This window comes from Leopardus geoffroyi, chromosome A3, assembly GCF_018350155.1.
Source record: "Leopardus geoffroyi isolate Oge1 chromosome A3, O.geoffroyi_Oge1_pat1.0, whole genome shotgun sequence".
Taxonomy (NCBI): domain Eukaryota; kingdom Metazoa; phylum Chordata; class Mammalia; order Carnivora; family Felidae; genus Leopardus; species Leopardus geoffroyi.
In genome coordinates this window covers 51,658,091-51,772,137 of record NC_059336.1, presented here as the reverse complement: position 1 = coordinate 51,772,137, position 114,047 = coordinate 51,658,091, and the positions used below count along the sequence as shown (strand labels likewise).

Here is a 114,047-nt window from a genome sequence, read left to right as displayed (position 1 = left end):
TATATAAATTTATATGTATATTTATATGTATATAAATATGTATATTTATATATACATAAATACCAAAAGCAACAAACGATTCAGAGAATATCACCAGAAGCTCCAACTCTACAAGCATCATAATGGCAATAAATTCCTATCTTTCAATACTCACTCTAAATGTCAATGGACTCAATGCTCCAATCAAAAGACATAGGGTAACAGAATGGATAAGAAAACAAGATCCATCTATATGCTGTTTACAAGAGACCCACTTTAGACCTGAAGACACCTTCAGATTGAAAATAAGGGGATGGAAAACCATCTATCATGCTAATGGTCAACAAAAGAAAGCTGGAGTAGCCATACTAATATCAGACAATCTAGACTTTAAAATAAAGACTGTATCAAGAGATGCAGAAGGGCATTATATCATAATCAAGGAGTCTATAGACCAAGAAGACTTAACAATTGTAAACATTTATGCACCAAATGTGTCAGCGCCCAAATATATAAATCAATTAATCACAAACATAAAGAAACTCATTGATAGTAATACCATAATAGTAGGAGACTTTAATACCCCACTCACAGCAATGGACAGATCATCTAATCAAAAAATCAACAAGGAAACAATGGCTTTGAATGACACACTGGACAAGATGGACTTAACAGATATATTCAGAACATTCCATCCTAAAGCAGCAGGATATACATTCTTCTCCAGTGCACATGGAACATTCTCCAGAATAGACCATATGCTGGGACACAAATCTGCCCTAAGTAAGTACAAAAAGATCGAGATCATACCGTGCATATTTTCAGACCACAACACTATGAAACTCGATATCAACCACAAGAAAAAAATTGGAAAGGTAACAAATACTTGGAGACTGAAGAACATTCTACTAAAGAATGAATGGGCGGGGCGCCTGGGTGGCTCAGTCAGTTGAGCATCTGACTTCGGCTCAGGTCATGATCTCAGTCCGTGGGTTCGGGCCCCGCGTCCGGCTCTGTGCTGACAGCTCGGAGCCTGAAGCCTGCTTCAGATTCTGTATCTCCTTCTCTCTCTGCCCCTCCCCTGCTCATGCTCTGTCTCTCTCTGTCTCAAAAATAAATAAATAAATAAAATTTAAAAAACATTAAAAAAAAGAATGAATGGGCTAACCAAGCATTTAAAGAGGAAATTAAAAAGTATATGGAAGTCAATGAAAATGATAACACCACAACCCAAAACCTCTGGGACGCAGCAAAGGCAGTCATAAGAGGAAAGTATATAGCAATCCAGACCTTCCTAAAGAAGGAAGAAAGAGCTCAGATACACAACCTAAGCTTACGCCTTAAGGAGCTGGAAAAAGAACACCAAATAAAACCCCAAACCAGAAAAAGACAGGAAATAATAAAGATTAGAGCAGAAATTAATGCTATTGAAACAACAACAAAAAAAGCAAAACAAAACAGTAGAACAGATCAATGAAACCAGAAGCTGGTTCTTTGAAAGAATTAACAAAATTGATAAACCACTATCCAGTTTGATCAAGAAGAAAAAGGAAAGGACCCAAATAAATGAAATCAGGAATGAAAGAGGAGAGATCACAACTAACACAGCAGAAATAAAAATAATAAGAGAATATTATGAGCAATTATATGCCAATAAAATGGGTAATCTGGAAGAAATGGACAAATTCCTAGAAACATATACACTACCAAAACTGAAACAGCAAGAAATAGAAAATTTGAACAGACCCCATAACCAGTAAGGAAATGGAATTAGTAATCAAAAATCTGCCAAAAAACAAGAGTCCAGGGCCAGATGGCTTTTCAGGGGAATTCTACTAAACATTTAAGGAAGAGTTAACACCTATTCTCTTGAAACTGTTCCAAAAAAATAGAAATGGAAGGAAAACTTCCAAACTCTTTCTCTGAAGCCAGCATTACCTTGATTCCAAAACCAGACAGAGACCCCACTAAAAAGGAGAACTATAGACCAATTTCCCTGATGAACATGGATGCAGAAATCCTCAACAAGATATTGGCCAACCAGATCCAACAATACATTAAAAAAATTATTCACCACATCCAAGTGGGATTTATGCCTGGGATGCAGGGCTGGTTCAACATCTGCAAAATAATTAACGTGATTCATCACACCAGTAAAAGAAAGGACAAGAACCATATGATCCTCTCAATAGATGCAGAGAAAGCATTTGACAAAATACAGCATCCGTTTTTGATAAAAACCCTCAAGAAAGTAGGGATAGAAAGATCATACCTCAAGATCATAAAAGCCATATATGAACGACCGAATGCTAATATCATCCTCAATGGGGAAAAACTGAGAGCTTTCCCCTCAGGTCAGGAACAAGAAAGGGATGTCCACTCTCGCCACTGTCATTCAACACAGCATTAGAAGTCTTAGGCTCTGCAATCAGACAACACAAAGAAATAAAAGGCATCCAAATCGGCCAGGAGGAGGTCACTTTCAATCTTCGCAGATGACATGATACTCCATATGGAAAACCCAAAAGATTCCACAAAAAAACTGCTAGAACTGATTCATGAATTCAGCAAAGTGTCAGGATATAAAATCAACACACAGAAATTGGTTGCATTCCTATACACCAACAATGAAGTGACAGAAAGAGAAATCAAGGAATCGATCCCATTTAGAGTTGCACAAAAAAACGTAAAATACCTAAGAATAAATCTAACCAAAGAGGTGAAAAATCTATACACTGAAAACTATAGAAAGCTTATGAATGAAATTGAAGACGACACCAAAAAGTGGAAAAATATTCCATGCTCCTGGATAGGAACTAGGGGCCCCTAGTTGGCCATACATTTGTGGGTCCATTTATGGTTCTCTGTTCTGTTCCATTGATCTGAGTGTCTGCTCTTGTGCCAGTACCATACTGTCTTGATGATTACAGCTGTACAATCACTATACAGTAGTATAGCTTGAAGTCTGGGATTGTGATACCTCCTGCTTTGGTTTTCTTTTTCAAGAGTGCTTTGGCTATTCGGGATCTTTTCTGGTTCCATACAAATTTTAGGATTAGTTGTTCTAGCTCTGTGAAGAATGCTGGTGTTACTTTGATAGGGATCTCATTGAATATGTAGATTGCTTTGGGTAGTATCGACATTTTAACAGTATTTGTTCTTCCAATCCATGAGCATGGAATGTTTTTCCATTCTTTTGTGTCTTCAATTTCTTTCGTAAACTTTCTATGGCTTTCAGAGTATATATTTTTCACCTCTTTGGTTAAATTTATTCCTAGATATTTAATGATTTTTGGTGTAATTGTAAATGGGATTGATTCCTTGATTTCTCTTTCTGCTGCTTCATTATTGGTATATAGAAATGCAACTGATTTCTGTGCATTGATTTTGTATCCTGCAACTTTGCTGAATTCTAGCAGTATTTTGGTGGAATGTTTTGGGTTTTCCACAGAGTATCATGTCATCTGTGAAGAGTGAAAAATTTGGCTTCCTCCTTGCAGATTTGGATGCATTTTATTTCTTTGTGTTGCCTGAGTTCTGAGGCTAGGACTTCCAACACTATGTTGAATAATAGTGGTGAGAGTGGACATCCCTGTCATGTTCCTTGACCTTAGGGGAGAACTCTCAGTTTTTCCCCATTGAGGATATTAGCAGTCTGTCTTTCATATATGGCTTTTATGATCTTGAGGTATGATCCTTCTATCCCTACTTTCTTGAAGGTTTTTATCAAGAAAGGATGCTGTATTTTGTCAAATGTTTTCTCTGCATCTATTGAGAGGACCATGTAGTTCTTATCCTTTCTTTTATCAATGTGATGTATCACATTGATTTTTGGATATTGAATCAGACCTACATCCCAGGAATAAATCACACTTGATCATGATGAATAATTCTTTTAATGTATGTTCAATCCAGTTGGCTCATATCTTGTTGAAAACTTTTTCATCCATGTTCATCAGGGAAATTGGTCTGTAATTCTTCTTTTTAGTGGGGTCTTTGTCTGGTTTTGGAATCAAGGTAATGCTGGCCTTGTAGAATAAGTTTGGAAACTTTCCTTCCATTTCTATTTTTTGGGAACATCTTCAAAAGAATAGGTTTTATCTATTCTTAAATGTTTGATAGAATTCCCCTTGAAAGCCATCTGGCACTAGACTCGTTTTATGGGAGATTTTTGATTACTGATTCAATTTCTTTACTGGATATGGGTTTTTTCAAATTTTCTATTTCTTCCTGTTTCAATTTTGGTAGTTTGGCCATCTCTTCCAGATTGTGCAAATTGTTGGTATATAATTGCTCATAATATTCTCTTATTATTGTTTGTATTTCTGTGGTGTTATTTGTGATCTCTCCAATTCATTTGTGATTTTATTTGGGTCCTTTCCTTTTCCTTTTTGATCAATCTGGCTAGGGGTTTATCAATTTTGTTAATTCTTTCAAAGAAGCAGCTCCTATTGATTTCTGCTCTAATCTTTATTATTGCCCTTCTTCTGCTGGTTTTGGGCTTTATTTGCTGTTCTTTTTCTAGCTCTTTAAGGTGTAAGGTTAGGTTGTGTATTTGAGACCTTTCTTTCTTCTTTAGGAAGGCCTGCTATATACTTCCCTCTTATGACCACCTTTGCTGCATCACAGAGGTTTTGGACTGTGGTGTTTTCATTTCCATTGGCTTCCATGTACTCTTTAATATCTTGGTTTACCCATTCATTCTATAGTAAGGTGTTCTTTAATCTCCAAGTATTTGTGGTATTGCCAAATTTTTTCTTGTGGTTGATTTTGAGTTACATAGTGTTGTGGTCTGAAAATATACAAGGTATGATGTCAATCTTTTTGTTCTTGTTGAGGGCTGACTTGTGTCACAGTGTGATCTGTTCTTGAGAATGTTCTATGTGCACTTGAGAAGAATGGTTATTCTACTGCTTTAGGATGAAATGTTCTGAATATATCCGTTAATTCCACCCAGTCCAGTTTGTCATTCAAAACCATTGTTTCCTTGTTGATTCTCTGCTTAGATGGTCTATCCATTGTTGTAAGTGGGATGTTGAAGTCCCCTACTATTATGGTATTATTATCAATGAGTTTCTTTATGTTTGTGATTAATTGATTTTTATATTTGGGTGTTTTCACATTTGGAGCATATATGTTTACAATAGTTAGGCCTTCTTGGTAGATAGATCCCTTAGTTATGATATAATGCCCTTCTTCATCCCTTGCTACAATCTTTATTTTAAAATCTAGTTTGTCTGATATAAGTATGGCTACTCCAGCTTTCTTATGATTACCATTAGCATGTTAGATGGTGCTCCATCCCCTTACTTTCAATATGCAGATGTTTTTAGGTCTAAAATAAGTCTCTTGTAAGCAGTGTATAAATGGGTCTTGTTTTCTCTTCTGTTAAAAAAAATTGTTTTATGTTTATTTATTTTTGAGAGAGAGAGAGATACAGGGAGAGAGAGAAACAGAGAATGAGCAGGGAAGGGACAGAGAGAGAGGGAGACACAATATGAAGCAGACTTCAGGCTCTGAGCTGTCAGCAGAGCCCGATGCGGGGCTCAAACTCACAAACCGTGAGATTATTACCTGAGCTGATGTCGGATGCTTAACCAACTGAGCCACCCAGGCACCCCTGGGTCTTGTTTTCTTATCCATTCTGATACCCTGTGTCTTTTGATTGGAACTTTTAGTCCATTGACATTTAGAGCGAGTACTGAAAGTTAGGAATTTAGTGGCATTGTGTTGCCTGTAGAGTTGGTGTTGTTCTCTGGTCCTTTCTAGTCTTTGTTGCTTTTGGCCTTTTTTTTTAAATGTTTATATTTTTTTTATTTTTGAGAGCCCACAAGCACGGGAGGGGCAGATAGAGAGACACAGAATGTGAAGCAGGTTCCAGGCTCTGTCCTGTCAGCGCAGAGCCTGATGTGGGGCTCAAACCCACAAACTGTGAGATCATGACCTGAGCTGAAGTTGGACGCTCAACTGACTGAGCCACCCAGGTGCCCCAGTTTTTTTGTTTTGTTTCATTTCTTTCCCACTCAACTAGTTTCCCTTAAAATTTCTTGCAGGACTGTTTTAGTGGTCAGGAACACCTTTATTTTTTGTTTCTCTGGGAAACTCTTTATTTATCCTTCTTTTTTGAATGACAGCCTTGCTGGATAAAGAATTCTTCGTGCATATTTTTCTGATTCAGCACATTGAATATATCCTGCCACTCCTTTCTGGCCTGCCAAGTTTCTGTGGATAAGTCTGCTGCGAACCTGATCTATCTTCCCTTATAGGTTAACGACTTTTTTTTCCCTTTCTGCTTTCATAATTCTTTCCTTCTCTGTGTATTTTGTGAATCTGACTATGATATGCCTTGGTGATGGTAGGTTTTTGCTGAATCTAATGGGAGTTCTCTGTGCTTCTTGGATTTTGATGTCTGTGCCCTTTCCCAGATTAGGAAAGTTTTCCGCTATAATTTGCTCACATAAACATTCTGTCCCCTTTTTTCTCTCTTCATCTTCTGGGACTCCTATGATTTGGATGTTATTACTTTTTAATAAGTCACTGAGTTTTCTAAGTCTTGTATTGTGCTCTTTTGCCTTCCCCCCTTTTTTCCTGCTTGTTTATTTTCCATAATTTTGTCTTCTCTATCACTGATTCGCTGCTCTGCTTCATCCATCCTTGCCACTGTAGCATCCATTCAAGCATGCATCTATGCTGACAGCTCAGAGCCTGGAGCCTGCTGTGGAATCTGTTTCCCTCTCTCTCTCTGCCCCTCCCCTGCTCGTACTCTGTCTCTCAAAAATAAATAAACGTTAAAATTTTTTTAAATAAAAACAAAGTTAAAAAAATAAAGATGTGAATGGAACTGGAAGGTCTTATGCTGAGTGAAATAAGTCATTCAGAGAAAGACAGATACCATATGTTTTCACTCATATGTGAATCTTGAGAAACTTAACAGAAGACCATGGGTGAGGGGAAGGGGAAAAAAGTTACAAACAGAGAGGAAGGGAGGCAAACCATAAGAGACTCTTAAATACAGAGAACAAACAGGTTTGATGGGGGGTGGGGGGAAAGGGGAAAGTACTAATGGGAATTGAGGAGGTCATTTTTGGGATGAACACTGGGTATTATATGAAGCCAATTTGACAATAAATTATATTTTAATCAAATTAAATACAAAACAAAAAATCAAAGGAAGCTCAATCCTAGGTGTGTTTGGTCTGCTTGTTGAAAAAAGCATGATAGAATAGACAAAAAAAGGGAAAGAAAAGAAAAAAAAGGTAAGAAAAATTTTAAATTAAAAAAAATCATGGAATAAAATAGAATAAAATGAAATACGGAAAATGAAATAGAATAAAAAGTTTAAAAAATAAAAAAAGAAAGCAAAAGATAATTTTAAAAAATTTTAAAAATTAAAAAAAGAAAATAAAAATAAATTTTTCTCTTTCTGTATCCAGGCAAAAGAAAAGAAAGGAAAAAAAGAGAAAACAATGTAAACAAAAACAGAAGGGAAAAAAAAAACAAAAACAAAAACTGGACTAATAAATTAACCAGCAAACAGAATGAAACCTGAATGAAGTTACATCCACTTTCCCCTAGAACTGAAACTATGAAGCCCTTCTATAGTCCGTATACTAAGCAGATGGAGGGACTTGTCCTGGTCTTCTAGGGGATGTACTTGGAGGGCACAGGGGGCGGGGCTTGGTATAATGTCCCCGTTCTCCACTAGATGGCACTGCTTAGCTTACTGGATCAGTGTGGTAAGCATGTGTATGCGTGGGAGAGGTGGAAATGGCTTCATCCAGCTCCCTAGTCTCTGGCACAGGAATATTGTGCCCTCACAGACCTGTAATCAAGCACCCCTGCTTTGTCTCAGTCCTCTGTCCACTCCCCACCTCTACCTTGTCAGGTGCTGGGTGGCACCTCCCTCCAGAGTTTTATCTCAAATGCAATGTTCTTTCAAAATCCCACACTTCACAGACCCCTGCAGCTTGGACCCACACTGATTCTCTGGGGGAGAGTCTTGCTGAGCAATGGATGGGTGCCGGCTTCCCCAGAAAACATTTGTGTGATCACACAGCAACAGAGGTTCAGAGATTGTGCCAAACACAACACACAGCCAACACCAGGTTTTACAATACTCTGGCATCTTTGTCCCAATACCAGCAAACTGGCTGCTCTCTGGGGTCCACTGGGACCTTTGCCTGTGGGGAGGGCATATGGCCTCTACCAAATGCACTCCAAGCAGAGGAACTGCTTCTCCCAGTGTGGCACATGGACCCTTCAGACCCCACTGCCTGCTCCTGGGGATTCACCTTATTTCCTCACCAGAGCACCACCAGACACTGAGCTCCAGACTTTCTGACTCTGCTCTCCACTGTTTATAGAATCCTAGTGATATTGAGACCCTCTCCTTTTTCCCTGTCCATGGTTTTGGGGAACAGATTTCTTATTCAGTCCCCTGCAAGTGTTTTCACTCTTTTTCTTTCTTTCTCTCCAGCTAATTTTGGGAAACTGTTTTTCCTGTACTTTCCTGATGTGCCTCATTCTCCCCTTTCTCTGTCCTTTCTCTGCTATAACAGCTCCCTACCCTTGGTGGCTTCTCTCTCCCACAATTCACTTCTATGTACTGCATACCTGCTAAGTTTTGTGGCTCAAGTTATACAGATTGTTGTGTTAATCCTCAGATCAATTTGCTAGGCGTGCAAAGTGGTTTGGTGCTGATCTAGCTGCATTTCAGGGATGAGACAAGCTGAGGTTCTCCATGCTGCTTCACCATCTTGATCCAAAGCCCAGACCTAACTTTCTTTACCTGTCAGTCAGGGATCGTGATCCCTGGCCTCACTTGCTGTGAATGTTGAAGAAAATAACAGATGGAAAGGCACTTTGGAAAACATAAAAAGGGTGTGCTATCAATGTAATTCTGTGAGGCACAGAATGGGCATTTAATGCATAACCTGATTTGAATGAGAACATCTTTCATGAGAAAAATGGGACTCTGAGATGGTGAGTATGATTCTATTCTGAAGAGCCTAATAAGAGCAAAATAGCAGAAATAATATTACAGAAGAGAATGAGAGGAAACAAGATCTTTGTTTTATTTTTTGGTTTTTGGTGGTAGTGGTGTTGTATTTAAAAAGCCCCTTTACTTAGGATCCTGTGATAAAACTACACATAATAAAAACATCAGAAAGTCAAGGCTGATTTCATCCAAGGTGATGGTCTTGGCCAAGAAGCAAGGTAAACACACCGCAGCTGTCCTAGCGGGTTCCTCTCGGTGAGTGTGTGCCAGAGGCCATCTCCCTCCCCTGCCCAGCTAGAACTCTCCAGCAGCTGTGGTTGCAATCTTCAAGCTGGGAAGGGCCACTTGGCCTTTTTCTTTCCCTTTCAAATGCCAGGCCGCTGTGAGTCCAGACATGCCACCTCTGGGTGCAGGCACAGGAATGGAAGGTGTGCCTGCCAAGCCAAACTCCCTCATTTGAAAAAACCTTTGCTCTGTGGCCAGGTGTTTCAGCACCTCCCCACTCTCTGTCAGCAGAGGCTTCTGGAATTTCCCTGTCTGCAGAATGAGAACAGCCACACCAACATTCCTTCCCAGGGAGCTAATCCAAATACTGCCAACAAAAATCTTTGCAGAAGACTGAGGCCGAGAGACGCTGAATTATGATTCAGCGGATATAGTTTACTCATCAGTGTCTCCTTCCAGGGAAATCTGATGGGAGATAGACCTCTGAGCTTTCTTTCTGTTCACTCTACCAGCGCTTGACTCCTGATGATGAAGTTGTGCTTGGACATCTTATTGTTTGGGAACCAAATACATTTTTAAAAATTATCTTTAAAAAATGGCTGTTAGAAAGTGTTACATATGTTTTAAACAAATAGGCTTTGAGTCTCCTAAACATTGTCTAAAAATTAAAGAACAAAACATTATAGCTCCTCAAGCAGTTTTTCTTTATTTAGATGTGTCTTGTCTACCAACTTAATAATGAAAGGTGACTTGTACACATCAACAACTTTGAGAAATTTTCCAACTGCATTTTGTATGGACAACTGTCCTGTTTACTTGAAGAAAATGCTCTGAGTGAGGATGATGACTTTGTGTTTGATGTAGGTTATTTCCCCATCGTGTTTTATAAATTGAAAGGGTAAGTGGAGGAAGATTTCTGATGAATAACCAGCTTGGGGTAGGGGAATTCCAGTGCACATAGCAGATGCTACTGTTAGTCTGCACCCACTCTCCCCTTCTGCCTTCCTAACAAAATTCTGAGTTGACTGAGGGTAATGACTTAGTTAAAAGACTCGGCTTGCCAGATTGCCTTGCAGTTACGATGGCTGTGGGACTCACTCTGATGATGAAATGAAGTTACTAACAGGGCTTCCAGAAGAGCTACTGGGACTGTACCCACCCCCAACATCCTGCCTGGGCTGTGGCCCCTACTCTTTGTTCAATGCATAAACACAGTGGGAGCCTAAGTCTCTGCTGGCCGTGCTGTGGGCTGCCCCTCTAGACTTCCTGTTACAGGCAAGAATAAACCCTAGAGTTCTGCCACTGTGCTTGCCTTACTGTTATACAAGTAGCTGGGAATAATCCTAGCACAGAAGGTCATGCCCAGGATGCCAGGCCTTTTTAACCTGGGCCTTAGAGGTAGGTTCAAGTGATCTACCTCTAGTCCCGGAGAAGATGAATAGTTAATGTTTATCAGCATCATGAGTATAACAAGGGGAGAAATTTGCACAAGAAGTCCAATTACCCCCTACCTGCCCTTTGGCAAGCTGCTCCATTTTGGTCACCCTCTCTTTGAACCTTGAGCCTTGCTCCCAACCCACTCTCAGACCTGAAAAGTCTGCCAGGGCAGGGCCCCTGGAGAGCCCTGATAGGAGGTCAGAGAGAGGGGAGAGCAGGGTGGGTTATGGGATTCCCCACATCCTTCCCATGGGGCTACATTGTTGGCGGAGTCCTGGCCTCTCAAGATGGCCTTCTATTCACAACTTTCTGCTTCAAGGTTCTGGAAACTGCTCCCTACACTCTTCAACTCCCTGCCCACCCCCCTTGGGCCCAGGGCTAGGAACAGCTGGTCTGGAACCGCATTTATGGCTGTACACCCTCGGCATATGTTGGTAACCAACCTTTCATGAAACCTCCCTTATCTTGTCCTGATTTGGGTGCCTTCTGTGCCCGGGGGCTCTGGCAGGTACACAGACTAAAGCATAGGGAGGTCAGCATGGCATCATTACTGGACAGCCCATTCCCCAGCAGTGCTCTGTTCTGTCACACTTCCCCCTTCATGCAGGATCGTAGAGGGAAGGGACCTTTTTATCAGTGATACTTAATGTATCCAGTTATTCATTCATCAGCAGTTTGCATCTATTTTGTTATGAGACAGATATCACAGTTTGCTCTAAGCTCGCTTGGCTTTTTTCTTTCCTACCTTTCCTCTCCCTGATGCGGCCTCCTGCTCCATCCCCTCTAGCCTCCCCTTTTTGGGCCATATGCCCTTTCTTCCAGGAAACTGCTTTGTGCTGGAAGCTTGCTGGATGCCCTCCCCAAGACATACACACATCCACTTTGCCTGCTCTCTCCCTGATGTGGGACTCAGGTCTCTAGGCTCATTTGGATAGGTAACAAAGACTTCTATTAATATATTTTGCTTATTTAGATTTCAGAATACAGGAGGCATTTTTATCTCTAGTTTTAGATTCCCTTATAGTATATTTAAAATTTGTCTTATATGACATCTCTCCAAGAATTTGTTACTCCTTTTTCTTTGGTGTTCCCCATATTTGATTTTTAAACTTAATTTTATTTATTTCATTTTGTTGAGATTGTCTTTCTTATTGAGATATAATTGATATAGTATACTAGTTTCAGGTGTACAAAATTATGATTTAATATTTGTATCTATTATGGTATGATCGCAATATGCCTAGTTAACATCTACTACCACACATAATTAGCTTTTTTTTCTTGTGATGAAAACTTTTGAGAGGTCTACTCTCTTAGCAACTTTCAAATATACAATACAGTATTATTAACTATAGTCACCTTGCTATACGTTGCAATCCATGAATTTAATTATTTTATAACTGGAAGTTTGTACCTTTTGACCACTTTCACCCTTTTCACCTACCCCCACACTCCATCTCTGACAACCACCAATCTGTTCTCTGTATATATGAGTTCTTTTTCTTTCCTTTTTAAAAAGATTCCTCGTATATGTACAGTATTTATATTATTTGTCTTTGACTTATTTCACTTAGCATAAAGCTCTCAAAGTCCATATATATTGCTATAAATGACAAGGTCTCCTTCTTTTTGTGGTGGAATAATATTCCATGTGTATATATTATAGATATATGAATCTCTTCATTCATCTATCAGTAGACACTTAGACGTTTCCGTCTATTGTAAATAATGCTGCTCTGAACATGAGGGTGCAGATATTTTTTGAGTTTGTGTTTTCACATCCTTTGGATAGGTACCCAGAAATGGAATTACTGGATCATATGGTAGATCTATTTTAATTTTTAACGTTTATTTATTTTTGAGACAGAGAGAGACAGAGCATGAACAGAGGAGGGTCAGAGAGAGGGAGACACAGAATCTGAAACAGGCTCCAAGCTCTGAGCTGTCAGCACAGAGCCCGACGCGGGGCTTGAACTCACGGACTGCGAGATCATGACCTGAGCCGAAGTTGGCCGCTCAACCGACTGAGCCACCCAGGCACCCCATTCTATTTTAATTTTTAAAGGAGCGTCCATACTGTTTTCCACAGCGGTTACACCAATTTGCATTCCCGCTAACAGTGCACCGGGGTTCCCTTTTTTCCATATCCTCACCAACACTTGTTTTGTCTTGTCTTTTTGACAATAGACATTCTAACAAGTGTGAGGTGATATCTTACTGATGAATAGTGATGTTGAGCATCTTTTCATATACCTGTTGGGTTTTGGAAAAATATCTGTTCAGATCCTCTGCCTATTTTTTAAAATTTTTATTTTTTTCCTGAGGATGTTGTGCTTTGGGGTTTTATATATTTTTAAAAGTAATCTCTACACCCAGTGTGGGGTTGGAATTTGAATTCATGACCCCATGATCAAGAGTCGCATGCTTTACCAACTGAACTAGCCAGGTGCCTCCACCTCCTATTTTTTAATTGAATTATTTTTTGTGCTATTGAGTTGTAGGATTATCTTTTTAACATATCTAGATTTTGTAAAAATATATCTCACTTGACTTTCTAACTTGGAATTTTGGAACTAGTGATCCTAATACTTTCTAGGTACAATTTTTACCCTATCAATCTAGTAATTTAAATATATTTATAATCATCTACCTTATATAACATCCCATCAGCTCCATTTTATCCTTGAAATATAGTAATGAAATATATTAGATGGAGCCAGTCCTCTAGACTTGGAAATTTAGCCTAAATAAAAACTTCAAAGAAGGAATATGTGTTAAAAATGTTTCTGGCAACATATTTTTTAATAGAAAAAAAAATCCCCAGAAACCTGTTACACGTCTAAGTATAATAGAGCATAAAGCTTGATGGTTTACTTGAGGAAGTATTATGCAAACATTCACAAAATAAACTCAACAGCTGTCTACATGCATGGGGAAATTCAAACGAAATAACATTAAGCAGAAAAACTTAAACTAATATATATATTTACTGTGGATCCAGCTACATATAAATTGTTACTTTAAGAGAGAAGGACATGGGTCTACATTTGTTGGCATAAGTGCCTTCCAATGAAAGCAGCCAGCACCTTGGATAGTATGGGTACTGAGTGGTGTTTCTTGGAGCCTGATCCTTAGAAGATGAGATATCTAGAAGACCCTCCCCAGTGGAGAAGGCTAAGAGCTGAACCACAACCTAATTATGTACCTGGGAGCTTGGATTTATGAGGAAAGGCCTAGTGAGAAGTAAGTTTAGTTTGGCTCAGTTGCACATCCTCATGTCTCTAAAAACCATTAACTTGAAAGAGAGGGTCAGAGCCTGATTATAGGAAATAATCAGAACAAATATGGAAGGCTTAAATGATATGATTTAAAAATGACTATTAAGTCACAGTAATCAAGGCAGTATGGCATGAAACATATAGATCAGTGGAATAGAACAGGACTCTAGAAATACACCCACACTTCTATAGCCCTTTGGTTTTTGACAAATGTGATAAAGCAATTCAATGGGGAAAGAAGTAAGTGGTGCTAGAACAACGAAAAAAGTGAATCTCAACGCTTACTTTGCTCCATACACAAGTATTAGTTTGAAACAGACTCTAAACATAAAAGTTAAGCATATAAAGCATTTATAAGAAATAATAGAAGAATCTTTATAACTAGTGTAGGCAAAGTCTCCTCAAAACAGTAACCAAAAAGAGGAGGTGGACGGAAGCAGTATGAGAAGGGAAGAAAGAAAGAGGAGGAAGAGAAAACTGAACTAATAAAAATTATACATTTTCTGCTCATCAAGAGACACTTTTAAGAAAATTAAAAGCAAGCCACTCACTCAGAGATAATATTTGCCGTACATGTACTTGACAAAGAACTTGTATCCAAAATCTACAAGAATGCCTTTACATTATTTTAAAAAGTAAACAAGAAAGCTTGCTCCTAGAATGGCCATGTGAGAAGCTACATGGATCCGCTTTCCAGGGAAACAACTGTAACTAGTAAAAGTTATCATTTAAAATCTCTGGAGGTTGGCCTGTGGGTGGGCATACATGCAGCAGTTGAAAAAAAAAAGATAAAAAGCTTCTTCACAGCAAAGGAAACAATCAGCAATGCTAAAAGGCAACCTATGGAATGGGAGAAGATTTTTGAAAACCACATACAGATAAAGGGTTAGTATCCAAAGTCTATAAAAAACTTATCAAACTGAACACCCCAAAAACAAATAATCCTGTGAAGAAATGGGCAAAAGACATGAATAGACACTTCTCCAAGGAAGACATACAGATGGCCAATCAACACATGAAAAAATGCTCAACATCACTCATCATCAGGGAAATGCAAATCAAAACCACAATGAGATACTACTTCACGCCAGTCAGAATGGCTTAAATGAACAACTCAGGCAATGACAGGTGTTGGTGAGGATGCAGAGAAAGAGGAACCCTTTTTGCACTGCTGGTATGATTGCAAACTGGTGCAGCCACTCTGGAAAACAGTAGGGAGGTTCCTCAAAAAATTATAAATAGAACTATCCTATGACTCAGCAATTGCACTAGGTATTTATCCAAAGGATACGGGAGTGCTGTTTCAAAGGGGTTCCATGCACCCCAGTGTTTATAGCAGCACTATTGACAATAGCTAAAGTATGGAAAGAGCCCAAATGTCCATCAATGGATGAATGGATAAAGAAGAGGTAGTATATACATACAATGGAGTATTACTCAACAGTAAAAAAAAAGAAATCTTTCCATTTGCAACAATGTAGATGGAACTAGAGTATTATGCTAAGCAAAATAAGTCATTCAGAGAAAGATAAATATCATATGATTTCACTCATAAGTGGAATTTAAGATACAAAACAGATGAATATAAAGGAAGAGAAGCAAAAATAATATAAAAACAGAGAGGGAGGGGCGCCTGGGTGGCGCAGTCGGTTGAGCGTCTGACTTCAGCCAGGTCACGATCTCGCGGTCCAGGAGTTCGAGCCCCGCGTCAGGCTCTGGGCTGATGGCTCAGAGCCTGGAGCCTGTTTCCGATTCTGTGTCTCCCTCTCTCTCTGCCCCTCCCCCGTTCATGCTCTGTCTCTTTCTGTCCCAAAAATAAATAAACGTTGAAAAATAGAGAGGGAGACAAACCATAAGAGACTCTTAAATACAGAAAACAAACTGAGGGCTGCTGGCAGAGTGTTGGATGGAGGGATGGGCTAAATGGGCAAGGGGCATTGAGGAGGACACTTGCTGGGATGAGTACTGGTGTTGTATTTGATGAATTACTAAATTCTATTTCTGAAATCGTTATTGTACCATGTTAACTAAGTTGGATTTAACTTTTTTTTAAGTTTAAAAAAAGACTTTGAAAGAAGTAGTGTGATAGGCCACTGATCATGATGTGCATCTGTTATTATGTAGTGGTTTGTGCACTGAAGAGCCAGTAAAAAATTTGTACTTTATGCAATTACTCACAGTTCATATTTCATGGTAACTGAAATCTGAACTGTGTTGTTGGAGGAGTAGTGTTTTTAACTAAACTATAGCAACTGATAAGCATGCATATTGAATCCATGGAAAGCAAGATCTGCCTGTATATTGGGATTTTTTTAAGTATTACTATTTACCAGTATGATGATTTGAAATCACAAGGGAATGAATTTAAAATTTTCAAAAACTATTAGAAAGTTTAGCAAGGTGCCAGGTCACAAGATAATTTATTTATCTTTTTAAAATTTAATTTAATTTTTTATTTTTTAAAATTTACATCCAAATTAGTTAGCATATAGTGCAACAATGATTTCAGGAGTAGATTCCTTAGTGTCCCTTACCCATTTAGCCCATCCCCCCTCCCACAAGACCTCCAGTAACCCTCAGTTTGTTCTCCATATTTATGAGTCTCTTCTGTTTTGTCCCCCTCCCTGTTTTTATATTATGTATATATATATATATGTGTGTGTGTGTGTGTGTGTGTGTGTGTGTGTTATATATATATATATATATATATATATATATATATATACCACATCTTCTTTATCCATTCATCAGTTATGGGCTCTTTCCACAACTTGGCTGTTGTTGATACTGCTGCTATAAACATTGGGGTACCAGTGCCCATTTGAATCAGCCTTTTTTATTCTTCAGATAAATACCTAGTAGTGCAATTCCTGGGTCATAGGATAGTTCTATTTTTAATTTTTTGAGGAATGTCCATACTGTTTTCCAGAGTGGCTGCACCAGTTTGCATTCCCGCAAGCAGTGCAAAAGGGTTTCCTTTTCTCTGCATCCTCACCAACATCTGTTGTTGCCTGAGTTGTACATTTTAGCCATTCTGACTGGTGTGAGGTGGTATCTCATTGTGGTTTTTATTTGTATTTCTCTGATGATGAGTGATGTTGAACATCTTTTCAGGTATCTGTTAGCCATCTGGATGTCTTCTTTGGAAAAGTGTCTATTCATGTCTTTTGCCCATTTCTTCATTGGATTATTTGTTTTTGGGGTGTTGAGTTTGATAAGTTCTTTATAGATTTTGGGTACTAACCCTTTATATGATCTGTCATTTACAAATATCTTCTCCCATTCCATCAGTTGCCTTTTAATTTTGCTGATTATTTCCTATACTGTGCAGAAGTTTTTATCTTGATAAGGTATCAATAGTTCATTTTTGCTTTTATTTCCCTTGCCTCCAGAGACATGTCAAGTAAGAAGTTGCTGTGGCTAAGGTAAAGAGGCTGTTGCCTCTTTTCTCCAAGATTTTGATGGTTTCCTGTCTTACGTATAGGTCTTTCATCCATTTTGAATTTATTTTTGTGTATGGTGTAAGAAAGTGGTCCAGTTTCATTCTTCTGCATGTCACTGTCCAGTTTTTCTAACACCATTTGCTGAAGAGAATGTCTTTTTTCCATTGGAGATTCTTTCCTGCTTTGTCAAAAATGAGGGTCCATTTCTGGTTCTCTATTCAGTTGTATGGATCTATGTGTGTGTTGTTGTGCCTTTACCGTCTTTGTTTTAATGTCTATGTTGTCTGATAGAAGTATAACTACCTTAGCTTTCTTTTGGTTCCATTTGCATGGAATAGCTTTGTTCAACTCTTCACTTTCAATGTGTGTGTGTCCATACATATAAAGCGTGTCTCTTATACGCGACATATAGATGGGTTTGTTTTTTAATCAACTCAGATACTCTATGTCTTTTGATTGGAGAATTGGTCCGCTTACATTTAAAGTAGTTATTGATAGGTATGTGCTTATTGCCATTTTATTTATTGTTTTTCTAGCTTTTTTTGTAATTCCTCTCTGTTCTTTTCTTCTCTTTAATTTTTTTTAACATTTATTTATTTTTGAGAGGGAGAGAGGAAGAGCGAGCATGACAGGGGGAGGGGCAGAGAGAAAGGGAGACACAGAATCCCAAGCAGGCTCCAGGCTCTGAGCTGTCAGCACAGAGCCCAATGTGGGCTCAAACTCATGAACTATGAGATCACAACCTGAGCTGAAATCAGACACTTAACCAGCTAAGCCACCCAGGTGCCTCAGTTCCTTTCTTCTCTTGCTCTCTTCCTTTGTGATTTCATGACTTTTTTAGTAGTAAGCTTAGATTCTTTTCTGTTTATCTTTTGTGTTTTTTATTGTTGTTGTTTGTTTGTTTATTTTGTTTATTTTTGTTTTTTCTTGCTTCTTGATTACCATTAGGCTTACATATAACATATTTATAACAGTATATTTTAAGTTGGTAACAACTTAAGTTTCATTCCATTTAATGCTCAACATTTTTTGTTTCTCCTCCCTCATGTTATGTATTTTATGTGACATCTTATCTTGTGTATCTTTTTTTTTTTTTGAGAGAGAGATTGAGAGTGTGAGTGAGCATGTTGGAGAGGCAGAAGGAGAGGGAGAGAGCAGATATTAAACAGGCTTCTTCATGCCCAGCGTGGAGCCTAACATGGGAATTAGTTTTACAACCCTAAGCCAAAATCAAGATTCAGACACCCCACCAACTGAGCCATCCAGGCACCCCATCTTGTGTATCTCTTAACTAATTATTCTAATCATAGTTATTTTTACTACTTTTTTCTTTCAATTTTAATCCTAGCTTTATAAGTAATTAAGCCACTACCTCTACTATATATTTACTTTTCAAGTGAGATTTGTTCTTGCTAATAATTAGGGCCCTTGCTAATAATGTGTTCTTGCTAATAATTAGCACCCTTTCTTCTTTCAGCTTGAAGAAGTCCCTTTAACATTTCTTGTAAGGTCAACTTAGTGGTGATAAATTCCTTTAACTTTTGCTTATCTGGAAAACTCTATCTTTCCTTCAATTCTGAATGATAACTTGGCTGGGTAGAGTATTCTGGGTTGGAAGTTTTCTCTTTCAGCACTTTAAATAAATACATAATGCCACCCCCTCTGGCCTGCACAGTTTCTGCTGAAAAATGTGCCTAGTTTTATGGGGCTGTATGTTATGAGTTGTTTTATTCTTGCTGCTTTGATATTCTCTCCTTGTCTTTAACTTTGACATTTTAATTATAATGTGTATTGTTGTAGGTCTCTTTGAGTTCTTCTTATTTGGATTCCTGGATCTGGATGTGTTTCTTTCCCCAGATTAGGGAAGTTTTAAGCCATTTTTTCTTCAAATAATGTTCCCCTTTTTCTTTTTTTTCTCTTGCTAGGACCCCTATAATATGAATGTTAGCCTGTTTGATGTTATCCTATAAATCCCTTAAACTATCTTCACATTTTTTCATATTTTTTTTTCTTTTTGCTGCTCTGATTGGGTGAGTTCCACTGCTTTGTCTTATAGTTGACTGATTCTTTCTTCTGCCTCATCTAAGCTGCTATTGAACCCCTCCAGTGTATTTTTCATTTTAATTATTGTATTATTCAGCTTTGTGACTTCTGTTTCATATTCCTTATAGTTTCCATCTCTTTACTGAATTTCTCATGATGTTCATCCATTCTTCTTCCCAGTCTGGTGGGAAGAAGACTATTTGTGACCATTACTTTGAACACTTTATGAGGTAAATTATCTTCATTTCATTTTCTCCCCTAAGGTTTTATCTAGTTCTTTCAGTTGGAATATATCCTTCCATTTCTTGAGTTTGCTTGATTCTCTGTGTTGGTTTCTACACAATAGATGAAACCACCACCTCTCCCAGTTTGAAGGAGTGGCCTCTTGTAGCAGATGAAACTTTTCATTCAACACTACTCTGGCTTTTGGTCATCTCTCAAACCTTTGTGCTTATCTAAGCAATCAATCCCAGTAGATGAGGATGTGCCAAGACCTGTCAGTACCCCAAATGGGAGAATGTTAGCACCTAGATTCAGGCTGACTGGAAGAGAAATACCCAGGGATCAGCTTTTTTTTTAACTTTTATTTTTTAATATTAAATTTATTGTGAAATTGGTTTCCATACAACACCCAGTGCTCATCCCAACAGGTGCCCTCCTCAATGCCCATCACCCACCCTACCCTCCTTCCCATCCCCCCATCAACCCTCAGTTTATTCTCAGTTTTTAAGAGATCAGCTTTTAAAAGTATGCAAATATATACAGCCTTGAGGGGCCATGAGCATAAGCGCCCCCTGGCCTCCAGAGTCAGGCATCAAGAGGCATCTTCTAGGTAGCAGCTGCAAAAATCAGGGCAGCAGACATATATAAAGGCTCCTTTCTGGAAGATACTGGTGCTTTGGAGTATGGCAAAGGGAGAACGTGAATATGACGCCTGCCAGTTCTGTGCCCAGAGAGTGTTCCAGCAGCAGTGTGTGTGTTGAATTAGATGTCTGTCCCTCAGGCCAAGGTGACCCTCCACTTTACTCTGAACACAATTGGGTGCCTCAGCTAAGCCCTGGGGTGGGTGAGTCCAAGTGCATGAGCCCTTTAATAGCTGTTTCTCAGATCACTACCATTTTTTTTTAAGTTTATTCATTTATTTTTAGAGAGACAGAGATAGCATGAATGGGGGAGGGTCAGAGAGGGCAGGAGAGAGAGAATTTCAAGCAGGCTCTGTGCTACCAGCTTCAGAGCCCGACATGGGGTTCTAACACATGAACTGTGAGATCATGACCTGAGCTATAATCAAGAGTCAGATGCTTAACTTACTGAGCCACCCAGGCACCCCACAGATTACTACCTTCTTCTGGGTCTCAGGATGCATGCCCTGTTGGCTTTCATAATAAGATGTTTTGGGGGCTCTCAAGTGCATGTCTTAAAATTTTGGATGACTGATTTGCAGCAATGTGGATGGAACTAGAGTGTATTATGCTAAGTGAAATAAGTCAGTTAGAGAAAGACAAATATCATATGATTTCACTCATATGGAATTTAAGAAACAAAGCAGATGAACATAGGGTAAGGGAAGAACAAATAAGATAAAAACAGAGAGTGGGACATCTGGGTGACTCAGTCGGTTAAGCATCAGACTTTGACTCAGGTCACAATCTCTTGGTTAGTGAGTTCGAGCCTCCTGTCAGGCTCTGTGCTGACAGCTCAGAGCCTGGAGTCTGCTTCTGCTTCTTATTCTCCCTCTCTCTCTCTCAGCCCTTCCCCCACTCATGCTCAGTCTCTTTCTCTGTCTCTGTCTCTCTCAGAATAAATAAACATTAAAAAAAAAAACAGGAAGGCACACCATAAGAGACTCATAAATACAGAGAACGGGGCACCTGGTTGGCTCAGTTTGTTAAGTGTCCCAACTTCGGCTCTGGTCACGATCTCACAGTTCATGAGATCGAGCCCCATGTGGGACTCTGTGCTGACAGCTCAGAGCCTAGAGCCTGCTTCGGATTCTGTGTCTTCCTCTCTCTCTCTCTGCCCCTCCCCTGCTCACATTCTCTCTCTCTTAAAAACAAATAAGCATTAAAAAATACTTAAATTTTTTTTAATGTTTATTTATTTTTGAGACAGAGGGAGACAGAGTGTGAGTGGGGGAGGAGCAGAGAGAGAGGGAGACACAGAATCCAAAACAGGCTCCAGGCTGTCAGCACAGAGCCGAACGCGGGGCTCAAACCCACGAACCGTGAGATCATGATCTGAGCCAAAGTCAGACACTTAACCAACTGAACCACCCAGGCACCCCTAAGAATATATATTAAATACAGGGAACAAACTGAGAGTTGCTGGAGGAGAGGTGAGGGGGGATGAGCTAAATGGAGGATGGGCATTTAAGGAGGGCACTTGTTGGGATGAGTACTGGCTGTGATGAATCACTGGGTTCTACTACTTCTGAAACCAATACTACATGGTACATTAACTAACTCGAATTTAAATAAATTTTTTTAAAAGTTGGGGTGACCGATGTGGGGTTTGAACCCTTCATCCTTCAGGGAGAAGCTCTAGGTTTTAGTACACTTCAAGTTATGGGTTGTTCTGCCAGGGTGTGGTTTATGGTGAGATTGTGTCCCAGTCTCTCTTATCTGCTTTGATGTGGTTTTCTTCTCATTTGCCCAATGCATAGTCACCACTCAGCCACATTTGATATTTTGAGAGGAAATTGTTCCATATGTAGCTTTAGATTCAATATGCCGGTGGGAGGAGGTGAGTTCAGGATCTTCTAGTCACCATCTTGAATCTTTCAGATGAACCTAAGAAGTAGTTCTTTGAAAAGATAAAGTGACAAACCTTTAGCTACACTCACCAAGAAAAAAAGAGCACTCAAATAAATATAATCAGAAATGAAAGAGGAGATGTTACAGCTGATACCATAGAAATGCAAAGGCTCATTAGAGACTAGTATGAATAATTATAAGCCAGCAAGTTGGACAACCTAAAAGTGGATAAATTCCTAGAAACATATATAGCTTATCAAGACTGAATCATAATAAAATAGAAAATCTGAACCAGAAAGGAGATTGAATCAGTAGTTAAAAACCTCTCATCAAGCAAAAATTCAGGACCAGATCGCTTCACTGGTAAATTTTACAAAGCATTAAAAAATGAATTAATACCAATCCTTCTCAAACTCTTCAACAACGACAACAACAACAACAACAAATAGAAGACAGGAAACTTCCAAACACATTTTATGAGGCCAGCATTAGGCCAACCCTAATACCAAAACCAGACAAGGATACTACAAACAAAATTATAGGCCACTATGAACATAGATGCAAAAGTCCTCAACAAAATATTAGCAAAGTGAATTTCAACAATACATTAAAAGGATCTTACACCATGAGCAAGTGGGATTTATTCCAGTGATGCAAGGATGGTTCAACATCTGCATATCAGTCAGTGTAATATACCACATTGACATAAGGATAAAAATCATGTGATCTTTAAAAGAGTCCCACACTAGTGACTATGAGTGAACAAGAACATTTTCCCTCAATGGAGGAGTTATCCTGTATAAGTGATGCTGACCAGCATTTTTAAAACAAGAATAGACAGAACATGAATAACCTGTTTCATTGGAATCACTACATAACTTTTAGTCTGAGTGACAAACCAGGCTTAGGGTGACTCTCAGCAAAATGGTTTTAAAGCTTGTCTCCATTTTCACCCTCTGGTTATCTCTCCCCTGGGTTTAAAAAAAGTGAAATACTTATATTACTTGAACTCCTCACAAGGTCTCTTGACACCAGAATGCTACGCTAAGCAGGATTCCTCTGACACTCGGAAATGCTTTTTTAATACAATGTTTGTGCTATTTCCAGATTTTCCTTATTCATAAAGCATTCCAACATAGAGGAAATAGTACCAGGACTATTGCATTTTATTACAAAATGCAAGATGTCTTTGAAGGGCCCCAAATGCATAGAGTGAAGCCACAAAATACAGGTTATATGTTGGTTTTTACATAAAGCCAACAATTCATTTAAGCCTCCAAAAGCCATCGTTGTTGCCAAAGTAATTCACTAGAAATGTTTGGGGAAGAATAGTGTAAACAAAGCCCTGAATAAAGAGGTGTTGTCCAATCCAAACTAGGTGTTCATGAGACTCTGCCACATCCCCCTGGACCACTGAGGCTGAAGGTGGAGGAGAGTGGGGCTCATAGAAGCGGGTGGTTCACTGAAGTCTTTGCTGCTGAGCACCTGCAGCCCAGCTCGTCTATCCCTTCTTCATAGTTCCCAGTGGGAAGGCCACCACTGCTTAGTTTACATTTATTCATATAATAAAATAGCCCCAGCTGGAAAGTATGCTTTGACAGCACACTTCCTCTGATGGTGTTATGTTGTTATATTCCACAGCCACTTACATACTTATTGTGGTTGGTAGAACAATGAGCTCTCAAAAGCATATACCCTCTAAGCCCTAGAACTTGTGATACATGATGTTACAAAAGGACTTTGCAGAGATGATTAAGGATCTTGAGATGGAGAGATGATCCTGGATTACCCAGGTGGGTCCTGTGTGATCACAAGGGAGAAGAGAGGGAAGCAGGAGGGTGTCAGGGAAGGAGATGTGACAATGAGAACAGAGGTTGGAGAGATGGGATTGCTGGCCTGGAAGGTGGAAGGGAGGCATGAGCCAAAGAATATGGACAGACTCTAGAAGTTGGAAAAGGCAGGAAAACAGATTTTCTTCTATAGTCTCCACAAGGAACACAACTGTGTTAAAACTTTGGAGTCCTCTAGAACTGTAAGATAATAAATTTGTGTTGCTTGAAACCACTAGGTTTGTGGTAATTTGTTACAGCAGCCATAGGAAATGAACATAACTGTAGATGTTTACATTTTCTGCCTTAATATTTTGCCTTTTGTGAGTTAACTTTATTGCTCACAGAGTTAGAGTGGGGCCTGTTTTCCTACTCTTGATTCTGGGTTGGCCATATGATTTGCTCTGGCCAAAAGAATGAGCTAGAAGTGATGGTGTGCCAGTTCTGGGTGTAAGCCTGAAGGAACTTTGTGTGTCTGCTCACTATTGCACTTCTGTCATTGCCATGATGAAGGCAGGCATAGGCTAGATGTTGGTTTGAGGACAAAGATGGGGGACATTGGAACACAGCAACCCCAATTAAAGTATCCCAACAGCCATAGGCCCCATCGAAATCATAGCCAACTGAGCCCAACTTAGGTCATCTGGGATCCTTAGTGACCTCCGAACTATAATAATAAATTGTCACTTTAAGCCATTGAATTTTGGGATGGTTTGTTACACAGCAGTACCTAAGTGATACAGTGATGGCAACTTGGAAAGCAAAGCGTTTTTTTTTTTTGTTTGTTTGTTTTTGTTTTACAATCTCACTGTAATGTTTGCTTCTGTTGAGTGCATGGCCCAGGCCATAAACATTTAGGAAGTTCATTTAGGCTGGTCACAATCCTACGGTCTCATCTTACACGTGCAATAACCAGGAACAGAGCAATCAGAGGCTTCTCCACTCACCTGCCTCCTCCCTCCCTCCACCCCCAGAAAGAACTCACATTGTAGCAGTCTGTAGATCTCCTTTTTATTAGTTTATTGAAACAGTAAAATATAATAAGTTATATATACAGGATGAGACAAAACTATTAACAATTAAGACTTCACTGGCTAAGGCCCACAGCTCCAGCTTAGGGTGTTTCCTAAAAGTTTTTAAGTATAGCAAAATAATGAATGTCTCCATACAAAATGTCAGGGTGGAAGTCCCTGTTCTGGTCAGTGATAATCATTATGGTCGCATTGATTTGAATTCCACAATGTAGGCTAAAGCTCATCAGAATAGACTATTCTTGGATTTATGTCCAAATAAGTAAATGACAAAGGAATGTTTAGCTCTATAAGGACTAACTTTCTAAAAATGGCAGGTTGAGAATCACTGAAACATGGCATGATGCTGGCTAGACATCTGGCCCCAGCATTGTAAGTGTGAAATGAGGCAAAGCTCTGGGTCCAGGAACAGCCGCCTCTGCTTCTTCACTGAAAATATTGTTCTTGGGAAACTGCAAGCTGTCTCCCTGGAACAGCATTCTCATCACATGTGACATTTGCAGCCTGATTCAGGGGGACAATCTCACCATCATCATCACAAAGCAGGAGAAAGGGGTGCCATAGGATTTCAAAGAAGGATTAAAAGGATAATTAAGTTTTGCCATGGAGTACTTAGCTTGTAGGATATAGCAAATAGGTTCTGAAAAACAGCAAAGAGACACAGAAAATGATGATATTAAATATTCAGGACCTAATTATGATCCTATCACAGTATGTTCTACATTCATTGGTGGGAAATTGCTTGTTGGCTCTAAATGTATGACTGATTTCCTCTCCCCAAAGCATTTGCTCAGTCATGTGACTTATAATTTTAAAAACATCGCTTTGTAAGTCAGAGACTGGTTTTAATTTGGTAATAACTATAGTCGGATCTGTCATTAGGAAGCTCAGCAGTGAACTCTAAATTAAACCCCTGGTATGATCACTACCCCGGCTCCCATGTTCTTGGCAACTGCAGGTGTAGTAAGAGATTTTGCCAAGAACAATGCCAGTTTATTACTTTACCTCTAAGTGTATGTCAAACAATTATAGTTACTCTGAGTTTTTCTGCTTCTAGTCTCATCTTGATGACTCATCTGTGTTCACTTCAATGTGCACCTTGAAGGCCTGGCATTTCCTGAAGTCCACTTTCCTGTTGCCCACCTAAACCTTACTTTTCCTGATTACAGAATCACAGACTAATCTCTCTTTTGCAAAAGAGAAACTGAAGCCCAAGAGGGAGAAGAGAATGGCCCAAGCTGGCACAACTAGAATCAGGTCCTTGGATTTCAAGCCCAGGTCCTGCCTGTGTTGTGAGGCTCCATTTTCCTTGACTGGCTCAGAAACCCTCATGTCACAAGGCTCATTCACAAGTCTCAGACACTCAGAATCTAAAATTATGCATGGCTGAATTCCTAGGAAGTCACCATTTCTCTTTCCACATATAGCTGACCACTCATTTCTGTTTGAAGCAAAAACAGGCTGACACATAATTTAAATGGACTGTGTCTTTGAACATTGCTGCCCCCAAAGGGTCAAATCTGACTAGGGATGAGAGTGGAAAGCAATTCATGTGTAATACAAAACCACTGGGTCTCAGGCCTGGGAATCAGGCAATAGGTGAAACTGGCCACTGACTGGACACAGGTCTACTTGACTGGACAAACACATGCCTTGTAGATCAGTGACAGAAGGCAGGCCACAGAGTGAACTCTTCCATTAGTGATTGGAAGGGCTGTAGGAATACGAATGACCTTAAGAACAGCCACTTAGGATATTAACAGACTTGTACCAAACCTGACACACTATGTGGAGTGTGGCATCTGCCTTTGGTAGCCATTTCACCAGGCATTCGAGCTTCTTTCTTCATGATGCTGCCCTCCTTCATCACCCCAGTGGGGAGCCATCTCTCTCCGTCAGAACTTATGTTTTCTTAGTATCCCCTTGTCTAGACTGTTTGATGTTTTCTAGCAAGATGGTTTGTAGACACGTCTTCTGTCTCTCCTGAGGTTGTAAACTCCTTAAAAACAGGTACTAGATTCTTCACCTCTGTCATCCCCACATTGTTTGGTTCATCTGAGCACCCAAAAACATCCCTTGAATGAGTTGAATAAATATTCATCCTGCCTGGTGAGGTACAGGTGGGTAGCTGGGACTATCCCAACTTTAATCTTTTATTTTTGGTTAGATTAGAAGACAGGCCTCATTTCCTCTTGTTCCTTGGAATGGCCTAAGGCAAATCCTCGTGACAGAAGAAAAAGCCTGACTCTTGGCAGTCTGTCGCCAGCACCCACAGCTCCAGAGCCCTTGGTAGATCCTTGGTGCCTCCCAGGGAGGGCAGACTATAGGCAGGCTCCTCAGGATGTAGTGGGTGGCTGGGAGGCAGGTGGCACAAGCCCAGCCCACTCCAGTATGTCTGCGCACAAGGACTCCACAGCATCCAGCCGTTCAATCTGCACCAGTTTTGTGAGCAGCTCTGGGATGCTGTAGCCTGCTGTGCTGATGCGATCAAAGAGCTGCATGCCATCTGTCATGCCCCCAATCTCATCCCTCTTGAGTCCAAAGCTCTCGGCAAGGTGGCGCCATGTTTTCACAACAGCCTTCTCGGAGTTGTACGTGGAACTGAGCATTCGGCTTGTCTTCTCAAGGCAGTCAAATGGCAGCTCTGTGGGGCTGAGACCTGCGGACAAATAACCATAGTCAGACATTGCAAATGGCAGTCCATAGAAGCTCAACACCATTAAAAATTATTTTTAAAACTAAAAAAAGATTGTAAAATAAAACACAGATGCAGAAAACCATATAAAATAAGTGCATAGCTTGAGGTGAACTACACCCAGGACTTTGCCAGCCACATGAGAAGCCTTACCATGGATCCTAACCCCAATAACAGCCCCTTCATCCTAGGAAATAGCCACTATATTGACTGTTACAATAATCCCCTCAAGAACACTGTCAGCAGTCACCAAAGCCTTGAATATGGGCTACCCTTAGGTTACCGTGCTTTACATGGGGCTGGGCTGAGGAGGGAGTCAAAAGGACAGTATTATGCCCTTTATGGAGACAGCAGTCACCTTTATGAAAAGTGCTTTCAAAGACAGCCCAAAATTGGTGTTACCTGAGCCAACTCACTGCAACCTGAGTGGTCCAATGGTTCTCAATCTTCCTGCCTGTTAGACTTACCTGGGAGCATTTTTTAAAAATGATGTATTTTTACTTTTGGCAGCTGGAGTAGACATGCTTTTCCTGATTGCTCCTAGTAAGTACAGCTAAAAACCCTAGATGCTCTGTACAAAGCAAACACAAAGAGACTCTGGAAAGTGGTGAGAAAAGACAGACTGGTAGAGAGCTTGGGAATAAAGCAATGACATGGTGCTGAGCCTTTTGCATCATTATCCAAGACATGGAGCTGAAGAGTCCAGCAATCCAGAAATATGAACAATAACAAACCAAAATCGTCCAACAGATGCCTGCTCTAACTAAAGCACTAGGAAAAAAGAAGCTTAGCAAGAAGAAAACATTGAGACAGTAACTGCTTTGTTACAGCCAAACACCACAGAGAAAACTGTGGCCCCACCCTCAACAAGGCCAGCAAAGCCTGGATGTCCACTCTCCATAGGCTGTTACATTGCACCAGGTTTCAGGGAAGGCAAGGTCAAGAGCCTGGACTTTATCATCATCAGCTGGTAACAAGCGTCCCAGCCCAGTGGTATCAGTGGAGACCACTTGGAAAAACAGTTTCCCACCCCACCCCTCTGCCATCAACAAAAAGAGATTCCTACTTGGGTGTAAATGAAGGCTGAGTGGGAACCTAGATATTTACCTCCATAGAGGTATCAGAGGAAGCCAGATACAACAGAAGGTTTAAATAAGACACAGAGTCTCATAACATGACATAAAACTCTCCAGGTTTCAATAGAAACCCACTTATCATACCAAGAACTAGGAAGATCTCAAATGTTCTTAATTTTACTTTTGAAAATATTTCCAAAAAGGGATAAAGAGTGTGAGGCAGGGTCAGCCAAATTCTCTGTGGTTTTTGTAGCTAGAAAAATCTCAAATAAAAATAGAAAATATCAGAGATAACAGAGATGCTAGAATTACCTGACAAGGATTTTATAGAAGCCATGATACAAATGCTTCAACAAAGAATTACATACATGCTTAAAACAAGTGAAAAAAATAGGAAGCCTTAGCAAAAGATAGAAAATATAAGAATCAAGTAGAAATGTTAGAACTGCAAAAATACAATTGAGATAAAAAGTTAAGTAGATATGCTCAATGGCAGAATATAGACTGAGGAAAGAATTAGTGAACTGGGTAACAGAATAGAAATCACTTATTTGAACAACAGATAAAAAATAAACTGAAAAACACAGAGCCCCAAGGACCTGTGGGGCTATAACAAAATACCTCACATTTTTGTCATGGAGGCCTAGGAGAGGAGAAAGAGAGTGTGGATGAAAAAAGAAATAATAACTGAAAATTCCCCAAACTTGGAAAGACACATAAGCCTACAGATTTAAGAAGCTGCGAAACTCCAAACAGAATACACCCAAAGAAATTCATACCAAGATACATCATAAATTCATGGAACTAAAGACAAAGGAATCTTGAAAATAGCAAGAAAAAAATCAACACTTTACCTACAGGGGAAAAGTATTAGAATGAGAAAGTATTTCTCATCAGAAACCTGGAAGCCAAAGGGATGTGGCACTGTATTTTCAACTATGGAAATGAAAGAACTGTCAACACAGTGCCCCATGCCCAGTGAAAATACCTCTCAAGAGTGAGGGGAAAATCAAGGCATTCTCAAAATGAAGGAGAACTAAGAATTTGTCACCAAGAGAACTACCCTAAAAGAATGACAAAGGGAGGTCTCTAAACAGAAAGGAAATGCTAAAAGAAGGGACTTTGGAACATCAGTAAAGAGCACAGTAAGCAAAAATATTGGTAACCACAATAGCTTTCCTTTTCCTTTTAGGTTTTCTGAGTTATGTTTGCTAGTTTGAAGCAACTGATGTGGTTCTAAATATAGAGAGAGGAAATATTTAAGACAACTATAAACAGGAAGGACATAAACAGAAGCCGTTGTTTTTTTTTTAAGTAGGCTTCATGCCCAGTGCAGAACCCAGTGGGGAGCTTGAACTCATGACCCTGAGATCAAGACCTGAGCTGTGATCAAGAGTTGGATGCTTAACTGACTGAGCCACCCAGGTGTCCCAGGACGTAAGGTTTTTATACTTCCCTTGAACTAGTGAAAGGATGACCTCAGTGGATTGTATATGTATATATAATACAGTACCTAGAGAAACTGCTAAAGTAGCTATGGAAAAGATGCACTCAAAACATATAGTATACATCACTCAAAAAACATCAAAGTGTATTTCTAAATTATGTTCAAGTGACCCAAAGGAAAGCAGGAAAAAGAAAATAGAGAAATGAAAAACCGAGACAAAAAAGAGTAAACAAAAAATAAAATAGCAATCTTAAATGCTAACATATCAATGACTATGTTAAAAATATCCTAATTATATGCTATCTACAAGAAGCTGATGTCCAATATAATGATATAGGCAGGTTGAAAGTACAAGAATAGAAAAAGATATACTATGTAAACACTTAATAAAAGGAAAGCACAAGTGGCTATTACATCAGACAGAGTAGACTTCAGAATAAAGGAAATGACCAGAGATAGAGAGGGACATTAATAAAAGGGTCAATCCACTGTCTGTGAAGACATAGCAATCCTAAATCTATATGCATCAAACAACAGAGCTCCAAAATATATGAAGCAAAAAACTGAAGAACTTAAAGTAGAAAGAGACAATTCCACAATTACAGTTGGGGACTTCAACACCTTTCCCTTAGTGATTCATAGAACAATTACTAGGAAATCAGCAAGAATACAGAACTCAACAACACAAGGAAAATCCAACCATGAAGAAAATCCAATCAACATTATAGAACACTTGACTCAACAATAGCAGAATACAGGCCTTCAATTTCAACAAAAGAATTTAAAAGAATTGAAAGAGTGTATTTGCCTACCACAATGGAATCAAGCCATAAATCAATAAATAACAAAGATAACAGGAAAATCTTCACACACTTGGAAAGTAAACAACAACCTCTTTTTTTTTCTATTGTCAGGGATGAAATTTGGTTTATTACATTTATTTCTCCATGGAGTTATTGCATTTAAAGACATGGTTTATTTTTCAAATGAAGAGACTTCTTTTCAGAGATCTTTATTAGGTTCCTGTCAGTTCCCTTGACTTTCCTTTAGAAGAAAATTGCATATGGGGGTGGGGGAAGAAAAGATATATGGATCCTCCTCTTTCTGGGAGGTTTTAGAACCAAAGGCTGTTGGTGTTTCCCATGCAGGGATGAGTCACCAGCAGTCACTTTCTCCTCTGTGTCCTTCCTTCTGCCATGAAGAGAGCCACTGGCACTGGGAATAACTCCACAGTGCTGCCCTCCACTGGGCAGCTGAGGTCCCTTGGCCTTGCCAGCCTTATCACACAGGCTGACCCTGGGGCATGTATATTTTTGGAGAAGAGATGCCATATTTCATCAGGCAGCCAAGTAGAGTTCTTGGCCCCTAGAACTTATTTCTGACCAACAGAGCACCCAGCCAGGGAGCCTGCCCCAGGCAAGGTGTGCTGGGCTCTAACTGTGCGGAGAACTGAGAGCACCAGGCTCCACTCCTGCTGCCTGGGCCAGACCTTGAAGTCCAAGGAGGGATGACAGTGTGAGCAGGACTGAGTGGCCTGATGAAGCTGGGAACATTCCCTAACCTCAGTGATAAGGGGTTTTGTCTTCTGGGTGAATACAAAGGTGATTTAGAGCCTGGATTAAGAAGAAGTGGGCAGTGTGGATTCCTGTTTCAGGTTGAAATGTTTATATTCCTAGTCCTGCTTTCCATACCTGGAGGGTACTTGCTGTGATACAGCCTGACTTTGCTTGCTCCAGAAGCATCTTTGTGGATGGAGACCATTACACAGGGAGAGGGCAAGGCCAGCTAATTATTGGGTAAGCGACTGAAAACACCAATGTGGGGACAGGATCTGGGGACACTGGAGGACACTGTTCTCTAGATCATCCTAAATCCACAGTCCCCTAGAGAGGCTCTGCCCTGGGGATGGGTGTCATCTTCTTGTCCTGTGAGGGAAAGGGCTGTGGGGAGTGCCAGGCAAAAGTTTTAAATAGCTTCATGCCAAATCCCATGTCCTTCCACACCTGAAGTGGGTTCCCCAGCCACTGGGATAAGGAGCATGACAAGCTAGAGTGGGCGGCCTTTCTCAGCCCTCATGGGGCCTCAGGACTCCTACCAGAGCTGTTTCCTACATATTGATGATTGGGACAAGATCCTTGGGGAAACCTGGCTAAGTGTCCCCCAACAGTGCATCCATGCTTACCTTCAACAACTCCACACACATTGGCATACACATCCAATATCTTTTTCCTTCGACTTTGAATCTATAGGAAAAGTTAAGACAATGTTAATTTTCACAAGGGAAAGTGGTAGCCATCAAAGATACAAATTCTCCATTGGAGTGTTGGCAGCTGCTCTCCCCTGACTTCTAGTCAGAAATGCTGAATGGCGCCCTCACATGAACATCTCATCAGGAAATCACAGGGAGAAAGCCTTTTCTTCAGGTCTCTGCCTGAAGCACATTCAGTATTCACAGAGGTAGAGGCTGCTGCTCCCACTGGACATTCAGGCTTACAAGACACCTGCATCAGTCTGTGTGGGAGGGTAAGTGGTGAGGACCCCAGTCGGCTGGCGGTGGCCTGAGATGCTATGGCCGTGTCTGCAGCTATCCACAGACTCTTCTCCCAGAGCACACAGCTTGGGGTAAGGACACAAGGCCCATGCTGGATGAGTGCAGAAGGGACCCTGGCTGAAAAGTCCCATGCCCCACAGGAGCCAATACCTCTCAGAAAAACTCCATAGGCCTCCAGGGTCCCTGCAAGTGATGGGTGCCATTACAGACATCCCTGAACTCAGGGCAGCCCAGAGCATGGCATCCCTGTCCAGACCCAGGCCAGATCCGGCTTCCCAATGGAGGGACTTTTTTTTTACCCTAAGCTACATTACCTAGCAACATGCTGACCTGGGGTTGGGAGAATAGGTCCCAAGGGGCTGCCAACGACCCTAGTGCTACACACTCAGGCAGCCTCGGCAGACCTGTGCTTCTTTGCCCATGCACCCTGCCATGAGGGTGGGGGCCTGATTTAGGTGACAAGCCCTTTGGACAATTTTACATGAAAAATGCATATTATGTATGTGTGTGTATTCATATGCCCATTCCCACCCCCACCCCACACATATGCATATGCTTGTCTGCTTAGATACACACCAGTATGTTTGCAAAGGTTTTTTCCTGTCCTATGGTATCCCAAACAATTTTAACTTTTTTTTCTTTGCTTATTTTCATTTTCTTTTGTAAAGTTCTATAATAGAGAGATAAGTTTCCTATTTTTTTACTATATCGTTTTGAACCTGCCACTCTGTCTAGGTTCCTGGCGGTGGGTCTACTGGGGAATGGTGTACATGCGTGCGGCAGCGCCAGGGCCTCACCCCGGCTGACTTGGTGGCTGCCGACTTCTCCCGGGCCAGGTGAACCAGCGACAACAGGCACAGCTCTGGGGAGCCCTGCTTGTCAGTGGCAGGCTCCTCATCACTGTCCATGCTCCGGCTTAGCAGCTGCTCATTCTCCGATGATGCGTCATTCTCGCTGTGGAAACAGAAGGGTGTGTGTTAACTGCAGCCCTGATACGTCCTCCCAGTGGGGAGACAACCGGGTCAGGGACTTGTTCCCCATGCTTTTACTGAGCAGCTTCTGGGCATGAAGCGAGAGAGACGTGCCCCACTCTTACTCCTCGTCCTCTGCTATTTTCCCAACTAGTGACCCGGATGTTGGGTGGCCTGCAGGTGTCCTGTCAGAGGATTCACAAGGTGTCTCATGAGCCCCGCAGGGCTGGGGTCCAACAGTGAGGGGGACAGCATCTGTTCATCTGTCCACCCCCACCTAGCTCAGTCAAGCTTTCTTAAATATGTCACAGCTTCCTATATTTAATGCAGGAAAGTGCCAGGTTCAGCCTCGTGTCTAAAAGCAAACAGTTTATGTGGCCAGCACCGAATCTGTGCAAGCTCTCTGGAATAACCCAAAACAAAGCTGAATGGAGCCTGCCTGGGGACCCCCTCTTGACTAGGGGGTGACCTGGCTGAAATGTGTGCATTGTGGTGGGGGGGAGTCACAGAGAGCCTGGCGAGGGGCTCTGGGAAATTCCCCAGGAAGTCATGTGGGCCCACTTCCACCACTGCTCACTGTCCACAGCCTTAGGCACATGTGGGGTGGAGCTTAAACTCTCAAAATCATTCCAAATATATAAAAAACAGCATTCTTTTTTATAGGCATCCTGCTGGCTTCCTGTGGTCTGGCTGAAGACTTACAAAGAATTATTCTTTTCTAGCAACTGGGTTACAGTAATGAAGCCCACACTCAAACACAACTGTAGAGACCAGATAAAGGTGAGGCCCAGTAGGTTCAAGGGACTCACTTGGAGTTGGCTGGCCTGCTGCTGTCTCCACTTGATAGCAGGCTAGGAACAAAAGCATGGTTGTCCCCAGAGACCACTGACTGTCCTAGGTCCTTTCCCTAAGAACTGAGAGCAGGCAGAGGGGAGAGGAGCTCTGTGCCTTGTCTTCTATAGCACCATCGTTGGGTTTAAGTTTTACTTGACATTTACATATGAAACAAGTATTATTTTTCCAAATATTTTTCCAAATACCCCAAATTTCCCTTATTCTTTAGATGAAGCTTAAGTCATGGGACACAACCCTGCCCTTTTTAGTATTCCTTTTTCCTTACTTTTGAGAATGAGAAAAGTCTGGAAGAACAGAAGAGGAGAGGCCGCCACAACACCAGGCTGGATAGACTGGAGGGTGGAGGAGAAACTTGTCCCCAGGGAGGCACTCTGCAGAGCCAGACCCTGCATCATGGCCCCTGCATGCCCTGGGGTTCTGAAATGAGGTCAGTGGGAATGGAGGCACTCACAGGAAATACCTGCCATCTGAGGGCCTGCTGAGGTGGACACACTTTCTTTTCTTCCAGCATGCAAAGATTTCATGATTTAAGTCTGCTTTCTGACCTTGTGTCAGGGGTCTTGAGAGATGCTGGGGTTTTCCAAATGTAACATGTTTAGAAGTGCTTTATTAACACCAAAGCTCTACATGAGCATGTGGATTCATGATCATTCCTACAAATGAAAGCCTTTGCAAGAGTTCACCCACCACAGGAAGGTCCCAGGCCGGAGGCCAGGACAGGAGGCATTGCTCCTCTGCTCTTCCTGTAACTAGTTTGGGGGTCTCCCATGGCTTCTGTTCCCCCAATACATGGGCATTTGGGTAGACGGTGTCCTGGAATGGCCAAGTGGGTGAAGGCTGGACAGGGTGCTGATACCATGGGGTGGGTTTTCGGAACCTAAGCAGGACCAAGTTCAAATTACCATCTAAGGGGCTAAGGAAAAGTTCACTTCCTTCTGCCCTAGACATTAGAGCCAAAGCTGATTCTACATCCTAATGTGCACTAAGTATGGTGCAAATTTCATATGCCAAACCTCTTCCTTAAGAGGCCTTACTTCATAAGCATTAGTGGTTGGTCTGGAGCCTGTACAATGTGGGCTCTGGAGTCAGAGCTCCAGGGGCTCTGGCTCTCTGCCCTGCCACTCATGGATGTGTGACCTCAGGCATGTGACAGCTTCCAGACCTTGGCTTCCCACAATCAGGGATATTAGCACCTTGCTCATGGGGTGCTTACACTTAGCATGGTGCCTGGAGGCCAGATGTCTGGTAGCCATCATCATCACCTCTGCCATTCAGGGTTTAGGGATACTAGTGCTGGCCTTAGCACTAGTGATGTCAGTGTCAGTGCTGGCCGCAGTAGGCTGCTGGAGAAGAAAGGGGCACTCGCAGGCTTTGGGTCTGCACGCAGAAGGTGGATGTAGAAGAAGGCCCAGGGCATCTGGCCCTGGAGCAAGGTGTTAACCACCTGCCCCTCATGCTGCCTGGCCCCTGCTTCAGGTCAGTGGTGAGGCTGAAACCTGGTACTCACTTGCCTTACCGGTCTTGAGGCCCTGCTCCCTCTGGAGCCTCCAGCCAGTGGCTAGGCTTCTCCATGTGCTCCCCATCTGGCAACCCAGCTCCCCTTCCTGCTCAGGAACCCAAAAGGATCCCTGACCTCACCTTGGGCTGGGGGCTGCTCCATCCCATGGTAAGTGGCTGCCTTGGCTTGGCTTACCTCTTGGCAGTCTTGGCTGGAGCTGCGGTCAGCTTCTCAAATTCATCCTTCTCGGAGAAAATCACCACGCTGTCTGCAGATAAATGGAAAGATTGGGGGTGGGAGAAGGGAGATGGAGTCGGCCCCTGACTCTGAGCTCATCCTTCCCTGCTCACTTCCTCTTTAGCAGGCCTGACTGGTGTCTAAACCACACCACCCTCAGAGCCAAGCACAATGTGGGGGCACTGACACTTTTTCCTGCAGCTCTGTTCTACGTTGCATGGGAGCACCAGTGTTATGAGGCCAGGCTGGTGAGTGGGGCAGACAACCTCCACCCTGGAGATGGACACCCGTGCTGTGGGGGCTGTGTATGCAGACCTTGGGCCTCTTTCTTCTCCTCTTCCTTGCTCACTTGGGCTTCCACACTCTTCACTGGGTGGCTGGTGCAGCATGCTGGTTGGAGAAAGGGAAGGGTGTGAGGAGCCTGGCTCGCTGACAGGGTAAGCTGATGGAGCAGTCTGAGAGTGAGGGTTTGTGGGGTGGGTGTAGGGGCATTGGGGAGCAGTCACCTGGGGCTGAAGGCTTCGTCTTCATGATGTAGAACATGATGATGAGGACAATGGCTATGGCCATGATGAAGATGGTGGACATGGCAATGATCAGGGCTGTGGCCAGGTGCCCTTGGCCTGAGAGCTCTGCTGGAGGCAGGGAGAGAGGGCAACATAGGGCTCAGGACTCCCTACAAGAGCCCATCAGGCCGGCAGGACCTGCCCTCTGAGAAGATGGCAGTGCTCGTGGCAGGAGATGCTTCCAGGGGACCCTCGGAATCCAAAACACTTGCTTAGCCTGAGACCCAAGCTGTACAGATTTTCTTTGGGAATCATGTCAGGACTGCCCAGGAGCTCTCCTGGCTGGTCTTAACTAAGGCTGATCCAGACTTCTCTGGAACCCCATGGTTTGGGTTCACTCAGTTGTTCCTGAGGTGCTTGCTTGTGCTTCTACTACTTTGGGAGCCCTGGGTCAGGTGGGATATGGAGAGGAAGAGACCCATGAGCAAGTGTCCTGAAGACAGTTCCACCCAAGGTTTTTCTGAGGGCTAGAAATTCTATTTTTGGTTTGGCTCTGTCCTGTGTCTCATGCAATTTCAGTTGCATGTAATAATCGGAGTCTCAGGGCAAAGGTGGTACAGGTGCTGCCACACCTCTTCCTCTGTTCTATCACCTCCACCATGATTCTTCCCTGGGGCGGTTCGCCAGGCGGTTCTCAGTCATTTCCCCAGTAATGCCTGCTGTTGATACATACAATGCCCTGACGTGTGTTCTAATTCTCTGAAATCACAAGATTCCTGTTGTCATGAGGCAGGATCCAGGTTACCCACCATGGGAAAGGGATAAGATCTAAAGCACTGGGGACCATGTAAGGGAGGTGGCAGCCCTTTAGGAAGAGGCATAGAGCTTGTAGCCCCAGCACTGCCTGTTTCCACAGCTGCCCATCCTCCCCAGTGGGGTGTGTCTGCAGGAAAACTGGCCTCAGCTTGTCATGTGGGGAGTATCATTATTTGGAGGCCAGGTATGGATGATATAAATGTTGTAATATTCTCTGTGGTGTGCTATTCCTGCCTCTCACTTGGGGTCTGGAGGAAATGAGACTCATATATCCTAGCAAAGTCTTCCTGCTTTGATGCTCTGTGAAAGTACAGGTCAGGTTTGGAGAGCAATGCCAAGGCTGGCACGCTGAGTGCACTGTGGGATTTTGAAGGGCCCCCAAGCCTCACTGAGACCAGGGCCCTAAATATGCTTAAATAACAGCATTAAAACTGCCAGATGGCAGCATGAGGCCTTGATCTGAGAGAAACATGGGTCTTGGGGTCTTCTGCCCTCCTCAAGATTTTCCATCCCTAAGGGAATAGGTAGTGAAACGTAGTTACTGGAAACAAATATTAAAGTGTTGAACTCAGTAGGTTTATCTGAAAGCCAGCAACAGAATGGCTATTGCTGTCAAGCCCAGCCACGGCCAGGAAGCTGGCTCCCCTCTGAGGGGCCGCCTGTGCTCTGAGCACCACCCTGCCATCCCCGGGATGTGCTTTTCTTGCCAGCATGTTCTAAGGGGCCCAGAACACCCATGGAGAGATCCATTCCACTCCTTACAGAGATCATGACCACCTTCCTGCTACTGGGGGCACTGAGGAGCCCTACTGCTATTCCTCATAGCTGCTTCCAGCCTCCCTTTTGCTCTTATCCAAGCCCCTCATTTCCAGCTGGCTAGCTGCAGAAGTGCAATCCTTACCTTTGTGAGCGTGCTGGAAAGGAGAGAGGGTGCTGCTGCCAGAGGTGCTGGGGAAGTTGGAAGAGACTCCGGAGCTGGCTCCTGTACCTGCAATGAGAACCCAGTCACCGTGTATTCCTCGGGATGACCTGGACAAGCCCCACCTCCAAGGATGGAACGCAAGGTGTAGTCGCAGAGCCCGGAGATCTAGTATTCTAGATTATGCAGGGACTGCAGCAAGGGGCATGGGACAGGGAAACATTTTAATCTCCTAGAATGTTTCATAATCCCTAAAGAGTGTTCTGACCTCCCAAGGGTTAATCTTCAAGAGAAGACACATAGGTAAATCTGCTAAGACTAAAAAGTGGTGCCTCACCAACTCAATATTTCTATGAACAGAGGTGAAATATATACAATCTATAAAGATGAGAAAAGTACATATACTACAAGTATTACTGGAGGAAAGTAATAATTGAGAAATTTCTTCAATTACACAAAACAGAAATGTCTTTTTAATACTTTTTCTAATTATAAAAGTAATATGTTCCATTATTAAAAATCAGGAAAAAAATGGGAACACAAGAAAGAAGTAAAAGAATTGCTAGCTGAAGTTGAAAATTTGGTGTGTTTTCCTTTAGGATTTTTCTAGTATTCATTTTTTTTAATGTTTATTTATTTTTGAGAGAGTCAGCATGAGCATCAGAGGGGCAGAGAGAAAGGGAGACACAGAATCTGAAACAGGCTCCAGGCTCCAAGCTGTCAGCACAGAGCCCGACCTGGGGATCAAACTCACGGACCGCGAGATCATGACCTCAGCTGAATTCAGATGCTCAGCCGACTGAGCCACCGAGGTGCCCCTCCTAGGATTCATTTTTAAAAATACTGTGCTCAAGCAGTTTAAGAACAGAGATGAACTTTGCCTTCTTTCAAAACTGTGACTCCTAAAACTTCCCTTCTCTATTCCTTCTATCACTTAGCAGGGATGAAATGGAAGCTGGTTTTGTGACCAATTGCATCACTGAGAAATTGGTTAAAACAAAGCAAAAATGTTCTGCCACAGAAAACACAACATCCTGATAGCCAATCTTCCTGTAGGTTGGACTTGAGTTTTGCCATTAACGAAAATGATCATGTTTCAAATATGCTTCCTCTGTCTCATTTTTGTCTCTGCCAGTTCTGGAGTAATTTGTGAAGTGTCCTTGCACAATCCCAAGTAAGGGCAGGTGAACTGGCCTCTCCAAAAGTCACACACTCGGTCCCCCAGCTGGCCCAGCAAGGAGTGACACCTGCCCTGGGACCCTGGTCAGCCAGCCTCAAGGCTTTCATGAGAGCCATCTGTAACACAGTTTCTTTAAGAGAAGTCATTCAAGAGAAACCACACTCTGTAAGTGGTATTTCCAAAACTACCTGTGCACACAGCTTGGGTCAACTTGGGAGATGGGCACCACAGCCAACTGGGTGAGGAAAGTCCTGTTGAATTATCCATACATCTATGTCCAGTAAGTAGACAAGGTCACAGGAGAGCAGAGCCAGAACAAAAGAGAAAACTGCAAATACAATGGGGACAGACTGAAGATTGGCTCCTGGGGTCACTGTACTTCTGTTGGGTGCCATGGGTCTCAGGGCTGGCCTGTCACTTGGGTTTGCCAGGAATGTAACTGTTGCTGCTGGATGAGAAATGTCATCTGCAGGTGGAGGAGTCAAGAGGTGGGCTCTTTAAACCACACACCTACTGTAAGGAAGCACTGAGGGGTGTAAGGCACACATAACCCCAGCAGCCCCTGCACAGGGGCCAGCCTGGGAGCCCAAGAAGGCTTGTCAGCAAAGTTACCTTGGGGTGTGCTGGGACCACCCTGCCACCCTTCCAGCCCAGGCCAGAGCGGTCTTGCTAAATCAGACCTCTCCGCACCAGAGGTGTCTCCTGTCTGGGGATCCATCACTTCTGGAGCCCAGGGGTCTAACTTATCTGGTGCTCCTGGTCTTTGCCCTTTCACCTGGTCTCTGTCACCTGCTGTGCTGCCCCAGACATGGATGTGGCTGTGCCAGGACCACCACACAATGGATGGAGCAGTCCCCTCCCCTGCACAGGGCACTCTGAGTTCTGTGGCTCTGGCTTCTCTCCTCTTTCTCAACTGCTGGTTATGGGGATCACTTCTTAGCTCTGCCATTACAAGAAGGGGGCATGCTGAGGGGTGCACGGGGCACCAAGGCAGCAGGCCCATCTGTGGTGCCCAGCTCTGCACACCACCATGGGCTACCCTTGTGTTAGTGCAGACTGCAGAGCTGACCTGCTCAGAATGGAGGTGGCCCGCACCTTCCTCCCCCACCATCCCCAAACTTTTTAGCCTTTTCACCTGACCTCAGAACCAGTGGCCTCTCAGGAAGTGCTGGTGGGAAGGTGCACCCCCTCTCCGTCTCCCTGTGAGGGCTATGTGCACATGGCAAACCCTGGGGCTGGGGGCTCTGCTGTGTGCCCCTCGCAGGCCATGCGGCTCCCCTTCATCATGGTAAGGGGCCTTCAACTGCATCCAGTCAAGTAGGAAAAGCAACATGGGGCATGGCTTTAAGCAGAACCCAATTTCTTTTTTGAAAGCAAACAGGACACTGAAAATAAAGCTAATCTATCTGTTTGGTAAGGGGCTGAAAGGAGTTTAAGCTATTCATCAGGAAAAAAAAAATACCCATGGGCTCTGTTTGTGGATTTGTCATCTTTGTCTCTTCTTGTCCCTTTCTGCCAGGGCTTGCCGGCCAAGGCTGGGTGACAGAGTCTGGGGTTAGAGGCACAAATGTGCCCAGGCCTGTGGTCCAGGGAGGAACAATGAGAACAGCCCAGCCACACACAGACTTGTGAGATGCCTTTGCACCCGACTGGCAGGACTGCTCACACAGCGCCATCAGCAAACAAGGTGTCCAGGCTACTGCATGTCAATAAAACACATCTCACTACACCCAATGGACAGCTCCTGAACTCGGTCAGGTGGCAAGGTGGGCCCTGCCTCCACCCTGGTTCACTAGACGTTCCCCCAATTGAGCTCTAGCCAGTGTCAAATGAATGGCCCTGGCCTGCAGGTGCTGGGCGGGGTGTTCTCTGGCTGTTCAATGATCCCTGAGTCTACTAGAAAAATGTTCTGTTCTGAGCACATCCCAGGGAGAGAGGGAGGGTAGGCAGGAAGGCTGCATGATTAGAGGTTTATCTCTGTGGGTAGGTGCCCTGAGTACAGCAGGCCACCAGGCCACCAGGCCACTGCATGGCAATTTCCCTATTCCAGATTCCCCTTTGGTCTAATGAGGGTTAACTCAGTACTGACACAAGTATTTGGTGTCCGGGAGGTTTCTCTCCACTCCAACACATGGCACATTTTGGGTCCACTTGGCCTCCTCAGAATGGATTGTTAGGTGAACATATTTCTCAGTAGTTTCTGTCGGGTGGCCAACTACTGGTCCATCTTACACAGCATAATGCTCCCACTGGAGCCTAGCTTTGAATAAGCAGAGATAAGTCCTTTACACACAGAGTCAGAGAAGTAGATGAAAACCGTAGGCCCAGAAAATCGGCAGACATCTTCACACAAGGTCTATATTAAAATGAAAGCAAGTGGGTCCTGGCTCTGCTTAGCTCACTGGTGTGTTCGGGGCAGACTGACTTGGACTGTAGGTAGGGGAGGTGGGGGTTCTACACGGTGTAGGCCCATTTTCCTCAAGAGGATTTTGAGAACTGTAAGCCTGTGGCTCAATGCAATAATACCTCTATTCAATGTGATGACAGGACTTACGGGGCCTTTGAGGTTTGTTAATCCACACAGTTTATAAATATGCCGTATGTGTTACAGACTGCTGGTCTTCTCTGCATAGGGCAAACAGGTTGGATTTTCAGGAGTGGTTTGTTTGATTCTTAGAGCTGTCGGCGCAGGTGCCCCCAGGATGCTGTGTTGGCCCAGTGCCCCCCAGTGGCGGAGCCTGGAACAATGGGCAAAGCTGCTGGAAACTTGGCAGGAGGGTGTCTCCAGGATCTCCCTGGAAATGCAGTCTAGGAACCCACCCCAGACCTGCCTTGTTGGGATCTCTTTCTTAGCAGGACTCTGTGATGGATGTACACATTCCAGTTTGAGAGACACTGTGTTAGAAACAGCTGGCCGCTGGCATTTGGGAATGCCACAGCTCCACATTTAGTGGGCATTGCATGATGGCATCTGAATGAAACTTGCCACAGCTTTCCTAAGCAGAATTCTCCAAAACAGACTCTGGTTGAGTCTATCCTGGACCCGATGCAGGGCTTGTTGTCACGGAGGAGGGATAATAAAAATGAGGACATTGGGGCAAGTGAGGACCCAGCGCCGGACCTGCCTCATTGGTCCCTCCAGCATTCTGTGAGGGTGGGCTCCTGTTGGTCTGGTCCCACTGGGGCAGGTGGGGGACAGAAAGTCAGTGTGGGCTACCTGGGGTGGGGCCACGCTCACCCATTGGGCTGTGGAACTCTGCCATCTGCTCCCTGAGCACCCTGTGTGGTACTGGGTGGACTCATCATCCATGGTTGATGCACCATCCCTCACCACATCTTATGACACAGATATCCACATTTTAAGGATGAGGAAACTAAGGCATAAAGTTAAGTAACTTTCCCAAGAGGGGAAACTCATAATGAAACCCAAATCTTCCTGGCTATGGCACCAGGCCATCTCTGTGTTATCACACCACAGATTCCTTTATGAGGCAGCCCTCAGGCATGAGTTCTTCAGAATGTGCGGGAAATAAAAACAGACAGTGCTGGTTCACCAAGTGAATAGTGCTCTTTGACTTGGGCTTCTTCTCTTTTTTCCATCTGGTGCTGATTTGCCAGCGCCCAGATAGGGATGGGATTGGAAGTGACTGCGGTCATTGCTGCATCTGGAAGGAAGCTGCACACTTTCCTATGGGCAGGTCACAAGCAGGGGAGGAGGGGAGGCTCCTCTGGGGGTGCTCTGAGCATCCATGGGCCTCCCTGTTGCACTCTAGTTGGTTTAGAGAGGAGTCCTCATTTGCACTTGCTTTGTCCTTTCAATACTGCAAGTATTTTGTGCACGTAGGTCAGCCCTATTGGCATACTGAGAGGATATTAGTTTCTCAATTATACAGGAGAGAAAACAGATGGAGGGTGGTTCCTGGCTTGCAGGGTTTTTCATAGTCCCTGAATACCAGGCTCCACAGTAACGTCCACTAATTTCTGTTCTCATGAGAGAGAACAACTGGCCCAAAGGCAAGATGATCACAAACAATGGCCCCTTCACCCTACATTTCATAGAGCTGTGTAGGGAAGATGCTTCTGTAAGATGGAAGAGGAACCCCTGTACAGAGAGAGGGGGAGTGCCCTAGAGGGTGGGGGGAGATGTGACAGCTCCTGGCTGGCCTTCTCTGGTATGGTGTCTTCCAGACTCCTGCATGGGTGTCTTTCAGGGGGCTCCTGTCACCTCTGGCCAGCTCCAGGTCTGCATTATATGCTTTGCCCAGGGTCCATGCCAGGCTCTCTGACCACAGGTTTGCACACTCTGCTACTCACTGACTCTGGGTAGTTTCATGCAGCAAGTGCCCAGGTAAATCACATCAAAACTAGAGGGAGCGTCTCAGCGTGGAGGCAAAGGAGTTCTTGACCACTGACTGTAGGCTCAGGAAAGGCAGCACCTGATGGGACTGGGACAGCCAGCCAGTGATGTCAGGATCCTGAAGAATGAGGCTCCACTGACTCTCCTGGCTCTCCTGGGGTGGAGCTGTTGAAGGCAGCCCTATGGATTTGAGTCCCAGGGTCTTCATGGAGGCTGTGGTCACAACCAGCTTTTCTGATTCTTATTGGCTGCTCCTGAGCAGGACCCTTGGTTTGAAAGATCTCGGGACTGAAGCTTGGTGCAGGGGGAGGTGCAGACCCCATAGCTGGAGAGAGAAACTCTCACATGCACACTTGAAACCGTGACCCAGACAGGGCTCCATTCACCATGACACCCCACAACCTAGCTGGTTACCTCTCCCCATTTTCCAGATTGGCAGACAGAGGTCTGGAGGCTTGCCCCTTGACTCTTGGCTTCAGTGTCTTTGCTGGCCTCTTTTAGGGCTGGATGCTATGAACCCACTACAAGGCCTTACTGGAAGCTGGTTTTCAGTTAAGCAATTCAGGGCTGGGGGCTGGGGAAAGGATGCACTTATTTTCAAAGTGTCGAGGGCTCAGGGGCTCTGCTTTCTCTCCCCGTGTGATGGACCCCATTGTTGGACGGCAAGAGGAGGGAGGCACCCCTCCCCTGCCTCAGAGCTCTTTCAGCCATCTGGCTGGTTATGGAAGGCCTGGGCAAGAACAAACCTCATGTGTGTGAGCTTGTTTTCCAGGTTCTTCAGGCAAAGAGACTTTTCTGCATAGGTGGGGGAGTGCCTCACATCTTCCCAGTGAGAACTCCATCCCAGAACTATCTGGTATTGAATTAGTTGGGATCCTCTAGCAGGAGGCAGTGGCATGGCGAGCAGACTTCACCACGGGACCTGCTGGAAGCCTGGAGCCCTTGGCCCTCCCCTAATTTGTGAATTAATGAGCATGTGGCTGGGTACAAAGCTTAGCTTTAAAGATATGCAAATCCATTACTGCCAGTGCATCTACTGAAGTTATCTAGGAAAGAGGGGTGGCCCCCCAGGGGCAACCTGCCACATGCCCACCTGCCCACTTGGGCATCTCCTCCCCCTGAACCATAAGGTGCGGGCGGGGGGCGCGGTATGGAGTGGTGCTCCTTGTTTGCTTCTCTCCTTCCCTCCCTCCCACTGCTCTTAAGGGCAGGACCTTGTTCTACTCCCCTGGGCAGGAATATTGTGAGAACATGGAGTGGGGGAGAGGCAGGGTCCCCGCACAGCCCCTCTTCTGCCCTGTGGTAGGAGTGGGCCTGGGGGAGAGCAAGGAAGGGCTCCTGCAGCCCAGGGACAGCTGTCCACCCACTCTCTTCCATGGCGTCTCTCCAGACCATAGATCCAAGGGGCCACATGCTACATTCTCTGGAGCAGAGGTCCCTGGCCCTTCCTCACAGATACATGCAGTGAGAATCAACCAGAATGAGAAGGGGAAAGAGACAGCTTAAGGTGGGACTCTGAATCTGCGAGCCTCACTGATTACATGGGCTTTGTGGAGTCCAGTTCATTCACTGTGACTGCTCCTCATCTTTCCCTTGGTCTCATCTGGTTTGAAATGTATATACAAGAACTTAAAATTGTCTAGTACTTTGCAGGACTTTGCAAAAATACCTTGGCAACTGTGATCTCATTGGTCTTTCCAATAATTGCATGAGATGGAGGGTTCAGATTTTAAAGCCCCATGTCACAGATGACAAAACTTGTTCAAGGTGTCAGGTGACTGACTCATGGTTCAGCTATAGCAGACTTCCCTTCAGGGACCTGCTGCCTGACTGGCCAGGCCATGGGAGCATTTTTGTTTATGCCTTCACTGTATTCATCTGCCTAGGTGCTGGGACTGGCTTATTTTTACAATACCGCATAACAAGAGATACCAGTGCTGAAGCAGCAGTGTTCCAATGGAAGGACAAGGGTACTCACATTCCTTGGTGTTAGGGGGTGCCAGGAGGCAGGAGTAGCAGACCATGCCGTAGATGTTCCTGGGTCTATTTTCCAACATGTAGTAGCTACAGGGAGGGCGAGACAAGACAAAGCAGACAGGTGAGCCAGGTGTCACCACAAGCAAGTACTGATCACTTGGCATGCCCGTGATTCAGGCATGATCCAAGCATGATCAAAGTGTAACCAAAGTCAGGGATGAGACACATGCCATGGGAATCGGGAACCCTCAGAAATAGCAGCCCATTTTGACCACTGAGTTTCTCTGGGAGTTTTCAGCATGTCTTGAAATGGAAAAACAGTTTTTCCAATAATAGGCCACTTTGGGCCTTTAAATCTCCTTTCCTTTTTAATTGTTTTCACTGATGAATTTGTTGTGTGTGTGTGTGTCCTCATCATCTTCATCCACATCATTGACCAAAGCATCTGTGTGCCTACCACATGTAGACCCTGATTAGCTCTCTGGGAGTTCCAGCCAGCGAGCCAGATCCCCCTGGAGGAGGAGCTTTCCCCCCTCAGCAAAAGTCTGTCTCAGAACCTCTAGCCTGGCAGGATTACTAGCAAATATGTCTATAAACCCCTACGATACTGGCACCTCACAGACCTTCTGCATGCCTGCTAAGATTGAACGGAGCTGGCTGCAGTGGACAGAAAGCAGCAATGTCTAGAGAGGTCAACGCAGAAGGCCTTAGGGTTGGCCTGACATACAACCAGGTCATAACTGAAATTCCTTTGTTTCCACCTCAGGAAGCACCTGACTCAGACGCTGCATAAGCTCAAGTGTTCGCACTGGGGTGGCATGTACTGAATGAAACAGAGAAATCATTCACAATAAGACTGTGAAGTCGTTTACCCCATTGATGCCACGTATTTTGAGCCTCCCAGTGTCAGTGTGCCAGCCCTGATGACCACGCTAGCCTGCGGAGCTCTGTACCCTGAGTCAGGACCCCTTGGACCTGGCGATCCTCACCTCCGGTGCTCACAGCTCTGGCTCCTTTCCACATGCAGACTTTGGCACCTCTCTTGGCATGTGCCTGCTTTTCATAAACACACATTCAGCGGTGATCATGAAACCATTTATCACATCATGAGAGGTTGATTAAGTAACGTGAGCTGGTGCCAACATTTTTCCTTATGATTTCAAGAGATGAAAAATCCCTCTTCACTATTGGCTTTTTCCATGGTTGGTTTTTAATCTCTTTCTTATTAGCCGTGCACACCCAGGCCCCACTGATGGCAGGGTAGGTGGCAGCATGGCAGGGGTGCTGGGGTTGTCTTTGGACTCCAGCGCCATGAGCTGGACCATTACCAATAACATTATGATCATAATTGCCTGCCCTTCCTCAGGGCCTTTTATCCTCAGATCCCTGTGTATCTCATAAACATTAATTAGTCAATCTTAAAACAGCCCTCAGAGAAGCCACAACAGCCAGTTTTACAGTTAAGCCTTCTGGAAAAAGCCTCTCTCAAACAAATATTCTGCCACTCTCCATAAGGCATCTGTGCCTGGGATGCAGGAAGTGACAGTGGGGCCTATGGAGCATCTGCTCCCAAGAGGTGGCACGTGTCTGTGTGTGGCCTCATGAGGGTGACAGGCTTCAGGCCAGCCCCCTGATTTCTAACATCCAGACCCACTGTTGGCACTTGGGGCTCTGAGTTAGTCCTCACCTCCCCTTCGGGCACATTCTTCTGCTGGATCAGGACTGTTGGTGTGCCTGGCCTGGGAGTCCCTCAGGGCCAGCCTTGCTCATATTCCTACTATCTGTGCAGGGCACTGAGGAGGCATGGTTCTAGGCCAACATTGGTTGGAAAAATCAAATGAACAACACTAAGTTCTCCTCCACAGAAGTTCAAAGTTCACAGCCTGACGAGGGCCCTGAGGGCATTCTGTGCATCTTTCTTCCTCCCTTTTAAAAAAGAAGCAGCACAGCTAAACCTACCCTGTTTGACACCTGAGCTCTGAGCTCTGTCTGAGATGAAGAGCCGCAGCTGCCCAGCAGGTGGAGAATGCCTGGGCTTAGAACATGGCTCCCTGATAGGTCTGCGGGGCCGCCACGCTCTGTGCACACTTGGGGGAGGGTCTGCTGCCCTTCCTCGCACACAGTTCCTTCTCGCTTTCATCCCAAGCAGGGGGCGGGGGGGGGGGGGTCTGTCTGACTCCCATGGGGGCTCGGCAGGGCTGCAGCAGGGCCTCCTGTCCTGACGCTGTGTCTGGACCAAGCTGTGTGACATATTAAATAACGTAGCCAAGAAACAAAATACTGAAAGGTAATACATCGAAAAAAATAAATTGGTTCCAGAGGAACTTCCCAGCCTGAGTCGGCATGTGAACTGCCTCTCGCATTTCCAGGCATGTACCACTGCCCAGAACATTGTCAGGTGTGAGGGTTTCCTCTTCAGGGCTAACCTCAGCAACTCGTGCTGCAGCTTACACCCAAACCTCTCAGTCTGGCTACACAGGAGTGGAGAATCATCGCTGGGCTGCTTCTATCTGACAGATTCCCATCAGCTTGAAGCTGGGTGTTCATTCAGGGGTCTGTGTCCCTGCCACAGAGTATTGGATCCCTCTTTCTGTAGAGGCCTGATTTCCTACACTTTGATCTATGTTTTGACTTTTCTTAGTTCTTTTTTGTTTTTTGTTTTTTTCCTCAAGGGTTGATTAAGGTAAGGAGAAAGATAAAACGCAGTTCAAATGGGGCCTCTAGAATCTTCTATGAAGGGGTTGACTTATTCCATGTCAACAGATATATAGATTTCCCCCAAAGATTTCCTTTCCTCAGGGCTCCTAAGCTTGTAATGGATGTGATGGAGCCATTGGATGTTGTCATCCCACACAATGAGGCACGTAGAACCGTGTCCTTCACCTGGCCCTCCAACAACCCTAGAATGCCTTATTTGAAGGGAATGGATGTGGACTGGAAACCGGCCAACAGAGGGTAAGATGGGCCACTGCCAGCCATGGATAAGACGCTGCTCTGGCAGGGGGTGGGGGTGGGCTATGAAATAAAACCTCCATGTCTTCCTCTTCTCCTGATTTGTTCCCTGTCCTCCCACACAGCATTTCTCAACAGGAAAGCCATGTATGCTCATTGTTCTGCCAGCATCTCAGCAGCATACTGACGCACAGCAGAGAGGGCAAAGAATAAGGGGAGCGTGCCTGCCAAACCACAAGGGGGGCAGGGCCAAGGGAGCCTATGGTGTTAGGAAGACAAATCCGTGGCGGCCTGCATTGTGGCCTGGCAGCCACATGGACTCCATGAAAACAGCCTTTCACTGAGTGAACAGTGCCAGCTTACCCAGACTCCTGGTAACCCTCCCCTGTGACACAGAGCATGAGAGCCTCATTTGTTCTCTGGGCCTATGGTGGGTAACAGGAGACGGGAGGTCCTGAGGCCCTGGAGCCTTCCCCTGACAAGCACAGTACTCTATAGAGTCCCTCTGAGGAGGCTGGGGGACCAGAGATAAAGTAGGGGCCTTCTGCTACAGTGGCCTTGGGGTTGGGAGTGACTTATTTGAATGGTCTGTCACACTACAGGGCCAAACTGGAAACCAACTACATCTTCATATCTGTGAAGGATGCAGTGAGATGAAAGTCGAGACGTATCTCCGGCACAGTGGCCTTCATCCACTCAATGAGTGCCCTGGGTGATTCAGTCAAGGTGTGGAAGAAGGAGGTCACTGTTCCTATGGAGCAGGGAGCGAGTTACTCAAGACTTCAGAGCTCGGAAGACCCTTTTAAGAGTACAGATGCTGGCTTCCCCATTAATCTACAGATGGTCATTCTTATCTTTTGAAGCCTTCTAGAAGCAGGGCACTCACAACTATTCCACTGGTAATCTTTCTGGTAAATATATTGGGACCAAGGAAATTGTCTTCACTGCCACAGAACACCCTTTCTAGTGACCAAGCTGGCACCTGCTTACAGGACAAGGTTATTTACTGCATTGGTTCCCGGGCTTGTGCTTTCTGGCTAGAAAGTCTTTGTAGCCTAAAGATAAGAATGAAACAGGCTGCTCAATGTGCATTATCATTGCCCCTTCTAGATCATCTGTAATTATGCCATGGCTGAATCTCAGAGACCACTGTGGGATGCATGTATGGTCTGGGCCACTTCTGGGACAAAGCCAGCAATGCTGTGAGTGAGGCTCCATTCTGCATCTACCCATGCTCCCCTTCTGTTTCACTGGAATAGCCTGTCTGGACAACACCATTAATGCAGAGATGACTTGCAGATCCCACTTGAACTTCATACCTGTTTATCCATCTCTGTGTCAGCTTGGTCTGGATGTTACAACCACCTCAAATCACACACACACCTCTTCCACCCTCTCCTCACCTTCCCTCCAAAATTCCTCCTCCTCCAGTATCCCACCTCTTAGCAAGTGGGTCTCACTGTCCACACAGCTGGCCAAGGAAGACATCTGAGATTCCTTTTCAAAATATACTTCCCCCACCCCCCACGCCCTTGGTCTGCAACTCCGGTCAATGCTATCTTCCAGTGAGCTCTCATGTTTCCTCTCCCTCCAATTTCTAAGGCTCCCACTTTGCCCCAGTTCTCACAACACCCCTGGGCTCCTGTGTCTTCCCTACACAGCACATTTTCCTCATTGTTGCCAAAAGGATCTTCCAAGGTACAGTCCAATTGTGTCCTATACCAGCTTAGAAGTCTGCGTGGTGGTCTGCTTCCACACTGAGCTAACGACCAGTGTCTTCAACATCGTTCTCCAGAGCCATTTTCCCTCTGGCCCTGCCCCCCTCTCTGGTTTCTCCACAACCCCTGGGCATGCCTCCTCTGCAGCCACAGGGGCCCTCAGCTCCACATCTCACCAGGTTTCTTGCCCCTTTGAGCTTTGCCCTGAGCATCTTGGAGAGCTCTGTCCTAATTCTTAGCCTGACTAACTCCCACCTTCCCAATGTCACCCTGAGAAGTCTTCTAAGACCCCTTCCGACCCACCACCCCAACCATGAAGCGAGGGGTCCTTCCCGGACTTCTAGAACACCGTGTACACCTACCATACTATGCTGTGGTTACCGATTTTCTTGTCTCCTTCACAGAAAAGTGTCTTTCCTCTTTGCCTCACTAGTGCCTACCTAGTAGGCTCTGACTTCACAGGTTTACTAAAACAAATGCAGAAGCGGTTATGCTAGGTCGTGAATGCCAAGTCAGATTCTCACCCTGAGAGACTGTGAGAATAAGTTGAAATTTTGCAAAGAGGGTTATTTACTTTCCAAGGTGAGCATGGCAAGGTGTGCACACTTTTCCTTGGCACACTTATAGTTAATCCGTGAAACTCTGTGTATCTTTCATGAATTATGTATCTGCACCAATAAAAACCAGTGAAGATGAAGTTCCAGGAAGCATATATATTTTCAGAGACTAGTTCTAGTCACCTAATGTGAAGAGCATACTGAATTTGTCTCATTCAAGCATGGCGTCTGTGCAGAGCAGTCCTTCAATGGATGTTTGTACCATTGGGTGGGAATGCATTGATTCTGCTTCTCCTAACATGTTCCTTTTGGTGGAGCCCCCACAACACAACAGCCTCAACAATTAAATTAAAGACTGTCACCTATAGAACTTTTATTTTTATCACATTTTTTAAGAGAATAGTCTAATATCTTCCCTGTGTATTACCTGATTTTTTGCATATTGAAAAATAAGGTTCTGTAATAAGATTCCATGTTTTCTTTATTAATTTGACCAATATGTTTGAATCATACTCTGTGTCAGGGACACTGACATAGAGTTGTCAAGCAGATATTTGGAAATGAAGGTCTGTAGCTCTGGAGGTAGGTCTGAACTGAAGACAGAAAATGGGAGAGACTAGGGCTGGGGGATGGTCCCTAGTAGAAAGATGGTGGTGGAAGCCACGGGAATCAATGCTTCTCAGTCACAAATTTGAACTAAGGTCAATTTCTGTAATTTTAAAAGATCTCCTCATTTTAAAGAGTTATTCACTTTCAATCTATTCTGAAGTTGGTGGGTCTTTATGCCTTCCTTATACTTCCTTCTTCTTACAGACTAATGCCTGGTGTTCTTGTTTGGATATATCCTCCTTGTTTTCTTTCTCCTCTTAATCCAAGACAGAGATCTAGAAAGATAATGTGCACAAATGGGTTGCAAAGTATAGTGTGCTATTCAAAATGCCACTATTACCATGACCACCATCATTATCATCACTACTACCATCATTACTACCATAACCTCCATCACCACCACCTCTATCACCACCACCCTCATCATCACCACCACTCCCTCCATCATCACCACCTCCACCAACGCCACTGTCTCCATCATCCCCACCACCTCTATCATCACTGCCACTGTCTCCATCACTATCACCACCTCCATCATCACTACCACCACACCACCTCTACCACCTGTACCACCTCTACTACCACGCCGCCTTTGTCACTGCTTTCAGTTTTATCTGTAACCCTTGCAAGCATTGTGCTATGTGGCCACTAGAGGGAGGCAGCAGCAACAGCCGTGGCTTGGTAGATCTGAGTGTCAAGATTGCACTTTGCTCTCCTAGGCAGAACTTGCTAATGTGTCCTGCCTGTAAGAAGGAAGATTTTATCCTTCTGTCTTTCACACTAACTGCATTTTCACTTTGCTTTTATGGGATAACTTTTGATAAATAACAGAATTGTGGTGGAATTATAGGCACCAAATGACTCACATATTCCTTAGTAGGAATATGTACCCTCAGATTTTTCCAGAATACTAAAAACACTAAATTTAATCAGAATTTTAGTTTTCTTTTCTCCAAAGCATTCCACATGTGTTATCTTATAGTAAGTATTCAACAAGTTTGTTTGTTTTGGGTCATCAGAAGATATTATTATGATGAACATCCACTTAAGAGATCTGGAAGCTGAGCCTGGGTGGGCTGCCCATCCTCTGAAAGATGTGGGACTCACCATCCTAGACCCTGTGCTTCCTGACTCCAGACACATGCCCTCCTCCTTGCTGAGCTGCTCCTTATAGAATGGGCAAATGCAGGAGTGATGCTACGCTACAGCCTGAGGTGCTCACATTCAGGGCTTTCTGCACAAAGTGTCCTGGGGTGTGGTCTGGTAGCGGCCATGCTTACCCAGGAAGACACGGCCCGCACTCAGCATCATTCTCCATGTCCCCTGGTGTCAGCACGGTGGCCCGGAAGAAGCCCTCACAGTCTTTGTGACGCCTGCATATCTGGTAGCCTCCTTTGGAAAACTTCTCCGCTGGGCAGGGGACGCAGCCATAGTCCTCATCTTTGGTGCCATAACCACAGGACTGGCCAAGAAACCGGACAGAGGATACAGGTGAGTACAGCAGCCACACCCACCACGACTGGGCCTTCAGTCCTTGGGGGCACCAGCACACCAGGCACAGTGGGTGAATTGGGCACACTGCGCACAATGGGCACACTAGCTGTTTCCAGAAGCTTCTCTTGCTAGGCTTTGGCTTCCTGATCTGCCTTAACTGCAACCCCCCTGCATCTCCAACTCTGAGCTTCTTTCCCCAGTGCTTCTAGGCTTTAGACACTGCCCCTCTCCCAAGGGTTTCTGAATAAAGGCAGCCAGCTAAAGGGATAACCTGCCAGTGATGCAGCCTGTGGCATCTGATGTCCTCAGCTCTGTACAAGAACCGTGAATGCTGACACTGTGGGTGTTTTGCTCAGCACTTAACAGAACAACATAATGAGGCTTTCCCAAAGAAGAGGGGCACTGCAGCACTCAGGAATCAGTATGCCATTCCTGGAGGACATCAGTCATCCTCCAATCCAGATGGCTTGAAACCTATTTGATCAAAGAAGAGTAGGAAAGTAATCATCCTCTAAAAAACTAAAAACAGGTCCTCAGAAATCTGTAACAAGTGCTCGGCCATCTCCCTTGCCAGGGAGACACCGTTTCTGTGCTCACTGCTGCTTCAACCCTTTAATTGTGACATCTGAGGACTATAGACGACTAGCCTGATTTAGCTTAGGAACCACAAGTAGAGTGATACAGATGAGGGCAACACTCATGTGATAGAGAGTGCCAGGCCCAGGCACAGCCAGCAGGGGCCTTACCAGGTAGGGCTCCTCTCCCGGGCCACACTGGGGACACTCGTGGCACAGTCCCGTGGTCTGGTTGTAGTACTCATTCTCTCCGCAGTTGGAGTATTCTGCTCTGGCTGAACACAGCAGTGACACCTGCCACAAGAAAGGGGGTCCTTTTGGCCTCTGTGCCTCCTTGGAGACACACTCAGGTGTGAGTACCCCATGCACGTGTTGCAGAGGAAGGAGTCTGGGTGTGGGGGCCTGCTACTACTCATGTGGTACCAAATCCTAGAAACTGCAACTAATAAACTGGGCAGGCCAACCCGCTTCCCACCAGCTCGTCTCACTCCTGCATCTCCTTTACCCCTCCATCAAAACTCCATCCCATCTTTGAGGCCTGCTCCAAACTCTCTTCACCCATGAAATCTTGCTTCCAGCCTCTCTAAGGTTATGGATGAGGCAGCCCTCTTCCTGGAGCCTCTAGAAGGGCAGGTTTCAGTCACATGCAGCCTCTCCTCTTTGGGGAGTCCCATGATGGGGGCCTGGATCTTTCTCAGCTATAGGACCACAGGCATGGTGCTCACCACATAGGCACTGGGTTACATAGACTGCAACACAAGGAAGCATTTAAAGACCCCTAGAAAGAAAGCTACTGAGGAGAAGTCTGATTTGGACTGGGTGCTGCTCAGTGCTTTGCACTCTCAAAAGAGCCTGGTGAAGCAGGTGCCGTTAGCATTAATCCCACTGCACAGCTGCGGAAACTGAGGTGTAAGAGGCCAAGGGACTGGCCTACAGCAGTGTGGAAGGTGAAGGAGCTCCCACTGAACCTCCTCCCAGGCCACACTGCAGGTGCTCCGCAGGGTGAGGGTGCACTTACCACCAGGACAGGGAGCCAGGGCATCTGCTTGCAGTCTCCCACGTGGGCCATCTTCTCCTGGGGCCTTGCCTGAAAGACACACTTCATGGCACCCCGGTGCCTGCAGGGCCTGAGCTGCCCCAGCACTGGCTGGCCATAGCCCAGCCCCCACCCTCAGTCTGGCTGCCTCCACCATGTCCCACTGGGTGTGAGGGGCCTCCCTGCAAGCGAGGCAGGAAATGAATGCACCCTAAAAGAAAAGGCAGGTTTTAAGCTGAGCCCCAGGCCACTTGGACTGACTCCATCCATGGCTCTCCAAGTATCACCCCTCCCCCCCCCCGCACCAAGGACAAAAGGTCCAGAGTGCACTGAGAGCCAATTATAGAAGCCAGGGCAATGGCGGATGGTTCACCTGCTCACAGAGTCTGAGGAAGCCTGGCTTTACACAGTGTGTCAAGGGGTACTCAGGGCTGGTCCTGACCTTCCGGCTCCAGAGCAGTCCTGGAGATGGTGGCAGGATAGCCTCTCCCCCAAGCCCTCTGCCCTCTCTCCCTGCCCCACAGTCAGACTCTTCTTGTCTCTGTTAAGAACAGTTGTTGTCAGAGTGATTAAGGACTCAGCGCATGAGTCCAACCACTTAATTTTATAGCTGAAACAATTGAAGCCCAGAGAGGGTAGTGACATGTCCAGGGGCACACAGCCACTAAACAGACAGAGGGTGGCTACAGCCCAGGTGTTTAGATGCTTTCACCAACTGCTAAATTAATGCACTGCTTTGAAGGAGGAGGTATTGTTTTTCACTTTTCCATTTTCAGACTGTGAGGCCTGTGTTTCTAACTGAAAGCAGTCTTACCTGGGAGCCTGACTATACAAAGACATGGGACGTGATACACAGAAGTAGGTCTGGAGTGATATTCACTAAATTTTCAATAAAGATTTTTTTTGGCAGGAGTGAAATAGGGTGGGAATGACTATGGACTGTGGTGGGTTATGGGGAACGCTCCCTTTCCACACATTTCCTAGTGTCAGAATGATGTGAACTTTGTGACCAGGAAAAAAGGCAATAAAGACATTTCACTTTGGGAAGAAGCATCTGATTACTCTGAGAACAGGCTGAGAAGGATGTTCCAAGGGTGATTCCAGAGACAGGGGCCCACTGGCTACTACTGTGTCAGTAAGGGGAATGGGGCAGGGCCCTGGGGGGCTTGGCTCTTTCCAGCATCTTGTCCCTGCTTACCTTGAGGTGTCTTCACTTGTGAATAACATTGGTAGGGAGGCTTTGGGGAAGGCTTAGGTTTCCAGAATCTCTTGAAGAGATACAAAAGCTGCCTCTTCTCTCTTTCTACCACGCTTGCTGTCTTGCAATTCAGTGCCACATTTACTTTTGAGACACACTAAATGAACTGAGGCAAGATTAAAGCACCCAGCCACCCCAGCAGTGAACTTCTGGGTGTTTTCCTTCTAGCAATGGAGCAAGCTGGGACAGGCAGGGAGGGAGGCAGAGGGAGGCCCCACCTGCAGTCCTGCCAGGTGGGGAGGGTAAGGTACAAACTCCCAACCAGATCTTAGGAACCAACTCCCTGCCTGCCACCCCAGCTTCATTATGGTGGCAGCCCAGCCTTTGCTTCAGGATGGTGGGTAGCAGAGATGAGTTTGCACTGGGTCTACAGACGGGGCAGCGGCTCTTCCCAGAAGAGCTGCAGCCCTGGAGGCCTTCCAAGAACAATACTAAGGGTTTCTAATGTAATTGACTTCCAATTATAGCTGAGCCTGGGAGGGCTTCCCTGTAAATACTGAGAAGGGCTGGGCTGGGTGCACCGGAGTGTCAACCTAGAGCATTTATTGAAAGGCTCGTTAAAGATGTTCCCAGGCCAACCCAAGAAGACAGAAAAGAAAAACAAATACACACGGCAAAACAAAGTCTGTCGTGTTGGATGCATTTATGCCATGATTACCAGTTCTCAAAGAAGGTAACGGGGTGGGGGGAGGAAGGCAAGGGCAGCCCTCTGGTTAGGGTTCCATTTCCAAGGTCTGACTTCCCTTGAAGCTCTGCACGTGGGAGCTGGCCTGGCCTGGGAGCAGGTGGGGCCCAAGCTGTTCCCAGAAGTGACCTCCTGGTTTTTACTTTGGGGACCCCCAGTGCCCTGATCAGGGCAGCACCCTTGCCCGCCAGCCGTCAGAGGTGACAGTGGAAGGAGCTGAGCCCCTATAGCTCCAACAGTGATGGAGAAATGGAGGTGTCCCCAAAACATCTCTTCCCACAGGTGAATCCAGCCACCACCCAGTCTCATGGCCACGATTTTGTTTCCTAGTGCCTGTGGCCACTTTCATGATAGCACGGAGACCCATGGCCAGGTGAGCCCTTTTCAGGAAAGCTCTGCCCACACAGCCCTCATTCACTGCTTCTCCTGCCTTCCACGGACTCTACTGTTCCTTCCTCAGCACCATATCCTCCTAGAACAACAACACTACAATGGAAACAACAGCTGATGACTGTGGACCTCTGACCCCTCCCCAGGCACTGCTCTGGCTTAACTCTCACCACCCCAGCACAAGCTCTAACTCAAGGGTCAGTGAGAACAGGCTGGAACTGTGGGCCCACATGCAGAGACGAGTGTGGCTAGGATTACTGGCCTGTTTGTTTCCTTTCCATTCTGTGACCTCAGCCTGCAGTCCCAGACCTGCTGTTAACCAAATAGGAAAAAAAGGGTAGTGATTAAGAGCAAAGGCTGAATCACATCTTGGCAAGTTATGTAGCCTCTCAGTGCCTCAGTTCCCTTATCCATAAAACAGGCATAAGATGAATGCCTACTTCATATGGGGAGGAAGGGAGGCCTGTGTATTCCCAAACTTGAACTTAGCCTCCCCTGCTGTGACCACGACCTTAGCTCCAGCCTCGGCATTTCTGGCACATGGTTTCCCTATAACATCCTCACTTTATGGCAAGACTTTGGCTAACACCAAGCAGGCTGACCTCTGGAGACCTGGGCTGGAAGGATGCTCTGGGAACAGCGGTTGGGACCCTGCTTCACAGTGCTCCTGGGAGAGCTTGGTGCTTAACACAAAACCAGAAGATTCAGGATGGCTCTCAGAGGTGTGGCCCTTAAGAAGCTTGTGGTTTATTAACCAGGAGGGTTGGATGGAGCTGAGATATATCAACTCTGGGATGTTGTTCAAAACTACGAAGGCTCTCCAGTCCTGGGCTAGAGCTGGGGGGCTCACAGAATGAGGCCCACCTCCTGCTCTCCAGGTGACTGGAGAGTTAAGGGGCCAGATGGTCACCCACACGTTGGGGGCTAGAGGTCCAAGATGATCAGGGCATCCTGTGGTGTGCAGGGAAGGTGTCTGATTTGCAGTGTTTGACTATTTTAGTAAAATAAACACTCTCACCATGGCCATTTCAGCTGCTGATTGAAGCCACCCATGAAGACCACTGACTGAGAAGAAGTTTTGGAGGGGCAGCTGGCTTGCACCCTCAGAGGCACCTGATCCATTTTTGAAGAGATCAGGGCAGGCAGAGTCTCACGTAGGTCCTAAAAAGTAGGTAAAAGTTCGCTTGGAAAGAGGTGGGAAAAAGGTCTCCTAGGAAGTGGAAATAGGGGGCCCAAATGGCTGGAGGCAAAGCCACGGCTGGACCAGAGGGCTGAGCATGAGGTCAGATGACATCATCAGGTTGCCATGGGTCTCACACAAAGGCTGTGCGATGCAATGAGAGAGTGGCGGGACCAACTTGCCATTGCAGTGACAGAAGAGGCCAACTCTGGCAAGAAGTGTATGTCGTAATGCCACCCAACACACACACACACACACACACACACACACATGCCCCAAAGCACGTGAAACAATATTTATACTTACCGAACACAATGGACTGTGATCTACTCCATCCTACTATTTTTATTCCAACAGAACAATGGCAGTGGTTGTAGCCCAAGACAGCGATCAGGAAAACCATCACTGGGACATGATCAGTAATCTGAAAACCACTGGCTTAGACAGGACAAGGTAGGAGGGAGGAAGCCTGAAAGATGCTGATGGTGGCCTGACCTTAGGGGGTGAGAGGGTGGAGAGGAGGGCCTGGAGGGGCCAGGACTAAGGAAACAGAGCACCAAGGTTGACCCATGTCTCCGTTTGGCTGCTGGGTGCATGGGAGGCATGTGAAGTTCTTCCTGAGTTGGAATGAACACAGGTGGGAGATGTCACAACTGTGAACACATTGTAGAACCTGGAGGGCCTCCAAGAGGAGGCAGCCTCTGGCAGCTGCACACATGAGTTGAGCTTGTGAGAAATATCTGAGCAAGGGAGAGACGTGGCTGTCACAGTGTCAAGGCAGCCTGAGTTCTATTGGTCCATCCCTTGCTGTCATGTGGACAAGGACTTGTTCATGAGAAAAAGCCCTGGTCTAGGCCTCGAGGAGGGGTGGAGACCCCATTCTCAGGTGCCTTCTTTTCTCTGGATAGATAAGTGCCAGGCTGGAGACTGTTGGATCACTTCCTTTGCTCAAGGAGACTTTCTGGAACTCAAGAGAAAGCCAGGGTTCCTGCAGATGGGGAAGCACATCCTTCTTTGCCCACAGGGAAGGAAACCAGGGGCCAACAGACACCACATCTGGCAAAAACAATAATGAACATTTGCAACTTTTCTGTAAGGTGGAAATTATTTCAAGATAGAAACTAAAGAAGAGACACCACATTCCAGCACACGGCTTCACCTCTAAATGCAGTTAACTTGAGAGGTGAAGAAGAGTCTTGCTTGTTTGGATATACATTGCTCATGACAGGTGTTCCAGAGAAGCCAGGAAGTGAGGCCCATGCATTTAGCTGTGCGTGAAGCAGGACCATGTGCACAGAGAGGCTACGGGGAATGGCAGAGCTGCGGCCTCCCTGGGAGGGACTCACAGGCCCACACAGCCCAAGACCCTGGCACCGGGTCCCCACCTGGGCATAGGGTGCAGGGACTCCACATGCCAGACTGTGCCAACCCACTGCCTCGGGCCTCTCCAGCAGCACAGCCTGTGCTCACTCACTCCCTGAGGCCAGGTGCACCCATCTCCTCAACCTCATTTACTGGTGTCGGCATACAGGATCCACCATCCTCCTTGCCAGCACTTCTAGAGTACTGAGTACCTCCCAGACACTAGGCCGGGCAGGCACCTCAGCCTGTATAACCACCTAATCCTCACCACTGCTGAGCTGGTGGGAACTTCTACAACTCCATTTGCTCACACAGAAGCCAAGGCACAGAGAGGCTGTATAACTTGCTCAAGGCTGTGCAGCGGTCAGGCAGAGCCAGGATTTGAATCTACACAGTCTGTCCCCACAGCCTGCCCCCACTGCTCACCACTGCCCTGCTGTATGTAAGTAAACATGTTCCAGGGTACCCACGATGTAGGCAAAATTTTTTTTATTCAAAGGGAATGACAAGGTTTGCAGGACTGTGGGCTCCCTTAGGGGCCATCCTTAGGAGGTTTTGCTTTCTTGTCCTGCTTGGTATGACCCCCTCAGGGAGCAGCACACATTCTCTATAAAAATGGAGCATTTCAGCCCCCTTTCCAACTGAGTCATTGTTGTGAGGAATCCAGGAGACCCCAAGTGTGACAGTCCTGAGTGGGTTTGGCAACACCACGAAAGTAAAAAGTGACAGTGTTCTTAAGAAACAGAGGTCACAGTGACCACTGTGTGACAGCATCTCAGGCTGTGGGAGGGGGTTTGACTTTCTTAGCTCTGAGTTACTGTGGGGATGGTTGGGAGTTACTGCCATCTGCATGAGTGGCTTAGAAAGCACAATAATGCCATCTTTCTTAATAGCATTTGACAGTCTCAAACGCTGTCTCCTACACTGCTTCCTACAAGCATCATTAGATAGCAGTGCTCTCGTGTTCCAAGATCAGGGGCTCAGGAAGGTTCCGTGACTTGTTAGCGCTCAGGGCCTGGTGGCTCCAGGTGGGGACCCTGCTGGTGGAACCCAGTCTGCTGCTCGTCTGACAGCAGTAGCAGTCTCCTCAGGAAATGACACCCCACCTCGCACTCTCAGAAGCTCTCTGTGGTATTCCCACCCATTGATAAGGCCGCATGCATAGCAGGATTCTGCGTGTTTGTGTGTCAGGGTCATGGGTACTAGCCTTGCCTTGGGGATTGGACAACTGGCAGTCCGTGTGAGGTGTGAAAGCCTTCAGCATCACAGGGGGAAGAGGTTGTCCATGGTCCTCAGGCCACTGCTAGCTCATCCCTTTGCCTGTGACTGCCGAGCTTCAGACACCAGTGAGTGGGGGCAGTTTCCCTTCACACAGCCACGTGTGGACTGGGCCCGCCTCCAAGTCTGAGGTTTGCCTGGATATTCAGGTAAGGTGGAAATAAAGTAAAATCAGCAGGCAGGAAGCCACTAAGAGCAGTGTCCATCCAACCTTGCTGCCCAGGTGGGATCTCTGGGGCAGCGGCAGCACCACCCGGCTGCAGTGTTGAATCTCAGACCCCTTGCAGCCCTGCAGCATCAGAATCTGCTTTTCAGCTAGCTCCCTGGGTGCTCTGTGCGCACATGAAAACATGAGAAGTGTGGGTCCTGTGACCTCCCAGTGACTTTGTACTCAGGCTGTGTTTGAGTCCCCTTGGCAGACCCAGGAAAGGGCTTCTTCTGGGTCTCTCCCTCCTTAAATTCTGACCCTCTCCCAAGTAATGAATGCTATCTTTAGCCTCACCCTGCCCAGGACTGTGTGCTAGACACTGGGATTCCTTTGCTTTCATTCATTCATTCATTCATGGTTTATTCAACAGTGACCACAAGCTGCTACTGTGTATAGAGACCCTGGGGATGGTGAGAGACAGAAAGGTCCCTGCCCCATTGCATCTTCATCTGCCTGGGACACAGATACAACACACACAATGACACAAAACTTCAGCCCACTTCTTGCATTTCTAAGGGCCACTCCCTCGGGTCTAGTTTCATGCTGGCTATAATGGGGTTCAGGGCAGGCCACCACTAAATATGCCACTTTTGCATATGGCATATTTTAAGTTACTCAAGAAACAGCTGGTGCAAGAAGGACACTCTGACCCTCCTCTGTCCCCCTCAAAGCAGGACATAAATCTCCCATGTGAAAGGTGCCCTTGCACCTGGAGGTAGATACATCCTCATTGCCAGAGTTGGGAATTCAGGGCTGAGAAGGCTGTGTATACAAACCCTGTACTGTTTCACTCCTTTACCACCCCAAGCCCAGACTTCCTTGTCTTGTCAATTCCTCACTAATTTACCATTTCTCTGTCTAAAAGGTACAAAGCTGCTTGCTTTGGTCACTCGAGTCCCATATTTTTATGCACTCTTATAGGTACCAAATTAAATGGTTTCCCCCCGATTAATCTGTCTTCCATCAATTAACTTATCAGACCAGCCAAAGAACTGAGAAAGGAAGAAGGTAAAAGTTTTCCTTCCCTACAGCAGTTTGCCTTTGGGATGACCTTTGCCCTTAGGGGGCTAGCTCTGCTACAGTGGACACCTGTCATCACAGTGGCCTCCAGGGGTCCGGCAAGCACTATGGCAGGAAGGAGGCTGTGCTCCATTTTAGTCATCACCTTTGAAATACAGAGAGTCACTACCAGATACAGCAGACAGTTGAGTCTCGGTGGCTTTACCTTCTTGATCCAGTTGCCATCCCCCTCCCCCCAGCTCCATCTGACTGCCCTGGACCTATGAAGATGCTGCTTTTCCCTTAAAGGCTGCTTCTCTCTGGGAAGGTGGTATGAGCCCCAGAGCCACACCTCAGGCACTGTCTGCCCTGAATCTGTGGGAAGGGGTGGAGGCAGTTGGGCTGGGGAAGACTTTGTAGGAATGAGGGCTTCCGAGTTACCTTTCAAAGCATGTAGAGCATGGGTCCCTCTTGTTCCTGGCCCCTTCCACCTCTACAGCATGCTCACTTGCCAGAGAATTCTCAGAAGGCGGTGCTGGCTGACTGTTTGCCCTCATCCTCATCTGGTTGCAGTGACTGGGGACAGAGGTCCCACGGGCCCCCCGGGCACAGTGTTGTCCTTGTGACCCACACCGCAGGATGGGGGACAGGAGACAGAGATGGTGAGGTCTGTGGCCAGCCCACCCTGGTCCTCAGCACAAGCGCTTTGTGGAGAGGCAAGGCACTGGCAGCTGCCTGTGTTCTGGGGAGGTGGCTCCCCACTCCCTGCCCACCCAACACTACCCTCTTCTCCCCGGCCTCCCACACTCTCCCCTCCCGCAGAAGAATGCCCGGGGGAAGGCTGCTGGTGGCCTCCTCCCCACTCATCCACAGGATTCCTTTTCTCCCCAGACTCCCCCAGAAAGGCCTCCACTTGCCACCAACAGAGACAGATTCACTCACCCTCCAGGAGTCTGTGGAGGTCATTATAAGAGCAGCTGAAAACATTTCCATTTGATGTGACTTATGGCTCTCAGGAAGCAACCCGCCCCCATCCCCCATCCCAGTTGGATCATGCTAATTAATGCTACATTGTGAAGAGGTGAACTCATTGTCTTTCATTTCTGTTTGAGTCAAGTCAGTCTCACTGGAAGGCCTACAAGACATCCTGGGACCGTCCATCCCATTGCAGCAGGGAATGAGGACCTTGTTGTCACACCAGCCCATAGGAAGGGCCCTGAGCTTGCCATCTTGAAGTTCTTAGTGATTTTTAAAGGAGACTGCCCCCCCCACCCCGCCCCATTTCCATTTTGCACGGGCCTGCAAATTAAATGGCCTGTCCTGTTCTTAGCCACTCTGGCTGGGCAGGCAACGCTGCCACACAGGGCCTGACTACTGGGCTGCCCTGCCCAGGAAAGTGCAGCCAGGGGTCAGGGACAGCACAAGAAAAGCGGCAGAGGTGCTAATGTCTTGCCAAGACTGACAGGTGCCTCCCTGCCTCCCAAAGCTCAAAAGCAGAATCTCAGAGGGACAGAGAAGGAAGGTTGAAAGAAGTCCCTGCAATGCAGTGCAGCGGGGTGTCTTAGAGCTTTAAATCACAGCGCATGAGGGTTTTAAAGGGCCAGTCTCTGTTCTTGACCACTGCCCTGAGAAATCTGCACTTAGAGCTCCGAGGTGAAGGTTTCAGGGCCATGACAGGGAAATTGACCTTCACCAGCATCACCAATGTCCATATATTCTCTCAACAATGTGATTTTGATTGAAAACATATACACATCATATATTGTATATATATGTATACATACATACGTATGCATGCATGTGTGGGTATACAAAACAATTTTTTCTAAGGTCAAAGATCTTTCCTTGTCTGTTGGAGGCACCGTGCTCAGGGGCCACCAGGCTCCATCCACTAGAATTCACCCCTGGGACAAGTCTAGGGCTCTACCTTTTGCCTCTCAGGTCAGCCTGCAGTGGCCTAGCCTGGGTGAGAAGCCACTGGGGGCTTTGGTCAGAAGATGTTCATCTGATAGCTATACTGTAAAAGAGTTAACAGAACACAGGGTTGTTGGGTTCTCAAGGGGGAGCAGGAGGAGCTACCTCCGTGTTCCCAGAATTTTGGGGCAGGCGTGGGGAGGCAATGGAGAGGGACAGCTGGGTACAAAGGCCCAAGGAAGTCTACCTGCTCTGCTGGCAAAGCCACACACAGCCCGCCAACCCCCTGCCCTGCACAGGAGATCCGTCTGCAGCTGAACCCTCAGGGGTCTCTGCTGATAAAGGCTCTGCGATTTGAGTTGAAGGTTGAAAATGAGAGTCCCCAAGGTTTAAGTTTTAACTGAAATAATACTCAGGAAACAGACATTCTTGCACAAATAAAAACAGCACATGACATTTATTTTTGATAATTCTAGCTTTTTCTTTGAAGCATCACTACTAATACAAATAAGTGCATCAAACTATTCCAGATTCTGTAAGGAGCCTTCACTCTTCAGCAGCAGAATCGGGAAAGGCAGCACAGAGCAAGGAAAATCAGCATTTTGGACATTTCTGTTCACCAGATCTGTTCATCAGATCTTTCTATTTGACTTACCCTTTCCTGTCAGTTTTCATTTTCCTACGTAGAAACCAGTGCTGATGGTAATTGTTTATGAAGTGCTGTAGACAGCCATGGCCTAAGAACACTCCCTAAACACCAAAATTATTATTATTGTTTGTCAGACTAGGCCCTGGCTTCTTAGAATACTAATTACCTTATTAAGCAGGTGCTTCTGCATTTGTGCAGCGAGAGCTGGGGCTAGAGCCCAAAAGAGGAGGGAAGCTCTCCCCTGCATTTGGAACAGAACATGGCACTTGCATGCTACTGCAGTCTTGATGGCTGCCTCATGAAAATAACATGGCCAGAAAATACACATCTGGAAAGTTCAGAGGGAGAGCAATTATCCTTATCCGGAGCTCCTGCTGTAAAGATATGTGTTCACAGTTTCATTTCTATTTCATTTAATACCTCAAAGCTGAAAGGATCTTGTAGAAGTGATAAAGCCAGGTGAAGCTTTAAAAAGAGTCCCTGTTTTATTGCCTTCCCAAAATCGACAGAAGGCATTTTTAGGGTGAAATCAGGAAGGTTACTGTAACTCGAATGTGTTGCCTTAAATTACATAACCAAGTTTTTCTAGGGCTTTTATATAAACATATAAACATGAAATTTTGTTGAGACATAGTACCAGCCACTCTCCAGCCCTTCAATATGCATGCCATCCATCCTTCTATTTGTCTAATCTGTCCTTCCATTGATCCATTCACCCATCTGTCCAGCTATCCTTTCCAGCCATCCATCCATGCATACAATATTAATTAGATACCTACTCTGGACCAGGCTGAACAAATTGTCACAGTCCCTGCCCTGGTACTGTCTCACAATATGGTGGATGCGGGGAGTTGGAAAGCCTGCCCAGACCCAGGCAAGGAAGAATGGCCAGTGGTTAGCCAGGAATACATGGAAAGGGAGAGGAAAGAGGATGGGCATGGACTGAGGCTTGAGGAGGTATGTGCCCCACTGGGGCCACTGAACATTGCAGGGCATTTCCTCCAGGTCACTGCTCTGTCCTCTTCTCCAAGCAACAGACAAATGAGCTACTTCCTGAACTGCATTCTGACAAAATCAAGATCTCTTTCTTATTTTCTGCCAAGGGGCTACTGTGCCAGGTTTCTCGCAGCTCATAGTCCTTGTTTCTTTGCTCTCACCAGCTCAGAGATATTTGGAAAGCAACACTTTCAGCCCATCCCATCACCCCCAAATCTGGACATTCTTCGTGTGTCAAGATCCACTAGAGAGCAGAGCATTGGCACCTTAAAACTGTTCACTGTGTTATGGAGGTGAGGCTTGATGCACAGATGTATCTGAAACATGAAATTTTACCTAACAGCACAACCAAAATGAGAACATAATAAACAATTACTGGAAGACACACTACGAGAATCCCAAGCCCTGTCGGCCAAGTAAAAGACATTAATTTGACGCTGAAGATATCCTTTAAGTAAAGGAAGTTGAAGGAGATAAACCACTTATTGGCACTGGGATCAATAGATCCTAAATTAGCTACAAAGCCGTGGCAAGCAATGAGGCAAGAAGGATCTAAAAATTGTTGCTATTATTATTTGCCCCCGAGGGGCCCTCAGACAGCCTGCTGCTCTCTGAGGATGGTTATTGTGGGTAATTGAGACGGCTCCCACTTGGGTGGCGGAGGCGGGGCAGGGGGGCCTCACAGACGGGTGTCTGAAAGGAAAGGTGAGCTGAGGGTGTGCAGAAGGCAGGCCAAGGGCATGCGGCTCCTCCGTGTTTCCACCCCCATAGCACCCCCATCCGCTCTACCCTCCACGCCTCTCTTTGAAGTCTGAGCCCAGAGAGATAAGAGGGCCTTTCGCTAAGGAAGTGGCCATACTTGGCCTTTGCACTCCGGGCTCTCTGGTGGCCCTGAGTCTCAGATGCTGGAGATGAAGGCAATTAGGCCTTCTATTCTATTCATCTTCTGCAGCAAAACCTAACAGTGCCATCATACAACATCCATGTGCAGTTAGGCACAGAGCAAGAGAGAAGCTGCTTCTGAGGCAGTGCGCTCCATCATTGCACACGTGTGATGTGCTGCACACGTTATGGCCCACATGTGGACAGGCACATCCAATGGGGAAGAGTTCAAAATGATTAAAGCTGTGTTCTCAGAGTCTGCATGTCTCCTAAGAACTGATGGCTTACTGTTCTGGTTAATGGCACATATTTTTATGTCCTCATTGTTCTTACTTTTAAAAAAACAATCAGCTTTCTTAAGGTATAATTCACTCACAGTAAAATCCTCATGCTTCCAGGGCACAGGTAGTGATTTCAATACAGTATATACTATGTAACCAGCACCCAATTGTGATACTTCCCAAAGGTCTTCATGCAGCCCTTTGCCATTAGCCTGCCCCTGCTGGGCCACTGTTGATCACTCCAGATGAGTTCTGCTTGTTTCAGCTCTCACGAGTGCAGTCATGCCACATGGGCTCTTTGTATCTGGCTTTTCTTTCACTGAGTGTAATTACTGTGGTTTCTTCGGGCTGTGAGAGCTAGTTCCTCTGTAATGCTGAATAATACCCCATGTATTGAAACACCATGATGTTCATTCATTCGATTTCTTTTTGTAAGATTACATTTTTTTAAAAGTTTATTTATGTTGAGAGAGAGAGAGAGCATATAAACAGGGGAGGGGCAGAGAGAGAGGGAGACAGAATCTGAAGCAGGTTCCAAGCTCTGAGCTATTATCATGGAGCCCAAAGCAGGGCTCAAACTCATGAACTAGGGGATCATGACCTGAGCTGAAACCAAGAGTCAGACGCTTAACTCAGTGAGCCCCAAAGATTATGTTTTAAAAGTGGTTTTTGGTTGTTTCCTGGACCTGGGCAGTCCTGACCACACATCTGGTGTAGGTGACTAAAACATCAGACAGGTTCCAAATGGGGCTGCTCCTGGTCTTGGTCTAAGTCCAGAGGAGAACTTATGGTTGCAGCCACTTTCACTTGTCACCAGAGGGGCCTGGAAGGCACCATCTGGCAGCTTCCACACTGCTTCCATTGAGCTGCTCCCTTTGAGGGGCTCCACATGACCCCTCCATCCTGGCCAGCCCCCCAACTCTGTTGGGGCCTGCCACAGAGATGCTATACACCAGTTGTGAGGGTCCACAGATAAAACCCACTGCCCCTTCCACACCAGCCTGAGCATATGGCCAAAAGGGAAGAGTCGAAGCACAAGAAAAATGACAGCATTTGCCCAGAGCTGAATCAACGGTGCTTTCCAGTCACTTCAGAAAGATTGCTGGTATATTTGCCATGGCAAATAACCATCCTCGACAAAATTCTTCTGTCCTAAGATGTCACACAGAACTGGCTCAGAGAAAAAGCAATCACAGTGCATGTGTGTGGCCCTCACTTCTGAGGACACTGTGGTCCTGGGGACCTGAAAGGCTGGGACCTCTTCCCAGACTAGGAATGAATGTGTGCGTCCAGGGGAGTGGGAGACAGGGCTAGATGGTGGGTGTGGGGTTATCAGCAGGTGCAAGGCAAGGTTCCCCCACTCAAAGGTTCTCTTCTAGTTAGAGAAAGCAGTGGCCTTTCCTGTGCCCCTTATCTGATGAAAACTCAGCCAGGGCTTAAGAGAAAGGTTTCTTCAGGCATTATGTTTAGGGAGTAGAGCCCCCAGATGTGTTTGCTGCGGGAAGATGTCCTCTTAGGACAATACTCCTGAGAGTATTTATGGAGGGCATACCCAGCACCAGGTCTGTTTGTACACACACTCTTTTTTAATCCTCTGAACATTGCAAGATAGGCACTCGCTATTCCTCATTTAATTTGTGAGCCAAGGGAGGCTCAGAGAGGTTCTCAGTGATTTGCCTGAGGTCACACAGACAGAGGTGGGAGAGCTTAGGCATAAACCCAGACTTGCTTCACTTCCTACCATTCTGCTCAGCCTAGGAACAGGGGTCCCAGGAGCCACAGAGGAAGCCACAGAGAGAGAGGGGAGTGGACAGGGTGAGAGAGGCAAGTCAATAAAGGAGCCTGGGGTCGGTGCAAGGTGGACTGGGCTTCATCTAACTGTTGCAGGCCTGTGAGAGCTGGATGGTTCTTTGGGAGGCCAGCAGTCTGTCTGTGTCCCCCACTGGCAGCCGCACTGAGTAGGCCTGTTGTGATGAGTGAGACTCCATTCCCCTTCCACAGGGGGGCCCTTGAAGAGGCCTGGAGCTGTGTGGTTCCGGCGAGTTCCTGTTATCTCCTCTCCCCTTTCAACATCGCGCCAGCTCCACGGATGCTTAACTCCTGGGTGCTCCTGCAGGAGTTTGGACTCCCTTGAAGAGTTCATGCCCTGAAAGCCTGGATAGGCGGGCACTGAGAAAACCTACCAGCAGCAACACAGACATCCTCATGTGCCCAGTCTTTGAAGTCTGAGTTTGTTTGTTCCTGAGCATATGGATCGTTTCCCTGCCCTTGATCCTGGGATCAGCCACTCCTCCCACCTTAGTCCTTAGTCTCCTGACGTGGAAATGGCCTAGCACAGGTGGTGTTTCTGTGGGCTGGTGACCCGGACAGTACAGGGCCAAGAATGCATGCCCGGTAACCCCTGGGAGGCCCCTTACCCTGAAGTAGAGTCCCACCATTAAGCAAGCAACTTGTACATTTGGATCCTTCCTGTTAAACTCGGGGTCTTGTTCTACCGGTTTGAAAGAGGACTCTTTTTTTCTGTTCTTTCTTCAAGCACAGTAACAGGTGAGCCTTGGGGAGGATGAACTACCAAAGGCCCCTTATAGGTTTATCAAGGGTTCCCCAGTCGAAGCTGGTCTGACAAGCCCTCAGGGAGAGTGAGGGGTTTGTGTCCCTCGGCGCCCGGGGGTCACTGGAGTAGAGACTGAAACCTCTTCTTGATGGCTTCATTCATTCCTCATGTGGTTAAGTTACACATGAATATGACATAGATGGCTGTCATCATGCTATATTCATGCTCCTACCCTGTGCCTTTCTTCAAAAAGCAGGAGCTGGAGACACTGCGGAAGTGTTGAGTATCCTTTTTTAAAGGCAACTGAAAGTAGTACATTGCCCCAGCTGAGACAGGTAGCAACTAGTCTAGGTGATCCAGAATCAAGGTGAGGAGAGCCACCACAGGCTTGGGAGTGCCTGCTCTCTGAACAAGATTTTCCGAGCCAAGACTATGGTGTATTTTCCTGGGCTGGTATGTGGAAGAACAGCCCTGTGCGTCCTGGGTGCTGGTGTCTGCTCTCTAGGCCATGGAGGTGGGCCAGGGGCTTCTCAGGGTCTCCTTTCTGAGAAGATGTACAGTGTGTGCTATGCAGGGCATCACAGGCCTGCAGGACAGGGTTGGCTGCCATCCAGCCAGTCCTGCCCCAGGCCTGGGCTGAGTGCCAGTAGCCCAGCTGGGTCTGCCACAGGGGGCATTATCCTCTGCCAGTGATGGTCCTGAGACAGAGACTGGTGGCCTTCTGCATGATCTTGGTGCCTTAGTCACCTTATGCCTAAAATGGGGACACAGGGCTCCCTGCCTGCCCACCTCTTTGATATTAGGATAAGATGCTTTTATGTAGAAGCATTTTTTTTAAAGTTTATTTTGGGAGAGGCACAGACAGCATGACTAGGAGAGGGTCAAAGAGAGAGAGGGAGAAAGAGAATCCCAAGCAGCAGGCTCTTCAATGTCAGCATGGAGCCTGACAGGGCCGGGCCGGGGGGTGGGGTGCTCAAACTCACAAAACTGCAAGATCATGATCTGAGTCAAAAACCAAGAGTAGAATGCTTAACTGACTGAGCCCCTCCCCCCCACACACCCCGCTAGCACTGCTGTGCAGAAATGTTTTGAATGGGAAGGCTTGATGCAGAGGGTGCTTACTAAGGAGTGTGCATACACAAGTACCATCCAGCCATACAGGAGCAAACACTCTTTTGCTCAGTGGGAATGGTATTTTCTTTGAGAAAATGTAAAATAGACTGGCCAAGCCTGCAAGATGTTGGACATGGAGCCCATACTGTTGGCTTAACCTAAAACAGCTGTCGCTCTCATAGTGTACGAAGCAGGGCCTCCTGGATTGACAATGGGCTGTGGCTACACTGGAAAGGATTTGGACATTCATGCACTCAACAGACCTCAAGAAAGATGTACCATGCTCAGTGCTGGGCAGGATGGGCACTGTCAGGAGTAGGCACCAGTCTGTTTGCCACATCAGCCCACAAGGCAGTCCTGCCACGGTCCCCACTGTGTAGATGAGGCAACTGTGGCACCCTGCAGGGATCTGACCTTCCTGAGGTCACAGGGCTGGGCAAAGTGGCCAAGCCAGACACCTGACTGCAGAGGCCATACCCACAGGCCAGAGATGTGGTCTGCACCCTTGAAGAGCTGACATCTGGGGAAGCCTACAAGTTCTGTGACATGAGCACAGTGCCCATGGTGTCTCTGCTTATTGGCAGCTCCAACATTTCCCCTGGTACAAGGAGGTGAGGGTTTTTAGGATCCCCATCCAAATCCCCAATTTGGTGATTGCAGGTGACTACCATGCCTTCTCAACCAGAAAGTGCATGGGTACAGTGGTAGCTTTCTGACCCTGGAATATTGTAGGGAACTGTGACAATATCCTGTTGTGACAATGCCTGTTATGAAGTAGCCTCACTCTCTGTGCCCAGGGAACAGGGGTCCTCATGTGGGACGAACGGCTGTGTGGCCATCAGCCAAACCAAGGCTGTATGTGTGGGTGAGCCCCTCCTGAGCCCACTCCCTCAAGTTCTTGTTCTAGTGGAACACTGTTTATTCCAGGGGCCAAAAAGGAATGCTATGCCAATGCATCCAAGTACACAACATTTAAAGACACCTTTTATTAGGTGTTTCATTACATATTTCACTACTCTGGCACTCTTAATGCCATTTATTCCCATGCCAAGAGCCCTAAGATGATGCCAAAGTATTTGGAACTAGAGTGTGCTGGTATTAAAATTTAAAAAATACATTTAAATCCTGGAAACCTGGTAATTAGAAAGAAATATTAAATTCTTAAACAAAGAAAAAGTCTCTAAGTTTTTAGGGGAGCTGATCAGAGGTCAGGGTAGAAAGTATAAATCTTAGTTTATTTGGACCACCAGAGTTTTATTTTTATTTTTATTTTTTTTTTAAATTTTTTAATGTTTATTTCTGAGACAGAGAGAGAGCATGAGTCAGGGAGGGGCAGAGAGAGAGGGAGACACAGAATCAGAAGCAGGCTCCAGGCTCTGAGCTGTCAGCACAGAGCCCCACGCGAGGCTTGAACTCACAAACCGCGAGATCATGACCTGAGACGAAGTCAGACGCTCAACTGACTGAGCCACCCAGGCACCCCAAGGACCACCAGAGTTTTAAATGTCAACCACCAAGAATACCAGGAAAAAGAATTAGAAATGATTTAAAAATAAAAATCCAGCTAATAAAAATACTGACCTATATTTATCTTCAAATGCCATGGATCCCAAATGGAGAAACAAAATATGGTATACGCCTGCAACAGAATACTATTTAGCATTAGAAAGGAAATTCAGACGCGTGCCACAACCCAGGTGAACTTGAAGACTTCATGCTGAGTGAAATCAGCCAGTCATCCAAGAACAAACACTGTATGACTTCACTTATGTGAGGTCCCTCGAATGCTCTGATGCACAGAGACAGAAAATAGGATGGTGGGCACCAGGGGCTGGGGGAGCGGGTGTGGGGAGCTGGTGTGTAACAGGGACAGGGTTTCAGTTGGGGAAAATGAGAGAGTTCTGCTGGGCTGTGTTGATCGCTGCACAGCAGTCTTTGTGAAGCCTCTGCCATCCTTGGGAGCTTTGCAGAACAGAGTCTGGAGATGCTGGCTTGGTCAGGTGTGTGGGCCTAGCAATTGTGCAGGTCTGCCAGGGTGGCTGCTCTCCTGCTTGGCCACCTGTGGCCCCTCAGGGACAGCAGGCCATGCCCATGTAGGTTTAGTGAAAAAGAGCAGGGACTTGCCATGTGTCAGTACAGCCATGTGGCTAAGTCTCCTAGGAAGGGTAAACGCACAGAAAGGGGAGAGGAGTGCCTCCAGAAGGCCTTGCCTGACTAGCTTCACAGGGGAGGTGTGACGTGTGAAGCTTTGAAGTGGAGAGGGGTGGGAATTGTGAGTAAAAGCTTAAAAGGCCAGGACAAGGAAGACTTTGCAGGAGGGGCAGAGAGTGCGGGTTTGAATATAAGTCAAACACATTATTAGTTCTTATCAGACAGATTCGGTGCTTACTAAGCCTCAGCCTCAGGTCAGAGAGAAGAAGCAAGGATTCCGGAGCCTTATGGGAGCTGAGGTGCATCCTAGTGGGGGCCATGGGAGGGGAAGGTCAGACTGCAAGGGCTGAAGGCTTAACAGAGCTTTCTCATGATGGGGATGATCCCACCCTATCTTCCCATAATGACCCTTCCTCTATCTAAAACACAATCAACTAGACTGATGCCTCCCAGCCACTGTGTGCATTTCCTCACTCCATTTCTTTGCATCATTACTGGAAGCATCTATCCTTCAGGCATGAATGAGTCAGCCACTTAGGACAACCTCCAAATGCTTGTGTCTTTGAGGACACGTCAGCCTCCTCCTCCGGGCAGTCCTCCACAGGGCCTGTGGACTAGAACTCCCATATGATCCAGCAATTCCACTACTGGGTATTTACCCAAAGAATACAGAAACACTAACTCAAATGGAGACTGATGAGGGAGAATGGGGCAAGCTGAAGGCAAAATATAGGCTAACAGCACTTCCCCAGGTGGGATATGTGTGATATTCCTCAGACAATCCTGGCTACCCAAGAACAGAGGAAAGAGGTTCAAGTGCTTGCCATGGCAATGTGGGAAACTAAGGCAAATGAAAAATTAAATTCCCTTACTGCCTATAGTGAGTGCCATTGACAAGTCCTTGAGACCGTTAGAGTGACTTCCCTCTAGGAGCTCAGCTGCCTTCGTGATGCAGCTAGGGGAAAAAGGGAATCTTAGCTTAACATTATCCCAACCTCAAAGACCCTGTAAGTTTACTTCCTTTATTTCAACTCCCCCAAGATATATGCTGGCAATCATACTCAAAGCTATGGCCTCCCAATATACATCTGAAGGGCCTCATGACTGAGGTTTTACTAAACGGTAATAAATGGCATTTCCCTAGCAACACCTAGCCCCTCAAGGTCCTGGAAGCTTTGCTTCCAAAATTCCTTAGAAACTTTACCCCTAACCCCCTTCCAACCTGAGGATATATAATCAGTTACCTCTCATGATGCCAGTGCAGCTCTTCTTGCCCATGGGTACTGTCCCCATGCTTTAATAAAATCACCTTTTTGCACTGAAGACATCTTCAAGAATTAATTCTTGGCTTTTGGTTCCGGGCCACCCCATCATAACCCCAAAACTTCATTAGATCATGCACCCCTTTGTTTACTGCAGCATTATTTACAATAGGCAAGAAATGGAAATAACCATGTCCATCAATAGATGAATGGATAAGGAAAATGTGATACACACACACACACACACACACACACACACACACACAATTGAAATACTGTTCAGCCACAAAAAAAGAATGAAATCTTGCCATTTGTGAGGACATGGATGGACCTCAAGGGCATTAGGTTAAGTGAATTAAGTCAGAGAAGACAGAGAAAGACAGATACCATATGATTTCACTTCTATGTGAAATCAAAACAAACAAAACCCTACCTCAAATTCATAGATACAGAGAACAGAATGGTAGTTGCAAGAGATGGGGGTGGGGTGGGGTGGGGGATGGGGAAAACAGTGACAGAAGTGGGTGAAGGGGGTCATAAGATACAAACTGCCAGTTATAAAATGAGTGAGTCCTGGGGATGTAATTACCTCATGGTGACTGCAGTTAACAATACTGTTGTTGTATATTTGAAAGTTTCTAAGAGAGTAGATCTTAAAAGTTCTCATTATGAGAAAAAAATTAAACTGTAATGATGAATGTTAACTAGATGTTTTGTGGAGATCAGTTTGCAATAAATACATATATGTATCGAATCATTGTGTTGTATACTTAAAACTAATATAATGATATTTATCAATTATGTCTCAATTAAAAAACTTAAAGTAAAATGGTCTTTGAGTGAATTGTTCTCAAAAGAGACTATTTTATTTTATTATTTTTTATTAAAGTAGGTTCCACGCCTAGCATGGAGACCATGACCCTGAGATCAAGACTTGAGCTGAGATCAAGAGTTGGAAGCTCAACCAATTGAGCCACCCAGGGGCTCCAGAGATTACTTTTATTTACTTATGTATTATTTATTTATTAAAACAATTTTTAAATGTTTTTATTTATTTTTGAGAGAGCACAAGTTGGGGAGAGGCAGAGAGAGAGGGAGACACAATATTTGAATCAGGCTCTAGGCTCTGAGCTGTCAGCACAGAGCCTGATGCGAGGCTCGAACTCACAAACCATAAGATCATGACCTGAGCCAAAGTCAGACACTTAATTGACAGAGCCACACAGGCACCCTGAGATTACTTAAAAAAAATTTTTTTAATGTTTTACTTATTTTTGAGAAAGAGAGAGACAGAGCATGAGCAGGGGAGGGGCAGAGAGAGAGAGAGAGAGAGAGGGAGACACAGAATCCGAAGCAGTCTCCAGGCTCCGAGCTGTCACACAGAGCCCGATGTGGGGCTTGAACTCACAAACCGTGAGATCATTACCTGAGCCAAAGTTGGACGCTTAACCCACTGAGCCACCCAGGCTCCCCATCCTGGGATTACTTTTAAAATAGAGGGCCTTACTACATTTCTTTCATGTACTATGGATTCCTTTACTTTTGCCAGTGTGAGAAGTAGCAAAAGTCTTTATTGAAAATATTCCAAAGACTTCACACACACACACACACACACACACACACACGTGCGCACGTGCACACACGCACACAGGCACATGCACACACTTGGAATGTCCACTTAATGTTAGTAATGGTTGTTTCTGGGTGAGAGAATTAGGGATATTTTTCTTCCTTTCTTTTTTACACTTTTCTACATTGCTTGAATTTTTTTTCTGTGAGCACACGCTATTTTGAATAAACAGAATAAAATAACTCTTCTAATGGAAAAAGCAAAGGCACACAAAATATCTGATGAGTTTGCTCTCTAGTTAATGGGAAAACATGGCTGTCGTGAGCCTGGCCATCCTGTCCTTACAAATAGCTGTGTTAGGCTAGGGCCTGGGACCCATCACTTCAGAATGACTGCCTGGTGCATCCATTTACTCTAAGTAAATATCATCTTTCTGCTGTCATAGATCCTCGGAAACCAGTGCACAACTTGTGATTAACTTTATCATGAGAACATGTTTTTCCCTAACAACTGTGATGAGATTCCCACTCTTGCCCCATCAAATAAGAATAATCTGAGGGTCGAAGACTCATCTGGGGCTTCAGGAAACAATCACACCAGCCAGAGAGCCCACTTGGGGGATGGCCTTCCCCACCCCCCTCCAGACCCGTATGCCATATGGAAAACGGATGTTCTCATTTCTTCTCAAACACCAAAGATGACTCACTTGAAATAATGATGTATGTAGCTTATGATTTATCATGGGCTAGGTCTTTATGCCACCTTAGAAGCAGATGTGACTGGAAAATGACCTCAGAATAATATGTCCCTTCCAAATTAAAGATTCTATTGGCTCACTGAGGCTAATGCCCTCATTTCCTTAGGTTTTTGAAGAAGTTAGTGTGTCTGGGAGTAGGTGGAATGCATCCCTCTGTAGCTGTGGAGACTGGGTATAGCAAAACGGACAAGTCAATGACCAGATGTTGTATTCACTGAGCTTTCCCTGGTGTGGGGAGGCAGCACTGATGGTGTAATTCTGATCACAGGACAGAGCTTTCCAGCTGGGGAACTGAATGCTACAGGCATAGTGAAATACCCAACCCTACAAGGCAAAGCACACAATAGACCTCTGAGATCTGTATTTCTTTTATAAGGGCTGAAGCCATTAAGAGCAGGTGAGCCCAGCCAGGGCCAGATTAATTAGGAAGGTGTAAGTGACTGTTTATTCCTTCATGTTTCAGTGTAACGTGACTGAAGATAGGATAGTGTGTAACTCCCTACAGCATGTCAGCAGAGCTCTGAGCGGTGCTTCTGAAGTGCCGCACTGCCATTTGGCCTCACCTCTGTTCTTTTGGAACTTCTTCCTGCCCTCGCTCCCTTCTCAAGTCATGTTCCCCGAGAAACTCCTTGAACTGGAGACTAAATTAGAAAACATTTGTCAGGGAGAGCTTTGGGGATCAACATTTGTGGGTGTGAGAAGTTGGATTGCAATGCAGTCCCAAGAAAGACCTCAAAGAGGTGGGTAGGACCTACAGAGTTGTCCTGAGTTGGAGCAATGGGACCAGGCCTTTCCACCTCCACATCAGCCAAGCACTGGATGTGTGATGCCCCCTGGAAGGTGGGGGTGACCTTGATGAGGCAGCCTTCTTCCCTCAAGGGCCACTGCCAGGTTAGGGGACTCAGCTGTGAGCCATCTACCATGCATCATCCCAGTCTGGGTGGGGGGGTACACCACAGGCTCTAGTATACTGCCATTTCTTATGCTTGCTCCCAGGCTGATAACCACCTACACTGGGGGTTTCTCAGCATCCTGAAGGGATTCTATGTAGCTTGGTGCTCCTCCTTAATGGACTCTTATTACAGGGGAGGCCCCTCTTTCCCATTCCCCAGTCACCCACAGGACTTGTGTGTTCAGAATCATCTTGACATCCATCTTGAGCATATGTATTGGCTTCTGAACCCTAATTCCAGTGGCCATACCATAGTCCTGGTACTTGAGAAACCCTAAACTTAGCAGATAATCACAAATAGCTGAACCATCAGTTATTTCTGTTATCTGGGTAGCCCTGTGTCTAGGGTCAGAAAAAGACTCAAGCAGAAAGGCCAGGATGTCTTATGTGATTATTATGCTAACAGGTAGTGAACTTCAGAACTGAGAGGAATTCAATATAAAGCACATCTTGATGGGAGAGGTTAGTCTTATCAGAATTTAAATGTGTGCTTGAAATTCTTTCCTTCAAAATCCTACAGGTAATTGTGTTCATAGATATTGGCACATAGATAGAGATAACATGGTTTAGAGGAAAGAGCACTGGACCAGGGTGGTGCTTTCCTTTCCAGAGGCTTCAATTTCTTTAACTATAAAGTGAGCATATTATAGTAGATACTTCTAAACGTTCTTTCTTCTCTATCAGTCGAGATTCTCTTAGAACTATGATATTCAGTGAAAGCTTTTGCCAACACTATTACAAAAACAAATGCCTGTGTTATGGACTACCTTATTATATCCTGATTAATTCAACAAACATCATCCTCCCAGAGGCTGCTGGGATACCAAAAGGAATACAAAAATGAGTAAGATACAGACTGGCCCTTGAGGCTCTTACAGCCTAATAAAAAGGCTTAAATAGTAGGCAAATGATCTTGAAAGCAGGACCAAGAATATTTCCATAAGAAAGCACAAACATGGGTTTGTTCTTGTTGTTTGCTTTGCTTTTTTGTTTGCTTTTTGGGAGATCAAAAGGGAGAAATTACATTGCTAGTTGGGCACATTGAGGAAAATTTCATGGATAGAGTGACATTTGATATTGTCTTAAGAATGTGAGGCAGGAAAAAGAATTTTAAGTGTGGGCATGATGCATAGAAGGGCTAGGGTGGGGAGGTAATAGGTGGTGCTGGGGTGGTTTGTTTCTTGCTTTGGTTGAAAAGGTGTGTTTGCATGAAGGGTATTGAGAGATCAGTCTGGAAGGTAGTTTGGAGACTGATTGCAAAGGGCCTTAAATATTAGGATTTGGTTTTCATTAACTAGACAAGGGTTTTCCGAACAACAGAAAAACATGATGTGTGTGTTTTTTTAAATCTCTCTTCTTCAGATTTGATTATTTCAATTGATCTGAATTCAATTCACTGCCTCTTTTTTCTAGTCTCCAAAATGGTGTTAAGCCCTCTGGTGAGTATTTCATTTCAGATATTGTACTTTTCAGGTATAGAGTTTCCTTTTTAAAAAATAATTTCTCTTTCTCTGCTGAGAATAGCCATCTGTTCACTCATTGTGTCCAACTTTTTCTTTAAATCACTGAACATATTTTATATTAAATGTCCTAAAGTCTTTAATTCTAACATCTGTGTTGTTTTTGGGTCTGTTTCTATTGACTAACTTTTTCCTGAATTATTGGTCAAATTTTCCTTTTTCTTATGTCTGGTAGTGGTATTATTGTATGCTGGACATTATAATGATGTGTTAAATTACTGGCACATTCTCTTGAAACCGTCAGGCTTGGCTTCATTCTTTATTAAGGCAGGTCTATTTAACTTTTTGTCTTTAGTCCTAAGGCATGATCCTTATACTGAAGGCATAGACTTTTAGGGGTATCAGTTGATAGCCTGAAGTTCTTAGTGAGGTTTCTCCACCCTGGTTGGGCCAGTAATCCAAACTTCTCCAGCTCTGTGAGACTTCTGAGGTCTGTTCAGCTCATAGCTGTGCAGGAGCTACTCTCTGCTGAGTTGTGCTGAATCTTGGCCAAGGATCCATGCAGAACCCTCATGCAAGTAAATGGGGATCCTTTCAGTGTAGCTCTTTCCTACTTGGTGTTTTGTCCTACAAATTCCAGATAATTTTTCAGCCCCAAATTCCAGTACCTGCCTTTCAATCTCAGTGATATAGCCTCTCTGCTTGGCCTCACTCTGGTCTAGAAAGTGCCTCCCAGCAGAAAGCTGGGTGATGAATGTATTTCTCTTCTCTTAAGGATCATGGTCTTGTGTTGTTGGTTGCCCAATGCCTGAAAACAGTTGAAGTTGCCTCCTATATTTGTCCAGTTTTGAAGTTGTTTTTGGCGGGCCAGGACAAAGTAAGATGATACTTTAGGAAAATTAGTTTGATGGTGTCTTTGCAGAACAGCTGTGAGTGATGAGACACTGGAGGTGGGCATATGAAAATAAGGACCTAAAGTAGGGTGGTGGCAATGGAAACAAAAAAGAAGCATCTAGAAAACGGGTGGAAGGGGGCAAGCTGGACAGAAGAAAACGGTTCTGAGTCTTTTCTTTGCTCTTTTACTATCAAATGTTTGCCCAAGAATCAACTGAAGGTGAACCAGAATGGTTGGTACAAGGGACAAAGAACATGGATATTCTCTGAAATAATGCTTTTCTATAAACTATTAATGGGACACAAAAGATTGCCAAGATCCTTGTACTTCTCAGCTCCCTCCTGAAAAGCTAAAAATTCTAGGGTCAGAAAAACAGAATTAAAGGAGCCCCTCTCTGTAAAAGGCTGTATCCTTCAAGACTTCTTACTATTGTCACTCAGGTAAGTTGATGAAAAAAAGTAACACTTGTCATCCACAACTCCTGCACTACCTCCTTATAAGATCCTTCAGTTATGACAGCCCAGAGAGCACAGGAAGCATTTCTATAGCATGAATTCTGTGTCCTGGACCATTTTCTCTTCAGAACAAGAATCCCACTCCAGAACCAGCAGGAGGATGGGTAGTGTGCTGGGCAGATGATTATGGATCAAGACATATGATATATGGGCTGAAATTTCTGTTTATCATTTGAATGGTTTACTACTTAATGGAATTTCACAGATGTTCTGAAGCCAACCTGCCCTCTCTCTTCCAGGTTTGGAGACCCTGCTAACTTTGGGTTAGTATGGCCCCTACCCCATCCATGTGGCCATCAGCCCAGAATCTATGCTTGGAAAAAGACTTCCTACCAACTCCTCTTGGCAAAAGTGGGAACCATATGCTTTGTCTTTCCATTTTAGTCAGTGCTTTTGTCACTCAGACCTGTGTCTTGTATAGGGTTTTGCCAAGCCCCTGAATTCTGTTTTTACCTGTTTACCCATTCCCTCAGTGATTTTGATTCAGCAATCTGTCACTAAGAAAATAATTTTATACAGAAATTCATACAAGGTTGTGAGTAATTGGTACCTTTTCTTAGGGAGGCACTCACAAACTGATTTGAGTAATAGCATTAGAAGGTGATGATTAGACATAGAGGACCCTGAAGTCAGATTTCTGGGGTTCAAATTCTGGCATGATCATTCACTAGCTGATGACTTGAGGCAAATAATTTAATTATCTCTGTGCTTAAGTTTTCTCATTAGTAAAATTATGACATTAATATATCCTATCTCAGAATGCAAAGATTAAGTGAGATGATATATATGAAGTGCTAACAGTTGTTGGTGCATAGTAAGTGTTAACAAATACAAGCTATTTTCCAGTTTTGGAAATTTTTTGCAATGGAAAAATTGGAAAAGAAAAGAAAAATAGGAGAAATAGAAATCATAAGCCATCCATTTGATGCATTTTCTTTCAGTCTTTTATTTGCAATAGATGTCTTTAAAAATGAAATTAGGATAGCAGTATATACGTTCCTCCTTTGCCTTTTCCTTCCCTACAGCTTTAACTATTATAAACTACATTCTTGTTAATGGGTCCAAACTATTCCATTGTATGGATGGACCATAATTAAATCAACAAATCCCCTAATATCTGACCTTCAGGTCATTTCCCAATTTTTACTATTATAAATACTTTGCAATAGCATCTTTATGCCTGTTTGATGATATTCTAATTATAAATTCCAAAAAGTGCAATTATAAAGTTGAAGGGCATGATGTGTGAGAATGGTGCCTGTATAGGCATCCTGTAAAACCCAGAAATGACTTTTGGTTTAGTTTCGGGTAAGAACACAGTTTTGTTTTGAATACTGGGTGTTCTTGATGCCACTCAAAGCACTTCATGTCTTCTGCCTACTGTCCACCATCTGTGTACTAAGTCCTTCAGATACGAAGGTTCTGACATCTGTTAGTCCCTTCCAGTAGACACTGCACAGGGCGTAATGCAAGGGGTCCCATGGGGGCTTTTCTGGCTGGACGGGTATTACCTGGCTGACTAACATTCCCTCTGTAGATACCTGATTATGGGCAGCTCCTTCCACCTGCTCAGCTACCATCCAGCATCGCCAGAATTTGCTGAAAATCTTTGATTTATGATTTGCTTTGCATCTTCTTCCTTGCCCTGGACTTTTGCTATTAGGATCTCAGGTTTGTAAAGCCCAGCAGAAAAGGTGATGACTCTAACTGACTGCCTCTGCACTAGGTTAGGTTCTACAATCTCCCCAGTCCTGTTTCCTGAGTGATGAGTGGCATGGTTGCCACTGACAGCTGGTTCCAGCCACTCCAGGTCTCCATGAAATATCCTCGTGGGCTCCAAGGCAGTTGCTTTCAACTGGCTTCTGGAGGCAGATGAATGCCCACATTCTTTTGTTTAGAGACGGAGGCAATCCCTTTTATGCTCTCACTTGGAGACCACAGGTCTTAGTCACCAGGTCAGGAAGTCATGGGCAGGGCAGCTGATGTTGCCGTTGCAGTACCATTCATCAGTTCTATTTGGATTTCCGTCATAACGGTCCTTCACACAGAGGCTCTACGTGAAGTGGCCTGGCTGTGTTTCGTGTCCCCAGGGGGCCAGATGGTCCTGCCAGCCTCTACCTGCCATCCCGGGTTCCTCGAGGCCTACCCTGTGAGGAGGTCCTCAGACCAGAGCCACACACCTGGATACATTTCAGCGAAGTGAGGAGAGATGTGTGGTGCCCCTGACTGCATTTCAAGCATAATTGACAGGGCATTACACACCATTTGATGTCCAAACCTCATCTTTCACCGGGCCTGCAGGGGAAGGCTGGTGGAGGGAAGACACCTCATGATCCTCATTTTTTAATGCATCTGAGGTGTTCCAAAGGAAAGGATATTTGTTTTCCCTTTTGCTCTTCTAATTGATGCAGCTGTTGCCCAGCCTCATCTGCATTAAGCTAAATATTATGTCTTTGTAACGTTTTTGATCTTCATTAATTATAGCTCAGGAAAGCTGACAAAGGCAACCTGTCTCTTTAATATAAACAAGATTAATTGCACGGTTCCTGCAGAAAATGAACTACCAGCAGTTTAACAAAAAATGTTTGTCTTTAAGCAGCCTTTGGATAAAAAAAAAAATTAAAACTGCTACAGGAAGTGCCAAAGCTGCCAAATTACCATGCCCGTGAGCCTCGCCCTCATTATCAGACTAAACGAACGAACGCACACACCCCTGCACTTTCATCCTCCTCCAGGCCCAAGGAAAAGAAAGGCGGGAGGGAAAAAAGCACCTTTATACAAAGAAGTGTCTCTGAAGTCTGGAATGCACCCTGACTGTTTGAAGACAAGATTTATACCTGACACCTTTCCTTAAGCTCATTGTTGAGACTCGTCTGTTTTCAAATCAACCGCAGACTGACTGCTTGAGGTACTTCATCTTATAACGACCACATAATCTAAGATAAATACACAAGGGATTGCTATCACTTTCATTAATAACCATGAAATATTCCTTCCTTTAGCAGGTTAAAAAAAATAAAAACAGGCAAATGCACCCAGTGGGCTGAGGTTGAAGGCCTGCAGGGAAGGGCTTACTTAGAGCAGGGAGCAGAGGGTAGAAGGTGGGGACAAGGGCAGAGGACAGAGGGCAGACAGTGGAGACAAGCGCTGGGGACAGAGAAGGCAGAGGCTGGGGGCAGGGGGCAGAGGATGGGGACAAGGGCAGGGGACAGAGGGCAGAGGGTGGGAGCAGGGGGCAGAGGATGGGGACAAGGGCCAGGGACAGAGGGCAGAGGGTGGGGGCAGGGGGAAGAGGGTGGGGACAAGGGCAGGGATAGAGAGCAGAGGTGAAGGCAGGGGACAGAGGGTGGGGGCAGGGGGCAGAGGATAAGAAGCAAGGGGCAGAGCACAGAGCAAAGTGTTCAGAAAGACTCAGACACAGAGTGCACAGCACACAGAGGGCGGGAAGGGCAGCTGGAGGGCAGCTCACAGCTGCTCCAATGCTTCAGGACCCTCACTTGGAAACCACAAATTCAAGAGTTGGGCACTTCTTCCTCTTGCCCTCACCCTGGAGTCAGAGGCTGAACTGTAGTTCTTTAGCCTCTGCAGGTGACATTGCCTGAGGTATTGGGTGCTTCAGGAGACCTAAAAGCCCAAGAGGAGGGAGTGGGCTCTCCAGGCGCATGGCTAGCTGAGAAAAGACATCAGGTTTGGGACAAGATGACAGCATAGTTGTGAAAGAACCTGGAAACTACAGCCCCCTAATGAAATACCACCCTTCTCTGGCCAGTCCATATGAAGCGGCTCCCCAGCGGGAGGCTGATGCAGTTGGAATTGGCACCCACCTCACAGAGAATGGGACACTATGCTCTCAAGATCATGCTTAGAAAAGGGGCAAGAGCCAGAGAATCATTTGTGTCAAATCTACCTCTCTGTGGCTTCCCTGGAACTCCTGACTCCGAGAATATGTTGGAATCGTGCCTAATGGAGTGTGTGTATGGGGGGTGGTAGTGGAGGTAAGTCAGATGAAGCAAAGGCTTCCATGAAGCCAATGAAGTCATTTTGAGGCTAAGTGTGGGGAGAGGGCTGATGTGCTCCATGGAAGCCCATGGCCTGGGATCAGGGGACTCACATAGCCTGGTGGGTAGAGGAGAATCGGACCTGAAGTTGGCAATTAGCTTTCCTAGTGAGCAAGCAGATGGAAAGGAAACTCGAGTTTCCTGGTGTCTGTGAGACAGAGGATGTAGTGAGCCAGACGCCTGGAGGTGAGTCTTAAAAATGGAAACCAAACTGCCGTTTAGCTGGTGTTGAGAAAGCCCCAGGAAGGTGGGGCGTGGAGAGAGGGAGCTAGCCAACCTTGGCATGCAGAAGCTAAAGTATCATGTTCCTAGGCAAGAGAAGGCTGTCTCCTGGAGTTTCCCATGCTCTGGTCCATTCTGGGGTCGTCCTGGTTTATCATGACCTGAATACTGAATCTCTCAATGCTTGGTTCTCTGTGATGTTCAAACGTGTGGTGACATGACTCACATGTAAGGTTTCCCAAAGGCCCTGGTTCCTGCCATTGTCACTGGGCTGAAGGGGAGCTGGGGCCTCACACACTCTGGGGCATCCAGCTAGGCGGGCACCTCATGGGCGCACCCTGAGCACTCAGCTTTGTGTGCCTGGCAAACAGCTGCCGGGCCAGTGGGGCAGTCACAGGTGGGGAAATGGCCTCACAGAAGTGACCAAGGCTGAGGCTTTCCTCAGACTATGTCTGCATGTTATTCCACAGCTTGACACTGTATGAAAATGAGGAAGATGTGTCCTCCAAGACCAACTTTTGCAACGGTCTGTCTCCATGTACTTGAGTCTCTTGAACACTGTACACATAGGCACATACACATATAACTGGAATAAAATATTTATCAAACACCCTTTCTACATGATATTTTCCATTATGTGATAACAATGCTATACTATGTATTCTGGTCATTAAAAAAATAAACACCGGTCTTGACCCACTGTATCAATTTCGCGATGCACTAAGAGGAGGAAATTGGCAGTATGAGGAAATGCTGCCCTCCAGGGAGAGAAGAGGGGTGCCCTTGACTAGCAACCAGGATGGAATTCAGCTCATGGGAGGGACTTACTGATGTGACACAGTGCCAAGCAGACTGGGAGTCAGGAGGGTGGGTTCCAGTTCTGGCTCTGCCTGAGTACCTTAGCAACCACCAGTCTGTCTGGGCTCATTCTCCACTGGTGGGAATCATTGCAATTGATGATTCCCCAAAATTCTGTGTACTTGGGACCTGACTTGACACTTTCCTGGGAGACTGAACAAAGAACAGGTGATCGGAGGGGCGCCTGGGTGGCGCAGTCGGTTAAGCGTCCGACTTCAGCCAGGTCACGATCTCGCGGTCCGTGAGTTCGAGCCCCGCGTCAGGCTCTGGGCTGATGGCTCAGAGCCTGGAGCCTGTTTCCGATTCTGCGTCTCCCTCTCTCTCTGCCCCTCCCCCGTTCATGCTCTGTCTCTCTCTGTCCCAAAAATAAATAAACGTTGAAAAAAAAAATTAAAAAAAAAAAAAAGAACAGGTGATCGGTACCTTAGAATTTTTAGTGGAGAATAGGTGAAGTGAGTGCCTTTATGTATGTATGTATGTATCACTGTTATGCTCCTCAAAATACTCGATATCAGACTCTCAGAGCCAGATCATCAAGCATGAGTATCTCTTAGAACTTCTGTAAGAAGCGTGAGGAAGCAGGTCAGCTGCGCACCTCTGTCGCCATCGCCCTCCCAGCAAATAGAACAATGGGCCATGACCTCATTTATCACTTGGCCTCACTGACAATGTTTCATAGTTTTCTGACTATAATAACAATACATACTAGTCATAGGAAGTTTTCTTTTTTTTTTTTTTTTTTTTCAACGTTTATTTATTTTTTTGGGGACAGAGAGAGACAGAGCATGAACGGGGGAGGGGCAGAGAGAGAGGGAGACACAGAATCGGAAACAGGCTCCAGGCTCTAAGCCATCAGCCCAGAGCCTGACGCGGGGCTCGAACTCACAGACCGCGAGATCGTGACCTGGCTGAAGTCGGACGCTTAACCGACTGCGCCACCCAGGCGCCCCATCATAGGAAGTTTTCAAATACATCAAACTATAAAGAAGAAACCTAGAAAGCACTTGTCCTACCATCCAGAAATATGGAGATTTTGATATATTTCCTTCTGTCTTATATATATACAATTTAGCACATAGAATTTTGTATCCTTTTTGCTTAATGATTTAATGAACATTTCCCTTTGTCATGAGATATTCTCCAGAGGCATGGCTGCATAGTATTTCACCACATGGATGTCCCATGAGTATTAATCCATCCCCCAAGCTCTTTCACTGTTACAATCAATGTTACAATATACATAACTCACACAGCATGAGGAATTCTAATCCTTTCCTTAGGGATAAATTCCTAGGCATAGAATTGTTGGGTCCAAGGTCCACAGATGCAGGAAGGCTCAGCCAGCTTACCCCCCTCCTTCAGTGCCTCTCCAAGCAGGTGTGGGGCAGATTCTGCAGAATGGCCACCACCAAGGACTTCTGGTGGTCTCTGACTAGATTTTGGAGTTGCAGAGGGAAGAAAGAAAATGAGCACGATTTGCAGCGATAGAACAAGGAATCAGACCGAAGCAGGGGAGCGCTGTCTAGCTCTCTCCCTTCTAGATAAGCAGGAGGGAAGGCCTCATGGAAGGAGCTGCATGGCTAGAGCCCAAGGTCACACCTCTGCCTGCAGGAGCCAGCGGCCCTGGGCTTGACTGGCTGTGGTCACTCAGATGGGGGCTCCTGTGTGGCAAATGAGGAGTCAGGATTGGAGTGCAGCATTACTGGAGGCCAGCCGCCCCTGTCAAGGGCTGGCCTCTCCCAGTGGATGTGCTGCAGCTATTGTCTTCACACAGGCTCAGCTGCTCTGGGACTCGCCTGGTCGGGGGCGGGGGGGGGGGGTTGCTGGTGCCAGGCCCTCATCCAGAACACTCCCAAGAACCCCTTCTGTGGTGGGCCTGTGCAATAGGGATGCTGGAACAGAGGGGACCCAGGAGGGACAAGCCAAGTTCTTGAGGAACAAACATCAGATTTATACATGAGAGGTGGCACTGCCTTTTTGTTTATGGAGATTCTGAAAAGGACAGATAGTTATATCAAATGATCATTCACTGGTGGGTGTTACAACTATTTTCTTTTCTGAAGCCCTGGGGTCAAAATGAGCTCATTCTTATGCAAGGGGTCCTGGGCCTAGCTCTGCAGCCTGAATGTGCTGGGCCCACTGCCTCATCAGTGGTGGCCAGGCTGGGAAAGGGCAGAGGCATTGTGTCCGTGCCACGTGTGGCCAGGCCAGCTCTCATTTTTCCGAGCTTATATTTGTACAGAAAATCCCAGCTGTGTTCAGGGAAACCAAGGAGAGGAAAGGCAGCTGTAGGATGAGTCATGAGCTATTTCTCCCATCACCCTCTCCCAAAATATAACAGTTTGGATAAAATCCTAGAGATTTTTTCTCCCTGTTGGACTTTGCCTGTAAAGCACAGAAAAGAAATCTACAAAGAAAGATGTGATCTAAGTGGGAATATGAACTCTGTCTGGGGCCAGCGTGTGGGACGCTTTCAAGGAGCCCTCAACCCTGGCCTTTCCTTGTGGTTCTGTAAATTTGCTGCACCACCCACTATAGAGGGTCACTCTCACTCCCTCCAGTGCTTCATGTATATAAATCCAAGTTATATCTCATGATAACCTTATGAAATAGGTGGGATTTGGTGTGCCTGTCTCACAGATGAAGAAACTGAGGATTGAGGAGGTTAGGTGAATTGTTTAAGTAAGTGATGAAAAAGGAAGTCCAACCAAGGCTTCCCACCCAAGGCCCATGCTCTTGCCAGTGGCCACTGTGCTATTCTCTGCTGCCCAGCACAATTGCACACACACTTTTCAGGCCACACATACCACACACATACCACCATCTGTCCAAGAGCCCGAGCATGAGTTCAAAGATCCTCACTCTTCCATGGTTGCGTTAAAAGTCCACAAATAATCCTCATGTTTTCTAGGAGGACGGAAGGCAGCAGAGATGCCAGGCTAGGGTTTGCTGACTGTGGTCACCATATCCTACTTCCTGCCAGTCATTCTGGCAGCAACAGTGCACTGAACTGGACAAAATCCTGTGTCTCAGCATGCCAGTCAAGACCGATCACGGTCACGTGCAGGTCCCACGTCCTTGTGCATTCCCTAACTTAGATCACTTGTGTTGTGTGCCTAAGCCCCACAGTAGAGATGCTTTGGTCTTGGAAAACTGCATTGTGAAGCTTTATGCTATGTATTCTTATTTGAAATTCTGTGGCAATGCAAAATGGCTGCTGTAAGTAAAACATCATCATGAACTCCAAATTTAGTAAAACTGAGGTTCTTAGGAGCTGGGAGGAGAAAATTCACTTTGTGTTTAAAGGCCGTCCACAATCTGTTTCTAGGGTATTTAAGAATGCAAACATTCTTGAATTTAAAAAGATGTGAATTGTAAGAGCTGGAAGGGGACATTTTAAGAAATTAACCTTTTTGTTTTGAGATAACTGTAGCTTCACATGCAGTCATGAGAAATAATGCAGAGAGATCTGGTGTCCTCTTTACCTGATGGGTTTCATGTTGCAACATTATAGTGTGATCCCATCCTCACATCGGCTATTGACATTCATGAAGTCAGGACGCAGATCAGTTACAAGAGGACTTTTTAGAGACTGTTTTTGTAAAGCTCTATCATCTGTAAGAGCGTGTTGCCATTTCAGCAGAAGAATGAATCCGGGAGCTCTTCAGGACATTGTGACGAATTTAGGGCACTACCCAGGCTGAGGGTCTCATAGGAGTGCCTGTCCCTGACCTGCAACCTACAAATGAGGGGCCCCTTCTTTCTTTAAGTTCTACCCTTCCCCTGAAAAGATGTAGGCAGAGGGAGGGCAGTGGGAGCTTGGTGGAGGGATGTCTACACCCTCTGGACTAACAGTGAACCAGAGTCCAGTCCCAGATCCAGCACTGGCCAGTCCTGCACTCACTTCTCAGGTCCTCTTCCTTGGCCATAAGATGGGGCAGCTGAGCCTGGAGTTGCCCAGTATGGTGGCCATTGTCTACATGTGGCAGCTGAGTGCTTGAAATGTGGCTAGTGTGACTTTGGAATTGAATTTTTAATAGTAATTAGCTCTAATTGATTAAATGTAAAGCCACATGTGGCTAGTGGCTACACCACTGGGTAGGACAGGAGAGGGTCTTTCAGATCCCTCCCACCTTGCAAATGTTCTAATTATGATATCTAGACTTTTCCGGGTGGGTTCCCTGGTCTCCCTATGAGACAGGGTGAGCCTTACCTCTGAGGAAGCTGCAGCTCAGAAAGATACAGGATTTTTCTGAGGTCCCACTGGCAAATCTGTGCTGGGGCTTGCTGAACAGGCTTCTGGGCCAAATCATCCCCCTCTTTGTGTTACACAGTGCTCAAAAGCAACCCCACTGACATTTTACTGCGATTTAAAAAATCAATTCATGCAACTGTTCATTCTTCCCCCACACTGAACATGAAACCCAAAATATGGGAAATAGACGTTCATATTCTAAGAGAAAGACAGGCACTTTTGGGGAAAAAACCCCTACCTGGTAACCACAACTGAAATCAGGATAAGATTTTAACAACTTAGAGACTCCTATGTAAAGAACCAGGTTTCTGTGAGCAAAATGGAATCGCAAATAGCAAACCAACTCCAAAAAGAAAAAAACGTTGAAGATAAATCCACATGGAAGCTCACAAAATAAGAGATTCATGTTGCTTCTCTTAGGCTGAGTTCTCGGCTCAGTCCCTGGTGGCACCAGCCCATTGGTAGGCCTCCACCAGGAGACCTAGTCCTTCATCCTGAGACTCTGGAGAGCGGCAGATACATGTTTGGGAGAAATTATTCAAACCATGTAGCACAACAAAAACATACTTACAAGCATGTTGAAATAAGGAATAATTTATTCACTCTAATTAAATCCTGTGAAGTTCAGCTTAATACTATATATATATTTTTATAACATAGGCCCTTCATCTTCAATAACACAACCTGCTTTACACTAACTTCCTAAAAATGTACTCTATATTTCATATTCCCCACTTCAGTACTGTTCCACAAATCAGAAAACGTGTGTGTTTGTGTGTATGGAGAGGTATCATGGTTAAATCTTTCTTTTTAATGATCATTAAGTGTCTCAGATACATATCTGTCCCCAGACACAGGTCTTCTGGTGAGAGAAATAAATTGCAAACACAGGAAGATCCTCAGAAGGCTTTCACCTCATAAGGATTTTCTCCTCCTGAGCTCCATGGGCTTTAGAGGGATTTGGGTATTTTCCTCTTACCTTTGGGTGTCTGTGTACTTCTTTCATTTTCCTTCCAGTGACTGCCACAGCTGACAGTCTCCTTCGCCCTTCCTTGGGTTTATGGTAATTTAATGTTTGATGTAGGAGAGGTGTGGCTCTCTGTGCATATTGGCAGGTGAAGAGAGGGAGGCCTGAGGTTTTATCACATCACAGATGAAATTCAATATTAAGGCCTTTCAAGTCTAACAGCCCACCCCCCAACCCCTCCCTGAACTCTCCCTCCCTCAGTACCCCATCACCCCAGGCCAAGATATATTTCCTGAAAACTGGAAAAACCAGGTACCAGCAACCTCAGATCAGTGCTAATTAAATTAGGTTATAAAATTCAGGCTCAGTTCCCTTATCTGTGAGTGACACCTCCCACTTTCCAACTGGGCTTTTAGCATGCACAATTAAAGCATCTGACATCACCATATCCTTGGGTCTAATGCACTTGGTGCCATTAGCACATCAAGGTGTTTTGATCAGACTAACTTTGATGTAATTCTCTCCTCTTGGTCTTTTTTTGCCCCTAATTCCATTTCATGTATTAAATTCCAAGTATTCAACAATGTATCTGAGGCAGCATTTCATTAAGCTGCTCAAATTCAGTTTTTGTTACTTCTATTATTAATATTTTTTATTGGGTCGTCTTTACGCTGAACGTGTGGACTGCAGTGAAGGATCTAGGAATGGCGTTAAGTCACTCCAAACCTTTCAGGAGTGCAGTGGTCCTGGAGGCCCACCACAGGCTGAGCCCCTTGGGACAGCATTCCTCACAGGACACAGCAAGCCCCACTGTGCGACGTCCCTCTGGGCCACCGTGTGGTCACGTAGGGCTGGAGCATGGGGCCTGCGACCTCAGCCATACATTGGGCCCCTTCCTCGAGGCAGCACTGAGAGCCTGTGAGGAAGAAGCTGTCTTTCATCTGGACAACAGTTATCATGGAGTTCCATGTCTCTAGTTCATCTAATAGTAAGGGAACCCATGTGGTTTCAGGAGCACCGGGCTACTGTGTTTGTTACAGTGCCGCTGAGAGAATGAGCCTCAGCAGTGCTGGCTCTCAGTGGGTGGGTGCAGGGGCTGCCTGCACTTTAGAAGAAGGCTTTAGAGAAGAGGCCACTTTAGAAGAAGGCTGCCCTTCTTCTAAACTACCTGTGATGGGTCCATGCTCCAAGTCCAGGAGCTGGCCCTGGAGGGTAGCAGAGGGAGGACCAGCCTCCTTGGGAAGAGGGCCATGAGGAAGGACCAACTCCATGGACATGGTACTCACAGACAAAGTGGGTGGAAAGGCAGGGGACAGAGTGTGGGACCCCTTTCCCCAGGTTTTCCCCCACCGACACCAGTCAATCTTGTATTTTTGCGATCAAGTCCTTGGGATAATCAGTGGTGGATTCATATTTCACACAGAAAACCAGAAAAAAAAATGAAGAATATCAAAGGCTAGAATTTTCTTTTACTTTAATACTTCATGCTCTCCCCGAGGCTGCAGTGACTGCTGCAGAAAATATGGTGTGGGGTTTGCAGGTAAGAAACAGAGCAGAGGAAAGGTGAAGCCCGCTGCTCTTGGGTCTTTAAAGTTAGTGTTTACAGGTTTCTTACTTACTTTTCATCCTTTTTTATTATCAAAGAGGCTGATAACAATCCTGTGTGCAACAAGTGACTTCCTGATTTTTCCGCCCAAATGGCTATAAAACTTGAAAAGAACTGGGTGCTGTCCATGCATGGAAAACTGTGTCTTTGTAGAAACATTTGAGGTGAATTTGATCCTTTAATTGGTTCACTTTTACTTTATGAACTACTTTCTTTCCCCCTTTCCCTCGAGCTTCAGATAATACCATCTATTGGGTAAAACTAGACAATGGATTTCTGTTTGAGGGCTTCATATGTGGGTTTTTTAAAAAGGAAAGAAAGAGCCCACCAAGGTAAATTTCTCTTCGTGTAACAATATTACTGAGAGCAGTGACTTCAGAGACAAAAGGAGGAAAACCTTGGAGATTAGCAAGTCTACGATGTGTCAGAGACAGCTCTGGGTGATGAAGCACCCCTGCCCCAGCAGCCACAGCTTAGAGAAGAGTCAGTGCTCAGTCACACACATGGACAGACACCTAAGAATGGAATCATGGATCCTGGATGATGGAGACAGTGTACAGACATGTTCCTGAGCACTATGATCAACCATCCTGTCTACCCAGCATGGTTCTGGGTTTAAAACAGAACCCTGCATCCCAGGGGCACCTGGGTGGCTCAGTTGGTTAGGCATCCAACTCTTGATTTTGGCTCAGGTCATGATCTCATGGTCTGAGATCAAGCTCTGCATCAGATTCCATGCTGAGTATTGGAGTCTGCTTGGGATTCTCGCCCTTATTCTCTGCCCCTCCCTTGCATATGCGCATGCTGCCTCTCTCTCTCTCTCAAAAAAGAAAAAACCCAGAATTCTACATCCCAGAAGCCCCCATCCTGGCTATTCCGGGCACTGTGCCGAGTGCTGCACACAGACCATTTCATTTGATTTTCACAGAACAACATGAGGGAGGTGCTGTTATTGATCTCACTTTACAGATGAGGAAAGTGGGGCTCAGTGAGGCTAAATAACTTATCTACAGTCATAATAACGAGCAAGTGATAGATAGGGAATGTTAACCAATGCCGCCATGCTCCCATCACTTGAATGCAGGTGGACTGGAGAGCACTTCACTCCACCCTGGCATTTGGGTGCACACCACCTTCAGATGGGCTGCTGGGTCAGCAGCTTTGTACAGATTAGGAGCCAGAACCTGTCGTCTCCTCAAAGTGTGGTCCGTAGACCAGCTACATCAGTATCACCTGGGAGATTGTGTGAAGTACGGAATCTCCGCTCTCACGGACCTATAAGAATTAAAATATGCATCTCAGTTAGATTCCAGGTGATTCAGATACACTGGAATACCTGAGGAGGAATGGATTCCTACACAGGTTTCCAAACTTTTTTTGACTGCACATCCCTAATAGTAAAAATGACTGAGTAAGCATCATATTATTATGACATCCTATTATACCTATTATAGTGAGATACTATGTACATTGTAAATATAGATACAGAAAGTAAAAAAAACATGAGGTTAAGATGAAAGAGCGATATTTATTTGCTAATGGTGCAAAACTTCTTATGGTTGTTAACTTTGAAAACCAGGGTTTTCATGTTAGTAATGGGCAGGTTTTTCTGAGCTGCAAGGGAAGAATGAGGAGCACATAAAACCCCTGTGGCTCCTTGGGAGCTGAAGCAGAACATGCAGTAAGAGTCTTCCTGTCACCAGCCCCCTGGGCACTGCCCAGCCCCCAGGCCGGAATTTGGGGGGAGGCTTTCAGAGAGCAGCACCACCAGGGACATTCTGGCCTGACTGTTCATAGTCCCCTGGTTTTAGCTGTGGGGATTTCTTTTCTTCCTAGCTGCAGAGGAGAAGAGAGGCCCCTTCTTCCACACTGCTGTGCAGAGAGGGCTTATCCCCTTTACCTCTCTGGGTCACCCTGGGCTAAAGCTTGACTTTGATTCAAAGAACCAACACTTGCAAATAAGGCAAACTGGAAGGGCAGCACGGCCCACCATGACCCAGGACTGCCCAAGATGACTTAAGTCTCTAGGTTAGGGTACTTGGGTGGGGCTCTGCTACCTACTGTTTAGAGGCCCAGTCACTGCAAGGTTACATGTTAGCTTGTAGATTTTGGCCTCATAGAACAGATGAACGCAAAGATTATAATTTCATCGTTCTGTAGGGTCTCAAGCAGTTTTGTTATCCTAACATTGTTTTTTAAAAAAGTGCCTGTAAATATCCAGTTCCTCCTCAGATGCTTCTGGAAGCAGCTTTGCTACCTTGTGGGCTCTGTCACTAATGAGTAAGATAAATCTCTGACACATGCTCAGCTTATGCTGTAGAAGAGTCATGGTTTTAGCTCCTTGACAGTGAGATTGCACAAGGTCCAAAGAGAAATGTCTACCTGCTTTTATGGCTCCTCTTCATCTCAGTTACCTGGCACTCTTTAAGAAATGGTCCCACAGGAAAAGGCGCCCTCTGGTTTGATGTGCCGAAGAGAATGCATGGGACCCAACTTGTTTTGACATCTGCCTTCTTTTATTTCTGTTCTTCCCTCTGCCCTGGTCCCAATCCCCAGCCCACCTTTGTTTTTTAAGATACGCAATTATATTCTGTCTCCAGGACCTATTTGGAAATTACCCATTTTCCCTTTGGTCTTGTTTTCACTGCTATTGATTTGTATGACTCATGGATGTGACGGCTGAAGACAGATTGGCCTGCAGCTCCAGTGAGAAGAGAACAGTCAGCAAACTCATGAACCATACATCTGTCAAAGGTTTATGGGGCCAGGAACCCTGCTGGGCCTCCGAGGACAGGCAGGTCACATCCTGAGGATCTAGTGAGGATGCCCATAGACAATTCCTCATACAATTCCATGAGGACTATAAAGTGGGGTGAGTTCTTTATTCCATTTCTCAGATTAATTTTTGACTAAGTGCAGGAATTTTACCTTGAGTCATTTAAAGAAATTTATTAAGTGCTTAATAAATGCACAGCACCATTTCAGTGCTGATAGAAATACAAAAGAAGTGAAAGATGAGTAAGCCACTGTCCCTGGGGCCTTACCATCTAGTTGGAAAGACTGTCAGAAGCATGTAAAAAACTGAAATAACAATGCCTGGCACAGTGTGATTAAGAGCTAAAGAACAGACGAGAACAAAGTCATGACAGATCCAAAGGGGGTGAAAGAAATGACAGCCAGGGAAGCTTCAAGGGGAAGCTAGAGTTTGATGCGGGTCACAAAGATGATACAGATTTAAACACAGGGGGAGCAAAACAGGAGATCTGCTCAGGGAGGGGACAGTGGAGCGAAGGCTCGAGTTAAAGTTGAGCCTGGGCTTTTGGGCGATGCACAGAGCCCTGTGCTTCCCCATGGGATGGGTGGGGTGAACCTTGGATGGTCAGCAGATGGGTGGGGTGAACCAGATTGTGGTGAACCTTGGGTGGTCAGCTGATGGGAGCTCACCCCACAGCACCTTGCTGCCCCAACTTAGCACCAGCATGGTGAGTATCACGGGGGCTAGTCAGAGCTTCAAACTCAGTCCCCATCCCCACCCACTGAGTCTGAATCTCATTTTCACAGGACCCCAGGTGGTAAAATTAGAATCTGAGAAGTACAGGTGCAAACTTCCAGTTATAAAATAAATAAGTCATAGAGGTGAAAAGTCCCACAGGGTGAATGTAGTCAATAATATTGTAATAAGGTTGTATGGTGACAGATGGTGGCTATACTTACTGTGGTGAACACTACAGAACGTATAGAATTGTCCAGCCATATGTTGCACACCTGAAACTAATGTAACATTGTATGTTGACTATACTTCAGTTGAAAAAAAAAAAAGAATCTAAGAAGTAATTCCTTAGGATGTGAGGAGCCAGGAACAGGCACCACATGGACACGCCTGGACAGGCCCTTAGGAGCCAGGTCAGCGCTGGGAGGTTGAGTGAGTGTGGTCAGCCCACCCACAGCAGTGAGCCCAGGAGTCAGGACTGGTTCTAAGGGAAGAGAGTAACCCAGGAGGAGCAGGGCTTCTGCTAACAACTGAGGTTCTGTGAACCTTCCAGTTTCTCCTTATTCCGGAGACAGGAAGAGGACCCAGCAAAACAAACAGAAAAACCATGAGAGAAAGAAGAAAAACTAGAACAATGGTTACTTGCAGGTTTCATTAAAAGAAATTTTACTAGAATTTCCATAAGCCTAGAATTTCAAGTTCAGAAAACACACTTTAATTTGTTAGTGGCATCCAAAAAAGCAGGCTCGCTAAACAATAAACTCCTCTTGGGAATATTCTACAAGACCGAACAAATACAAATAATAGATTTGCTAATTTTTTTCTTTCCCCGTGGACTGAACTACTGTTCAGTTAAACACACTAACTTGTAAAAGACTTCCAGAGATCACAGTAGGGCCTGGACTTCCTGCCCACCTTCCATGTTGCTGATGGAGAGACAGGAGGGAATGATGTCTCAGCAGTGAGTGACAGTCCAGGCAGGAGTGGGATACTCCTAGGATACCCTTCACCACATCAAGCTTGATCCCTGGTATGTCACATCTGGGCCACATACTGGGCACTTAGGTCTTAGGGTGCTGTTTACATTTTCATGCTATGTCTTCCTCTCCAACTAGATTCTTTGTTCTTTGGGGGTGGGAATTATCCTTGTACTTCTGCACCTTTGTCCCAGCAACGAGAAACTTGCCACTCAAAGTGTAGTCCTCAGAATGCATTGTATTACCTGGGAGTTTGTTAGGGATACAGAATTTGAAGCCTCACTCCAGACCCACAGCATCAAAATCTGCATTTTCACCAGATCTCCAGGTGATTCGTGTACCCATCAAAGTTCAAGGTTATGACTCTAAAACAATAGTCCTCAATCCTTCCTGCACAATGGTATCACGTTGGGGTGGGTATTTTAAGACCGTGGGGCTCTTGGGCTCCACCCCAGATCAATTAAAGCTGAATTTCTTGGGTGGGTTCCAGGCACCAGCATTTTTTAGAAGCTCCCCAGGTATTCCAGCATGAAGACAAGAATCAAGAAGAGAGCTAGACACAAAGTAAGAACTGAATAAATGTTTAGTTAATGAATACATAGAATGAATGAATGATAGGGCATGAGGGCTTAGGAGAGGTTCTGAGACATCTAGTCAGCTCTCTGATTTTACAGAAGAAACAGAGGCCTACAGATTTGAAGTGATTTGCCCAAGGTCACATAGTAGCCAGAGACAAGCTAGGATTAGAAATCAGGTGTCTGGTTTAGAACACGTACACAAACTCTGACACTGCCTTTCGAAGGTGGAGCCTAATTTCCCTCCCTGTGAGTATGGGTTGGTCTTAGTGACTCACTTCCAACCAGAAGAAAAAGCAGGAGAGATTGTGTGCTGCCTCAGAGACTGGGTCATAAAAGGCACTGTAGCTTCCTGCTTGCTCTGTCTTGGATTGCTCAGCTGCCATGTCATGGGAACACTCCAGCAGCCTGCGGAGAGGCTCACATGGTGAGCAACTGAGGCCTCCTGCCAGCAGCCATGCAGATGAGCTTCCTTAGAGATGGCTCCTCCACCTCCATTAAGCCCTCGGGTGGTACAGCCCCAGCCGACTGCAACCTCATGAGACTCTGAGCCAGAACCACCCAGCTGAGCCACTCCCTGACCCTGACCCTCAAAATGGTGTGAGATGGCAAAGGTCTATTGTCTTAAGTTGCTAAGTTTTGGGGTCATTTGTTTTACTTCACCTTTGAGTCCTTTGCTATTTCAGCCACACATCTGGCGAAACATCCATGTGGCATCAGGTTCTGTTCCATAGAACTTAAATAGAAATGCTGACCCCAGTTTTTTAGGAGCTTAGGGTTTAAAGCAGACAATGACAATGAAATCTAAACACAGAGGGAGGCAGGGCATGGCACAATGTGGTCACCCAGCCCGAGCCCACACAGTCATGCTGTGGTCCCCACTCCTTTCTGGAAGCCCCTCAGGCATCTGCCATGCCCTTCTGGCTGGCTTCCATGCGAACATCCCAGCCACTGCCCTTTCCAGCCCTGCCAGGCTGCAGGAGGGCTGGGGGCAGGGCTGGGTCAGGCTGAGGCAGCTTTGGAAAACACAGCCACAACCTTGGTTCAGAAACAGGATGTCTGCCCTGCATGCCTAGAGTTGGCAGAGGCAGTGTCTGCATAGGGTGGATGGAGTTTTCTCCTACTCTGTCTGTCTTGTAGCCATGGCTGTGATTGCACTGGAGTGGCAACTTGTCTGGCTAATTTGAAAAGCAAACAAACAACACCCAGCTGATTTGTTAATGACCAGACAATGGCCGGTGGCCCAGAAACTAGATGCTGAGACTCAGAAAGGGTGTGAGAAAAGGTGGTGGACGCAAAGCTGTGTCTGTGCCTCTTCTTTCATCCATACTCCCTGACCTCTCCTTGGCTAGCAAGATTCTTCCCTGTGCCTTCATGAGTTTTCTAAGCTAGGCATGCCCAGAACACTGCAATTTAGTATTTCCTATGAGAATGCTTCACCAAGTATTCACAATGCCACCTCCCTGCCCTGCATGAAAACAGGCCAAGGGAAATGGGATTGTTCCTCCCAGCAGTGGCCAGAGGAGTCAGGTGGTAGGGTAAGAACAGCAGCTGGTAGCCCTGTCCCCACAGCAGCTCAACCTCGAGGGATCCCCAGAGCCTTCTAGTGCCCAAGGGTGTCTTGCCCTGAACCCTGGCAGTGAGTAGAGCCCCTGACTCTGCTTTGTACTAGAATAGTCCTTGCCTGCAAGCAGTGGCTCCTAGAACCACATGCCTTTCCCCCTCCACCTGCCAAGGTACTGGCTGCCTCTGAGGAAACAAAATGAAGAATGCATTCTCCAAAGAGCCAGTTGGGGAGCCCAGGGCTGCATTCATAACATGGCTCGTTCATGATGGACTCCAAACACTGCAAACTGCTTGGCTTGCAGCCACAAGCTTGGCTTTCCATATCCTCATAAGAAAAACATCTCAGAATTCTCAAAGGCCCTTTAACACTGGGCTCTCATGGACACTCTGCTGGTCTCTGGTTTTATGAAACTAACTTAATGACTTTTCCTGGGGTTCAAGATCAGGCCCCCAGGATATTTTCAGCACAAAGTTCTTATCCATCATCAACTAAGTATGGAGCTGTAAGCCTCAGCTTTGTTCACAAAAGGCTTAACATTCTATCTCTAGGAGACATAGACCTTCTTGTATGTTCATTTTCCAAATAGAAATGATAAAAATGAAAGGTGTCACATATTGATGGTGGATTATAGGTTAGATAAAGAGGTATCCTCTTGGGGCGCCTGGGTGGCTCAGTCAGTTAAGCGTCCGACTTCAGCTCAGGTCACAATCTCGCGGTCCGTGAGTTCGAGCCCCGCGTCGGGCTCTGGGCTGACGGCTCAGAGCCTGGAGCCTGCTTCCGATTCTGTGTCTCCCTCTCTCTCTGCCCCTGCCCCGTTCATGCTCTGTCTCTCTCTGTCTCAAAAATAAATAAAACGTTTAAAAAAAAAAAAAGAGGTATCCTCTTTGCAAGCATTATTTCAATCCTTAAACCATGAAAAGTAGACATTACTCCCATTTCACTGACAATGAAACAGACTCGGAGGGGAGAAGGAACTTAATGTTAAGTGGCAAAGGTGTAATTCTAGGTCTTTCCACGACATGTGCTGCCCCACCAGGCATGCACTGAACATATGCAGCTTGCAGGATTCTGGTGGAGATCCAGAAGTTCTTGGAGGCAGAAACCCAGTCATTTTGCAGCCTCCCACATGAGGACCACCTTCACAGTTGGCCTGGAGAACCGGAGCCCATCCCTGAATCTGCTTTTCCTCAGAGTCCACCCCTCAGTGCAAGGACACTGCCTACAGAAGTTAGGCTGTCTTCAGGGGACAAGGGATGGGCCAGCACCCCAAGAGCTGTAACCTTCCCAAAGTCTGAGGTGCTGGGGTGGGGGAAGGGGGTCTGAACCCAGGGATGGGCCTTACATTAGTCTGATACATTTATCACAACTGATGAGCCCATAATAGCACATGATAAGTAACTAACATCCACACATTAATTTTTCCCTAATGTCCTTTCTCTGTCCCAGGATGCCATTCAGGACACCACATTACAGTACATTTAATCTCCACATCACCTTAGGCTCCCCCAGGCTGTGATAGTTTCTCAGACTTTCACTGTTTTGATGACCTTGACAGTTTTGAGGAGTGTTGGTCAGGTGTTCTGTAGAATGTACCTTAATTGGGGCTCATTCCATGTTTTTCTTATGGTCAGACTGGGGTTATGGGTTTTGGGGAGGAAGATCACAGCAGTAAAGTGTCCTTTTCATTACATCATGTCAGGTGTACATAGTGCCAATATAATGTGTCACGGTTGATACTGACCTGGAGCCTGACAGGCCTTTCCATTCTAAAGTTACTTTTCTCCATTTTTAGTGTCTTGTTTGGACTCTGGGTGACTGCTGACTATGAGCTCCACTCTAAGGGGGTGGGGAGTTGTTCTCTACCTCCTTGAGAGGGGAGTGTCCACACAAGCTATTTCAAATTCTTCTGTATGGAAGATTTGTCTCTTGTCTCTTCCTTCCTTCCTTCCTTCCTTCCTTCCTTCCTTCCTTCCTTCTATCCATCCATCATTTATTTATATGGATATTTATTTTAGGATCATGGATATTTCTTTTACATTTTGGATTATAATCCACTACTATTTTATTCATCACTCAGGTACTCCAGCTCTGGTGACTGGGAGCTCCTTCAGTTGATTCCTCTGTCCCTTTGACAAACCCTCATTTTTTTTTTTTAGTACTTTCTTACTTCCTGGCGCTAGAGGATGCACCAGGCTTGTTTTGTATTTTCCTGACCCAACCCACTAATGAACCCCCTTTCCAAGGAATTCTGGTACCATTTGAGAATGGCATTAGAAATCTGCATCTGGGTATGGGGCAAGGTGAAGAGATGTCTGCGGGTGCCCCAGGACAACGGTTACTTCCCAGCACAGGAAAGAAACAGCTCACTGTTAGGAAGGTAACTGTGCAGTTGCAGCAAGTCAGCAACAGTGCCCTGATGATGCTGGTAGCCCACCAGTGGCTGGCCCCTACATGTTTCCAGAAAGGGGAACACCCAAGTGAACTGAAATGTCCTGGACTCCTGGCCAAGAGCTCTGCCTTCACTGCCTTCGCTGCCTTCATCAGTGCTTCCACAGAGGTCTGTGGCCTCTTGCCATTGGTTCTTTGAAGATCTTGCCCTTTCTGAATATTCTCTGAGTTGAAAAATGATTCCAGATATTATGAAGGACTTGTCACATCTGACAGTTCCCTCTTCCAATACCTGCTTCCTCAACTTCAAAACTCACATTTACCTTCTCATTGAAAGAGTCTTTCTTGTTTCCATTGCTGAAAAAGCCTGCAAAACTCTAATTAATACAAGACTTCACAACTGACAGTGGCAACAGGCTTCAGAGTCTGCGAAAGGCCAGTATGGGTTTTCTGGGCCTTAGCACAGCTCCTGCTTAGAGGGAAAAATCATTTGTTTCTTCTTTTCTTGCTTAATCTCTCATTCATGCAAATAATCACTTTCTAACTTTTATTAAATGCAAGACATCATACACTATGATAGATTAGGGTTTAATAGTATGTGTTTATTCTTATACGTAGACAGGATTTGTGGCATCTATGGATAAAATGAGACCCTTCAAGGAGCCTGTTTCTAATAGAAGACCCCCAACCAACCTCATCCAACAGAACTGGGTGGGCTGCAGTCATTTTTCTTCTCATGGAGGGCATCTACACAGGGAAGCACAAGGGCTGGCCCTGCATGGGTTGTGCCTCTGGGTAAGGCCTAGGGTGCTGCCTTCACTGGGAAATATCTTTTAGGAACCCATAACTAGTCTTTGAAGTACAAAAGGATACAGAAAGGGTATGGGAGTAGTGCTTTAAGGGATAAAATATACTATCCAGGCCGAGAATGCCCGTTTGTACCTCTCTGGCTCCCAACAACCATAATCTTGTTAGGTGGCCAGGTCTCTCTTTAAGTCTAATTAAATACAAGAAACTCATTTAAAAAAAGCTCACAAAAAATATTGAAATTGGCAGGTTCTGGGTATCTTTGCTAACCAGCATGTTTAAAAGATTTTTTTTAAAGACTCAGAATTTCACCATGTATTTCTAAAAAGTAGGCCTCCAGGGGATCTTCATGTTTATGGAAAGCATAGATCCTCCTAATAGTTGCTGAGGCTGATGGCACTGAGAGAAGCATTTTTTTGTGTGTTACTTTGTTTTTACAGTGCTTTTTATAAATCATAAGTTTTAACCATTAAAATATTAAAACTAACTTGTTAGCATCTGAGATGTAGTGAAGTATGGTCAGAGGAAACAGGTTTTGAAGCAAATGTCAAACTGCCCGATATGGAGAGTTTCAGTATGGATACAGTCTATCAGTAAAGCCAGAGAAAATACTTAGAAAAATCCATTCTGAAAGCAGGAGGGCATCAATGAATGTGTTAGCACAACTGCAAATTTGGTTAAATGAAACCCAACAGGAGAATAATCCACACAGAATGAAGGAAGCAGCTAATGTAAACTCAAATGAATACAATTTGAAAGTTTTCTAAAATGAAACCATTAACTCTCAAGAGTTTTCAGCAGGGGGCAGGGGGCAGGGGTGCATAAGGAGCAGATGGTCCATTTCCAGTGAGGGCTCAGGTGTCTATTCAGTAAGCAGAGAAGTGCCAGCTCCAAAGATGTTCAGTGTTGTAGAAAATGAGATTCACTTAAAACTCATAGATGCTAAACCACCCAGTGAAGCTGAGGACCTCCCTCTGCCTTTCTTCACCACGCCTTCCAAGTATCTAACACACATAAGGAATGGACCTCTTGCCATTAGTTAAGGGAGAATATGCAGCTTAGACCCCAGATGTGCAGGAAATAAAGGTATCACCGTCCCAGGTTTGCTGCCTCCATCTGGTGAAACTCGGCCCCTCTGACCAGCTCCTTTGCTGGTGCCCACACCAGGCAATTTCTGCCCCTCACTCTTCCACCCCTAGCCTGGTCTAGGCCTCATCCCGAGCTCTCATGGTTGTTGCATTTCACTCTCTTCTCTCAAAGACACACACATACACACACACACACATGCTCCACAGGCACCCCAGAGCAGCTGAGGAGGGCGCCAGGGGCTGGGGGGCAGTGATAGTGAAGCCTCGCCCCACCTGGGAATTCTGAGGCAGGGACTGCATGATTCAGTGGAGCTGTTTATCCAAACCAGGACAAATGAAGAATGTGCAAAGGGAAGGATGGGAAAGAAGCCCCAGGAAGTGGGGAGATGTCAGATGGCAAAGCTGCTGAGACCCGGACACTGTGGCTCCACCCAGGGTTCGATGAATTATGTCAAGAACTGAAGACCCAAGGGAGGGCTTGCAGATTTTAGGCAATAGCAGTCAACAGGTGAAAAGACAGGTAAGTCTGGGAAGGCAGACCTGTGGTCCTCTTTGCCCTGCTCTCAGTTCTAGAATGACTGGCCCCTCAAACAAAACTTTTTCATCTTGATCATCTGGCATGCACCGTGTTTCCTGATGGGCTCCTGACTGGTCTCTGATGGCAGAATTTGGGGAGGCAGGGTGGCCTGTGGGTCTGTGGGGCAGGGGCAGGTGGGGAAGGGACTGCAGCCCCAACACCTGTGACAAAGTGTGATAACTTGCATCCCCCCCTCTGCCCCCCAGCCTGCAGTGCACGTGCATGATAATGCACACACCTGTGCTGAGTAGTGCCAGTGCTGCAAGGCTGCAAGGCTGCATGGGTGTGGCCTGGAGCATGGGGCACTCCCTGCTTTCTGGGTTCCTTACTGGAAACTCAACTACGGCCACACTTCTTAGTTGTTATTTAACCTCTGCTCAGTTCATTGTCTCCCCTATTTGCTTCGCTGATTCCACACTGAGCTGCAATGAGAAACTCCCAGGAAGTCTCCTGAGAGTCACATCCTGAAACCACAGCAGGGGAGGGGAGAGTGAAACCTACCTTGTGAGGCTGCAAAGAGCAGAAGGAAATTCCCATTCCCAGGTTGGGCAGACATGCCTGCATCTGGTCTCAGCAGCGATACATGCTTCTAAATGAGATTCTAACCTTGGTTGCCTACCAACTTCTGGGCTCATGTATGATGATCCCTAGGTTACATTATGTGTATGGTGAGTCATCTAGTGACTGATGCTAAAAATAGGAGTTTTGGGGTGGGAGCACTCTTTTAGTCTGAGTTGAGCCAGGGAGGGTTTCTGTGATCAGGTGACTTGTTAGCAGAGACCTGAAGGGGATGAATGAAACAGAGATTCTGGGTAAGAACATTCTGGGGAGAAAGAAGAGCAGGCGCAGCATGTTGTGGCTTATGTGAGGAGCAGCAGGAAGGCCATTGTGGCCCAAGTGTGGTCAAGGTGTCACTGATAGCGGTGGCCAACCAGACACCACACCCTATGGAACTCACAGACCCTGCCCTGTCCTCTGAGTAGCTGCTCCTTAACTGCAGGGCCCCAGGAGTATTCTGGATACTGGCCAAATTCATAGGTTGTTCCTATCACACCTCAGATGGACTTGGCCTTCATCAAACCACTGTGAATGACTGATAAGCAGAGATCTAGCTGCCACATTAAATTTGGCCCATGAGTACATGCAGAGCATTGACAAGACTTACAGGTGCCCCTTCTTGTTCTAAAAGCTCTGCCTGCCTCGATTCACTTCTTTCTGCACAATGATCCCATGAGCCGAGTACTGTTATCCTTTCTCAGGTAACTGACACACATTACCCAACAACAAATGTCCACAATCCCATCACCAGCACACGGAGGAGCCAGGACTTGGACCCACAACCACTGGACGCAAGAAGCTGTGCTCTGGCCCACACTTCCACATGGCCCCTGGCCTCAGCATCCTTCCTCAAGCCAGGTCACCTCCTATGGCTGTGCCCATCTCCCATGGTGTGTCCGCTTCAGTATGACCCCAATAGGACAGGTCCAGTCCAACATCACAGAAGAAAGACCTCTGAAGTTAAAGTGGATCTGGCTTGTCTCAGGTCTCCTACAGTTCTGACACTGCCATTGTGAGGACAGAGGCTTCCTGGTTTGCTCTTGGTCTTAAGGGCTGGAAAGAGAGATTCTGTTTTCTTCTCCAGCCCCAGCATCCTGCTGCCTCAAACAACATGTGCACAGACTCTGGGCCCAACCGGCAGGGCTATCTGCAAAGGGATCTTCTATTTCCTTCAGATCTTCTTTAAAAACCCCAAGCAAAGTTTGTAGCCTGTTCAATTATGGCAAATGCTGTGGCCTCTCTAATTTAAGAAGGAAAACCTCCAGGGAGGCCCTGGGGAAGTATTGTTCAGGCCACCAAGGCAAACAGGAAAGATGCTCCCCAAACCCACCATCCACTTTACACACAGGGAGCCCAAGTCCTCCTGACTAGAACCCAGTGGGGTGGGCAGAAGGATGCTCAGCCCGATGGAGACCTGCACCTCCAGAGGCCCCTGCTTTTATTTAATTGATGCAGGAGGCAAACAGCTGGTTCTTCAGTGAACAAGGGACATTGCATTTATCAGTGTCTCAATTCTGTTTATTCTGTAAACATAAGGAGGAGCTCCACATTCTACTATTCTTAGTTTTGCAATCCTCACAAAATAAATATTTGCCTTCAAAAGCAGCAACTGTGATAATCATCAGGGTAATATTCTCAAGTGCCGCTTCCCTCACACACGCCAGTTGCAGAAGTCAGAGAGCTGTGTGTGGTCTGTTTGGATAATGAATTTCATGTGGAAACCTCATGCTGGAAACCAACTGGCAGCGATGGTGGTGGAAGTTTGGTCTCTTGGTTCTCAGACTTGACTCAAAACCGAGTGTCCCGAGTCACTGGAATGTCCCTGCCTTGGTTTCTTCTGTCCATAAAATGAGGAGTAAAATTGCTTAAATGAGTGCTGTTGGAAGACCAAGACACTAGCTCACATCACAGTGGTTGTAGGAACAGGGCTGGTTCCTGCCAGAGGCCACCCGGATAGATCAGATGTCTGCTGCGTGTTCACATATCTCAAGGATGGGTCTCTCTCTCCCCATCTCTGCAAGAATGAGCTAAACTCCAAAAGGGGTTCTGCTGAAATTCCCTTAAAATCTTCTAATTTAAATGATACTGAAGATTTTATTGCCCAGGAAGGAATCCATCAAGCAGAAAACCATCAAGCAGAAGTCTACCAATGCACAGTTGCCTTGTGCCATTTACAAATGCCACCCTGCCCAGCTGCCTGGCGCCTTCTTTGGCTTGCACTCTTCCCAGATGCTGGCTTTCTGCAGACTGTGGAACATCTAAACAGCCACATCCCCAAAGTGTCCATTCTGATGGATTTTCTTCATTATGGACAGGAAGGTTTAGGAACAGCCATTTCTAGCCATTATTAAGGACTAAATCTTAAAGAAAATGAACCTTGAAAGCCCTCTGAGGTGCTTTTAAGAAAGTGCAGTGCATTTCAGTATATTTAAGGATTATGGTTTTTCTGGGCCAGAAGTAATGTTTGTTATGCAAGCGCACAAAGCCTCAATCAAAATATTAAACCATAAAACCATATTTGCCAGGTAAACAAAATCAGCCAAAGCAACAGATGTGTGCATCCCATCTGACCATCCTTTGTGGTCTCGGGCCTCTCTGTACAGTATCAGGAGCCTGGCCAGATGCCAAGCCCCTGAGTCCACCCCCACTTCCTCCCTCATGACCCATCCATGTGCTCTCACTGCCCTGGGCTTCCCTGCGATAGGGTCTCTTCCTTTAGGCTGACCTTCCACCCTAATCCATCTTATTACTTGGAAAGAAATCAAACTTGCCAGGTGTTGGTGAGCCACCTGCTGCACAGGGCTGAGCATCCAGCGTTCTCCCCAGCTCCTAGGACCATGTGCAATGGACAAGAATAGCTCTGGCATGCCAAACTGGGTATGAAATTGATCTCTCAATTAGTTCCCCAACAGCATGCCCAGAAGAGGCTTCCTAAATGAATGTCAGTGCGCTGGGCTGTGCTATCAGAGCTTCTTGGCCTGCATACCTCCAAGTGAGAAATGGGGTGAGTGGAGCTGGCTTGGGGCTCAGAGTTGGCTGTGGGAGGATCAGGTAGGGAGCAAAGAGGTAGAAGGCAATGTTGGACTCTATAAGAATGTTCAGTGTTTTCTTTCTAGTTTGAGACTTTAATAAATGTAAGCATGCGGGCACCTGGGTGGCTCAGTTTGTTGAGCATCTGACTTCAGCTCAGGTCATGATCTTGTGGTTTGTGGGTTCGAGCCCCACATCGGGCTCTGTGCTGACAGCTCAGAGCCTGGAGCCTGCTTCAGATTCTGTGTCCCCCTCTCTCTCTTCCCCTTCCTTGCTCACACTCTGTCTCTCTCTCTCTCAAAAATAAATAAACATTAAAAAATTAAAAAAAAATGTAAGCATGCGTTTCAAGTTGGAATCTTCAAAAATTTTCTCAGGAGGGGCCTGTTGTTTGTTAATTGCAATGGGAACAGATGTTGGGTTGAAAGGGATCATCCTGGGGTGCCTGGGTAGCTCAGTTGGTTAGGTGTCCAACTTTGGCTTAGGTCATGGTCTCCTAGTCTGTGGGTTTGAACCTCTGTGCTGACAGCTCAGAGCCTGGAGCCTGCTTCAGATTCTATGTCTCCCTCTAACTCTGGCCCTCCCCTGCTTACACCCTCTCTCTCTCAAAAATAAATAAACAAAAAAAAAAAAATTTAAGAAAGGGATCATCCTACCACCCTGCCAAGTTTCTCCTGCTGACTGCCCCTTCTGCTTGCTCGTCAGCCAGACTGGCCCTCTCATAAAGAGCACACCTGAAGACCTGACTCACGACAGGTGGAGGTGGGTTTCACAACATACCAACTGGCATGCTACGGGCACTGATGGTCCCAGAATGGCACAGGGCATGAATAATCATAGCTGAACCTCAGCACTGAGTTCATGTATGGTTTTTGTTGCCTTCCCATCTCCTGCCATGAAAACCCAGACTTCTTACCACAGTCTGTAGCCTGGCATGCTCTGACTCCTGGCTCTCTTCTCTCATCTCCTGTTTTTCCCACCTTTCCTTCTGCTGTAGCCACATTGCTTTCCTGCTGGTGATGGCATGTCTTGGGTTTGTCCCACCCCAGGGCCTCTGCTTGGTTTCCTCCCTCACTTCACTTAGGGTTTTACTCAGATAACATCTCAGGGGGCCCTTTCCCCCCAGTGCTTTCTCTCGGCTTGCCCTGATTATTTATTTCTTCATGGCATTGGATTTACCTGAAACTACATCCATGTTAATGTACTATAGCTTCCCTCTTTGTACTAGTATGTAAGCTCCATGAAACAGGGAATCTCCTGTCCTCACCCATGGTATTGTATATTAAAATCAACATGAAATCCTACCTTCATCTCTTTCTGTGCCTGACATTTAAGAAATATGGAATTGGAAATATGGCAAAAAAGGAAATTTTAAGAGAAAAGATTTGGTACTCATCTGACAGTTGTCAAAAGTATGACACTGCCCCCCCCCCCATTCTCATCTGTTGTCTAGACCTACATGTCTTTCTTCATCTCCTAAGAAAGCACCTTTTGTCAGGATTAGAGTGTTGTCGGCAGAATTATCTCCCTATTATTTTCAGGAGACTAATATCCTATTTCAGTATTTGGGTTCACCTCTTAGTAGCTTGTGTACAGCCACTTAGTGGTATCATTTAACAGTATCAATCTTAAGGGATCTAGAAATACCACAGCTAAGCTTGGCTTCCATGCACCCTGGGCCTCGTCACTACTAGTAATGACAACATGACTGTGGCTGTTACTCCTCTGCTTGCTGATTCCATTGGAACTCAGAAGCCAAGGCACCTTCCTGCCATGTGCAGAGTTTGATTTACTGGGTTGGGAAGTGACTGGGGATGATATAAGCTTGGTGGGTGGCACAGCTGTGGCTATCAACACACATGCATTTCCCTACACAAGGCTTATTACCACTCATCTGCTTTCCACAGTGATCTGACTTGTTAGAAGTGGAAAACAAAGGCCTCCTGGTTAGTTACATGGGTAACAGTGTGTACAGACCTCTGGGCATTTCTGGGGGTGGGAAGCTGGGTAGAGGAGGCAGGGTCTCCAGCTTTGCCAGCATGTGTCTGTTCCACCTTGTAGCCAAACTGTGTTTAACACTTGTGGGCACCTACCCTTTAAGAAATCACACATGTCTCTGCACCCAGAGGGTAGCTTTGTTAACTGGAATTTGTTTGCTTGTTGATTTAGGGTACTGTGATGTTGGGAAACCCCTTGCTCCCCACTGTGTGATTAGAACAACTAGTGGCCTTTCTTGGAAGGATCTCATTCATTCATTCATTCATTGGACATACAGCTAACCCTTGAACAATGTGGGGGTTGGTACACCAACCCTTGAGCAGTCAAAAATCCACATATAACTTTTGACTCCCCCCAAATTTAACTACTAAAAGCCTACTGTTGACTGGAAGCTTTACTTATAAGAAACACAGTTGAATAACATATATTTTGTATGTTATATATATTATAGAGTGTATTCTTACAAAAAAATAAGCTAGAGAAAATAAAATGTTATTAAGAAAATTCTGGGGCACCTGGGTGGCTTGGTCAGTTTAGCGTCCAACTTTGGCTTAGGTCATGATCTTACTGTTGGTGAGTTTGAGCCTCGCATTGGGCTCTGTGCTGACAGTTCAGAGTCTGAAGCCTGCTTTAAATTCTGTGTCTCCCTATTCTCTGCCCTCCCCTGCTCATGCCTTCTCTCTCTCTCTCTCTCTCTCTCTCTCTCTCTCTCTCTCATAAATAAATAAATAAATGAAAATCCTAAAGAAAACACATATACAGTACTGTACTGTATATATATATATATAAAATCCACATGTAAGTGGACCCATGCAGTTCAAACCTGTACTGTTCAAGGGTCAACTGCACTTTCACTGAGTATCCACTATGCTGGAAGAATTGAAGTCACCTCAGATTGTAGGTTCCCTTATTTGCTAGCAAATGAATGGCCCACCCTAATGCTAAGTCCTTGGGCAAAGCTTTTTCCTTGGCTTTCATTGTTCAGGGTCACCACCTTGGGCACTGCTCTGTGATGACCTCAGGGCAATGGTGAAAAACTAGTCCAGTCTCATTTGTTTGTACTAACAGGCCCAAATTCACTGGGATGCCTGAACCCCAAAGCCATTTATTCCTGGATTGGAGTACCTGAGACCACTGACATTTGGCTACATTTGTACTATATACAAACAGCAGCTTTGTATTTCTTACACCAATATTTCCTCTATCTCCAAGCCTTCACAGAGATGGCTCACAGCAATGGAATGTAGATTGCTTTCTCCTTTGCCCTGTCTCTGATGATGACAGATGCCAGCAAACAGTGTGGTGTGAGGGCTGGGATCTACAAAGGGCAGACGTTTGCTCCCGCTACCCTCAGGTTTACCAGGTGATTGTCTCAGAACCTTCTCCACATGTCCTTACAGAGGCAAGCGTATCAGCAGCAGAGGCAGGGAACAGAGGTCTAGTCCCTGTCCTCCTAATTATAAGTTACACAGCATGATGCCCTGGGTTACTATTGGCATCACGATCATTAGAGGTTATATGGGGCTGAACAGGTCACTTAACCTTTCTAAGATTCCACCTCCTTATTCTGAAAATAGGGAAGACTTGTACGAAAAACGATTTGTAAAATGGTCTGGAAATGTAGGGCAGAAGTTAAACGATGGGACATCATTTTATTTTCCCTTCTTTATTCTTTCAGAAAATAATAATCAGAGATTGAATAAGAGTCCTTCCCCAGTACATGAATTCAAGGCAGACTGCATGATACACTGTGATAGGCTGTGATACGCAGCATTCTCTGAGGCAGGGTTGGGGCTTCTGTTTCCTAATTGACCTAATGTGCTAAGTGAGCTTAATGTAAGTTAATTAATGATACTATTGGAGGGTAGAATCACCTAGGCAGAGCCTCAAACAGCATCAAAGTGAAGAGCAGGCAGGTGTTCTCTGGGATAATTAAGAAAACAAGGGCCCAGAGGAAAGCTGCTGAGAGGCTTGCAGGCAAGACACTGAGGAGGCCAGGGGTTGTGAGGTGGATAGAGGGAGGGAAGGCAAGGTGATGGGAGGGGCTGGCTTTTCAAATGCCATCCTGTTTACAGCTCCTGTGTTAGAATTTCAGATCTACCTGAGTCTTAGCAGCTGGGTTCCTGGGCATTTCCTTGAGAACAATTTCATTTTTTGGAAAACACAAAACTTACTCACCTGGACCTAGAAAGGAGACTCAGGTGATCTAGATTCTATCTTTGGTCTTTTGGGACATAAGGAACTTTGATGAGAAGGTGCTTCATAGTTAAGAGTCAATTTGACTTGTACCATGTGAAATAGGGGGTAAGACCAGGGGGTAAGACTCTTGCCTGTGGCAGGCACTGTGCTGGGTACAGGGACAGGCTGATGCTTAAGAAAGAAGGGTGAGCCCCTGACATTTCTGAGCTTTGCAAATATGTATCTTGAACAATATTAAAACCTTCTTTACTTTTAGAATCAGGTAATGCCAGAGAGTGAAAATCAAACTTTTCAGGGAAATTTTTTTTACTTTTCCTCCCAAAGACATGTGCTTCCAGGATTACCCTCCCACTGTGCTGTCACAAATTAATATTCCTACATACAGCCTGCCTCACTGAAGGATGGGGAGAAAGTGCCGTAGAGGCCCCAGCTGACCCAGCACGGAGCAGAACCCCCAGTTTTCTCCTTAAGTGGGGAAGGGTACACATGGACAAATGCTAGTCTCCCAACTTTGATGAGTAACTCTCTTTTTGGTGGACTTTGTCAAAAGGTAACTCTCACTGTTTTAAATAGCTATCCCTTTGAAATCTTACAGCATCAAGTCAGGCAAGAATATTCTCTATGTTAGCTATTTGAATTGATTCCTTTCTCCTTAGTCCATTATAACTTTTTACCTTAATACTTTGAATTAGCTGCTGTTTTGTTCTTAGAGAGTGTCTCAGACATGTAACCTCAGGGCTACAGAGCAGTGGTGAGCCTGACAGCAGAAAAGCGGGGCCAACCTCCCCTCTCTGTCCTTCACTCCAGCCATGTTGTATCCTGTGTCCCACCAACTCTCAAATGTCCCTACTGACGGGCTTCTGCTCTGTCACTCTGTCTCTACACTCTGGCACCTTACTGTTTTAACTGTCCCTCTTGGACCCCCAAATGCTGCCCTCCCAGTCAGCTGCCCCCTTTTGCTCTACCCTAACCTGTGAAGCCCCACCCCTCCCTCCCCCCCACCTCCCCAGGACAGGAGCAGTTGCTACAGGATGCTGGAGAATCAGAGCTGGCTCTTGTGCAGGAATCCAAACTACTCTGATCTGTCAGAGCACTGAGAAGAGCCTCTTGGCAGGAAATGAATGCCTTAATCATCAGAAATATGTACTTTCCCCACTGCGCACCCGAAAACAGAGACATCTGAGACATCGGGTCTCATACTTGATTCAAAATCACACCTGGAAGGTCTCTTAGGGCACCATAGGTAACTTGGGGAGGGGATGCAGGTACCGAGCCCAGCTAAATCCCAGCTGCTGTGTGTTCCCCATGAGCCCGGCTCAAGGGCAAATCTCAGAAACAAACTTTTCATGCTCTCTGGAGACACCCGTGGTCTTAGCAGCCAAAATCTTAAAGCCAGCGAAACACACACAGAGTTTGGCTTACGAACCAAATGTGCAACCAAGAGCAAAATGGGGTTTCTAATGTTTTTCTGAAAACAAAGGAACAATCTCAGGTCTTAGATCTGGTAGTGCAGACGCACAGTAATTGGTAAAGCTTGTTCAAACGCAACCCAAAAATGACGTGCATTTCAAAAATGCACTCAGGCCGTTTCTCAGCCGATGACACCTCAGTCTCAAACAGCCGAAGAGTTTAGAAAACCCAGAGAGAAGAACCAAGGCTTACCTGGACCCTGCTGGCGGGTCAGTTTCTAATCCAGGCAGAAGATGGTCTGTGGAGAAAGGCAGGCACGGTCCCGCCTGAGGCCACCAGGTTTCACAGGTGGCCGTCTGGCAGTGTTCTGAGAGGCAGGTGGCCAGCGACGCTGGAGGCCGGCAGAGCTGCCTGGGGCAACACACCTCTGTGCTGCCAGCCCCACTTTCCTTCTATTGCAAAGGACTGCCCGGGAACTCCTTGACTGCTCGTCCTGTCTGCGAGTGTGGGAACTTACTTAGTCCTTGTGGAGGGGCTTTCCCTCACTGCAGACTCACCTGCACCATCTAGAGGCCTCTCCCAGCACTGAGATGCTGGTGCCTCACTCTGCAGGTTAGCCCCCTCTGCAGCCTGACTGGACACACACACCTGGCTCTTGACTTCCTGTCCTGAAAGACAGAAGTTGGAATTTGTAAAATCATTGATTTCTTTTTTTTTTAGAGAGGGACCCTTGCTTCCTTCAGAACAACTAAAGCCTTTGGACACTGGAGTGCCAAAAAACTAAATTAGCATTAAAATTCCATTAATCAAGACATCTTCACTCAAGGACCCCCCACTGAGATGGCCACAGGCATGGGTGCTACTGCATCCATTTGAGATATGTTCACATGTTTGTACACATTCCTGTCCTCCTCTCCCCTCCCCCCACACCTACAGCAGACTTTAAGTCCTCAGATCCATTCTTTCTCTCCTGTCCCTGGACACCCCACCACCATATTCCCCAAGTAACCCCAGGCAGCCATATATATCCCATTAAACCCCAGATAGCTATATATACCCCCCCT

General features: G+C 45.6%; 1 protein-coding gene across 3 annotated transcripts; it reads right to left on the bottom strand.

Annotated features, from left to right (window-relative positions):
* Positions 1-24,990: 24,990 nt before the first annotated feature.
* Positions 24,991-113,510, bottom strand: EDAR (ectodysplasin A receptor). 3 transcript variants are annotated; one of them, XM_045443726.1, is made up of 12 exons: positions 113,236-113,510; positions 55,025-55,093; positions 54,178-54,300; positions 53,218-53,399; positions 46,103-46,188; positions 38,570-38,656; positions 36,853-36,981; positions 36,662-36,736; positions 36,305-36,377; positions 33,583-33,739; positions 32,417-32,477; positions 24,991-27,675 (listed from the first exon to the last, which is right to left on the bottom strand). In XM_045443726.1, the coding sequence occupies exons 2-12, from the start codon at positions 55,073-55,075 to the stop codon at positions 27,353-27,355; spliced, it is 1,347 nt and encodes a 448-aa protein (XP_045299682.1). In that variant the 5' UTR covers positions 55,076-55,093; positions 113,236-113,510; the 3' UTR covers positions 24,991-27,352. The 3 variants fall into 3 exon arrangements, with proteins under 3 accessions (XP_045299682.1, XP_045299683.1, XP_045299684.1); XM_045443727.1 differs by having other exon boundaries at positions 36,853-36,978; positions 113,236-113,509; XM_045443728.1 differs by lacking the exons at positions 36,662-36,736; positions 36,853-36,981.
* Between the last annotated feature and the right edge of the window lie 537 nt (positions 113,511-114,047).

Excerpts from the sequence above, each read along its gene's own strand:
- EDAR (XM_045443726.1), bottom strand. The coding sequence starts at position 55,075 with ATGGCCCACGTGGGAGACTGCAAGCAGATGCCCTGGCTCCCTGTCCTG. Across the intron at positions 36,982-38,569 it reads TTTCCAGCACGCTCACAAAG|CAGAGCTCTCAGGCCAAGGG; the intron begins GTAAGGATTGCA and ends CCCTGCCTCCAG. Across the intron at positions 36,737-36,852 it reads GACGAAGCCTTCAGCCCCAG|CATGCTGCACCAGCCACCCA; the intron begins GTGACTGCTCCC and ends TTCTCCAACCAG.